Source organism: Oncorhynchus mykiss, chromosome 6 (genome assembly GCF_057628025.1).
Source record: "Oncorhynchus mykiss isolate SJ-2025 chromosome 6, ASM5762802v1, whole genome shotgun sequence".
NCBI lineage: Eukaryota > Metazoa > Chordata > Actinopteri > Salmoniformes > Salmonidae > Oncorhynchus > Oncorhynchus mykiss.
The window spans coordinates 71,868,306-71,976,587 of NC_143027.1; the positions used below are offsets into that span (position 1 = coordinate 71,868,306).

Consider the following 108,282-nt stretch of genomic DNA (forward strand, 5'->3'; position numbering starts at 1 on the left):
AAATACAGTTTTATATCTTTATGTTTGAAGCCTGAAATGTGGCAAAAGGTCGCAAAGTTCAAGGGGGCCGAATACTTTCGCAAGGCACTGTATATCTTGATCACATAAGTATTCAACCCCCTGAGTCAATACAGTATAGAATCAGAGTAAATATATTTTTTCCTCGCCCATCTACACAGTACCCCATAATTACAAAGTGAAAATATGTTTTTAGACATGTTTGCAAATGTATTGAAAATTAAATACAGAAATATCTCATTGAAATAATTATTCACACTCCTGAGTCAATACTTTGTAGAAGCAGCTTTGACAGCCATGAGTCTCTCTGGGTAAGTCTCGAAGAGCTTTGCATACCTTGTGACAATAATGCTTGTACGAACTCGGAGCCAGGCACAGAGAAACACAGCAGGCAGAGGTAAGGGTAAATCCAGAACATTTACTAAGGTCCTCACAGAGAAAACAAAGCAATAGCACACGAGCACACTAATCAAAACATGAGACCTAAGCGAAGATCGATGCCCATAGAGGAACCTAAATAGCTAGGCAACAGGTGAACCGAGAGGGCAATCAACCACCAGTAAAACCAATAATAACAATCAGGGTAAACTGGACACTAGAAACAATGTAAGGGTGCCCTCCAGCAGTAACCTAAGGGAGCACACTCAAAAATGAAACAGACACTGTGACAGGAACCCCCCCCCCCCCCCCCCCTTAAGGAACAGCTCCTAACGTTCCACCAGGGGTGGCTGAATGTCGACGGAAGTCCCGAATGAGTCCGGGGGTCCAGAATGTCCTGAGCCGGAACCCAGGATCGTTCCTCAGGACCGTAACCCTCCCTGTCCACAAGATGCTGAGTCCTATGCCGTAACTGATGACTGGAGAGGATGCATCACACTGTGTAGGCTGGCTGTTGTGCTATCATGCGAGGCAGAGGTGGAGGCAGAGTGGCCGGAACCAGAGGACTGAATACCACAGGCTTGAGTCTGGAGATGTGGAAGGTGTAATGAACCCTCATGGACTGGGGAAGACGAAGACGATAGGCCACTGGATTGATGCGCCGTAGAACCTTGAATGGCCCAACGTACCAGGGAGACAACTTCCTAAGATTCCATGTGTAGAGGCAGATCCATAGTAGATGAGGCGTTGAGCGGAAGGGACCGCCACTTCAATCTCCTGATCAGGAAATGGGTGGGGGGGGGGGGGGGGGGCTGGTAACCGTACAACACCTGGCATGGTGACAGGCCGGTGGAGGAACACTGGAGAGTTTTGTGTGGGTATCCAGGGAAGGTGCTGACTCCAAGTGTCGGGGTTGGTGGACACACAGCACCGTAAGGCGGTCTCCAGATCCTGGTTCACCCGCTCCGTTTGACCATTGGACTGAGGGTGATATCCCATGGGGAGACTGGCTGATGACCCCAAAAGAGTAGAGAATTCCCTCCAGAATTCCCTCCAGAATCTGGAGGCAAACTGGGGGCCCCGGTCGGAGACGATGTCCAGAGGAAGTCCGTGAAGGCGGAAAAGATGCTGAATGACTAACTGAGCAGTCTCAGTTGCTGACGAGGAATCTTGTTCCGGGAGCAGGTCGGACAAGCTGCCACAAAGGTCCGAGTGTCAGCCTCCGCCGAGGGTCACCAAAACCTCATCTTCAAAAATTCTAGCATTCGCTGCCCTCCCGGTTGAGAGGGAAGACGCGACAAGTGAGCCCACTTAAGTTCCTTGAACCGTGCCCCAATAGGGACAAAAAGTCTGTTAGGTGGACAGCCATCTGGAACTGTCTCCCTACCATGCACCTCCCTCACTACAGTCTCTATACCCCAGGACACCTGCGTGAGGATGAGCGACCTGGGGATGATGGATCCTACGCTGCCGATCCTCACTGGATCTGGGAAACTGGCGAGAAAGGGCGTCCTGCTTCACGTTCTTAGACCCGGGACGATAAGATAACGTGAATCTGAACCGAGTGAGGAAGAGAGCCCAACGAGCCTGCTGGGGACTGAGGCGTTTGGTTTTTAGTTGAGCGCTGAGACAGAACCGCACCCACGCCAACGTCAGAGGCGTCCACCTCTACCACAAAGGGAAGAGAAGGTCCTGGAACAGCATACATGCCCAGCCGAGAACTTGGTGAGCGCTGTCAATGGCGCAGCCACAGAACTAAAGTATCTCACAAATCTCCCTTAGAAATGAGCAAAACCCCCCAAAACACTGGACTTGCTTGACAGTGCTTTGCCGTGACCAGTTAACCATCGCTTCTACCTTTTGGGAGTCCATCCTTACACTGCCTTGAGACACAATGTACCCCAGGAAGGATATCTGGATAAGGGCTGATTTCAAGGTTTTACTGCTAACCTACAAAGCATTACATGGGATTGCTCCTACCTATCTCTCTGATTTGGTCCTGCCGTACATACCTACACGTACGCTATGGTCACAAGACGCAGGCCTCCTAATTGTCCCTAGAATTTCTAAGCAAACAGCTGGAGGCAGGGCTTTCTCCTATAGAGCTCCATTTATATGGAGCGGTCTGCCTACGCATGTCAGAGACGCAAACTCGGTCTCAACCTTTAAGTCTTTACTGAAGACTCATCTCTTCAGTGGGTCATATGATTGAGTGTAGTCTGGCCCAGGAGTGGGAAGGTGAACGAAAAGGCTCTGGAGCAACGAACCGCCCTTGCTGTCTCTGCCTGGCCGGTTCCCCTCTTTCCACTGGGATTCTCTGCCTCTAACCCTATTACAGGTGCTGACTCACTGGTTTACTGGGGCTCTCTCATACCGTCCCTGGGAGGGGTACGTCACCTGAGTGGGTTGAGTCACTGATGTGATCGTCTTGTCTGGGTCCCCCCCCCCCCCTGGGTTGTGCCGTGGCGGAAATCTTTGTGGGCTATACTCAGCCTTGTCTCAGGATGGTAAGTTGGTGGTTGAAGATATCCCTCTAGTGGTGTGGGGGCTGTGCTTTGGCAAAGTGGGTGGGGTTATATCCTTCCTGTTTGGCCCTGTCCGGGGGTGTCCTCGGATGGGGCCACAGTGTCTCCTGACCCCTCCTGTCTCAGCCTCCAGTATTTATGCTGCAGTAGTTTGTGTCGGGGGGCTAGGGTCAGTTTGTTATATCTGGAGTACTTCTCCTGTCCTATTCGGTGTCCTGTGTGAATTTAAGTGTGCTCTCTCTAATTCTCTCTTTCTCTCTTTCTTTCTCTCTCTCGGAGGACCTGAGCCCTAGGACCATGCCTCAGGACTACCTGACATGATGACTCCTTGCTGTCCCCAGTCCACCTGACCGTGCTGCTGCTCCAGTTTCAACTGTTCTGCCTTATTATTATTGGACCATGCTGGTCATTTATGAACATTTGAACATCTTGGCCATGTTTTGTTATAATCTCCACCCGGCACAGCCAGAAGAGGACGGGCCACCCCATATAGCCTGGTTCCTCTCTAGGTTTCTTCCTAGGTTTTGGCCTTTCTAGGGAGTTTTTCCTAGCCACCGTGCTTCTACACCTGCATTGCTTGCTGTTTGGGGTTTTAGGCTGGGTTTCTGTACAGCACTTTGAGATATCAGCTGATGTACGAAGGGCTATATAAATAAATTTGATTTGATTTGATTTGATATCTGAGGTACGTGAAACTTTTCGGCTTTCACGAACAAGTGATGAGAGAGGAGTCTTTGAAGGATATTGCGAACATATTGGATGTGTTCAACCATGGACCTGGAGAAGATGAGGATGTCATCCAGGTACACAAACATGAACTGGTGAAGGAAGTTACGCAGCACATCATTAACTAGGGCATGGAAAACGGTGGGAGCATTAGTAAGTCCAAACGGCATGACCTGGTACTCATAATGTCCATTAGGGGTGTTGAACGCTGTCTTCCACTCGTCTCCCTGTCTGATGCGCACCAGATTGTATGCGTTCCCTAAATCCAATTTTGAGAAAACTGTAGCTCCCTGTAGTCTCTCAAAAGTTGACGACTAAAGAGGAAGAGGTTAACAGTTCTTGATGGTAATGTTATTTAAACCCCGGTAATCGATACAAGGATGTAGTCCCCCATCCTTCAAAATTATGTTAATACACTAATATTGCACACAGAGTGAGACCATGGAACTTATTTTGTGACTTGTTAAGCACTTTTTTACTACTGAACTTATTTAGGCCTGCCATAACAAAAGGGTTGAATAGTTATTGACTCAAGGCATTTCAGCATTTCATTTTGTATTAATTTGTAAAAATGTCTAAAAACATAATTCCAATTGTACATTATGGAGTATTGTGTGTAGGCCAGTGAAACAAAATATAAATGTAAAACATTTGTCACACAACAAAATGTGGAAAAAGTCAAGGTGTGTGAATACTTTCTGAAAGCACAGTAGACATTAGTCAACAGCCTGGATGTCATGTATACTCCCTCTCCGGCGCTTGAGGTTGCCAGTCTGCTTATTATTACTCACACCTGTCACCATTGTTACGCGCACCAGTGTCTCATCAGACTCACCTGGACTCCATCACCTTCCTGAATACCTTCCCTATAACTGTCACTCCCATTGGTTCTTTCCCTAGGTGTTATAGACTGTTTGTTTCTCATGTCTGTACGGTACTCGTGTTTCTTGTATTGTTCCATGTTCATTTATTCACTCCCTGTACTTGCTTCCCAACTCCTAGTGTACACATTATAGAATAAGCCTCACCAAAGGGAAGCAACAGCGATTTTTTTATTTCTTTTTTACTGGTGACGTCGGGTCCAAGGGCCTCTGCCATAGCTGTCTCGTCAGGCTTCCTGATGTCGGCGTCCTGATGTCTCAGCTGGCTTGACAGGATCTCAATTCTTAGTTTTCCCGTCAAGCGTCTGTGGCCGACGCTACCGAGGATGCCTCAGCTAGCTCGTCAGGCTCTCATGCCTCAGCCGGGTCGTCAGGCTCCCATGCCTCAGCCGGGTCGTCAGGCTCCCATGCCTCAGCCGGTTCATCAGGCTCCTATGCCTCAGCTGGCATCGACAGGTTCCGCGCCTCAGCAGAAGCGATCGGCCCGCTTTTGGTCCCCAGGACCGTCCCTCTGGTCGGCGTCCTGCGGCTAGAGTCGCGTGTCAGGGTATTCCCACTCCGGTGCACGAGGTCGCCAGTCTATTATTACGCACACCTGTCACCATCGTTAAGCGCAACAGCGCCTCATCAGACTCACCTGGACTCCATCACCTTCCTGATTACCTTCTTTATAACTGTCATTCCCTTTGGTTCTTTCCCTAGGCGTTATTGACTGTTTGTGTTTCATGTCTGTACGCTACTCGTGTTTCTTGTATTGTTCCATCTTCATTTATTTATTAAATATTCACTCCCTGTACTTGCTTCCTGACTCCTAGCGTACATGTTACACTGGGTCACACTTTTTTGGGGATAGTTTGGATTTTCTATCTGGAGATGCTCTACAGATGGTCATACTATCAACAATGATCTATTGATAAGCAACTGCTTGCTAATGTTACGGTCAGGGTTTAGTATAAGGGTAAGAGTTAAGGTTAGGGTTAGTAGTTAGTTAGTTGAAAATGTTACTGATAGTCTGTAGATGCATCTACAGATGGACTATCCAAATAAAGTGTTACCACAGCCTGTAATGAGTAGCCATGGATTCTGAACTCTCAAAGTGATGTCACTGTTTCAGAGTAAGGAAAGGCACATCTGATGACCTCACTAATACTTGTTTTTGTTCTCACTCAAAACTAAGCAATAAGGGACTGAAATCAGTTTTGCTTGTGTCCTAATGAAACACAGTGGAAACAAAGGATTGGACTTTTTCAAACCAACGCTTTGAATGTATTCATTCATAGAAAAATGCAAACAGCAATATAAATGTATCTTGTCCAATGGACTTTTCAATCACAAGAATGATATTCAATAATTTCTTTCATTTCAGTTAATTTCAGTTCAATTTCAGGCCAATGGTGAGTTTAAAGGTAGGGTGTGTTAGTCTGAACTAGCTTGTAGGCCTATATCTGGAGACATCCGGAAGGGAAAACATGAGCTGCTTTTCTGGTTGAATCCCCCCCTCCAAACAGATAAAGTTATTCTCAAGATCTCAGTGTGTGTACCTGCAACCACCCACCCAACCTGAGTCAGCAAGCTGCCAATGATCATGACAGGTCTTGACAGGTTCGGTTGTCCAACGGGAATCATTGACAGCAATCTGTTCCCGAGAAAGACTTCATGACACACATTGCCACCCATAGATACACATGATGAATTATGAGATCTCTACGGTGCCACCTTCCTGCATCACCTTGACAGGCCTTGGCATGGTCCCTACACTACATTCCTGCTACCCAGATAAAGCACTAAATAAACTTCACTTAGTGCTAAACACGACTGCTAGAATCTTGACTAGAACCAAAATATGTGATCATATTACTCCAGTTCTAGCCTCTCTACACTGGCGTCCTGTTAAGGCAAGGCCTGAATTTCAAGGTGTCACTGCTAACCTACAAAGCATTACTTGGGCTTGCTCCTACCTATCTTTCGGATTTGGTCCTGCCGTACATACCTACACGTACGCTACGGTCACAAGACACAGGCCTCCTTACTGTTCCTAGAATTTCTAAGGAAACAGCTGGAGGCAGGGCTTTCTCCAACAGGGCTCCATTTTTTATGGAATGGTCTGCCTATCCAAGTGAGAGATGCAGACTCGGTCTCGACCTTTAAGTCTTTATTGAAGACTCATCTCTTCAGTAGGTCCTCTGATTGAGTGTAGTCTGGCCCAGGAGTGTGAAGGTGAACGGAAAGGCACTGGAGCAACGAACCGCCCTTATTGTCTCTGCCTGGTCGGTTGCCCTCTCTCCACTGGGATTCTCTGCCTCTAACCCTATTACTGATGCTCTTCCATGCCGTTCCTAGGAGGGGTGCATCACTTGAGTGGGTTGAGTCACTGACGTGATCTTCCTGTCCGGGTTGGCGCCCCCCATTGGGTTTGTGGCGTGGCGGAGATCTCCGTGGGCTATACTCTGCCTTGTCTCAGGATGGTAAATTGCACCAGACGTGCTACCTGTCTCCAGACCTGCTGTACAACTCTCTAGAGACAGCATGAGTGGTAGAGATACTCTGAATGATTTGCTATGAAAAGCCAACTGACATTTACTGACATTTACTCCTGAGGTGCTGACCTGTTCCACTCTCTACAACCACTGTTATTATTATTTGACCCTGTTGGTTTGAACATCTTGGCTATGTTCTGTTATAATCTCCACCCGGCACAGCCAGAAGAGGACTGGCCACCCCTCATAGCCTGGTTCCTCTAGGTTTCTTCCTAGGTTCTGGCCTTTCTAGGGAGTTTTTCCTAGCCACCGTGCTTCTACACCTGCATTGCTTGCTGTTTGGGGTTTTAGGCTGGGTTTCTGTACAGCACTTTGAGATATCAGCTGATGTAAGAAGGGCTTTATAAATACATTTGATTGATTGATTGACTACATAATCAATGACAGCAGCATGTTCATGAGAGAAAGTTAATGACATACAGTGTTGACTAAGGTCAACACTTTTAACCCTCTGGTCCAACCCAACCACACATTCATACAAAATCTTCACCAAACAGAACCAGTACACTGACATGAAACCCATTGATATCACTATAACAATTTTGGGCCCTGACAGTTTGTGATTCATTTAGACACATTTGGTTAAAATATGTTCTCACATCTTCACTTCTAACCTAGCCTCTCCTCTTTGACTCATCTTTCTCTCTGTCTTCATCCCTATCCCATACTCCCATCTTCATCTAAATCGGGCCAGGATGTGGAGTATAAGGGAAGGGTTAAATCAGGGGTGAGCCCTCAGAGCTCAGCACTCCTTAGTCTAAAACCACCACCTCCCTAAAAGAGAACAGACGGACTAGAGCTAACTGTAGGTAGAAGGAATACGGAAAGAAGACAGAAAATATTTAAAACACTCTGGCAAAGGCTCCTTAAACCTATTATGATGGTGAGTCCCTTAATCTGACTATGTTGGGGTCTTTGGATTATCTGATGGGATAATGATACATGTAAACCTTGTGAGTGTTTTATTGTACCTACATTAGGTACCTAAAACTGGGCATGGGTCAAAGATGGTAAGGTATGCAATGTTGGTTCAGAAGGAGATGACATGGTCTCAAATGATGTCCTGTCGTTTCATAGCTAATTAATAGGCTAATTATTAACTTCAATTCAATTCACATCAATTCAGTAGTGAGGGAAAAACAAGAACAGAATATTGTGGGCATATACCGGTCATTAAAAATAATCATGCCAGTAGACCGCTGATAGCCTACAAATTTGAGGTGGGTTTTTTGAAGTGTTTTATGCTTTGGCCACAACTACGAGTATATATGAGGATAGAATAAGTCAACAACATATGAGTTAACAGAATGTGAACTTTTACCATTTCGATTTTCACTGGAACAGTTCCTTTAATTTATATCCAGAAATGTATGTTACAACTAAAGATTCCAGCTTTAATTGAAACATTCTCCTAGTGTATTATGCTGCAGCTGCTGCAGTAGGCTGTGTGTTGCCAATGTGAGACTGCGTGACATCAAATAACTCCTCCTAGCGTTTGGCTGGAGGAGGCAAGCATAAATTCAGAAAGAAGTGTAGCAGGGTGGTCTGCGTGCCTTTGGGAATTATTGAGTGCATGAGTCTGCCACTTTATACATAGGAGCTGGGCGTCATTTACACATAATAACGAACTAGGGACTCTATTTGAAGGTCCTCTGTCAATTTGAAATGATTGTTTCAATTTGTGGTTATCGCAATGAGTGCGACCGTTGCTTCAGAGAGCTGCTTTCTGTCTGCCCTACAGCCCAACACCGCGGTCACCACTTATGCAGTCCCGTCCGATGTGCAGTTGGGACCGAGGGGTTCCATAATGGACGAGGTGGAAAGGGCTAAGAGGGTTCAACAACAAGTCAATTTGCGCCTCGCCGAAAAGAAGTATTCTACCCTCACACGGCTGAACTGCTCGAACTGCATTTCCCCAGGTGGGCAACTTATTTTACGTTTTAGCCTGTGTCCCATTTTAGAAATGTGAGGCATTTGTTTTCCCAATTTAAAAGCACACATGAATTACCAGCTGTGTGTAGACCAGACCAAATACTCATTAAAAAAAGTTTTGGAATTCTTTAAGGGTTTATAGTGTGGTGTGAGTAGTCATATTAAGGTATAGCGGTTTCCCGTAAGACCACCTCCAACTAGGCTATATTACTCTCTCCTACATGCCATGAAAATGCAGGCCTGCAGGTATTTCATAACATGCAGGGGCAAGGTAACACATCTGAGTGATCTGACCAATGGTCCTCACATCTGCAGTCATGGTGTCAACAGATGCTATGGCAAACCAGTAAAACATTCAATCTGTCTTGCCAGATGCCAAACAGTAATTCTGCATATAAAAAGTTACTTATACACAGATGCTTTTACACAGAAGATGTGATATTCTGAAAAAGCATAACATTTTTATTTATTTAACCTATATTTAACAAGGTAGGCAAGTTGAGAACAAGTTCTCATTTACAATTGCGGCCTGGCCAAGATAAAGCAAAGCAGTTCGACACATACAAAAACACAGAGTTACACATGGAGTAAAACAAACATAGTCAATAATACAGTAGAAAAATAAGTCTATATACAATGTGAGCAAATTAGGTGAGATAAGGGAGATAAAGGTAAAAAAGGCCATGGTATCAAAGTAAATACAATATAGCAAGTAAAAAATAAATGTAAAAAATAAACACTGGAATGCTACATTTGCAGTGGAAGAATGTGCAAAGTAGAGATAGAAATAATAGGGGTGCAAAGGAGCTAAATAAATACAGTAGGGGGAGAGGTAGTTCTTTGGGCTAAATTATAGATGGGCTATGTACAGGTGCAGTAATCTGTGAGCTGCTCTGACAGCTGGTGCTTAAAGCTAGTGAGGGGGATGTGTTTCCAGTTTCAGAGATTTTTGCAGTTCGTTCCAGTTATTGGCAGCAGAGAACTGGAAGGAGAGGCGGCCAAAGTAAGAATTGGTTTTGGGGGTGATCAGAGAGATATACCTATTGGAGCGCGTGCTACAGGTGGGTGCTGCTATGGTGACCAGCGAGGTGAGATAAGGGGGGACTTTACCTAGCAGGGTCTTGTAAGATGACCTGGAGCCAGTGGGTTTGGCGACGAGTATTAAGCGAGGGCCAGCCAACGAGAGCGTACAGGTCGCAGTGGTGGGTAGTATATGGGGCTTTGGTGACAAAACGTATGGCACTGTGATAGACTGCATCCAATTTATTGAGTAGGGAATTGGAGGCTGTTTTGTAAATGACGTCGCCGGAGTCGAGGATCGGTAGGATGGTCAGTTTTACAAGGGTATGTTTGGCAGCATGAGTGAATCAAATCAAATCAAATGTATTTATATAGCCCTTCGTACATCAGCTGATATCTCAAAGTGCTGTACAGAAACCCAGCCTAAAACCCCAAACAGCAAGCAATGCAGGTGTAGAAGCACGGTGGCTAGGAAAAACTCCCTAGAAAGGCCAAAACCTAGGAAGAAACCTAGAGAGGAACCAGGCTATGTGGGGTGGCCAGTCCTCTTCTGGCTGTGCCGGGTGGAGATTATAACAGAACATGGCCAAGATGTTCAAATGTTCATAAATGACCAGCATGGTCGAATAATAATACGGCAGAACAGTTGAAACTGGCGCAGCAGCACGGTCAGGTGGACTGAGGACAGCAAGGAGTCATCATGTCAGGTAGTCCTGGGGCATGGTCCTAGGGCTCAGGTCAGTTGAAACTGGAGCAGCAGCACGGCCAGGTGGACTGGGGACAGCAAGGAGTCATCATGTCAGGTAGTCCTGGGGCATGGTCCTAGGGCTCAGGTCCTCCAAGAGAGAGAGAAAGAAAGAGAGGAGAGAATTAGAGAACGCACACTTAGATTCACACAGGACACCGAATAGGACAGGAGAAGTACTCCAGATATAACAAACTGACCCTAGCCCCCCCGACACATAAACTACTGCAGCATAAATACTGGAGGCTGAGACAGGAGGAAGGAGGCTTTTTTTGCGAAATAGGAAGCCAATTCTAGATTTAACTTTGGATTGGAGATGTTTGATGTGAGTCTGGAAGGAGAGTTTACAGTTTAACCAGACACCTAGGTATTTGTAGTTGTCCACGTATTCTAAGTCAGAGCCGTCCAGAGTAGTGATATTGGGCAGGTGCAGGCAGCGATCGGTTGAAGAGCATGCATTTAGTTTGACTTGTATTTAAGAACAATTGGAGGCCACGGAAGGAGAGTTGTATGGCATTGAAGCTCGTCTGGAGGGTTGTTAACACAGAGTCCAAAGAAGGGCCAGAAGTATACAGAATGGTGTCATCTGCGTAGAGGTGGATCAGAGACTCACCAGCAGCAAGAGCGACATCATTGATGTATACAAAGAAGAGAGTCAGTCCAAGAATTGAACCCTGTGGTACCCCCATAGAAACTGCCAGAGGCCCGGACAACAGGCCCTCCGATTTGACACACTGAACTCTATCAGAGAAATAGTTGGTGAACCAGGCGAGGCAATCATTTGAGAAACCAAGGCTATCGAGTCTGCCGATGAGGATGTGGTGATTGTCAGAGTCGAAAGCCTTGGCCAGGTCAATGAATACGGCTGCACAGTACTGTTTCTTATCGATGGCGGTTAAGATATCGTTTAGGACCTTGAGCATGGCTGAGGTGCACCCATGACCAGCTCGGAAACCAGATTGCATAGCGGAGAAGGTATGGTGGGATTCGAAATGGTCGGTAATCTGTTTGTTGACTTGGCTTTCGAAGACCTTAGAAAGGCAGGGTAGGATAGATATAAGTCTGTAGCAGTTTGGGTCAAGAGTGTCCCCCCCTTTGAAGAGGGGGATGACCACAGCTGCTTTCCAATCTTTGGGAATCTCAGACGACACGAAAGAGAGGTTGAACAGGCTAGTAATAAGGGTTGCAACAAATTCGGCAGATCATTTTAGAAAAAAAGGGTCCAGATTGTCTAGCCCGGCTGATTTGTAGGGGTCAAGAGTTTGCAGCTCTTTCAGAACATCAGCTGACTGGATTTGGGAGAAGGAGAAATGGGGAAGACTTGGGCGAGATGCTGTGGGGGGTGCAGTGCTGTTGACCGGGGTAGGGGTAGCCAGGTGGAAAGCATGGCCAGCCGTAGAAAAATTCTTATTGAAATTCTCAATTATAGTGGATTTATTGGTAGTGATAGTGTTTCCTATCCTCAGTGCAGTGGGCAGCTGGGAGGAGGTGTTCTTATTCTCCATGGACTTTACAGTGTCCCAGATCTTTTGAGTTTGTGTTGCAGGAAGCAAATTTCTGCTTGAAAAAGCTAGCCTTGGCTTTTCTAACTGCCTGTGTGTATTGGTTTCTAGCTTCCCTGAAAAGTTGCATATCACAGGGGCTGTTCGATGCTAATGCAGAACGCCATAGGATGTTTTTGTGTTGGTTAAGGGCAGTCAGGTCTGGAGAGAACCAGGGGCTATATCTGTTCCTGGTTCAAAATTTCTTGAAAGGGGCATGCTTATTTAAGATGGTGAGGAAGGCATTTAAAAAAAATAACCAGGCATCCTCTACTGACGGGATGAGGTCAATGTCCTTCCAGGATACCCGGCCAGGTCGATAAGAAAGGCCTGCTCGCTGAAGTGTTTCAGGGAGCGTTTGACAGTGATGAGTGGAGGTTGTTTGACCGCTGACCCATTACGGATGCAGGCAATGAGGCAGTGATTGCTGAGATCTTGGTTGAAAACAGCAGAGGTGTACTTAGAGGGCAAGTTGGTTAGGATGATATCTATGAGGGCGCCCGTGTTTACGGCTTTGGGGTGGTATCTGGCAGGTTCATTGATCATTTATGTGAGATTGAGGGCATCAAGCTTAGATTGTAGGTTGGCTGGAGTGTTAAGTATGTTCCAGTTTAGGTCCTAGCAGCTCGAGCTCTGAAGATAGATGGGGGGCAATCAGTTCACATATGGTGTCCAGAGCACAGCTGGGGGCAGAGAGTGGTCTATAGCAGGTGGCAACAGTGAGAGACTTGTTTTTAGAGAGGTGGATTTTTAAAAGTAGAAGTTCAAATTGTTTGGGTACAGACCTGGATAGTAGGACAGAACTCTGTAGGACAGAACTCTGCAGGCTATCTCTGCAGTAGATTGCAACACCGCCCCCTTTGGCTGTTCTATCTTGTCTGAAAATATTGTAGTTCGGAATGGAGATTTCAGAATTTTTGGTGGTCTTCCTAAGCCAGGATTCAGACACGGCTAGAACATCCGGGTTTGCAGAGTGTGCTAAAGCATTGAATAAAACATTTAGTCACAGCCAGGAAATATCACTGCATGTGGCAATGAACCATATTATGTGAGTGACACATTCCTTTTCATGGGTTTGTCATTCACATCTTACAAGGCTATGGCACCCGAGGCTTTAGATTTTAGCAGAAGTTTGATGCCTATACAGTATGAACAAGTAACAGTCACATGGCTCATAAGTGACAGAGGATCAACTCAGCGAATTATTGAAGAAAAGGGTAGTATTTAGTCTCTGAGCTTTTAATCCTTGTGCTGACTGATTTAACACTTTTAAAGATTATTTCATGCCCAATACTAATAGAAGGAATATTTAGCTGGATTCCTCAAAATGGTTACACAGTTGGAGAATGTTTATTTTTTTAACACTAGAATGATATCCTCAGGTAGCTAGTTTAGTGGGCAATGTTTTGAGCATGTCAATTTCGGATAGTTGACACTTTATGACATTATTTTTTTTACAGGATTAGGGAGGGAAATGATGCACAATACAGTATAATATGATAAAGTATAATGGTAGTTTTGAACTGCTAGTCATGGTGGATATTGATAACATAATGCTCTGATTAAAAAAAGTGGGACCCTCCGATGGTTGGACACGAATGTTCCATACATTCAGCTCTTCAGAATGGGTTATCAGTAGCACCAAGCTGCTCAGCTCATGTTCTATTTTGGACAGGGTTGAGTGGGTTGGGTTGGATATTGTGGTCAGATCTCAAAAAGAACTACGTGAAACCAACACATAAATCAGTCAGCTGCCTGTGTTTTGCAATGAGAAGGCAAACAACTTGGGTTGGGAAAACTATACTGTTAATTATAGTGCTGTTATAAACAAATTAAGAAAGTTTTTTTGATTGAAAACATACAGTGATAGTAGGCCTATTCCACTCAGCAGTGAAGTACATTCCCAACAATTGATCATATTCGTGTGTGTGAGTATGTGTGTGTGTATGTGTGTGTAAGTAAAACTCATAATGGAGGGGATATTGGGAATATAATGCATAGTTTATTTGACAAAAGCTTATGTTATGGCAACTCCTATTCAAACTCAACAGGGGGCTATAGATAATACTGTAGATAGATAATACAGTCTCAAATGACTTACAACATCATATTATCACACTGTTGCCATGGTTATACAGTCAAAACATACAGTGCTTGTATACACAGTAAGAAAATGAGATTTTTATGTCCTGTTATGCACTCTCTCTCACAAAACAAAGAGTCTCCCAAAGGTATACTACCCTGCTTGCTTAGTCCAACATTATCTTGTTTCTTCCCTCAATGTTTCTATATCTCAGTACAGTGCAGCTCCAGTTTTAGGCTAATCCCCTTTAAAACATTAGGTATTGTGCAATATCTCCCTGGGTGTGTGTTTACATTTCTACATGTTTGCTGCTTGTCTTGGTGTACAGATGAGGCTGATATTGTTGTTGTTTTTCATGCACAAACATAGTAACCATGAGTCCAAATAGCAAAGAAAGTGGCAAGAAGCTAATCAGTCATCATTGGTCACTCTTTGTGGTAACAAGAACAAGACTTGTTATAACTTCATTAATATGTAATTAGACTAATTACAAAGTTGTAATCTCAGGAGAATGTTGTGGTTGCATTCTCTGTCTAAGACAAACTATTTCTCTATCCACATGTAGACCATGGTGGCACAATGAGATTTAACACGTACAATCCCGGATTCAGCTCTAAGTCAATGGTGTATAACACAGGGAGCAGGACCATGAAGGTGAGTACGGTAGGACTTATACTCATATTTTCTAATGTTCAGTTGTGTTTATTTTTGCCTTCATGATAAACCCTATTCCAACAGCCCCAAAGTCCTACTTTTCTAGCTGATTGCCATGCCACCTTTGTCCCTTATCTAAACCAGGAGAGATGTGTTAAAAAAAGAAACTCCACAGTCCTACCACAGTGACACACTTCACAGCTGCACCCTCACAGCACATACATGCAGTATTTCACAGGATCCTACCATATCTATGTTTAGATGAGACACAGGAACAAAAATCTCTGGACAGGATTCTACTGCCCAAAGAGTCTAAAAATATCTTACCCATTACCTAATTTTTAAACTAGACAGTTTGGCCAATGTTTGCTTTTTGGGGATTTTTATAGTGTAGATAGTTAAGTGTAACAGTGTTCTCTCTGTATGTCCTCTAGATGCCCCCGGTATCCCAGCAGTACTTGGGAGGTGGGTACTCGTCTTGCTCAGCGGTGGAGTTAGGACCTAGATATAGAATCAGCCAGCCTCCAGTCAACATTGGCTACCTCCACCATGACGACATCCAGCTGGGTGGCTACCAGACCAGCCGGACGAGGACCGCCAGGTCCAGATCAGTTTGTCAGGTGTCTGGCGGGGGCAGTGGCAGTGGCAGTGTGTGCGGAGGCTGGGGTCAGTACCAGAACTCCCTGCACAGTTTAGACATGCCCACCGCGGTCAACTATCTCTTCATGTCCGACACAGCCATGCAGGTGCTGGGAGCAGCCTACATCCAGCACCAATGTTACCATAGCAGTGATGCCAAGAACCAGGTAACAGGTCCTTCTCAATAATAATAGCCATTTACAGTAACATACTTCATTGCCCAAAATTGAATTTACAGCCCTACTGTTTAAACTAAACTGAGATCTCCATGATCTTATCAAAAATCCATTGTAATATATAATTGATTGTCTTGTTATGGCTTAGTAAGTCAGCCTGATAGTCATATAGACTGGCCCACCCTGTCTACAGGTGCGTCTGCTGAAGGGTGTCCCAGCCCTGGTGCAGCTCTTCAGCAGTGACAGCCAGGAGGTCCAGTGCTATGCTACAGGCGCTACACGCAACCTCATCTATGAGAACATGGACAACAAGGCGGCCCTCATTGAGGCCGAGGGAATAACCAAGCTCATCAGTGTCCTAAACGAACCAGATGAGGAGCTTCACAAGAACATCACTGGTAAGATCATCTATATACTTTAACAATCAGCTTGGATCTCAAACTAAGTTACAATTTTAAAGTTCAAGGAAATACTGTGTCAGTATGAGAGCAAGAAAAGCAAAACATTCAAAGTGACATGTCCCCAATCAGAGATTCAAATAAACACTTTATTTCAATTAGAGTCCAGCATAAAGTTAATAAAGTTTAAATCCCAAATATAATATATTTTTAGTAGTGATGGACACCGATATGGAAAATCTATATCAATATCATTTGCTTTTTTCTAACCAATATCAATATCCTATCAGTTTTATGAAAAACATTGCTGCTGTGTGAATGTTTTATTTTCTGTTTACTTCTACAGCTTTGAGAAGTCCAGACAAATAACATTTTGGGGGAAAAAAGCCAACCTGGCTTCTTCATTTATTGAATCAGATGGCTCATTGATCACAAAGCCCACTGATATTGCAAACTACTTTAATGACTTTTTCATTGGCAAGATAAGCAAACTTAGGGATGACATGCCAGCAACAAACGCTGACTCTACATATCCAAGTATATCGGACCAAATTATGAAAGACAGGAATTGTACTTTTGAATTCCGTAAAGTCAGTGTGGAAGAGGTGAAAGAATTATTGTTGTCTATCAACAATGACAAGCCACCGGGGTCTGACAATCTAGATGGAAAATTACTGAGGATAATAGCAGACAATATTGCCACTCTTATTTGCCACATCTTCAATTTAAGCCTACTAGAGAGCATGTGCCCTCAGGCCTGGAGGGAAGCTAAAGTCATTCCGCTACCCAAGAATAGTAAAGCCCCCTTTAAGGCTCAAATAGCCGACCAGCCTGTTACCAACCCTTAGTAAACTTCTACATTTTTTGACCAGATACAATGCAATTTCACAGTAAATAAATTGACTACAGAATTTCAGCATGCTTATAGGGAAGGACACTCAACAAGCATAGCACTTACACAAATGAAGTGTTCTTTAATGGATGCCACTCAAATATAATCCAGTTAGAATCAGGAATTCCCCAAGGTAGCTGTTTAGGCCCCTTGCTTTTTTCAATTTTTAATAACGACATGCCACTGACTTTGAGTAAAGCCAGAGTGTCTATGTATGCGGATGACTCAACTTTATACACGTTAGCTACGACAGCAACTGAAATGACTGCAACACTCAACAAAGAGCTGCAGTTAGTTTCAGAGAGGGTGGCAAGGAATAAGTTAGCCCTAAATATTTCTAAAACTTAAAGCATTGTATTTGGAACAAAACACTCACTAAACCCTAAACCTCAACTAAATCTTGTGGAAATTGAGCACGTTGAGATGACTAAAACTGCTTGGAGTAACAACACTATTTTAACAAGGCATGTCCTACTGGCCCTAGTTTTGTCGCACCTTGACTACTGTTCAGTCGTATGGTCAGGTGCCACAAAAAAGGACTTAGGAAAATTGCAATTGGCTCAGAAAAGGGCAGCACGGCTGGACCTTGGATGTACACAGAGAGCTAATATTAATAATATACATGTCAATTTCTCCTGGCTGAAAGTGGAGGAGAGATTGACTTCTTCACTACTTTTATTTATGAGAGGTATTGACAAGTTGAATGACCCGAGCTGTCTGTCTAAACTACTGGCACACAGCTCGGACACCCATGCATACCCCACAAGACATGCCACAGGAGGTCTCTTCACAGTCTCCAAGTCCAGAACAGACTATGGGAAGCACATGGAGCCATGACTACATGGAACTCTATTCCACATCAAATACCTGACGCAAGCAGTAAAATTAGATTTAAAAATCTGATTAAAAAAACACCTTATGGAACAGCGGGGACCGTGAAGCAACACAAATATTGGCGCGCACACACGGCACGCGCGCGCACACACACGATACATACACATGGATTTAGTACTGTAGATATGTGGTGGAGTAGGGGCCTGAGGACACACAGTGTGTTGTGAAATCTGTGAATGTATTGTAATGTTTTTAAAATGGTATAAACTGCCTTAATTTTGCTCGACATCAGGAAGAGTAGCTGCTGCTTTGGCAGCAATAAATACAAATACGAACTGCTTGCTGTGTGAATATTCTACGGGTTTAACCTACCCAACCACTTTGGATACAATGAAAAGCCAGTTGATGCCCCATCAGCAGGAAGTTAAGTTGAGAGAGTCTTGTGCTTGCAGAAATAGTAATGTATGTTTGTTTTTGGCTGCCCAGGGAACAGACTACTCTCAGGAATGGTGCTTGTTTAATAAAGTTAGATCAAGGCTGAATCAATTTCTGCAACATCACATAATTATAGTATTCTACATAACTGAATATAATAGCATAGTCTAACGTTACTGTAAAAAAATAAATAAAAAAAAAATAAAAAAACATTCATATGAGATTTTAGGATGATTGTGCAAATGGTTGCATTTTTCTCTCATGTGGCTATAAGGGCACAAGACGAGACCAGATGCAGACACAGGAGGCAGATGGTTAGAGTCCAAGATGTTTATTAACAATCCAAAAGGGGTAGCCAAGGTCAGGCAGGTGGGAATGGAGTCCAAAAAAAAACAGGCAAAGGCAGGAAACATAGGGATAAATACACCAGGGAAAATAAGCGACACCTGGAGGGGGTAGAGACAATCACAAGGACAGGTGAAACAGATCAGGGCGTGACAGTGACCAAAACTCAGCAATGTGCACCACTAGGCAAAATATGTGCTTTGATGATAACTAAACACAGGTAAGCTACAGTTTGTTAACACCATCTGCTAAAGTTTTTGCTAACTGTATATAATTGAAACCAACAGTGTAGATTACTTCACTGTTTAAAGAAGATATATATGCATATCCCCATGAATTGGATTGAGATCAAATCAGACGCTGCATGGCATTTCACATGTAAACTTCACCTGTAAAATAATCATAATTCAAGACTGACAGTGAGAAATGTGAAGGGAGGGTGACCACAAAAACTGGTGAGTAAAGTAGAGGTAAAGAAACACACAAGCAGAACGTGATTGGGATCTTCCGCTCTGGCAAAAAGGGAAAAACACCAAAAGAAAGATGCCTCATCTACATGAACATGCCTTAGGCATGCTGCAAGGAGGCATGAGGACTGCAGATGTGTCCAGGGCAATAAATTGCAATGTCCGTACTGTGAGATGCCTAAGACAGTGCTACAGGGAGTCAGGACGGACAGCTGATCGTCCTCACAGTGGCAGACCACATGTACCGATCCTGTGCAGGTGTTGTTACATCTGAACATCACACCTGCGGGACAGGTACAGGATGGCAACAATTGCCCGAGTTACACCAGGAACGCACAATCCCCCCATCAGTGCTCAGACTGTCCACAATAGGCTGAGAGAGGCTGGACTGAGGGCTTGTAGGGCAGGTCCTCACCAGACATCACCAGCAGACACCACCAGACATCACCAGTCCATCATGGTCTGGGGCGGTGTGTCACAGCATCATCGGACTGAGCTTGTTGTAATTGCAGGCAATCTCAACGCTGTGCGTTACAGGGAAGACATCCTCCTCCCTCATGTGGTACCCTTCCTGCAGGCTCATCCTGACATGACCCTTCAGCATGACAATGCCCCCAGCATACTTCTCATTCTGTGCATGATTTCCTGCAAGACCGGAATGTCAGTGCTCTGCCATGGCCAGCGAAGAGCCCGGATCTCAATCCCATTGAGCACGTCTGGGACCTGTTGGATCGGAGGGTGAGGGCTAGGGCCATTCCCCCCAGAAATGTCCGGGAACTTGCAGGTACCTTGGTGGAAGAGTGGGGTAACATCTGAAAGCAAGAACTTGCAAATCTGGTGCAGTCCATGAGGAGGAGATGCACTGCAGTACTTAATGCAGCTGGCGACTGCACCAGATACTGACTGTTACTGTTACTTTTGATTTTGTCCCCCTTTTGTTCAAGGACACATTATTACATTTTTGTTAGTCACGTCTGTGGAACTTGTTCAGTTTATGTCTCAGTTGTTGAATCTTGTTATGTTGATACAAATATGTACACATGTTAAGTTTGCTGAAAATAAAAGCAGTTGACAGTGAGAGGACGTTTCTTTTTTTTGCTGAGTTTAGAAATAATATTTCCCATTACAGATCCGTAGAAGGTCCAAAAGGCTTCTAACAGCTTCTGCCCCCAAGCCATTAGACTCCTGAACAGCTAATCAAATGGCTACCCAGACTATTAGCATTGTCCCCCCCCCTCATTTTTACGCTGATGCTTTCTCTTTATTTTCCATGCATAGTCACTTTACCTCTACCTACATGTACATATTACCTCAATTACCTCGACTAACCGCTGCCCCCGCAGATTGACTCTGGACCGATACCCCCTGTATATTGCCTTGCTACTGTTACTTTTTTGTTGCTCCTTAATTATTTGTTATTTTCTCAATTTGTCTTATTTTTTTATTTAAATTATTAATTTTTTATTTCAAGTTTATTTTAGTAAATACTGTCCTAACACTTTTTATTTTCTTAAAACTGCATTGTTGGTTAAGAGCTTCTAAGTAAGCATTTCACTGTTGTATTTGGCGCATGTGACAAAATAACAATACATTTGATATTAATACATCAGATATTATTTATTGGCCACATAGAAAATAGGCTCCCAAGGGTTTACTTTGGCATCATATGACATGAATCCCACTGTGTTAATAGTGATTATTTAGACCTATTGAAGTTAAATCATTTGGATGTCAGGTAATCAGCACACACTCTATCCTGGTCATAGAGGCCGTTTTAGTGTATGCGACGGAGTAGTTCAATAGACCCTCTCTCTCCTCTGTCCTGCAGGTATTCTGTGGAACATGTCCTCTAAGGAGAGTCTGAAGGAGAAGTTGGCCAGAGAGACATTGAGTGAGCTCACAGAGAGAGTGCTGGTGCCCCTGTGCAGTGGTGGAGATTCAGAGCTGATCCGTCAGAGTCCATCTGAGGCAGACATCTTCTACAACACCACAGGCTGCCTGAGGTAGCTATACATATCTGCCTACATGTTGTATACATACACACTGTACACGGACTGATACATGTACTGTATACAACTTCTCTTTACTCTCTTCCTCTGTTCAGGAACCTGAGCACAGTGAATGAGAGGACGAGGCAGCAGATGAGAGACATGCGAGGGCTGGTGGACTCGCTGGTGGCCTACATCCAGAACTCCCTTCAGGATGAGAAATCAGAGGACAAAGTACACCTCAACTGTTCTACCTATGTCACATTATTGTGTGTTTGTTTCACAACTTGATTATTTTTCTGGGCATGTTCTTTCAGGTCCAACCCTTTTCAATGATTTAATATCTCATTTGATTTGATCTTAAATACGATAGGCTTCAGCAACTCATTGGTTCAGCTGGGGTAGAGTGAGAGCCAATCAAAGTATCTGTACAGTTCATCATTAGTGGTACTGTTTGTATTATCTACCAGACAGCCAGACTGGTCATGCTGTGGCCTATCTGCTATGCCTTATGTAACGCAGGCTGCTCTGAGAGACACAATGGCCACCAGTGTTTCTATCTCACCCTCTCGCTCTCTTTCTCTCGCTCCCTCCTTCTCTCCCCCCCCGCCATCTTTGTATGTGCCTGCAGGGTGTAGAGAATGCAGTGTGTGTCCTGAGTAACCTGTCTTATCAGCTGTACAGTGAGATCCCTCCCTCAACCCTACTGCGACTGGAGGGGCCTACGTGGGCCAGAGCCACTACTGGGACTGAGTCCATTGGCTGTTTCACCCCACAGAGCAAGAAGGCAAAAGAGGTAGGTGTCATTTACACAAGGCAAACCCAAAGGAAATATCAAGTTACGGCTAAACATCAAGACACTGAAACATGTACAGTATGTCGTCATGCAATCCTGATGGATATGGAACCATGATATGTTTTTTCTGTAATTAATCTCTCCCCCTGATCTCTATAGCGACGGAACCAGGAACTGTCCACCTCAGAGGTGGCTAAGCAGCCGAAGGGGGCGGAGTGGCTGTGGCACCCCCAGGTGGTGGGGCTGTATAACCGCGTGCTTCAGCACTATGAGACCAACACGGCAACACGAGAGGCTGCAGCAGGGGCCCTGCAGAACATCACAGCCGGAGAGACCAGGGTAAGTCCCACCCCTCCTCTCCCCCACTGGCTCATCTAGCCATCACTTTCACCATGACAGGCTACTTATGCTTCATTCTGATTTACAGTTCAACTGAAAATGTACTCAACGCTAGTGTTGAATTCCCCTTCCTCCTTGTGTATTAGTGGGCGTCAGTGCTGAGTTGGGTGGCTTTAGAGCAGGAGCGGATGCTGCCTGTGGTGCTGGACATCCTGCAGACACAAAGCGACCAGGAGATGTGTTCCCTCACTGGCCTCCTGAGGAACCTGTCCCGGCACAGCAGAAACAAGAACGACATGTGTGAGACACAACCCCCAGTACCCCACATTGTTCATTTCTACCTCTGTCTCTCCTGCCCACAACCTTGTATCCATCCATTCCATTCATATTAATCACAGTAATTCCCCTTATAAGGAGACTTTAAAGAATGGCTACATCTCACCCTTCTGACCTCCAGCTACGAAGGTAGTGAACGTTCTGGTGACCAAGCTCCCCAGTGATGGCCACCAGAAGGAACCCTCAGGTGAAGTGGTGGTCAACATATGTGGGATCCTCAACAACCTGGTTGCAGGCAGCTCACTAGCAGCGAGAGACATCACCTTCTTTGATGGACTCCCCAAACTTGTTGCAATCAAGTCTTCCCACAATAGCAGGTTAGTGAATCTTGTCTCTCAGTGTTCTTGGTTTTTGTTATTCATTGTGTCTGCTTTTTATTTCCAATTTCCTGTCTGGCTCCTGTTGTTTGACTATGTTTTTCTCCTACTATAGCTCAGGGAAGCTGAAGGCTGCCAAGGCTGCTTCCACAGTACTCTTCAACATGTTCCAGTACAGCAAGCTGCATAAAGATTATAAACAGGTGAGGCTAACACCATTTAACATAGACATTGTGCTAGATGGGATTGGAGAGCAGGAACGGGGGGGGGGGTTGTTTGGCCTCTTCCATTGTGCATGGCCCTCTGGTTCTTTATTTTCTTTATGGCCTCTAATGGTTAGTCTAACTTTTTGTTAGACTTTTTTTTTTCTCCCCTCCCCTGGATCCACTGATATCCCCCATAGTTCTTTGGCACATATTTTCACTAAAGCTGTTAATTATTACATTTTAATGGAAGTTAATTTTTCTTGTGGCCCTTAGGAATCCTCATTCTGTGCAGGTACTACAGTTATCAGTTCAAGTTTATACAATCTAGTTATCTGTTATCAGTTATATATTTAGACTAACTTTTATATCATGGTTTTCTTTGCTTGAGTTGTTTTGGGGTTTATTGAACAGGACCAGTAAAACACCTTGGCTTGGTGGTTGGCAGCTGGACAGTCCTCTCATTTGTGCTATAGTGCTACTTGAGTTTGTAGTGCAGTGTCTAATCCCTTGTTTCCTTGGATGGTCAGTTAAATGGTATGTTTGGAATCTGGCAGTGGAATGCTGGGAGCAGCCATTGATTGTCTCTTGCAAGATAATGGCTGTCTGATATTTTGCACAGAGAAAAAAACAATCTTCAGTTGACACTTGTAAACACTGTTTGGGATGATACCAGAATCGTGAAAAATTGTCATAGACTGTTCTCTCTACCTCATGGCAAGTGGTACAAGAGCGTCTGGGACCAAAAGGCTCCTGAACATCTTCTACCCCCAAACCATAAGATTGCTGAACAGTTAATATACTGGCTACCTGGATTATTTACATTGACATCTTTTATTTATTTATTCACTTTTACCCCTACCTACATCAGTGGAAGCTGCTGAGGGGAGGATGGTTGAAATGGATCCAATGGAATGGTATCAACCATATGGATACCAGGTTTGATGTGTTTGCCACCATTCCATTGACTCCATTCCAGCCATTATTAATAGCAGTCCTCCCCTCAGCAGCCTCCACTGGCCTTTTCGTACTTTTTAACTCTGCATTGTTGGGGAAGGGCTCGTAAGTAAGCATTTCACTGTAAAGTCTACACCTTTTGTATTCGGCGCATGGGACAAGTACAATTGGATTAGATTTATGTGATCGTGGCAAGGAAACAAGTGGATTTAACTTCTTTAGCCCTAATGTTGGAAACAAACATCAATATGTTGTCATCCAGTCACATGTATTGGTTTTCCCAGCTATAGCACACACTATTTCACATACAGCAGGTTCTTAAAGGAGCAAAGTGTTTGATCTGCTTCGTGTTTTCATTTTTGCCATGGAACAAAAGTATTGTGATACTGGTATCGTCCTGGGCCTACTATTTACCCTTTCTAAAAACAGACTGCTCTATCTAAGTGGCCTTCTCCCTTGTGTTCTCCCTTGTGTTTTACAGAAAGGGTTCACGAAGTGTGACTTCACCGACACGGCCATTTAGAACAGACGGCTTGGCCCGTTGACTGGATTCATATTCTGGACCTGCTGGTAGAGCCAGCAGGAGGACCCCCACAATGAACCTGACACATCTGGTCTCAAATGGATGCGTTGATGGAACCTGAATAATTCTGAGGAATGTATTTACTGAATGTATTTACTGAATGTATTTACTGAATGTATTTACTGAATGTATTTACTGAATGTATTTAAGGACGGAGGAGAAGCAGCTTTTCTTTACTCAATATATTTTTTAAATTATCACATTTTATTGGTCTTTCAAAATGGACTGCTTTACCAGCTTAATATTTGTATTGTCATGAGAGTGTGTTGGATGACTGAGGAATCTTCACTTCAGGACGGTGTGTGTGCGTGGTTCATGCCTGTGTGCATGCATATGTGTGAATGTTTGCTTAGTGGACTCATCCCGTAAAAGGCATTGGATGCCTCTTTTCATCTCTGGTACCATATGGGCTCAACCTGCCATTCCTGCAAACATACAGTGAATACAACCCTCTAGATGTTATTAGTTCTACAGTACATGGATGCTTCACTGAAAGACAAGATACAGGATGGGTGCCCTCCAACCTCCCATGGTCATGGTGAAACAATGTTTTCCGGTTCCATCCAAGGAGCCTCTTCTGTGTTTATTTTCACCCCAAATAACTAACAATAAACAGCATCTGACATGACCAGACAGTTGTTCCCAGTGTATCCTTTTAGAATGAAAATAAAATTATCATTATCTTATCTTCTTTCACAGATCTGTGCTACATTGTTTCATGATGGTTACTAATCGTAAATGCTCACTGCCTCTTAAATTCCCTCACTCTTGTAATTTATGAGTAAGAAACAATGTGTAATAATGACGCCTAAATAAAGTGCTGAATATGGAAACAGACTTTACAGTACTACCCAGTATGACCTCTGACACATTGATGTATGTCTGAGTGAAGCATAGAAGAGTTGGAGGTGTCTGATACAGGGAGTTAACCCAACTCTGAGACCACTGCACACACAGGTCATTACTTCTCTGCATTATTCATCTACGTTGGCTAGCTCACACTGTGTTATGTTACAGTATGTGAGGTGATTTGCTTCTCATAAGTAATAGTTTAATTGAATTGATTTGGCATGATACATGATTGCATTGAAAAGATACAATCAAACTCAAGGGAACTTCTGTTTTCTTTTTTACTGGTTTTACTAAGTTGAATTATATGCACATAGTATGGAGTTTCCTCTGAAGCGTTTGTACTGCCTTCTCTTGTGGGAGGAATTGTTCTCATTGGCGGCAGGCCAAACAGGGCGTGTTTAAGTTTACAGATACTGTTCCTCAGTCTGGCAGCACACTATGAGGTATGAACTGTGGTGAGAGGGTAAGGTTCTACAGGAAGTCATGGGAAATGGTGGTGGAGTAAAAGGACCAGATGAAGAGCACAGACACAGGCTAACAACCCTCTTTATAAAGGGAGTGGAGAAAGCCTTGGAATGCAGACAGTAGGATCTGGCTTGGTTTTATCTCCTCTGAGATCAACAGAGTCAGGTTAGAGAACTTCCGTGAAAAACAAAAGTTAAGAATGGAGAAAGGAAGATCGATGAACTGTTCTACCATGACTTAGTCTGATTTGTCCACACAAACATGTTTTTAAAGTAAGAACAAAAGTCTATTTTATATGCTCAGTGTGACCTTAGTATTTCTGAAACCTCACTGAATGCAGATATGAAGTGAACCCACTAAGAGGATTTATGTTATTGGAACACTGAGAATATTTTTTGGTTTAACTCTAATAGGAACTCTCAATGAAATGACAGGCCAGGGGACATGGATAGAATAGTTATCGCTACAGTAAGATGACATGTAGTTAGGAACTGCTTTTAGCAGACCATGTAGATGAGCCCTTTCATTTCCCTTCACTTTGCCAAATCTATTTTCACAAGGTAGGTTAGGTAGTTTAGTGCTGTATATAACTTTGGGCTGTAGAAGAGAAGACCACTCTGCCCTCTTGTGGTATACATACACTATGTTCATAGAGGGTTGTTTCATAGAAACCTTCTATTGGACCACTTTCTCTATAACTATCTTTTCTGTTTTATTTACCTGACCTAATGTGAAAATTGTTTTTTGGGTGTTGATCAGGCTCAACTTGTTAGGGAATTACACAGGGTGTGGTCCACCAAATGGTAGTTAATTGTGTCTACTTAGCTTACCCCCAACAAATCCTCAAGTACACATTCAGCTGAGGATTTAATCTTTGTCCTGTCAGTCCATCAAAAGTGAGAAGCAAATGAACAAAATTATAGTGCACTTTCACTCAGGTGACAGAGACTGATGAGCAAAACCCTGTCACATACTGTATGTACAATATACAGTAAAAAAAAATGTACACCATTCCAACAACAATACAATATCAATTTTTGGCTCAAATCATTTCTGAATTATACTTTACAAAAACTCGTGCTCATACAGAACATAAAGCAAAGCTATGTTTGAATTTAAATTTCAAATAAAGAAATAATGCAGTGGATTAAAAGGAAAGTCATGCATAATTATATAACAAAGAAATGACATTATTCCCACTTTGTGATTCTATATGTTGAGAGCACATAGGTTACTAAAAGCATGTAAACATCAGTACAGTATTTGCAAAACAGGATGTCACACCCTTACCCAAAATAAAACTACCGCAGTTCTTTGTAAAACGTGATTGGCCAGAGTACGGTATTCAATACATTTCAACTCAGGTTTTCCATTTGTATGTCATGTACAGTTTGTGAAACAAAATTAACCCCAACTCTGTTACTGTATAGGCATCCCTGCTAGGTTAACCTAATGGAGCAGGCATAAAATAAATCTACACACTGAAGAAGGTTGAAAAGTTTGTATGCTATCCCTGCAGTGAAAATACTTTTTTATTTTAATTTTAATTAAGTAATCTTTATGCAACATTTTTGTGTACGGACCCATCACACCTTTTAATTTATCTGATTTCACACCAACCAAACTTCTAGAAGACTGCGATGGTCCCCTTTTGATTAGAAAAAATAAATGCCTGAAACTAGATCCCCTACATACTGGTCTTGACGAGAAGAAAAAAAAACGTTATCTTCTGCACTGTTCAACCAATCCGGTAAATGTGGAGGAGGAGTTAAGATGGTGTGTCGCCTTGTTAACGTCTAAAAGCGGAAGTCGCGTCACAGGCTCTCTTTCCATATCCCCTGAAAACCGGAACATCTGGTTGTTGGGGACTCGGCTGAGGCTACTGCTGGGTCATCAGTCATTCAAGAAAATACAATGTTATATGGACCTCTTCTTATGAACCCCAGTTGTGGTTTGGCGTCTGGTATCTGAGGTTAGTCTGTCAGTATATTGGTTCATTTATATTGGGGTACCCTTGCTTATATGTGAAATAGAGTTTGGAGCAGTCTAATCCTCGTAGAAACTTGTCACCCCGATCGGCTATTAAGATACGTTTGCATGCGCCACGGGTAGCCATTAATCACACCGGTATAAACAGTGTTGACCATGTGGGGGGAAACTCAGAGGTGTTGGGAGAGGAGGCTGTCCTACCTCTCATAACCAGGCGCTAGCTATGCTGTAAGATGCTGATCTCAGGACAGTGCAGAGAGCATAATTTTTAATGTGTCTTTTTTCAAATCTTCAAAGTCATGTGTCATGCTGGTCATGTCTCAGGATGTCCCTCCATTGCAGTCATCACACATCTGTGGACTGGCTGTACTTCATATCCCTGTCAACACAGACAACATTCCTTTTCATCAGATCATGGAAATCACTATGGGGATAATACGTTCCATGCAGATGAAGTACGGCAACACCAAAGGTAACACTTTATAATACATGTTCATACAAGGGATATTGTGGTAGTCTATAACCATATGTTTTAACTCACTGCAGTTCCTCTTTGAGTCTACTGAGTTTGTCCTTCAGTCTGTCGTTCTTCACCAGCATGGGGGAGTCCGGCACAAACCAGGCAGCAATGAATTTAAAGATGACCACTACATGCTACAGATAGAGGTGAAAGGCAGACAGGCTTGTTCAATCATATCCATGATATTTGGCATTGCTCAATGGCCATTTGGAGTTGCAAGGATAAGGTTTTGACAAAACCCTAAACTCACCTTCTTAGCTTGGCCTTTAACAAGTGATTTTATTGTTTTAGACATCCTTTGTGTTTGCTTTAACATCTTTAGTTTTATTGTAAAGTGTCACAATTTTAAATGCCCTTTAAATAACGCCTGATTTGATCATGGGTGCAGAGCTTAATTAAAATCAATATGGAATTCAGTGATTCCTGATGTGCCAAAACTATACTGAAAATAATCTAAGTAGTTTGACGCAAATACACATATTCATGGATGCAAAGAAAGACATACCTCAAATAGGATGACGAAGGCAAAGCGTACAGCCATGATGAGCCAGAACTGGGAGGTGAGGCTGTAGTCAACATCATTTCTGTAGTCTTTATAGCTGGGAAAACACACCAGTTTCACCATCAACAATCTCTCTCAACAATTACTGGTATCACTGGATTGGGTTTCTTTCTGTTTGTGACTGCATAGACTCTCGCTACATGTATGCATGCCTGAGGAGAATTGGTTGCTTTGGTTTCTGATTATTCAAACACTCAGTTAATATAAACAGTGAAATTAAGAGATGGGCAGTAAGGTTGAGACAGACTTTGGTAAATAGTAGCTTCTGTAGTGACCTAGTTGTGCCTTACAGATGCCCACCTGCATTGTGTAACATTGAAGCCGCTCTCTGTGATCAGTTGACTGGGGAAAAAATCATTCCGCACGCTCAGGTCTGTTATATGAGCAGTGGATAGAGTGTCGTTGATATAGCCCTTCATACAGCTATAAGGGGGGGAAAAAGGGATTATGGTCATATAAAAACAAACCTGCAGTACCCTTCTCCAACTCATGAGGTTTTATGCAGCTAACCGTTAAGAGAACCCCCAAAATAATGCCCAGCACAAAACATACATTTAAAAGCATACAACTTAGTTTGCTTATACAAAATCATAATTCCATATCCAATTGTTTGGGAATTTGGAAACAGTCACATGGTAACATGGCGAGTCAGTATTATTACAACTTTAGGATGTCCTTGACATCTGCCACCAGTGTTTACCCACAGTGCTTTGTTTCATATGCAAATATACCCATTTGTCCACAGCATGGCAGCATGGTTACTTACACCAATAAAGACTAAACTAGGGAACTGTTGAACTCTGCCTTACAAAGCCTTTGGAACAGTTTCAATAAAGAATGTATTATTTAATTTATCTCCCCAATTTTCGTGATATCCAAACTGGTAGTTACAGTCTTGTTCCATCCCTGCAACTCCCGTATGAACTCGGGAGAGGCGAAGGTCAGGAGCCATGCATCCTCTGAAACACGACCCTGCCAAGCCGTTCTGCTTCTTGACACACTGCTGGCATAACCCGGAAGCCAGCCGCACAAATGTGTCAGAGGAAACACTGTACAACTGGCAACCGTGTCATCGTCCACGCCACAGAAGTTGCTAGAGCGCGATGGGACAAGGACATCCTGGCCGGCCAAACCCTTCCGTAACCCGGACGACGCTGATCCAATTGTGCACCGAATCATGGGTCTCCCGGTCGTGGCTGGCTGCAACACAGCCCGGGATCGAACCAGGGTCTGTAGTGGCCCCGCAATCACTGCAATGCAGTGCCTTAGACCGCTGCGCCACTCGGGAGGCTCGAATGTAGTCTATCAGATGACATCATCTACATTATTACTATGGCATTCATTGCTTTAAGAGTCCAGACAATGCTCTGTGAAAGGTCTACACTACTGTAGGTGCAACCCATGCACCAGTCACTGCACAAGGTGCTACAGTAGAACTTACTGTACATCAGCTTCTCCGTTGGCACAGGGTCCGTAGTGGTAGCGATAGACCAGCCGAGGGATGAAGTCTGAGGACACCCCAATGACTAGCCCATTGGCAATGACAGCCAGAACACCAATAGCTTCCAGAACTTTGGTCCATATACCTGAGGAATCATATTAAGGGATGAGCATACAAGCCCCAACAAAAACATGGTAAGGAGTTTACCAGAGACGCACAAGCTTTTACATATACTGTTTTAACTCACCAATGTCATTGGTTTTCTTGGGGACTAATCTGCGTTCCAAGCTGACCATCTTGATGGCATCCAGACGGATCTCAAAGATATTGTTGATGAGGGCCAGTAGAGGGGCCAGAGGGAAGGCCGCCACAAAGATGGTGGTGAAACTGAACTGAACAACTGCATGAGGAGAAGAGTGTAATAACACAACAGAGATTTAACATTCAAGACGGGATTGGGAAGTCAATAAAAACAACTGGGCAGAATCATTGAACATAAAAGAGACCATGAATCACAGTGTAAGAGAGAGATAGACAATCATTTTGGTGAAATAAATAAAAACGTTGGACTTGGAGAGACAATGAGACATCCATGGAAGGTAGCGACGTACCCATTTCCAGAAACTCATTGAAGAGACTGAAAGAGTTGACATCATTCAGATCGTAGTTGCGGAGCCAATCACGCAGCTTGCAGATATCACATGGGTCATGGCCCATCTTCTCCTCTTCACGACATGCATTTTTGTAGCAGTGGCCACACTTCCTCTCCAGCCTCTTAGTTGTAGTCCGTCTGAAGTAACTCTTGAACCAGCTGCACAACAACATAGAACAACCTAAAGTGAGAAAGTATGATGCTCCACTTTGGATGTCTAATTCGGTTAGTTAGAAATGTATTCAATTCATTAACTACAATTCATTTTTACATGGGGTTTTATCATCTGACTGACAGTCAAATGTTTATTTGCATTACCAAAAGCTTATTCAACACATCAAAGGGCTTATTCAACCTATTCATTTCCTCAGAATGTATCTATGTTAAGCAGTTAGATAACCATAGCTATATACTGTACTTACGGCACAGTAAACTCAAAGATGTTATTCAGTGTCTGTTTGAGCAACATGATGACGGCCATTTGAATGAAGAGGTCAGTGAGGCAGCCACTGGGATGACACTAGCAAGGACAGGAAAAGGCAGATATGGTAACAGTCTGGTAACAGTCTAAAGACAATCCAAACCGTTCAACCATGTCATAATCCCATGTTAAGTAATACTTTTTTTAAAATAGTGATGAGCTACCCACCTCCTCCAATCTCCATTTACCAGAAATACGAACATAGCTGCCTGGGCGACCATTTATCCTATGTACAAGAACAGTGTGTTTAGATTCATTAAATGTAAACATTTCAAATACTTACACCTTTATGGTTCAGGATTCAAACATTTCAAGGATCACAGATACAGAAAGCACCTTCTCCATACAGCTTAGCTGCCCATGACAGCTGACACAGAGCAGTACCTTACCAACAGTTTTTCCCTTGGTTTTAACTGGGCAAGTCAGTTAAGAACAAATTATTATTTACAATGACGGCCTACCCCGGGTAAAACCCTAGCCCCGGACGATGCTGGCCGCCGCCCTATGGGACCCCCAATCATGGCCAGTTGTGATACAGCCTGGAATCGAACCAGGTTCTGTAGTGGCGCCTCCAGCACTGAGATGCAGTGCCTTAGACCGCTGCACCACTCGGGAGCCCCATGTACTGTCAGCCAGATCAAATATTAACACGACACACACACGTTGCACTCAGTACCTGCCCAGAAAAAATGCCACATATATGAGTGAGGAGAAGAGGGTGAAGAACTGGAAGGTAAACATCTTAACAGTGAAGCTCCTCTCAGTGGCCGCAAATGACTGTGTCTTCTCTGCAGGCAAGAGCAGAAATGTTAACTTAATTCATTGACTCACTTAGGTAAGTACAATTCCATCTGATGGAATTACAGAGATGAACATTTTAATTTACAATCAAACATGTACATGTTCAATGCAAACATATGTGCCTCTTCAGACTCACCTATCTCACACAGCTTGAAGGCCACCGCCTTGTTGACCTTTCCGGGTAAGAGTGGAGAGGAGTTAGTGATTGTGCAGGTCTGCATGACTTAGAGGGGTTACTGGTTAAACTTACTCTGGTCATAACTTGCATGGTGAAGTAGTGTAGTACAGCACCCAACATTACTGCTACAGTGTTGGCATGGTCCCTTACAAACTCCCATGTTCCCTCTGACAGCTGCACGGCAGCAACCACACGGAACACCACCAGAGCCTGGGTTAGCCCGATGATCAGAACCAACTGGTAAAAGAACACACACACACAGTGAGAGGATAACATTGACTGAACCGGAGCTAAACACTGGTATAGCCCAGGATGAAAACTGCTACGTCTGTGATGCAATATGGCACTGAGTGACTGACTGGGACTGACCATGAGAGTGACCAGCACCAGAACTAGAGTGCTGCGCAGATAAGAATGGCGAAACTCTTTGGGATGGCAGTTTGGATCATTCACTACTCCCAGGATGAGCTCCTCCTGCAGGCCAAATGGAACAATATTCAGGATTATACCACAGCATGAGTCTGAGGTCATATCAATCACACAATGGGTCCCTACCATAAGATGACAGGAATCAACAGGACATTATTTTTGTTTTTTGAAAGAGTATATGATTGGGTAATATCAATGAGTAACAGACAACCTAAACCATGCTAAAAACATCCTATAGTATACAGTAAATCCAGACATATAATGGTTACTTAGGCCTAATTGAAACCATACCTCTTCCTCACACCAGTCAAAGACTTTCCATTTGGACACAAACGTTGCTTTGTGTCTCTTCCACAGCTCCAGAAAAATGGTAGCTGGAAAAATAAAAAGGGCAAGTCAAGACAGTCAAGATTTATCTGAATTAAAAATGTATTGGATGGAAAGAATCAGTTTTACCCTGTGTGAGAGACTTACCCCAGACTGCCATGAACATAGCAAAGGCCACCGTCCCCTCATTGTCAAACAGATGACTCACCTGCACACAAGACACATTTTGAACATACAAACTTTATTAACTATTTTTTTAAATAGTAACATTTGCAATGCAGTATGGTAGAATGACATGAGTTACCTTGGCATAGGTACAGGTGTCACGCAGCTGCCATACTTGACACCACTTGTCACACCTCGGGCACATTACGGTGTCAGACTCACAGACCTCCTTTCTGTAATATGAAGACACACAATGCACCTTCAGAAACACATGAGAGTTTTAAAGAGGAGCAACTCCATGTAACCCATTTTTTCTTCCTACTAACATGTCAGCACCAATCAGCTTAATAAAAGAGTTTTTCTCAGTGGGTCTGTCAACTCACATGAGGGGGCTGGTGTTGAAGAAAGCCAGTGCATACAGGAACACAATCACACCCAGAATGGCTGCAGGGACCAGCAGGATGGTGTACCAGCCCAACCACAGGTAATACAGAGCCACCTTCTCTCCAAAGTAACTCCTGACAGACATAGATACATTTCAGTTTGCATGTTCAAATTCAAACCAGGAAAAGGACATTCCTAATCAGTTAACACCCCTTACTAGGTTTCCGGGGGGATTAAAATAATATTTAATTAACACGTAGTTTAGTTTCTCAGTTTAGTTTAGTGTCATCTTCAGAATTTCCCTTTCACACCACTGAGGTAAATGACATTTTGTTTTACTATTTGCATGCTATATATTTAAGCAATAAGGCACGAGGGAGTGTGGTATATGGCCAATATACAGTGCCTTGCGAAAGTATTCGGCCCCCTTGAACTTTGCGACCTTTTGCCACATTTCAGGCTTCAAACATAAAGATATAAAACTGTATTTTTTTGTGAAGAATCAACAACAAGTGGGACACAATCATGAAGTGGAACGACATTTATTGGATATTTCAAACTTTTTTAACAAATCAAAAACTGAAAAATTGGGCGTGCAAAATTATTCAGCCCCTTTACTTTCAGTGCAGCAAACTCTCTCCAGAAGTTCAGTGAGGATCTCTGAATGATCCAATGTTGACCTAAATGACTAATGATGATAAATACAATCCACCTGTGTGTAATCAAGTCTCCGTATAAATGCACCTGCACTGTGATAGTCTCAGAGGTCCGTTAAAAGCGCAGAGAGCATCATGAAGAACAAGGAACACACCAGGCAGGTCCGAGATACTGCTGTGAAGAAGTTTAAAGCCGGATTTGGATACAAAAAGATTTCCTGGCCGATTTCCTGGCCGTCCCTCTAAACTTTCAGCTCATACAAGGAGAAGACTGATCAGAGATGCAGCCAAGAGGCCCATGATCACTCTGGATGAACTGCAGAGATCTACAGCTGAGGTGGGAGACTCTGTCCATAGGACAACAATCAGTCGTATATTGCACAAATCTGGCCTTTATGGAAGAGTGGCAAGAAGAAAGCCATTTCTTAAAGATATCCATAAAAAGTGTAGTTTAAAGTTTGCCACAAGCCACCTGGGAGACACACCAAACATGTGGAAGAAGGTTCTCTGGTCAGATGAAACCAAAATTGAACTTTTTGGCAACAATGCAAAACGTTATTTTTGGAGTAAAAGCAACACAGCTGAACACACCATCCCCACTGTCAAACATGGTGGTGGCAGCATCATGGTTTGGGCCTGCTTTTCTTCAGCAGGGACAGGGAAGATGGTTAAAATTGATGGGAAGATGGATGGAGCCAAATACAGGACCATTCTGGAAGAAAACCTGATGGAGTCTGCAAAAGACCTGAGACTGGGACGGAGATTTGTCTTCCAACAAGACAATGATCCAAAACATAAAGCAAAATCTACAATGGAATGGTTCAAAAATAAACATATCCAGGTGTTAGAATGGCCAAGTCAAAGTCCAGACCTGAATCCAATCGAGAATCTGTGGAAAGAACTGAAAACTGCTGTTCACAAATGCTCTCCATCCAACCTCACTGAGCTCGAGCTGTTTTGCAAGGAGGAATGGGAAAAAATGTCAGTCTCTCGATGTGCAAAACTGATAGAGACATACCCCAAGCGACTTACAGCTGTAATCGCAGCAAAAGGTGGCGCTACAAAGTATTAATTTAAGGGGGCTGAATAATTTTGCACGCCCAATTTTTCAGTTTTTGATTTGTTAAAAAAGTTTGAAATATCCAATAAATGTCGTTCCACTTCACGATTGTGTCCCACTTGTTGTTGATTCTTCACAAAAAAATACAGTTTTATATCTTTATGTTTGAAGCCTGAAATGTGGCAAAAGGTCGCCAAGTTCAAGGGGGGCGAATACTTTCGCAAGGCACTGTACCACAGCTAAGGGCTGTTCTTAGTTGGTTCAAACTAAGCTTGATGATGAGTTGGTTATTTGAATCAGCTGTGTGGTGCTAGGGGAAAAACCAAAACATGCACCCAGGGACGGCCCCAGGACCGAGTTTGGGAAATCCTGCTTTAGGTAAGCACATCACATTTAGCTGCATTGGCAAACCCAAAGTTCTGTGTGGATATAACCACTAGCTGACATACTTCCTGGAAACAGAGTTAATTACTTTGAAAGTGAGAGAGAGAGACCATTTCTTATTTGGGCAAAAGTCTGTTCTCCACCCTCTCTCCCCAGTCCTCCTACCTCATTGACCCTGAAACCGATAAATGGTCAAGGAGAGTGACAATGTTTTGTAGGAAACGAAAGATGGTCCTCCCTTCCTCGATAGCCTCCTTTTGGCATGGAAGCAGAAGTGAATCCTACATGATTCCTTCGCGGAGGAGTTTTACTCTTCCACACCCACTTTGAAATCAGCTATTGTTTTCTTGAAGGAGAAAAGCATGCAAACATTTAAAAACAATATTCTATTGATCATTTTATCTACAACATGTCTTGCAAAACTAGCTAGCTACATTTGTTTTTAATCACTGTATACTTGGGGATTCCACCCTGCAAACGTCATTTACGTCCATGTGCCATTGCACATGGAGTCTTATTCCATACAAGCACAATTTTGTTCAAGTTCCCCCTTCTCAACGCCTCTCCTTGATTACCTATGACCTTTTTCAAAAGGAGGCCAGAGAGGACGGAGGTGAGAGGATGCAGGAGTTGAGCAAATCCAATTGAGGAAAGGCCACTGTGAAACCAAAAGACACAGAAACACAGCAGGATATATAGAAGGTCTTACCTGACATCATCGACAGGCTGGGTCATACAGAGAGCAGACCATCGTGCCCACTTTTGTTTCAACACCTTTTGCTTGTTCCTCTATAAAAACAGAAAGCGGCTCATACTGTAGATGTATTTCACATCAATGAATTTCATATGGGCTACTTACTTACCTACTTACTTACAAGGCATAAACAGCTACAATGCCCCTCAAGATTGAACAAGTAATCAGGTATACTAATCAGGTATACAGGTATATTAATTATTATTAAGGAGAAGTTTTTTTTAACCTCATGCAGGCAGAACGTGGCCTCAAAGACACCCTTCTTCTGGAGCTCTTCGAGGTTCTCTGTTGTGTTGAAATGAAAAAGAGGGTTACGAGTGACGAACAATTGAAGTCCGGGACAAATATGTTGCTAAAGAGATCAATGGAGGGAGCACTTCACATACCTCCTGTGTTGATATGGGTGTGGTGTAGGATGTAATGCACTACTCTGATCCTGAAAAAAAAACCAAGAAAAAGGTAAGAGAACATGTTGGAAGTTAATGTGTTTTGCGTATGGAATGGCAAGAGAGAGAGTTCAATGCATCTCACCTGGTTGAGTGAGGGATGATGACACATTTCCGGTCGCCGCTCCAGTTGCAAGCATCAGACACCTTTAGTAGGTACCTGTACTTGTCAAAGATCTCCTTTGGGGCCCGGACACCATAAAACACCTTGTCATCATGAACGATTTTCTGACACAAAAACAGGCAAAGTACAAGATGAGCATTGAACCAGGTGAAATTGGATCATTTTGGGAGGATTGGCCATACAGTATAACTTCCACACATTCTCTACAGTTGTACACATCCCAATAAAAGGAACCTTGCCTCAACAACGCTCCATATAGAATGTAAACATGATTCAATGAAGTAACAAACTCACTGTCACTTTCATGTTTTTCTTCCTCAGGTGGTCAATAAAAGCCACCTGCTTCAGAAACTTTGGGTGATCTTGGTCCTCAACTTTGTCAGCAACTAGAACATAATCATATGTTCTCTGCTGGTGCTGTGGGAAACATACACAAGCTTTTCTGTATTCTAGGGACTGTGTCATACAAACAGGTTGAATAATTATCACCTGTATGACTATGTATGTCTCTAAGTTATGAATGTGGTGAAATTAATAGATGGTGTGTGTTGTCGCTTACCAGAGTTGGGAGTAATGCCTCCATGGTATTGTCAAAGCCATCCGTGTTTCTCTCCTGCAGCTCATTACCATCCTAAAACACAGGGTAACAAAGAGGAACAATGTGACATCTCTCTTGTGATACAAAGGCTGGCCCATCTCCCCACCTCACTGCAGTGGTCTGCCAGGCATGTGCCAGTCAGCATGGACCACAAGGAACCTCTCAGCTAACATAATGGTCAATGATGTGCCTTCATTCACTACATCCAAATTGTCATTGTGGCTTCACTATCCTGTGTCGAAAAAAGGGACACTAGGCAAATTCCTTTTTACAGTTGGTCCATGAGATGTCAATAACACACATCTCTAAGCAGAGGGGTAAAACAAATAAAGGCAACTGGGCCATCCCTCTTGCCATCTCTGTTGTTATGCAGGTTTCTCTCTAAAGCCTGTCAGTCTTTCACTTTCATTCTTCCAGACTCCCACAGGATTTTCCAGATTACAGGCCCCAACACGCCCCACACTGATTAGCTGGGAGGGCTTGTAGCTTTTGCTGTACAAAAGATGGGATTATTTAAACCTCAGAATATAACATTTATATTTTGTTCAAAGGCCACACTGAGTTCTATGCTCTGCTATGTCTCGAGAGACATGATCCAATCTTGACTGATCATATTTTGGAGGTGTGCCACTATTACCCTCTTTAGTGCAGTTGAATAAACTTTAATGAAATAACCTGTTTCACCAGGAGCACAGCCAAGAAGACCAGGCAAACGTTGAAAGGAGGCTGGCTCTGATGTAGGGTATTGTGTAGTGGATATGGCATGGGTTGCCAGAGGAGAGGTGTCATACATCAGGCCTCAGCATCACATAAATCATAGACACTCTTCAGAGAAACATGGTCCAGGGTAAAAAGCTGAGACCTGACAATTTCTCAAAGATCTACATGCTTTAGATGAGGACCATGGTGGGAGACTGTTCAGCCAACTTTGAGTGAAGTTATGCTTGAAACCCAAAGGCCAGATTAGTGACCTTTAAATCAGTGAAATATTTTAAGTTGGTCTCGGATTTTTGTTAATTTATTTTAGCTAATGCAATGAATCCAGCCTATACAGTGCCTTCGGAAAGTATTCAGACCACTTGACCTTTTCCATATTTTGTTGCGTTACAGCCTTATTCTAAAAGGGATTAAATAAAAACAATTCCTTAGCAAATCGACACACAATACCCACACATAATGACAAAGCAAAACAGTTTAGAATTTTTTTGCTGATTTATTAAAAATGAAGACAGAAATACTTTATTTACATAAGTATTCAGACAATTTGCTATTAGACTCAAAATTGAGCTCAGGTACATCCTGTTTCCATTGATAATCCACCTCAATTGATTGGGCATGATTTGGAAAGGTACACACTTGTCTATAAGGTCCACAGTTGACAGTGCATGTCAGAGCAAAAACCAAGCCATGGGGTCGAAGGAATTGTCCGTAGAGCTCAGAGACAGGATTGTGTCGAGGCAGAGATATGGGGAAGCGTACCAAAACAATTCTGCATCATTGAATGTTCCCAAGCACACAGTGGCCTCCATCATTCTTAAATGCAAGAAGTTTGGAACCACCAAAACTCGGGGGGAGAAGAGCCTTGGTCAGGGAGGTGACTAAGAACCCGATGGTCACACTGACAGAGCTTTAGAGTTCATCTGTGGAGATGGGAGAACCTTCCAGAAGGACAACCATCTGGCCTTTATTGTAGAGTGTCCAGACGGAAACCACTCCTCAGTAACAGGCACTACAGCCCGCTTGGGAGTTTGCCAAAAGGCACCTAAAGGCTCTCACACCATGAGAAAACAGATTCTCTGGTCTCATTGGCCTGAATGCCAAGCGTCACGTCTGGAGGAAATCTGGCACCATCTCTACGGTGAAGCATGGTGGTGGCAGCATCATGCTGTGGGGATGTTTTTCAGCGGCAGGGACTGGTAGACTAGTCAGGATTGAGGCAAAGATGAACGAAGCAAAGTACTGTGAGATCCTTGATGAAAACTGTCTCCAGAGTGCTCAGGACCTCAGACTGGGGCGAAGGTTCACCTTCCAACATGACAACACAGGAGTGGTTTGGGAAAAGTTTCTATGTCCTTGAGTGGCCCTGCCAGAGCCCGGACTTGAACCCGATCTAACATCTCTGGACAGACCTGAAAATAGCTGTGCAGCAACGCACCCCATCCAACCTGTAGGAGCTTGAGAGGATCTACAGAGAAGAATGGGAGAAACTACCCAAATACAGGTGTGCCAAGCTTGTAGCGTCATACCCAAAAGACTTGATGCTGTAACATAATGTGTAAAAAGGTCAAGGGGTCTGAATACTTTGACGGCACTGCACATGGTCATACTACGAGGCAGAAAAGTTACAGGAAACCTCAGCTACAATGAGCCACAGTCAATGTGTTCGCAGTCCAAATAAAACACCTGTAAAATGAGGGTGTATGTGACATTTGACCCACATCTAGTCCATAGATAAGGCACTGTATACCACTTTTGTTACAGTAACATAACACAACTCAGCATACTCACAAACTTCTGCACAGGCTATAGCAAGATGGCAATAGATTTTAACCTGCTATGAGGTCACCTCTAAAAAGCAGTTTCATTGCCATAATCCATGAGTGAGTATAACATTTTTAAAAATACATTATTCAGTCCAACTGATTTTATAATCATTCAAAATACTGTACATGAAAACATGTTTCCTAAGTGGTTTGCAGGTGAGTTGTTAATAAATAATTTTCCTCACCTGCTCTGGATTCTTGAAGTACATGTTGCAATACGCTCGTAATCCAAATTGAGCGAAAATGGATCACCATTCACATATTCTGTCGTTGGAGCGCCGTTTCCTTCATTACTCACGAAACGTTTACCCTTACTTCAGACATGGAGCTCTAATTATACTAAAAGTACAATATTAAAAACTTCTGTACTGAGCTAAAGATAAGTTGACTTCACTTCCGCGTTTCTGAGTCAATTGCTTTCAGGTAGGTAGCGTCACTGCTTCTCAAAAGGTGAGGCGCTGATTTTGAGCGCTTCTCTTGGAATAGCAATGCGGCCATCTGGTCATAGTAGGACAGTCGCAGTCGTTTAAAAGGTTTACAGTTAGTGACCAAAACGGAGTCTCTTGGTATCTCTCTACCTTTGAAAGTGCATGCAAATGATTGTGCTTTGCTTATCTGTGAAACCAACGAATGCATTTAATTATTTGACGTTGATATGAATGTAGCTATGTATATTAACTCATAAACACATTCTTCAAATAGTGTAATATAATGATAACACGTCGGATAACTTGTAGATTAATCACAAATTAAACACTATTGGCTTCACATCAACCATGGAAAATACGGGAACAAATATTCATAAGTGACAAAAACGATTTAGTTGTGGGAAGACTTTACTGCGCCAATAATCAATAATAGTTATAGCAATAGGAAAAATAATGCCACTTACAAGGGTCTACTACAAATACAATTGTTTACATTACACTTCCACCAGTATACTTGACAGCTAAATTCAATGTTCTTTGGACTTCAAAACAGCCATATACATTAGCATTACTGACAAGTGCTTTTCATGTCTGAAGTTAATATTCAAAATACACATTTTACATTGATTCTGATAAAGTCAAGAGGCCGAAACCATTCCCTTGATTCAGAAAAAAACTCCACTGGTTGAGGTTCTACAGGGAAGCACTAAAATACTGTCCATATTTAGGGTCCTCCATTATTTCCAGAGGACTTCAATTGATTGATGCATGTGTACTCTCAGTCCTCCTCTTTCTCTGACACCTTGCGGAAGTTCTTCCTTTTGATGTTCCTACTAATGACAAAGCCAATAGGCGGCTGATCCTTCCTATCAATCAGCACGCCCTCTGCATCCCCCACCGGTGTCCACTTCCTCTTCCGCTCACTCTCCTTTGGGCGTTGGGGGGCGATTGCTTGGCCTATACCCTCCTCTTCTTCATCATCTAAGTGACAGAGACCCATCCCTGCCTTAGTTCGATCAGGCTTGTTAACTTCTGCAGATTCATCTTTCTGTGGCCGGCTAGGTCTGGAAAACACAATCTTATGCTCTGAGCTACTACTCTGGCCTTGGTTGAAAGTAGGTGTAAAAGGCTCTTCAGGATCATCTTCCATCGTGTTCTCCTTCTCCTTCTGCTGCAGGCTTTGTATGTACTGCTGAGCCACCATGCTATTCTTGCTGTCACTGGTCTCTGGCACATCCTCCAGGTCGTAGCGCGTCCAGCGCTCAGGATTCACCAGGTAATCTGGCACTCCTCTCTTCTGAGGAGGCTTGCTGACCAATTCCCCCACCTTCTCCCCATACTTCTTTCCACTCGGCAGCAGTGGGGGTGGAGGGGGACGTGCAAAGACCCCATCAATGACATTGTCCTGGCCCAGATGGGACGAGGACAGCTTAGCGGCACTCTCCAGGCAATCAAAGATGCTTCGGCTGCGGTTGGAGAAGCTTGAGCTGCCACCTGTCAGACTGAATGCGGGTTTCTTGGGACCGGGACCAGGGCAAGAGTTCTGGTGCTCTTCATCATCAGATGAGGACAAGTCTTCCACCTCTGGGTCTATGGACTCATTACGCTCTTCAGGGTCGGAGTCACTCAGAGAGAGGTTATCTGTCAGCTTGATTGCGTCACTGTTGGACAGCTTGTTACGTCCACCGTCTCCGTGGTCCTCTTGCTCACACATTGCTCTCAAGGGCCTGGGTCTGATGCCACAGGAAAAAAACAACTTTCAAACAGTCAAGGGGTCAAGAGCCTGGAAGAGTATGAGAGGGTTGTTCTGAGTGGTAATTGAAACATATAATATGTATGGTAATATAGCATGCATTATAATATTTTCACTTTGTCAAGAAATGACTGACCTTAGCCTGGTAGAGCTGCAACACCGCCACTTTCTGTATCCGTGAGGTTCAAGGGTGGCGGCAGTCCTTCCACCCTTAACAGACACACAGAAAGATATACATTAAAAACAGCCATACGGATCTAGTCATTTAAAGCTTAGGCCTATACTGTAAATAATAAGTACATTGCCAGGTAAAAACAATGAAACTATCATTTCAGCGCAATTGCACAACATCAACACAAGATGTCAAGTGTGACATCAGGTGTGGTGAGTCAACTGCAGATGAGTAGGCCTATAAGTCCTCTGCAGCGTCGTGTGAACATTAAGTACTGTAAGTGGGTGCATCTGTACCGAGGGCTTTCAAATCATTTAATGTTTGACATCCTACGTAATGTTACCGTTTGTGTTAGTGTGAGGACGTATCTTACTGGAGTTGCAGACTCACAGGTTGCGGGAGCTGGTTGGGATGCTGCTCAGCTCAGATAAGACAACAAATGTGTGGGGATTGATGACAGCTCCAACTTTTGCCATGGTGTGACCAATACCAGACAAAAATGGTGTAGCGACAAGCTGTAAAAAAATATAAAAAAATACACGCAGATCAGTCTGTTACCCACTCACTGCATATATGTAAATTGTGATTACATTGCATACATACAACCAGACTCATATACTTAGATGGATCTGCATACAACACAGTAGCTCTGGTCCATCACGCAACAACAATGCCTTGCGTTGCCTTGCATACCACCCATAGAGATATTGTAGTTAGAGGACACAACATTGTATCTGTCCCATTATGATGTCTGCTAGAGCATGGGCAAAGCAACTGAAGCCATCTCAATTTTGAAGTAGTCAATTTTCTCCTTCTACTTCTTCTATGGCATTTGTAAACAAACTGAAAGGGTGCATACTGCCACCTGAAGTGTTGTTTGAACAGGTATAAAGCTAAGATTGGCGATTTACTACCACCTGCAGTTATGGGATGTTTGCTCATGAGTATAATTAATTGTCTGCTCCCTTCATCAACCTGGATGGAATTATGTGATCCTTCCTTAACCTATAGGATGTCCCACCTTGTTGACTGACTAATTAAGCATGTTTAAAGTTCTCAATGGCTCTGCCCATCCTAAAACGGGCCTGATTCCTACATCTAGCTCAATGATACTGCCAGAGAAGCTCTGGTCCACGCTTGTGCAAGCAGCTAGTAGTGTAGATCTCACGCATACGCGCGGATCAGGATCTTTTGACGATAATGAAAGTACTCCTAAACGTCTTTTGGGAAAAAGTACACCCTGTACATACAGAGAAAAGTAATCCTGCAAACTACAAATATGTTTACTTTGATGAGTTACGATGAAAGGATATGGAAAACGACAAAGCAGGGGCATCTCGTCGTTGTGCGATGGACAAGAGCTAACACAGCGACTACGCCCCCTAACATTAGTAGCTAGTTCGTGCGTATCTCAGGTCTCCTAGCTAGCTTTTGTTTGTAATGGTATTTGACGGGAAGACAGCATAACAACATGGAGGGTTGAGTAATTCACCACGAAGTAAACCAATTATGGAAATCGACATTGGATATCTATTAGCTAACGTCAACTAGTAGCCTCATTGGCTAGCTAACTTTAGCTGTAGCTGACTTTGAATAAAGGGAGGGTGGAACATACCACAACCACACACAATCATTCTATATCTTACAATACTTCATCGATACGTTGGAATGTGTTCAGTAAACTACCTAGCTACTACATCAAGCAGTCAAAGCTGATTTGTGTTGCTAGCTAGCTGCAGCTCCCGCTTTACCTTCTTCACGCTGGCGCTGCAACTTCGGTTTGTATGCTGCAATGTATGCTGGGTAGGGTAGTTTCCCCCCGCTCCTGCCTTTAGTGGGCAAATAACCCAATCGTCATACCATACCGCCACCTACAGTAGTCTAATGGATTGTAAATGTAATGCCAGTGTAGGCCTACATCATAATTTCTAAACATACATCTTATTCGCTGAGATTTAACGGTGGTTGGCATCCAATTTCTGTTGCATTACCGCCACCAAGACTGGGGTATAAATTCGCACTGAACTAAAGGCTAGAGCTGCCGCTTTAAAGGAGCGGGACTATAACCCAAAATCCCGATATGCCCTCCGAAGAACAATCAAACAGGCAAAGCGTCATACAGGACTAAGATTGAATCGTACAACATCGACTCTGGCGCTCATCAGATGTGGCATGGCTTGCAAACCATTACAGACAACAAAGGGAAGCACAGCCGAGAACTGCCCAGTGACAAGAGTCTACCAGAGGAGCTAAAGTACTTATATGTTCGCTTTGAGGCAAATAACACTGAAACATGCATGAGAGCACCAGCTGTTCCGGAAGACTGTGTTATCACGATCTCCGCAGCCGATGTGAGTAAGACCTTTAAACAGGTCAACATTCACAAGCCCGCAGGGCCAGACAGATTAACAGGACGTGTACTGTGAGCATGCGCTGACCAACTGGCAAGTGTCTTCACTGACATTTTCAACCTCTCCCTGTCCGAGTCTGTAATACCAACATGTTTTAAGCAGACCACCACACTAAGGTTTCCTGCCTAAAAGGAACACCTATGTTAAAATGCTATTCATTGACTACAGCTCAGCGTTCAACACCATACTGCCCTCAAAGCTCATCAATAAGCTAAGGACCCTTGGACTTAACACCTCCCTCTGCAACTGGATCCTGGACTTCCTGATGGGCCGCCCCCAGGTGATAAGGGTAGGTAACAATACATCCGCCACGCTGATCCTCAACACAGGGGCCCCTCAGGGGTGCATGCTCAGTCCCCTCCTGTACTACCTGTTCACTCATGACTGCACGGCCAGGCACAACTCCAACACCATCATTAAGTTTGCCGATGACACAACTGTGGTAGGCCTGATCACTGACAACGACAAGACAGCCTATAGGGAGGAGGTCAGAGACCTGGCCATGTGGTACCAGGACAACAACCTCTCCCTCAACGTGATCAAGACAAAGGAGATGATTGTGGACTACAGGAAAAAGAGGACAGAGCATGCCCCCATTCTCGTCGACAGGGCTGTAGTGGAGTAGGTTGTGAGCTTCAATTTCCTTGGTGTCCAAATCACCAACAAACTAACATAGTCCAAGCACACCAAGACAGTCGTGAAGAGGGCACGACAAACCAAGGAGACTGAAAAGATTTGTCATTGGTCCTCAGATCCTCAAAAGGTTCTACAGCTGCACCATTTAGAACTTCCTGACTGGTTGCATCACTGCCTGGTATGGAAACTGCTCGGCCTCCGACCGCAAGGCACTACAGAGAATAGTGCGTACGGCCCAGTACATCACTGGGGCCAAGCTTCCTGCCATCCAGGACCTCTATACCAGGCAATGTCAGAGGAAGACCCTAAAAATTGTCAAAGACTCCAGCCACCCTAGTCATAGACTGTTTTCTCTGCTACCGCACGGCAAGCAGTAGAGCGCCAAGTCTAGATCCAAGAGGATCTAAACAGCTTCTACCCCCAAGCCATAAGACTCCTGAACGTCTAATCAAATGGCGACCCAGACTATTTACATTGTTGTTATCATCTATGCGTAGTCACTTTAATAACTCTACCTAGTATATGTACATATTACCTTAACTAACCGGTGCCCCTGCACATTGACTCTGTACCGGTACCCCCCTGTATATAGTCTCACTATTGTTATTTTACTGCTGCTCTTTACTTACTTGTTACTTTTATTTCTTATTCTTATTCATATTTTTTTTAAACTGCATTGTTGGTTAGGGGCTCGTAAGTAAGCATTTCACTATAAGGCTGTTGTATTCGGCGCATGTGACTAATACAATTTGACTTGATTTGAAATCATTATACATTATACTGATCCACAAAATGGAAAAAATGGGGAAAGTAAAAACATTTAAATGACCCTGCCATCTAACCCTACACTCATTAAGACTATCGTTATGAACGCTAAACCAACCTTTCTGAAGCATACATCACTCATTGACCTATCCCTCTGTGCTGTCACAGATCTACTAGGCCTACTCACAGGGATTCTCTCAGGATCCCTCACTGCCTCAGCATAAGACACCTTCTGTACGACTTACTCTGACTCTGGCCAACTCAACCTGCCACTCTTGCACCCACTCTTTCGATCCCTAGCAAACATGGGCACCCCACAGTTGACACACATAACCTTTTCCACCGAAACCTCCAGTGTTTCCCCCAATCGTTTTTTTTTCTCTACAAAAAAAAACTAGAAAGTAGGTTACATTTTAAGAACCATCACCCATCTTCAATTAGTACTGTACTCTGTCAGAGAGAACATATTTTGAATAAATTTGAAATATATGATATATCATTTAGGCCTAATTCTAAGAGAAAGTAAATATATTTATATGTATATATATATATATATATATATATATGTATGTATATGCATGCAGTTTGCTTGGTGGACTGTGTTTCTTCACATAGCACAAATTGAAATAATTTAGTAGGATAGTCAGTTAGGCTCATATGATTAGGCTGTACAAAATATTTATTAATTTGGTGAGAATTGAAGGGTTTTCAAAACCGTACAAAATTACCAAACATCCAGTTTGAGGCCATTCACATGGTAAAATGCATGATGCACTAATTCCCAAGAACAATGATTTGCCGCCAGAATGTGCGTGGTTTTGCCACTCCCCTTTAATATGTATCGTGGATAGAGAAGCAGTATGAGTGCAATCATAATATGATAGGATATGTCAAGACAATGTTGGGCTATTCTTTCAGCCAATGAATGCCAGAATCGTTGATTTTTGGTGTGAAACCCAAGCCTCAAACTAAAATACAGTGGGTCGAGGATCGAGTCGTGGGGTGGCATCCTCTCTCTCCGTCCTCACTTTCCAGAAAAAGCAACTCCTTTCTCATAGTCGGTGGAGATGAGAAGAATAACGGGAAAGGCAAGGGATGACATTTTGATCGAAATGAAGAGCGCAATGGACTCCCAGATTGGAGGTAAAAAGCACATTCAGAGATTAGCCTACTTTGGTAATATACACGGTAAATGTAGACTATACCATCATCTTTGTTTTCATTGGCTATTAAGAAGTTTACTATAGCGCTTTCAGAAAATGCTCAAGGAAACACATCCAACCAAAGGCTACTTCGATCAGTTTTGTGACTAGAAATTCCACTGTCTATCATTTGGGTTCGGAATAATGTTTGGCTAATGGCTATTACTTCTGTCTGTGCCATATGTCACTGTACGTTAGTGGGCTACCTGGATGAGGCACATACAATGTTTTGCCTAAAGAGTCGCAAATGTTATGGAATGTACATGTTATTTATAACAGATTATGTTTCGGAAACAGTTTCATGTGTTTCACAGTTGTACAACTAAATGGTAAAGGTTTGAAAAATAGTTCTGAAATAACTGAAAATACATGCAATGACGTCATTCACATGCTGACAGGTCTACTGGGAGAGAGAAGGACAAACTTGAAGTTTGAGAAACTAACAAATTAAAGTAACTGTCCAATGTTTCCAGATGTATATGAAATAGGACCAATAATTAATTACAATATGAGTGAAGTCGTTCTCATTCCAAAAAATTGCAATTAAGTATGTTGTGTTTTCTGCGTTGGAATGGTGTGGGCATATATGGGCCCAAAAAAATATTTAGCTAGTAGACTGCTGATTGGCCATCTAGAGGATAACATCATCCTCTATAAGGAAATCGCAATACATTTTTTTGAAGTTTGAAGCGGGTTTTTAAAGTTTTTTTTCTCTCCAATTTATGCTTTGGCCGCATGAGTCAGCAACATTACTTGGGTATGAGTTATCAGAATATTAACTTTTGAAAGAGATTTTTACTGGACAGGTACTTAAAGCTCATTCCAGAAGTCTGTAAAATGGCATGTATTTGGCAATTTCTTTGTTGATTTGCACATCAGCATTCAAAGTGATTAGTATTGAGTCCAAATAAGTTAAATATTATTCATAATGATGTAATTATAATAATTTCCAAGCAGGTTTGTGATAAAATAATTATTGCAGATTGATGTCTTCTTCAATGCAAGGTTGATCTGTTGTGCTAATGTATAGGCCTAGTAAAGCTGATGCAAGCGGCACTCTGCTTATCTATATCCCTCTATTGAGAACTTATTAGTCACTCCACACTGCACAAGGAATGTCGCTTGAAACTGGCCATTGTTGTGGCCATGCCCGCCCTTTTAAACACCATTAACTGCCCCATAACTTCAGTATTGCTCTCAGTATTGCTCAGTACGTCTCCCCTTAATGTGCTCCTGTGTGAATAAGCTGTGTCCTATGTTCATGTTTTCCATGAAATTTCATGGCGAAAAGGAAACAAGTTATAGGTAGACATCTGCAATGATGTGCTAAGACAGACATGTCCACTCCATCGCATGTGGTTGTCCTTAACTGTCTAATCATGGATTTGTAAAATCCAACACAAATTGGATTGCTAATTGTTTTCAGTTATTTCCTAGTTTCAGGATGTGTCAAAGGGCTTCAGTAGGCCTCTAATCCATATCTATAACCTTTGCTTTGTGTGGTGCCACACTGTCCCAAGGTAATACTCCCATAATTACATGCTGGAGAACAGATAGTTGTTAACATTGAGTGCATGAACTCTTAAACACAATTATCTGCTGATAGTCTCTCTACCTTGAGTGCCAATTTAGACAGGGAATAGACCATGATGCTATGGACTGACTGAGCAGTCACTCACTGAAGAGATCTGTAGGGAGGAGTTGGACTGTAACACTACTACTGTTTTTCCAATTGTGCTTAGTGACAAATAGGCCGTAAAGGCCAGAATATATGCAGAATATATTACTAGATCACATTTGTTAAAACAAAAATGTCACAATTTGTGAGAATGTGGCAGTGTGCCTATACAGAGTTGCCCACAGAGACGACTGTGTCTCCAAATACAGCCATCCACTGCATAATGTGTTAAGCTGTCATGGTAGCAAGGGTCCCTCTATGAAATGTTGCTGGTTGAGAGGTAGCTCAGAAAATGTAGAGCTGCTGTGGGTAATAAACAGATTTGAACAATTACAAATGTTCCTTTTGTTAAAAATACTTTGTAGGCTGCGATGTATTATGTATGGCTTCACAGAAAATAGTACTTGACCATTCATAATGTCGACAGTAAAATGGTTTCAATAATGCCGCAGTAATTATGGTTTTGAGATATTGTTACATCCGCCTCTCTGCTGGGTAATGAAGTGAGTTGGTGCAAGTTCACTGATGGATGGAAACAGTCCGGCTTCCCTCCAACCTGTCTCACACTGTTTACTCCCAGCATCTCACCCCTATAGGGCTGCAGGTCGCCTAGTGGTTAAGAGCGTTGGGCCAGTAATTGAAAGGTTGCTGGTTTGAATCCTCGAGTTGATTAGGTGAAAAATCTGTTGACTCTGCTGTCCATTTGACTTATTTTGGTATATCAGAAACAGGTTCCACTATCTCTGAACAATAGGTATTTCTGTTCTCAATGTGTAGTGAGTTGAATGAGCAGGTTAATTTAAGGACAATCTGTCACTTGCCCTTTTGTGTTAAGGCTCCTTGTTGGTAAATATCCATAGTATGGCTGACTACCCACACTGGGTCTAGATGGTGTGGACTTCTGTGTTGATAGACTGCCCTTTCACACCAACGGCTTTGTGTTGGCTGTTATCAGGGAAAACCTTCCTGCACAATAACAATAACAAAGATCTATTTATATGTGCGTCTGTGTTGTGGATCACCATGCTGACAGTTTTATATAGGGACTGAACGTGAATAGACTTCAGGTTCATCTGCATCTATATAATACAGTTCTATTGCAGAATAATAATTTTCATAGTTATATTACCCACATGCTCACACTGGCTGCCTTGTTATGGCTCTCATGGCTCTAAATCAGTTACATATCCCAAATAGTTTTTTTGAAAGGTTCCGATAAGGCACTGTAGTATTATCAAATATTAGTAAACAACATCTCTCACTGTCGCAGTAAAACCTCTATTAATTTCATAGCGTGTTTCCAATTCTGCATGCCTAATTGGTCTTGATCAGGGGCAGTCAGGCACAAACTAGGCCAGGCCTAAATAATAATCTTTACATTACAGCACTCACCCTTAATCATTGATGATCTAATAAGAAACGTATTAGACAGTTGTGTACCGCTTCCATTTTAAGGTGTTTTATATCTGGCTACGGAGGGCAAGCCAGTGAATTCATCTTGGCTCACAGACGAGGGGGAGCCCCAGTGTTGCCATGGAAACTGGCTGAGTAATTATATTTTCTCTTTGATAGCGGAGCTAGACAGACTGTGAGCAGTATCTGAATATCTGAATATATGCGAGAGTGTTAACTAACTTCTCATATAAATACTTCTCTGATAAAAACATTACACGCCTGGACTTTTCTCCTTTCACCTCCAATTGGTTATTATCCCTTCTTTGGTCTTCCACAATTACATTTCAGTGGCCATGAGCAGATTAATATATACATCTTGAGTAACATTGGTCGATGCACTTGATCACAGTGGGCTTTGTGATTGTGTTGCTTTGTGGGTTTAGGAAGCTCTGTGCCAAAGCATTCCATGTTCTATCTGTGGGTTAACCTGGGCATCACATCTGAACAGGCAACAAGCTACGAAGAACAAAGAACAAAAGTTTGTTTTCATGTACTCTGCCATATCCTCAGTGGCGATTATGCAGTACGCAACAAGGCCAAAGGGTGCAGATGAGAAAAATTAGGGGAATAATTCTGATGGACAAGATCTGTAATATTCTAACATTTCTACTTTTCCTCCTTATGCAAGAATGCCTCATTCAAACAGTATAGTATTAGAAGAATTACATTTCATGTCTGTTTTAGAGAAGATAAAGTATGAATTCTGCTATCTGCTCTGCCCACGATCCCTCGCTGGGAGGGGCACCGGGATATTGCTCCACTCTACTGATCTAACTTTCAGGGTTTTGTCAAGGCAAAGTTCCCTTCTGGGTCTAGGCCAGTTGTATCCTGGAGATAAGAAGGGAGATTTTGTTTGTTCCATGTGCAGAAAGTCATCAACAGACGATGTGAGAATGGGGATTCAAAACAGCTTTCCAACTGGACAAAAACTGGTTGACTCATTGTTTCCACGTCATTTCAACAAAAAAATGTAATGTGATGACGTTGAATCAACGTGGAGAACTGATTGGATTGGAAAAAAGTCATCAACAAAAGGGAATTTAATCTTTTTTTCACAGAATTTACAACCTAATTACAATTGCATGGTGTTTTGTTGATTTCACGTTTGAATTCACGTTAGTTGACAACTCAACCAAATGTAAATCAAAACTAGAATGGCTTCCCCCTAAACATAGACCCTATGCTGCTTCATTTAAAACATGCTAAATAAAATGTATTTAAAAATCCTCAAGTTAGCATTTGGTTACTTCAGCTAGGTAAACAAAAGCAAAACATGGATTGGTCTTTCTTCCTACAGGGTAAGGAAACCAATGTAATTTCAGTGAGGTATCCTGTGTGTTGTCTTTCCCCTGAGAAAATGAACTTGGGGATGATGTCAGTAGTTAGGCTATTGGAGCCATGAGTCATGTATGTTTGAGTCAGTCAAAAGAAGCCAGTCTGATATGTCATGGTGCTATTTTTAGCTGGAGCTACAAGGATGATAAGAGTTTAGACATAATAGGTCACATCAGGCCATGGTAGCAACATAGTGACATTGTTGTGGTTCATTGTGTCTCCTACACGAACATCTTTCAACAATAGGATGTATGTTGCACAAGCCTCACATGCTGGCCTTCTAGATGATCCATCTTCTGTATGTAGGGCCGTAAGACATATGGCCGGTTATCTTACCATGTTGGTCATGAGTGAATGAGAATGTGGTGAGTGTGTGGCCTACAGTGTTTCCCTGATAAACTAATCAGCTCTAGTTATGTGGGGGATGAATGGCACATAATGGGCCAATCATTTCCATTTAGTACTTATTGACCTACAGTATATACAGACATATTGTAATGCTTTAACTTTTAGTCTAGATATCCATCTAATTAAATAGGGTACTGCGTCACTGTGCAGCATCACAATGCCTATTATAAACTGTCTTTTTATCTATTATGAATTGTATTTCTATCTATTATAAACTGTGAGAATCCCTGGCCTAACATGACATGAGATTGACGCACTTTTGTAGTTCATCAGAGAACAATTTCACCTGTGATATGATGATGATGCTCAGAGCCCTGGGTCTGGACACCACCCTCTGCAACTGGATCCTGGACTTCCTGATGGGCAGACCACAGGCTGTGGGGATAGGCAACAACACCTCGTCCTCACTTACTCTTAACACGGGGCCCCCCAGGGGTGTCCTCAGCCCTCTGCTGTACTCCCTGTTCATCAACGGCTGTGTGGCTAAGCACGACACCAACTCCAACATCAAGTTTGCTGACGACACCACGGTCGTAGGCCTGATAACCAACAGCGATGAGTCAGCCTATAGGGACGAGGTAAGTGAACTGGCATTGTGGTGCAAGGACAGCAACCTCTCCGTCAACATCAGCAAAACAAAGGAGTTGATTCTTGACTTCAGGAAGGGAGGGAACATTCCCCGATCCACATCAACGGGACTGCAGTAGAGAGTCACTAGTTTTATGTCCCTCAGCATCCACATCATAGAGGACTTGACATGGACCAACAACACCACCACTCTTGTCAAGAGGGCGCAACAGTGTCTCTACTTCCTAAGGCAGCTGAAGAAATTTGACATGCCATCCCGGGTCCTCTCCAAATATTACAGCTGCACCATCGAGAGTGTCCTGACCGGTTGCATTACGGCCTGGTACAGTCGGGAATTTCTCCGTCCAGACCGCAAGTCCCTTCAGAGGGAGGTGAAGACAGCCCAGCACATCACTGGAACTGTGCTGTCACCCTTCCAGGACATCTACTCAAAACGGTGCCTGAGGAAGGCCTGCAGCATCATCAAGGACCACACACACCCCAGCCATCAGCTCTTCACTTCATTACCATTGGGAAGACAGAATTGGAGCATGAGGTATGATACCTACAGTCTGAGACAGTTTCTATCTAAAAGCCATCAGACTTCTGAACACTTAAACTGGACTGACCACCTGCACTGACTCTCCTCTCCTCATCTTAGCACACATGCACTCACTCACTCACACACACACACACACACACTCACACACACATAAAAATGCATGCTACACACACATCACAACTGCTGTTGATAAATTGTGCCTTCTTGTATTATACTTATGCTAAACATTTTATTCTACTTAGCCATTTACTTTATGTTCATATTTTTACATTTCCTTATTGTTGTTGCATTGTCGAGAAGGAACCTGTAAACATTTTGTTGGACATGGTATGCCATGTGTATCCTGTACAAACGACTAATAAAACTTGAAACATGAATAACAGTGGTAGCCCAGTAGCTGAAACAGAAGAGGAGAAGGTTCATTAGAGGAAAGTAGCCTAAAGCTCAGGCCTCGTATTACCATTTAAATCACTAACCAAATTGGCTTGGTCTGATGAAATACATCATTTACCAGGCTGTCTAAAGGTTTATCTGGCTGAAACAATAAACAATCAGGAAGGCACTGTGACTGTCACTGGAAAGTAGACAGGTGCTGCCGGTGGGAGCAGGTGACGCAGGTGCTGTTAGGTCCTCACCAGCATCAAGGTGACAGCTTCTTTATGCCACAAATGAACATTGAATAATGTATTCCTGTCCTCACACTGCCACTTACTGTGATTGAGCCAAACAGAGAATATATCAAACATATTTAACACATGGTCTTTTTGTTTGAGGCTAGTGTGTCTGTGTCTGGTGGGTGCTACTCTAGATATTCTAATTCAGAATTTGTGTATCTATGATATCATGAAAGCATCTATCAATGTCCAGCAGCACTTTGTTAAGCAGACTAACCCCTTTGTCCCGTGTCTCTCCTCTGAAGAAGATGGCCCTGCTGTGCTGACAGCATTCAGGATGAAACTATTAACAGGTACTGGCAGACGAAAGGCTTAATGTGACACCTGTCTGTCCATCCATCGTTTCATCCTCTCCTAACCTCACCTCATAGTCAGTGGCTGTGTCTGTATGTACTGCTGTCGGTTACTCTGAGGCTTGTGCTGTTTGCTCGCTGCTCAGCCTCCCTTCATGCCAGCAGCTGCAGAGCCAGGCTCCTCATAGCCCAAACCCAGCCCTATACTACTCTGCATCCTCTGGTCCTCTGTGAGTGAGTGCCAAGGCCTTGGGTTTACCAGTGGATCACTCCATTTTATTTAGTACAGGAAGCAAGGAAATGACCTTTCAAATCCAACATGCTAAATTTTATTGAATTTACCTGTACCATATTTGACATTTTGGGATAATTTTATCTGTGCATCTCTCTGTGGGTTATTTGATATATCCGAAAGGGAAACATGAGCAGAAATCTGCTAGAGCTCTCCCTTTATAAAGATCTAAGGCCAAGGCTTAAGGCCAACACTCCTAGCAGATGCTGAAAGAACACCTGCACTGAGTGCATACATCTTTATGCATTTATCCAGCACCTAAGAAATAATATGAACTGGGTGGTTTAAGCCTTGAAGGATGATTGGCTGAAAGCCGTGGTATATCAGACTGTATATGACCTCTCGGGGGGGGGGTTGTTGTATATGGCCAATATACCACAGCTAGGGGCTGTATCAAGGCACTCTGCGTTGCTTCATGCATAAGAACAGCCCACACCCCCTCGGACCTTATTTCTTAAATGGATGTGCAAGACAATGTGAGGTATTAATCACTCCAGACTACCCACTGAAGGTACTTGTAGGTCAGCTACAGTAGGATGAGAGGTTCTCTAGGACTTCGATGGGGTTATCAATGTCAGTTTAATTTAGCGTGTGCTGGAGACTACAGACTTGTTTACAGTAAGTTGGTGTTCTGCAGACAGTGGGTGTTATTTTGATGTACATCTTCACTAGTGGATCTCCTACTATCTGAATGTGGGTCTAGTTCCAGGAGGTGGTACACTACGTGACCAAAAGTATGTGGACACTTGCTCATCAAACATCTCACTCCAAAATCATGGGCATTAATATGGAGTCGGTCCCCACCTTTGGTGCTATAACAGCCTCCACTCTTCTGGGATGGCTTTCCATTAGATGTTGGATCATTGCTGGGGGGACTTTCTTCCATTCAGCCACAAGAGGATTATTGAGGTCGGGGCTGATGTTGGGCGATTAGGTCTGGCTCGCAATCGGCTTTCCAATGCATCCCAAAGGTTTTCGATGGGGTTGAGGTCAGAGCTCTGTGCAGGCCAGAGAAGTTCTTCCACACCGATCTCGACAAACCATTTCTGTATGGACCTCGCTTTGTGCACGGGGGCATTGTCATGCTGAAACAGGCAAGGGCCTTCCTCAAATGGCTGCCACAAAGTTGGAAGCACAGAATCGTCTAGCATGTCATTGTATGCTGTAGAGTTAAGATGTCCCTTCACTGGAACTAAGGGGCCTATCCTGAACCATGAAAAACAGCCCCAAACCATTATTCCTCCTCCACCAAACTTTACAGTTGGCACTATGCATTGAGGCAGGTAGCGTTCTCCTAGCATCCGCAAAAACAAGATTTGTCCGTCGGACTGCCAGATGGTGAAGCATGATTCATCCCTCCAGAGAACGTGTTTCCACTGCTCCAGAGTCCAATGGTGGCAAGCTTTACATCACTCCAGCCAACGCTTGGCATTGCGCATGGTGGTCTTAGACTTGTGTGCAGCTGCTCGGACATGGAAACCCATTTTATGAAGCTCCCGACAAACAGTTCTTGTGCTGACATTGCTTCCAGAGGCAGTTTGGAACTCGGTAGTGAGTGTTGCCACCGAGGACAGACCATTTTTACGTGCTTCAGCACTCAACGGTCCCGTTCTATGAGCTTGTGTGGCCTACCACTTCGCGGCTGAGCCGTTGTTGCTCCTAGAAGTTTTCACTTCACAGCACTTACAGTTGACCGGGGGAGCTCTAGCAGAGCAGAAATTTTAAAAGGTGGCCTCCTATGACAGTGCCACTGAAAGTCACTGAGCTCTTCAGTAAGGCTATTCTACTGCCAATGTTTGTCTATGGAGATTGTATGGCTGTGTGCTCGATTTTATACACTTATACAACGGGTGTGGCTGAAATAGCCAAATCCACTAATTTGAAGGGGTGTCCACATACTTTTAAATATATGGGATATATACAAACAATAGTGTATTTATGTGTTCAACCATACTGTATTTGAGGATATGTGTCTCCCATTGTATTCCTTTTTGAAAACATTGAAAAATGTGTGTTGCTTGGGTGCTGAGGTGTATGTGAACGTATGTATACTATGCGTATACTATACTGTGTGTTTCTGCATGTGTGTGGATGTGCTGCTATCTGTAAATGTCTAATAAAAGTGGCCTTGTCCCTGGTTGGTAACACACTCCCTCTCTCTCTCTGTGTTTGCTCAGCTCTGGACTGATAATAACTGTTAGCAGTACAATCATCACAGCTTGGCACACCCCTCTGCTAGTTTGTCCTTCATAAGGGTTAGGGATGCTTGTGCTCAGACTCATCTGGCTGGCTGGCAGTCTCAACATCATTCCTACCTCATGAGTTGTCTCTTTAATTTACCTCTCAGCTGTACAGAGCGGCTCCCTTGAGCCTCTCATTGGCTTGCAAGGCACTCAGTCAAACCTCTGGTTCTTTAAAAATATCCTACTCATCCAATGAAAGAAAGGCTCAGGGCAGAAGAAATCCTTCCTGTGGTAAGCTAGATTGTGTTACGTCTGAGTGAACTACAGGGCCTCTGACTGGGCTGCTGCCCCCTCCCCCATCCCTCCGTGTACGTAGAGGCCTAACCTCCCCACAGGAAGTGCTTGTTTCCCAGCATTCAGAAATAACCAGGCGGCAGGCAGCGCTGCAACATGAGCACATTCCCTCCTAGCGGTTTCTGCCAGGCTGGGGGAGTGCTCTGCTCTGCTCTGCTGCTGGAATGCTGTGTGTCTCTTGTCTGTGTGTCTCCAGATGGAAAGTGTGCTTTTGTGAAAGTTGGTCTTTTATAGGCACATGTGTTTAGTTCTTTCCCCTGGTTTTATGTCTGAGAGCTCTTGGGAGAGTGAGTGTCTTCATGTCTATTTCACCATGCTGTTGCCCTGAGGGCAGTCCATGTCAACACAGTGGTGTGTTGGGGTGTTCTGACATCTGACCACAACACAGTTCCACTGACAGACTAATGCTGTTTTCTTCACATCAGCAATCCCTGCTCTCAATATAGAACTATTGCGCAATAGGAGGGAGACCGACTCGATCATCTGCAAAATCATTGGCAAATCTGTAGAAAAGGAATGTTGGTGGAAACAGAGGGATGGGTCATGTAGTGTATCTGATGACATTACACAGTCATTTTAGTTAAATAACATAGCTTTATTTTTCTAGGATTCATTTAGCCAATTGACTGTATGTAGTGAAGGTATCATACATGACCACAGGGAACAAGTTTGACATTTCCATATCAAGTGTATGTTGTATCTCATATGACCTATTAGGCTAGTTCGTGTGATGAGGCTGGAATAATTACGTAAAATATTATAGACAAATAACCCATTGCTTTCTCTCAAGTAAATGTGTGGTCACACATTTCTGCACACATATCACTATGTCATTTGTACATTGTAAACAGTTTTCTGTTAAAGGGGCAATCCTTAGACCTCAGTGCAACATACATTTTTTTATTTACATTTGTTTGAGTTGTCAACTAACGTGAATTCACCATGACATTGGATTGAGGTTATAAGTTGGGTGAAATAGAGATGAAATTCCCTGATGTTGATGACTTTTTACAAATCCAACCAGTTTTCCACGATGATTCATTTGATATTTTTATTGAAATTATGTGGAAACAACATTGATTCAACCAGTTTTTCCCCAGTGGGATAGATGCAAGGACTGACCTTCCAAGATACTCAAATTATAGTTTTAAACATGTTTTGAGGCTATACTGTGTTTGTTTACATTTACAATATTTACCAACATTTGATTAAAACTAGTTTATATTTTGTGTTCTGACGGGGTGTGACAGTTAAACTAAGCTCATGAGGCATGTATAAGTTATATTATTCAAGAATCAATGGACTCATATGCAGTATATCATTGTACTATATATCCTAAGTCCAAAAATGTATGGAGCAACTGCAGATTGCCCTTTATGGGAACTAATCTCTGCTCGTGTTTCTTTTCTCTACACAGAGGAATGTAATGGCCACAGTCTTAATAACTTTGTAGAGGACGGAGGTACACAGCTACCTGGACACACAGAGGTGAGTCCCATGACCCCATGTGGACCTGCCTGGACACTCTCCTTTCCCTCTACGTTAACATATCCCTGCCCTAGATGACTTCCCAAGCTCTCTGTGCTGTAATGCAGCAGTGTTCTGACATGCAACGGGCAAATGAATTGAACGCTGCAACAAACAAAAAACACATCAAATGATTTACATGATAAAGGTTAACAAAATGTTGAAGGATTAGTAGATACATTTCTTTGCACTTATGTGCGTATTTGGCTGTAAGAAATGTATGATTATGTGTTTTGTTTTTAGTCTTCCTCCACATGCTTGATTGATCCTCATCCGTGATCAATATTCTTGATCAATAGTGAGTGTGTATTGAAAGTAGGTTGTTTTGCATGCCTTTGTGTACCTTGCCTAAGTTGGAAACAACTGACCTCTTTCTACTACAGTTCTCATTGTTCAGTCGCAAGACCTCAGTGTCTCTCAGAGAGCTCCTCTCTTTATCTGTGCCAGGTTTGGGGCTTGAATCAAGAAGTGGCTGTATACTGGTCTGGGATGATCTGAGAATATCAAGACTAGGTTTAACGTTATTATAAAAACCAAAAAGTTAATTTCAGGCACTAGTGCAGTATGTACCACTTTGCTTGCCATAGTTGAGGGCTACGTTTAGCATAATGATAGGCATGCCTTCACTGGAACATGTCCAGGATCCACTGCCTCCTAACTCCTATTCAAGTAACATAAGACAAACCACACAAAAGAAAGTCCACACTCATTACAACATAAATGTGTTTATTTCATTTTGGCCGTGTCCTAAACGATATACTAAACTACGACCATGTACTTATAATATGCTTTTAACATGCATCGTCACATTCAGTAAACAGATGTTCTCTGTTCATAGGAGGAGGAGAGCAATAGTTTGTGTGGGTTAGTGTTCTGACACTCTTCTCTGTCTGCCCTCCAGACTGACAGACTACAGCAGAACAAAGACACTGTGTTTTTCAGGGACGGGGTTCGCAGGATTGACTTCATACTGTCGTACCTAGATGACAAGGATGGAGAGAAGAAGCAGGTGGGCAGCATAACGCACCATCATCAACACCGTGACAGAGAGCATTGTGTGGTTACAGAGAGACACATGGCAGTTTATCAACACGGACATGACAGCACAGAGCATTAACCTTGGAGTGGTCAGGCTTGCTTTGAGTCTGAACGACTTCAATAAGAACACAGCTATTTCAGTTTTCCGTTGCAATACCTTTTTTCACAGTAAAGACGGTGTCTGGGGTCAACTGACCACGTGACCATGACTCATAATCAGCCTGAATCAGGGCGGTAAAGAGGAGAAGGTGGCTAAAAGGAAGTGGCTGACAAGTTCCCAGTGGTTGAAACTTTGTTGTTGGGGTAATTGCATCACCTCTTTCTTGACCGAGAAGCAAAGATTTCATGCCACAGACAGACCATAGACAGACCAAATGTCATTATTACAAGGCCCTCTAGCTTCTGATTTTTGGACTTTGAGAATGCTGTGACTGGTGCCAGGCAGTCTTTCAACAGAGCTTCTACAAGAACAAAATGGATCCTCCCAAGGAAAGATTATGAGAATGAATGGGGAAGTTAGAATACGAGGAAGGATAAAGTGATAGCAGAGATGATAGAGGGGGAGATACAAGGATAAATGCTTTTCTGCCCTGATCCTTGCTATTGCGTAAAGTGCATGTGTGTCTGTCTCTGTATTTGTACAGGAGAGGAGGAGGGAGTTTGAGGCCAACCTTAAGAAGGCTGGACTGGAGCTTGAGACTGAGTACAAATCGGTGAGTTACCCATCCGTGGCACGCTGTCGTCCTCTAGTGGTCATCATGCAGCAGCACATCACATTACTGCAAAGTGGGGAATATCTCAGCAGAGCATTCTTAAAGGGGAATTTCACTCCACAGTCTTCTTTCCTCAGTGGTAGAAAGGTTTTTAACATATACTGAGTGTACAAAACTTTGGGAACACCTGCTCTTTCCACAACATAGACTGACCAGGTGAATCGAGGTGAAAGCTTACCTAATATGATTCCTTCAACCAGTGTAGATGGAGGCGACAGGTTAAAGAAGGATATTTAAGCCTTGAGACAATTGGGACATGGATTGTGTATATGTGCCATTCAGAGGGTGAACAGGCAAGATAAAAGATTTAAGTGCCTTTGAACAGGGTATGGTAGTACATGCCAGGCGCACAGGTTGGTGTGTGTCAAGAACTGCAACGCATCTGGGTTTTTCACGCTCAACAGTTTCAAATCACATTTTATTTGTCACATACACATGGTTAGCAGATGTTAATGCGAGTGTAGAGAAATGCTTGTGCTTCTAGCTCCGACAATGCAGTAATAACCAACGAGTAATCTACCTAACAATTCCAAAACTACTACCTTATACACACAAGTGTAAAGGGATAAAGAATATGTACATAAAGATATATGAATGAGTGATGGTACAGAGCGGCATAGGCAAGATGCAGTAGATGGTATCAAGTACAGTATATACATATGAGATGAGTAATGTAGGGTATGTAAACAAAGTGGCATAGTTTAAAGTGGCTAGTGATACATGTATTACATAAAGATGCAGTAGATGATATAGAGTACAGTATATACATATACATATGAGATGAGTAATGTAGGGTATGTAAACATTATATTAAGTAGCATTGTTTAAAGTGGCTAGTGATATATTTTTACACCAATGTCCATTATTAAAGTGGCTGGAGTTGAGTCGCAGCCACTCAATGTTAGTGGTGGCTGTTTAACAGTCTGATGTTTAACAGTCTGATGGTTTCCTGTGTGTATCAAGAATGTTCCACCACCCGAAGGACATCCAGCCAACTTGACACAACTGTGGGAAGCATTTGGGTCACCTTGTTGTTCATGCCCCGATGAATTGAGGCTGTTCTGAAATTAACTCAATATTAGGAAGCTGTTCCTAATATTTTGTACAGAGTGTTTGTTTCTATGTTTTCTTTACAAACTTTTAGGTGAAAATATAACAAATGTATCATAAATGTACTCAATATTTTATATGATTACTCTGTTTTGTGCTTAAATTGTATGGTCAGTCAAATTGCCTCGCTCTGTCCTCTCTCAACTCCTTCCTCTTAGGACTCGGATGATCTGAAAACATACTTCCTGAAGATCCACGCCCCGTGGGAGGTGTTGGCCACCTACGCTGACGTGCTGAAGATCAAGGTTCCCTTTAAGGAAAGCGACATCCCCCACGGACAGGACGTTCCACTGGAGTGGCTCTCCCGACCGTTCCGCCTGCCAGGGAAGGTGATGCGCCCACAGCCTGACTACTTTACCTCTCCATTTGATAAGGACAAGATAGACTTCTTCCTCATCAAAAACCGAGACACCTTCTTCCCCCCCTCCACACGCAACAGAATAGTGAGTACAGAATCTTAACACAGAATCCAGAGAGACACGCGTGCACACACACACACACACACACACACAGAGATCTGATGTCCCTTCCTGTCAGGTGTACTACATCCTGTCTCGCTGTCCGTACCATAAAGAGGACCGCAAGGAGACAGACAAGAAAGGTATCAAGCGGTTGCTGAACAACGGGACCTACACCTCAGCCTTTCCACTTCATGATGTAAGAATCATGTGACGCCCCACCTATATCACATCAACATACTCACAGTAGATTTCATGTGAAGATGTCAGATTTATTTCTAAACTAGAGCTGATTATTTTCCTGTCCTCTATGCTGTCAGTGTCGATACTGGGAGAGGAACACAAATAAGCAGTGTGAGAGCGAACGCTACCACCTCTATAAGAATTGGGCTAGGTTCCTCTGTTTCTACAAGGAGCAGCCCCTCAACCTCATCAGGTAAGATAAAATCGGCTGGACATCGGTTACATTTCCCCCATGCATGGACACAAATCTATAGCGCTGATCTATAACACCATGCAAATACTAAGTGTCCCTACTCCCTAATGCCAAATAAGTTGAATTATGTCTGTGTTGTTAACAGGAAGTATTATGGGGAGAAGATTGGGATCTACTTTGCCTGGCTGGGCTTCTACACAGAGATGTTGTTCTTTGCTGCGGTCATGGGTGTCATATGTTTTACCTATGGTGTGCTAAGCTACGATGATAATTTAACAAGGTTAGTACCACCAGGGGGCAGAAAGGTGCCTTATTTGAAAAATAGGAAAACAGTTAATTGTCTGCATTTAAACAGGCTGCCCAATTCTAATATTTCACCCAATTATTGGCAGATGATCAATCAATCAAATGTATTTATAAAGCCCTTTTTATATCAGCCGATGTCACAAAGTGATGTACAGAAACCCAGCCTAAAACCCCAAACAGAAAGCAATGCAAATGTAGAAGCACGGTGGCTAGGAAAAACTCCCTAGAAACCTAGGAAGAACCTAGGAAGAAACCTAGAGAGGAACAAGGCTCTGAGTGGTGGCCAGTCCTCTTCTGGCTGTGCCGGGTGGAGATTATAACAGAACATGGCCAAGATGTTCAAAAGTTCATAGATGACCAGCAGGGTCAAATAATAATAATCACAGTGGTTGTAGAAGTTGCAACAGGTCAGCACCTCAGGAGTAAATGTCAGTTGGCTTTTCATAGCCGATCATTCAGAGTTAGAGACAGCAGGTGCGGAAGAGTGAGAGTCCAAAACAGCAGGTCCGGGACAAGGTAGCACATCCAGTGAACAGGTCAGGGTTCCATAGCCGCAGGCAGAACAGTTGAAACTGGAGCAGCAGCAGCGTGACCAGGTGGACTGGGGACAGCAAGCAGTCATCAGGCCAGGTAGTTCTGAGGCCTGGTCCTAGGGCTGAGGTCCTCAGAGAGAAGAGAGAGAGAGAATCAGAGGGAGCATACTTAAATTCACACAGGACACCGGATAAGACAGAAGAAATACTCCAGATATAACAGACTGACCCTAGCCCCCGGACACAAACCTTCGCAGCATAAATACTGGAGGCTAAGACAGGAGGGGTCGGGAGACACTGTGGCCCTCTCCGACGATACCCCCGTACAGGGCCAACAGGTAGGATATAACCCCACCCACTTTGCCAAAGCACAGCCCCCACACCACTAGAGGGATATCTTCAACCACCAACCTATTACCCTGAGACAAGGCCGAGTATAGCCCACAAAGATCTCCACCACGGCACGAACCCGAGGGGGGCGTCAACCCGGACAGGAAGATCACGTCAGGGACTCAACCCACTCGACGCACCCCTCCTAGGGACAGCATGGAAGAGCACCAGTAAGCCAGTGACTCAGCCCCAGTAATAGGGTTAGAGGCAGAGAATCCCAGTGGAGAGAGGGGAACCGGCCAGGCAGAGACAACAAGGGCGGTTCGTCGCTCCAGTGCCTTTCCATTCACCTTCACACTCCTGGGCCAGACTACACTCAGTCATAGGACCTACTGAAGAGATGAGTCTTCAATAAAGACTTAAAGGTCGAGACCGAGTCTGCGTCTCTCACATGGATAGGCAGACCATTCCATAAAAATTTAGCTCTATAGGAGAAAGCCCTGTCTCCAGCTGTTTGCTTAGAAATTCTAGGGACAGTAAGGAGGCCTGCATCTTGTGACAATAGCGTATGTTCGGCAGGACCAAATCGGAAAGATAGGTAGGAGCAAGCCCATGTAATGCTTTGTAGGTTGGCAGTAAAACCTTGAAACCAGCCCTTGCCTTAACAGGAAGCCAGTGTAGAGAGGCTAGCACTGGAGTAATATGATCAAATCTTTTGATTCTAGTCAAGATTCTCGCAGCCGTGTTTAGCACTAAGTGAAGTTTATTTAGTGCTTTATCCGGGTAGCCGGAAAGTAGAGCATTGCAGTAGTCTAATCTAGAAGTGACAAAAGCATGGATACATTTTTCTGCATCATTTTAGGATAGAAAGTTTCTGATTTTTGCAATGTTATGAAGATGAAAAAGCTGTCCTCAAAATATTCTTGATATGTTCGTCAAAAGAGAGATCAGGGTCCAGAGAAACGCCGAGGTCCTTCACAGTTTTGTTTGAGACGACTGTACAACCACCAATATTAATTGTCAGATTCAACAGAAGATCTCTTTGTTTCTTGGGACCTAGAACAAGCCTCTCTGTTTTGTCCGAGTTTAAAAAGTACAACAGTTTTTAAAAAGTAACAACAAATAAGATCTGATCTCAATGTTCAAAATACAAATTATTGGGCTGCCTGTTTAAACACAGCCTTTGAATAATGCCCAAGTGGGCTCTCATACACACACACACCTAATGGTGTGTATTCAGTATATTAATAATAATTGTGTAAAAAAAAAACATCTTTGTTGTTGCACACCCAACAGTACACTAAATCACGCACATCTGTCAGTCTATACAGGACATGTGAAGTCACGTCATATCAAATGTATTAATGTTCTTTCCCACTTTCTATTCCTCCTATTTATCTCTCCCACAGTAAGGAGATCTGTGACCCCAGCATTGGAGGGAGTATTGTGATGTGTCCGCTGTGTGATAAGAAGTGTAGTTACTGGAAGCTCAACTCCACGTGCCTCTCATCCTGGGTAAGGGAACATACACATTTTATTCTGTCATTCACAATGTAATCTTTCCTCAAATGGTTAATCATAATCTCTTGATGATTGGCCATTACATCTAATTATTGATGGCTCTTCACACTTAAAAAAAATATTGTCTGTGTAAATATTCTGCATGCTTAGCTTATTGTTTAAACCAGCCTGTCAATCAAAGCCAGTGAAATCTTCCATGCTGAGTGTGCAGTATGTCATCTTGCTGTGGCCAAAGCACAGCATGTCATTTCCTCTGGGTGGTTAGGAGCTCATCCTGTCCCATGTTCCCTCTTCCAGCAATCCCATCTGTTTGATAACGAGGGGACCGTGTTCTTTGCCATGTTTATGGGGATCTGGGGTAAGTGTCTGTCCACTCTGTTGTTACTGTATTAACCTGTTGGAGAATTACAGTACATCCCCTGTGAGGGAGACAGACTGTTACTGTTAGAGTGTAATGACCCTGTCGGTTCTGCAGTGACTCTGTTCCTGGAGTTCTGGAAGCGGCGCCAGGCCCAGTTGGAGTATGAGTGGGACCTGGTGGATTTCGAGGAGGAGCAGCAGCAGCTCCAGATCCGCCCGGAGTTTGAGACCAAGTGCACTGACCAGAGACTCAACCGGATCACCCAGGTACGGGCTGCCAACTGGTTATTACACACTACTTGTAATACTGTGCAAATTCTAAAGTATTCAATGAAAAACTACTGACTGGGCTTTCCGTTATTTGTTATTGTGCAGGAAATGGAGCCATACCTACCCCTCCCCAAAAAGTGTGGTCGCTTTTGCCTCTCCGGGGTTACTGTTCTGTTCTGGGTAAGCCAACATACTACACCAACTCTGTGTGTCTGCAAGCATTTGTTCGCCAGTGTGCAGTATACTGTATGTGGGCTGTATGTGTGCACTGTAGCATGTGGATTTTGTATTCTCCACAGATGCTTCTGATTGTGGCCTGTATCACTGGGGTGATAGTCTACAGGCTGGCTGTGTATGCAGCCTTTGCCAGCATCATGAAGGACAGCCCCACTAAGAAGATCCATCTGGTGGGCTCTCTCATCACCCCGCAGCTCGCTACCTCTGTCACCGCCTCCTTTATCAACTTTGTCATCATTATGATCCTTAACTTCTTCTATGAGCGAGTGGCCATCTGGATCACAGATATGGGTGAGGAGGAGTAGCTCCCTATCATGACGATTTTCTCAGGAGTAGCAGGAAATGGAACACTGATGGCATATCAAGTGATGTTTACCCCAGGTCACATTAACTATACATTTCCTACTCATTTATTTTTTTACATTTTTTCTCCTATAAAGATTCACTCATACCTCAGCAGTACTTTACACCCATTAGTTTAGGTAGCTGGTGTGCCTTGAATGACTTTGACCTCCAACTACTTGCTCCAACAGAAATTCCCAAGACACATCTGGAGTATGAAAACAAGTTGACAATGAAGATGTTCCTCTTCCAGTTTGTCAACTACTATTCTTCATGTTTCTACGTGGCCTTCTTCAAGGGCAAGTTTGTGGGTTACCCAGGCAACTACACGTACATGTTTGGCAAATACAGCAGGCTGAGGAACGAGGAGGTGAGCTTTGTCACACACCATCTACAGTATATATAATATTCTATTATATGAAACTCACACCTTTTGAAGAATAAACTACAGTATTTATGTTTAGATCTCAAACCTAACTGTTAAACACCCACTGCAACTTGTCCCAGTGTGACCCAGGAGGCTGTCTGATTGAGCTGACCACCCAGCTGGTGATTGTCATGACAGGGAAGCAGGTGTGTGGGAACATCCAGGAGGCCCTACTGCCGTGAGTTTCACTGACCTCTGACCTACTTCTGATAGACTGCGAAATGTACCTCGATGACCTTTCAGTTGCATATTTACTCCACCATGGGGTGTGAACCAGCTTGAACTTGTTAAAGATGTCCGACATTCAGCATGTAATTTGTACACGTGCCCTCCTCAGAGTTCAGTATTCTCTTGATCTATATTATATCCTGTCAGGCTGCTGAGGAACTGGTGGTGCAGCAGGAAGGCCCGGAAAGACCAGTACAGCCGCTGGGAGCAGGACCACGACCTGCAGAACTTCAGCCAGCTGGGCCTATTCTATGAGTACCTGGAGATGGGTAAGGAGGCCCTTAACCCACTTCACTCTCTTCCCACATAGACAGGAGACGGTGTAGGGCTGTTCATCAACATTCTCTCTCTCTCTCTCTGCAGTAATCCAGTTTGGCTTCATCACTCTGTTTGTGGCCTCTTTCCCCCTGGCCCCCCTGCTGGCCCTCTGTAACAACATCCTGGAGGTCAGAGTGGACTCCTGGAAGTTCACCACCCAGTTCCGCCGGCCTGTGGCGGCCAAGGCCCACAACATCGGAGCATGGCAGGAGATCCTCAATGTGGTGGCCATCTTGTCGGTTGTCACCAATGTGAGTAGGATTAAATGTTATTAAGCTGTAGCCACGTTGTTGTTATCAAGTGTTCAAATCTATGTCTTTATTGTTGAACAGCCCCATTTTACAATTCATATATAATTCATACAATTCATATATATGTATAATCAAAATACAGTAATTCAATAGTTCAATGTGTCTTGGATCCCCTCTCATGCTCTCTCATCTCCCAGGCATTCATCATGGCCTTTACTTCAGACATGATCCCCCGCCTGGTCTACCTGTATGCCTACCACCCTGGCTCTGAAGCCACCATGAGTGGCTACATCAACAACAGCCTGTCAGTGTATGACATCTCCCAGATCCCTCTCCTCAGTACGCCCGAGGAGGGGGCGATTCCTGCCTGGTTCAACAGCTCCTTCATCACCACCTGCAGGTGGGAAGCGACTGCAATGCCAGGCCACTCACTTGCACATTTAAATACCCTTTGTCTTGACTTCACTTGACGTCTTGACTATGGAGATGTGATTGTATTAATCCAGATGTTTACAGAGGACAGGTCAATGCTTGGGGTTTAGCACGATTGTATGTAGTTGTTGTGTCTTGACATTGGCCCTATATATTGTCTCAGGTACCGTGACTACCGCTACCCTCCAGGCCACCAGAGGCAGTACTCCCACACTATGCAATTCTGGCACATCCTGGCAGCCAAACTGGCCTTCATCATTATCATGGAGGTAAGCCATCCAAAATATGTCTATGGAACACAGCACATCTCTCCACTCTAAACCAGCAGGTGCTCTCTCCATTATATACAGTATGCAGCAGAGCCCAATCTTTGCTATCACTGTCTTTCAACATGTTATCATCTGTACTTAATAAGGTGAGTGTGTGATAATGGTATGCTCTGTAAAGAAATGTATTCCTTTCCCATCAGCACGTGGTGTTTGTGGTGAAGTTTTTTGTGGCCTGGCTGATACCGGATGTGCCATCCGAGGTGAAGGCTCGGATCAAACGGGAACGTTACCTCATCCAGGAATACCTGCACAACTACGAGGTTGAGAAGCTCAAGATCCAGCTGAGTCAGAGTTTTATCATTGAACCCAAACCTGAGGTCTGCACTGCCACCGACAAGCATGACGTGTTATCGGAGTGCCTGTAGGCCACCAATCAATGAACTGACACCCACCAGGGTGTTGCTGTGAAGTCTCCTCCACTGAAGGCAAACAGAAGTACAGTAAAGGGCTTCTGGCAATGGGGCAATCCTATCTACTGTTTCTCTTTGTTTTGTTGTTTGTTCATTTTCTAATGAGCAGCTAGCAGATTTCAACCTTTTCACCTATATTAGGACTTTCATTGGAGGCAGGGATGGAATAATTTGATCGATGGCCACATCTTGTCACCTTTTCTCAACGTCCAATGCTGTTGCAATGCAAGCTCCTATTGTTCTGCTTGCTTCATATCTTCTGTGCAATGATGTTTCTTGCAACTGATTCAGTCTTTCAGTGTTGATTGTGATAGGATATTATGGAATCCTACAAAAGTATGTGCCAACTTGTTAAGTGTTCAGTTAAATGCTATTGGGATTCATGATATTGTGCCAGACAATATACAGCTTCTTGAAAAAAATGTAATCTAATGCTCAACTTATCTACAATGTCATAATATGTTACTAACAAATGTCCAGCAAAAACTGCCAAAGATATCCCATGGCTTTTATCAGCAGCTATCTAATAAATGACCTTTAAAGAAATATGCATGTTTGATAGAATGTAACATATAAAAATCTAATTTATTTGCCTTCAAATGTTGGCATGTTATCTGCTTCAATTTTGTTGTAGCTGGGCTACATTGAATGTGATGTGTTTTCCTTGCGTTACTGTCATGTATTTGAGATATTTTCATGGGAGTCAATGCAGAAACTGTAAATTAAAGGCCCAATGCAGCCGTTTGTATATCAATATCAAATTATTTCTGGGTAACAATTAAGTACCTTACCGTAAAAATTGGCTAAAATTGCTTTTTAGCTAAACTGTTTTTTCAAGCAAGAATTTTGCTAGGACTGTCTGGGAGTAGTCTGAGTGGGGAGGGGAAAACTCAAAACTAGCTGTTATTGGCAGAGATGTTTGGAACTTTCTTTGCATCTGGTCTATCAACCAATTTACTACATGGTGATGTCACCATGGAAAGCTGAAACTCCCATCCATGCAAACCTGATGATTAGGAGGTACTGTGTATATTGTATGTTCAACCAGCAAATAACTGATCACATTTTTTTTCATCAGCTGTTGTACAATTTCGATATAAAACACAGGAAAAACAGCATTTTGACTGCAGTGGCCCTTTTAAAAACTGCTTCTCTCAGCTGGGTAATGCTAGATTGATGGTCCAAGAGGGTAATACACCCATACGTCTACTGTACATACACTACCGTTCAAAAGTTTGGGGTCACTTAGAAATGTCCTTGTTTTTTTTTTTGTTTTTTTTGTTGTTTTTTTTTGTCTATTAATATAACATCAAATTGATTAGAAATACAGTGTAAACATTGTTAATGTTGTAAAAGACTACTGTAGCTGGAAACTGCAGTTTTTTTTATGGAATATCTACATAGGTGTACAGAGGCCCATTCTCGGCAACCATCACGCCTGTGTTCCAATGACACGTTGTGTTAGCTAATCCAAGTTTATCATTTTAAAAGGCTAATTGATCATTAGAAAACCTTTTTGCAATTATATTAACACAGCTGAAAAATGTTGTCCTGATTAAAGAAGCAATAAAACTGGCCTTCTTTAGACTAGTTGAGTATCTGGAGCATCAGCACTTGTGGGTTCGATTACAAGCTCAAAATGGCCAGAAACAAAGCACTTTCTTCTGAAACTTGTCAGTCTATTCTTGTTCTGAGAGATGAAGGCTATTCCATGTGAGAAATTGCCAAGAAACTGAAGATCTCATACATCGCTGTGTACTACTCTCTTCACAAAACAGCACAAACTAGCCCTAACCAGAAAATAAAGAGGAGTGGGAGGCCCCGGTGCACAACTGAGCAAGAAGACAAGTACTTTAGAGTGTCTAGTTTGAGAAACAGATGCCTCACAAGTCCTCAACGGGCAGCTTCATTAAATAGTACCCGCAAAACATCAGCCATTGGAACACAGGAGTGATGGTTGCTGATAATGGGCCTCTGTATGCCTATGTAGAAATTCCATTAAAAATCAGCTGTTTCCAGCTACAATAGTCATTTGCAACATTAACAATGTCTACACTGTATTTCTGATCAATTTGATGTTATTTTAATGGACAAAAAAAATGTTTTTTCTTTCAAAAACAAGGACATTTCTAAGTGACCCCACACTTTTGAACTGTAGTGTATGTTTGGTCTGATAGAGCCCTTTCCAGTGGATACAATCTACACTCCATTTGAAATGTTTTGAGTGGCATATTAAGTCATACCAGACAAAATATTAGCCCTGTTTTTGGGGTTGCATTCCTCTTTCTTGTTTAGATTTATGGTGAGATATGCAGCTGTATATATGATTTCTTCTGGTGTGGGAGGCAAATGTGATTTTGCCTGTGTTACTCACACATGTATCTATCTGCTCTTTATTTTGACACTTTTCAAACTCATTGCAAGCAGGAAAATCACCTTTCTCAGCCCTGTTAGTCATTACTTACTGAAGTTAAATGGATCATTCCTGCTTTTTCTGTCATAATCTGTGTCTGTACTCCGTAGCACATTCTCTTTTTAATTTTGTTTTAGCACAGAGCACTTATATGGGACTGATTTGATTTAGCCAATGAGTCTTTCAGACGGAAAACTCCACTACATTATTAAATGTTTAATGTCAATCATTCCAACATGTCTGGATGGTCTCATATTAAAAGGAAAGTTGACTTTAGATTACATGTTTCAAAGCAATTTTTATGAAATTCAACTTCTGTAGCTTATTGAATCGATTTCAAGTTACTGTAATGTGATTTGTGCAAACAGAGGTGTTAGCTATAGAGTATATAGACTCAGAGTATGCATCACAATCTCTTGTGTCCCATAGACATTCAATGTAAGGAAACATGCATATTTTAACAACATGAGTGAACTGTCCCCCTTACAGCAATAAATTCACACTATTTTATCACAGCCAGTATACACATGAAGAATGTTGGGATATGTACAGTAGTTGCAACATTCATTTCAGTAAACAACCCAATTATTATTTAGATTGTTGTACAGATTACATTTGTAAAGTATAGTTTACTCAATGTAAGATTAGGTATTTCTGTCGTTTATTGACCAGATTTGATTCTGTAGGCTTTTTCTAGGTTCATCTGTTTTGAACTAATCTGTTTTGTAAATCTTAATAGCCTTTCATGGTGATGGTGGAAACTATGCCATTGGATGATTTTACTTGGTATAACTTCAACTTCAAAGTCACGTGCTACATCACTATCTCAGGCTTGTCAATATTCCAGTGCTTGACTAACACCACTCTCAGCCACACAGACAAAATCCCTTGGGAGACTCTTGACTCCTCATGTCCTTCTTGCATGCAGGGTGGAAGCCACAGTACATGACCAGTAGATCAAAGCCTTAAATGTCTATGTTTACTTTTTGGGTTGTTCTTCAAAAACAATAACTTTCTATTGTTCTATTCCTATGATGTTTCACAACTCATATGTTTTAAAATCAGTCTGTGTTGTGTAAATATGTTATCTTGCTTGTTTTGCATGAAAGGCTATTGACCTTATTAACAACATTTTGATAATGTAATTCCTTTAAATAAAATATTTCAGGATTTTAAATGTGTGCACTCTACAATTTACTGTTTAACTAAGAAATCTCAAATTCACATTTATTTCTATGACAATAGTAGCCTATTCATATGAGAAATAATTCAAATATTTGACAAATAACAGTCAATATCATGTTTTTTTTAAATAAAGTTGATCGTCACGATTTCACACCCAGCCAGTACTGCATGTAAAACGTAGTGTACTTCAAGGATGTCTCATTGTCCTAATGCAAACCTGATAGGAATTATACCAAGTGCCCGCCAGATGGCGTCAGTGCCTCAATCCATTTATATTGTATTAGCATTATGTAGGTGCCAGTTTATTTCAGAATACCCATGTGTCTCTCAAAGGTGTCTGGCTCTCACATTTTAATATTTCACAATGACCCAACTTCAGAATGAATTGTGGTGGAACCGCAAGTCCCTCGAAATAGTCAAAAACGTGAATTAATGATTTATTATTTGCAACATTGTTTCAATGAATATGCATGGAGTAGCCTCCATATTATACCATTCTACCCTTTGATGTTATAGTTACAGTGGGGATGTGTGTGTGTGTGTGTGTGTGTGTGTGTGTGTGTGTGTGTGTGTGTGTGTGTGTGTGTGTGTGTGTGTGTTAGAGAGAGAGAGCAAGCAAGAGAGAGGTGGGTGAAAGTGTATGTGTGGGGGATGCCTAAATTATTGATGGATTCCTGTTTTCACGAGAGCTCATACGAAGGGAATCCAGCCCTCATCTGGTTTCCATAGCACCGCCCTCGGGAGGCTAAGACAGTATTGTATGTAGGCTACATGTAGACTTCATGCCTGATATAAAAACAAACATTGGGAAAGGTTGTAAAACTGGAAATGACTTGCGTTTGTATGTCATAGCCCTCGCACTTTGTAAGGTTATGATTTCCAAATGCAATCAAACCATCCTTTCTTATTCCAGCCTGAACCACTCCCTAAATCAGTCGATTACAGTATAACAACAATAGCTTTCAGGACAGTAGGCTATATTGAATTTCGCTCTGGTGATCAGTTATGGGGACGCGGCGTGCACCACGCGCAGATAGTGTGCACGAGGCTGTCGCTGACCTTGGTGCTGAACAGCCAGAGGTTCTCGCGACGTCAGAAAAGCTGGCTGTCTCCACATGAGACGCGCAAGCCCAGCTCTGTGGTTTATAGAAGCAACTCCACACACCGCCAGTTCCCGCTTTTGCTGATTGTTTTTTTGTTTAAAATTATATGGTTATCACCGTAGACGCTTCTAACGTTTTTCTCTTTCGTTCGCTTTAGGAATTATCTGTAGATTTTCATCACGATGGCATTGCATGCACTTGTACGTGAGGCGAACGATGAGTATGTAATGGTGAATGGGGAATCAGGGCTCATCTGATTTCTCTCATATGTAGGCGTTTTACAGCGATCGACGCGTGATAGGCTACAGATCTTGTCTGCTTTTCTTATCAAATAATCATATACATCGCTTGCTTCACGGGTTTGTTCGGTCACATTGTACCGTAACATGAAGCTTAAACAATAGACATTTTTGAGAAAAACATTACATTTGGATATGGAGTCCGTCAAGATGAGAGCCAAAGAGGGGATAAAGGAATTTGGGGCGAAGACCCTGGGGCAGATGTACAAGTAGGTGTTGAAATTCTGTTTTATATACAGGCTAGCCCATGTTTAAACATAGGGCTGGTTATGATTTCTGTATTTTCAAGTGATAGGCCTACAATATGGTGGTGTCATATGGTGGTGTAATGGTAGTAGACTACTGTACGTTCCTAGCCTATGCCGAGAAGTGTGTTACTTTTATCTCAAACAGCTTGCAGTCATGGTCACGCCTCTAATAGACGTAGTGGGAAAATTATGCAATTCTGTTTAACCTCGTGAAAGCACAGGAAGGACCTTGATGTATGTGGAAAAAGTCACTAATACATTCACGCCTAGTATGTATGCGATTAGATCATTTAAAAAGTCCACTGAGTGTTATCTTCGTTTGCAACTGCGTCCCTGTTATATTTTAAATATTTTACTAAAAACCTCATGTAGTTGTGGGAGGGTATCTATTTCATTATTTACGGGATTGGTATCGATGTATTACTAGTCTAAACGTCTAACTGATTTGTCTTGCTAAGTGACAAGGGCTTCATTCAGACATATATTCTGATGCTTGTAGTTGCAGCATACTGTCAATAAATGTATTGTTGAAGCTCTAAATGAATATATTTCGTTTTGGTTAGAATATTTTTTCGATTCATTGGTGCTTCCTTCGATAGGCCTATTTTGATTCCAAATCCCACTTTAAACTTAGGCTGTATGAAATAACAGTTACATGTTATTGCGTAAAAAATATGTATTTTTCGTTGGGCATAACGAAATTATCACCTTACTGTAGTTCATGTAAATTACACATTATGTGCAGTAGTTTTGATATTCCAAATGTATATTCTAAACAGGAGTGCTTAATTAGATAGCTTCATTGTTACAGTGCCGTTGTGAATAAGAAAGAGTTCTTGTAATTTTTCCTTATGTCGATTTCACATGTTTTTTTTTAGGTATAGGCCTAATACTGTAACTGTAGGCTAAGCTTTATTTGGGTTCATTTTGGGCAAACAAATTAATTGTGCATATGGTCATAAATGCATTTGAAACCGCAGCGTGAATGTTTTCCTGGAGAGATGAGCAACTGCCCAATCCGTGAATGCAAATGAGGGTGAAGGTGAGCGGTTGCTGCAATGCGGTGGACTCATCTTCATTCGCTTCTTGCTCCAATGTACGATGCTTTTTTGGCCTTCGATTAAATTGAACCTGGTGCCGCTAACATACAGCGCTATTTTATATTAATAGTTTCTAAATTACCTTGCAAAAGTAGACTTTTCGTTTAGTGAAAAAAACAAAAACATTTTCTGGATCATGTTAGTTATCATGTTCTGAATCATGTTGGTTATCATTCATCAAATAGCGCCCCCAGTCGTTGGGGCGAATACACTATCCTCATAAAACAACGGATATGTAATGTAGACCTAGATAACCTAATAAAATTATGTTTCAGTACGCTACCCAAAGACGATGGTTTTCAAATATAAATCAGTCGTCTTCCTTATTTTCAAAAACTTCTACATTTTAAAGACTATTTTTGGACATGCAGGCTATAAAATATAGGCATGTAGGTCTATTATTTAACTTAATTGTAGGCCTGAATTGTTGCTACACTAAAATGCCTTTATTTTTCATAACATTCAAATATCAAACGTAGGCTGATCTATTAATTTGATGCTGATTAACCGAGGAAATTGGATGACTTTTTATCTGGCTGTTTGAAGGGTGATGGAGAAGCGACAGGGAACTGGTGAAGTTATCGAACTAACAGAGGACGGCAGGCCCTCTGAGGCCCAGGAGAAGAAAGCACCTCTGTGCGACTGCACGTGTTTTGGGCTGCCCCGCCGATATATCATCGCCATCATGAGCGGTCTAGGCTTCTGTATATCCTTCGGCATCCGATGCAATCTGGGCGTGGCCATCGTGGGAATGGTCAACAACAGCACTATTCACAAAGATGGGAAGATCATCATCACAGAGGTGTGTATGGTGCACACTTTACTGACGTCAACATCGTGTCACCGCCCTCCTGCTCCATAATTTGTCGTCCCTAAAAATAGTCCAGATGTTGGAGGTCTCCTAATCTTCTCACACTTGACCTGACCTTATATTGAAAATAAAAAATAGGCAAAGGCAGATACAGGACATTTCCCTTATTGTATTGGTTTTATAGCGAGATTATCTCATTATTTTTCAGTGCAGCCATAATAGGTATGCCACAACCATAAACTATGGTATCCCATAATAACACAGCATTTAGCCTGTGTATCCTACACATCGGAATTGTGTACCGTATATGACAGTAGTGATTATTGCTCACATTTCTGCTACTCACTATATCCTTATTTACTGTTATGATATGAGAGCCTTATGATTTGGTTATTACGGTTATTATACGGTATTATACGTTTTGTGAATTATTGTATTGAATTATAATGAAATTATACATGTGAAGAGGATTTATTATGATGTTTCATCGATTTTTTATGGTTTGTTTTATTGTCTTTTTTTATTTCACTGGAAAGAAAGCGAAGTTCAACTGGGACCCAGAGACAGTCGGTATGATCCATGGTTCGTTTTTCTGGGGCTATATAGTGACGCAGATCCCGGGAGGGTACATATGCTCGAGACTGGCAGCTAACAGGTAGGCAGGCCTACATTTTTTTTTTTTTAATTTTTTTTTTTTTACAAAAGTTCTCATTCCTCTCACAGTCTCAAATGTGATTTATTCGTTATTATTCAATTGGTTACTAAATCCATCACTATGAAATGAACGACCCTCAAGAAAAAAATGAAAATAGGTCTGATTTCTTTTAGTCATGAAGAGATGTACCCGAGCAACTGTGATGATGACGTGGATGTTGGCTACTGAAGCCTGGATATACTATCGGTTTTCAACGTATTATTATCACACCTTTTACCGTCAGAATACATTTTGTAATAAGCAATTTTTTTAACGGAATCAACATTTTAATGGTCTGAAAATGTTGCAGACACAATGGCATACAAGGGTTTGCTTGGACGTTTCAAATCTTTACGACAATTCGGCCTTTATTGTAAATGAGAGGGAGGATTTGTAGGCCTGTATTGTGACCCAAGGTTTAACAGACAGTAGGCATAGTAACCAGTTTGACACTGTGACTGCAATGGAGAAGGCCATTAATGGGGAATTAATTTGTGAGGGAGCGACTCAGCCGCTGACGCTGGCAGTACTATTGAGATTTGACGGTGTCGCTCCGGTCCACAGGGCTTTCTGCCACCTGTTAATGAGGTCCCCGGGGGGAGCCGTGTCTAATTTGTTGCATTCTGGGGGCATGGCGACCAGCCCGGTCCTCGTCGCCGAAGGCTTACTCACGCTCATATGCACTGTGCACACTAAACATGGCTTATAAATAAGGTTAAGGCCTAGCTTACATGAGGCATGAGCAGCATTTAAATATAGGAGATGACAATAGGAAATCTAGGTTTAATTACTTTATATTTAGTGGGTCTTTGGACCTTAGTTCATCATAGTAGTGCCCATAATAATTTGGTGATGGCAAGTTATACCCTGAATATACATGAAGAAAAACTATCAATTTGGTTGAGTATATACAATATTACTATTTGTTGAGCGGGCTATTTAAATATATACGATGTGTTACATGTGTATAATCTAGTTTAATGTATAACATGTTTATTGTCTATATGCTTTCTTGATTGACATTGAGATGTAATCGAATCAACCTGTCTCGTGCCAGAGAGTCACCTCAATCGGATTAGAGTTGCCCCCCGCGTGCGGGTGGGAGGAGCGGGGTCTCCGGGTGTGTACAAGACGTGACAAAATTTTTAAAAATACCATGTTTCGTGTTATTCATTTGCGATTGCCTCCACTGGCTCAGCTGCGCTGAAACCAATGTCGTCTGCTGTCCGCACTCCCTGTCATCACGCTTTCATTTCTTTCTCCAATTGAATTATTGCAATCAAACGTAAATTGAAAAGTTAAAGGTGCACTAGCCAATGCTTGACATGAAAAAATCCAAGTCTTAAATATTTTAATTATGCAAGAAAATTATATATATATATATATATATATATATATATATATATATATATATATATATATATATATATATATATATATATATAATTGAACGTAAGATTGGCCATTTGATTAGAATAAGAACAGCAGGCCGAGTTATTTAACCATTGGAAAATGGGATAAAGAAATTACATTAAATAGCCTATTTGAAAAGCACTAACTCCATTTCGATAGTAAACCAGTAAATGAGTGTGGAATGTGATATGTTCGATGGGTCCCTGATGAATTTAGCCCGGATGGCCATAAAAAAAATCTGAGATTAATAAATTAAACATCAAGTCAATGAGAGGCCTAGGCCTTTGAAGAATAAATTGGCCAATACATAAATGCAGGTTAAATAAATCACTAGGCCTACTGGATACATTGTTTATCAAAAGGATAAACGACATACGATATGTGCAAATGTATATATTTCTGTTTCATTTAGGGTTTTCGGTCTAGCCATTTTTCTTACCTCGACGCTCAATATGTTAATCCCCTCCGCGGCACGGACGCATTATGGACTGGTCATCTTTGTGAGGATATTGCAAGGGCTGGTGGAGGTAAGGAGTTATTTAATTCAAAAGTCACATTTCTGGAGAGCTATTTATTTCTATGCACATTTTAATTGAGATTGCATTGGCCTATCCTGTCAATACCACATCTTTTGAAAATGGCCAATTTTCCTTTGTGGCATTTCAATTCTGATTAGGCTACAGTATAGCAGAGGCAATGGAATAGAGGCAGTACAACAGCCAGAATTCACCCTGGAGAAATGTGAGACTGTTGTATTGATCTGCAGCTGGGTATTTGTATTTGTTCTAAAAATATGTTCAGCGTTTTTTACACAAAAATTAACTGTAGTTGTTCTGGTTTTGTCCCATCTTGATTACTGTCCGGTAATATGGTTACGTGCAGCAAAGAAAGACATAGAAAAGCTGCAATTGGCTCAAAACAGAGCAGCACGCCTTGCCCTTAACGACACATCAGTCTTTCCTGGTTGATGGTTGATGAGAGATTAACTGCTTGTTTTCTAGTTTTTATGAAAAATATTACTGTGATGAAAATTCCAGATTGTCTGCATAATCAAATAACATACAGCTCAGACACCCATACATACCCCACAAGACATGCCACCAGGGGTCTCTTCACAGTCCCCAAGTCCAAACGAAATGACGGCAAAGCACAGTATTTTACAGAGCCATGATCGCTTCCATCTCCAATTACTCAAGCAAACAGCAAAATTACACACACACACGCACGCACGCACACACACACACACACACGCACACACGCACACACAAACTATCACACTATCACACTCTAACACACACACTCTAACACACACAATCTACACACACATTATTCTTTAGTTGTATTGTTTGTATATCTTTATACAGTTATTTTACATTTGTGTAACTGTTCTTGTCTATCAGTGTATCAGTGTTTTCCCACTGGGCACAGACGGCAAATTAACATTGATTCCATGTTGGTTCAGTGTAATTTCATTGAAATAATGATGTGGAAACAACGTTGATTCAACCAGTGTGTGCCCAGTGGGTTGTTACTTGACATGTTTTATGTTTTTGTGTGGGCCTGCTGCTTCGGCAAAAGCTAATAGGGAGCCAAATAAACCAATAAACCCGCTGAAACATATCTGCTCTGCTCTCTGGTAGCAACACCACAGTTAGAAAAATGCTGGTCTAGCCAGAATCATATTCCCAAAGACAATGTGCTGAAACATCAGCAGCTCATGAATCCACTGTCCAGTAGGCAAATTGAAACATGAGATGTTGGCAGCGGCTGCCTTGTACAGTAAAACATGATGCCATGTTGATACTGAAGGGCAGGCTACATTCACAGTGTCATAATAAAACACATCCAGCTAAACGAATCAGATGTGGAAAAAGTACTCAAATGTCATACTTGAGTAAAAGTGAAGATACCTTAATATAAAACGACTCAAGTAAAACTGAAAGTGGATAAGTAAAAGTAAAAGTAAAAGTTGTCAAAAATATAAATAGTAAAGTACAGATACCCCAAAACAATGACTTAAGTAGTACTTTAAAGTATGTTTACTTATTTACTTTACACCACTGAAACAGATACACAATCCTGGCAGCAGAGACAACAATAGAGAATCATTTTGAACACCATTGATGGAATTTTAGAATAATACTTTATTGTCCATTATCTTGCAGAGATTGGAAATGTATATTTATTCTCACAGGCCTGACTAACTACTTTCTGTGCAATAATTCTATTAAAATAATTGTCTATAGGCTGTGTTGGCTGTGAGTGATAGACATAGGGTTCAAATTAATGTCTTGTGATAATGAATGGTGTAATTTAATAACAACAGCACATCTACGTGTTTGGCATTGATGGCTGAGGTGAGACTGGGCCAGTAGCTCCCATCTGGGCACACACTGGTTGAATCAACGTTGTTTCCACGTCATTTCAATGAAATGACGTTGAACCAACGTAGAATAGACATTGAATTGACGTCTGTGCCCAATGGGTCCTTGATTTGAATGAGCCATCATGTGACAAAGGCTAATCTGGTTATGTCTTGTTTTTGTCTCTGTAAGGAAAGGTGTTTTGAGTAAATTCAGTAAATAGCGCAACATGAATTAAGTTGGGCGTGGCATACGAGCTTACAGGAGGACCTAAAAGTGATTTATATATAGTGATCTCAGATCAGTCCAGTGGATAGCTAGGATACATCTCCTCCTAGCATGTCCATGCAGATTGCATTTTCAAATAGCACACTCTGTTCCAATTAGCAGCTAATGAACATTTAATGGCAGCAGCATTGTCAGTGAAATGAGAGGCTCATCAGTTAGCTCAGAGCACTGCGTCTCTTATTAATGTTAATCAAAAAGGCAATGAATAGAGAGGTATGTTGGTTTTGGTTTGTGATCATATTTGATTTACAACCATGGCAGCTCATATCTAGTAGTATCATCTCTTGTGATTGTCAGCTCAGTGCAGGCAAATCTATTATTAATATGTCTTCTGTTTACAATTTCTCCCATTATTCTGTGAAACCATCTATTTGAATTGCACAGTTTTCTACATTTAGTCTTTAAGATGGTTGTGTGCAATCTCATGTTTTTAATTTTATTTTTTTATATATATTAATCAGTTGGGCCAAAATGGGTCAACTATTTGAAGGACATGTGAAGAATGATTAGAAGACAAGGTTAAGATGACAAATGAATGTTGCATTTTACCAAATTAATCCAATCGCAGGTGGTACTGTAACACGTTACACTATATCTTAGCTAACACATTAAGGGCGATAGACTGTAACAAGGCTCAAGATTCAAGGCCTGCCCACTGGGCACACACTGGTTGAAACAACGTTGAATTGGTGGTTATTTCATGTTCATAAAGGTTTAATTTTACCCAATGAAACCCACAGGGGTGGTAATTGTAACAAAATGCCTACAAGTTTAAGAGATGACATGTTACCCCAGGAAAGGTAGCCTATCGGTTAGAGCTTTGGGCCAGTAACTGATTGGTCGTTGGTTCAAATACCCGAGCCGACAAGGTGTCAATGTGCCCTTGAGTCAGGCACTTAACCCTAAATTGCTCCAGGGACGTCATATTACTGGATGACCCTGTAAAACTGCACCTATCAGGTATATGTGACAAATAAAACATACAGTACCAGTCAAAAGTTTGGACACACCTACTCATTCATGGCTTTTTCTTTATTTGTACTATTTTCTACATTGCAGAATAATAGTGAAGACATCAAAATGATGAAATAACACATATGGAATAATGTAGTAACAAAAAAAGTGTTCAACAAATCAAAATATATTTTAGATTCTTCAAAGTCGCCACCCTTTGCCTTGATGTTGACACTCGGATATAAATGATGACGGGCGGTAACTATAGAAACAAGACAGCTTTATTCACGTCAGGGGAATTTAGTAAAAAGTGTCAGCCTATTTGCAACACACCTCCTTGTTATTGTATTTCCATTGTTGTGTGTTTCACCTGCATTCAGTAGTCTATGAATTGCATGATTATGAAGGCATACATGTATGATAGCATGTAGACTTATTTACAGTGTATGTAGTTCTGTCTTGTGATGTACATGTATTATGTCATGTTTGATGTTTTGTGTGGACTCCAGGAAGAGTAGCTGCTGCTTTAGCAGTAGCTAATGGGGATCCTAATAAAATGCTAAATACTAAATGTTAAGCAGTATTGCTAGAATCCATTGCTATTGCCATAAGGAGCAGGATGATCAGAATTTTCTGGCCATCTTATTCATTATAATTTAATGATAATAGCAGCAGTATGATTTACTTTAAACCAGTTACCTACTCTTAGTTGCTCATGGTTCTGTGGTTTGTGTGACCTACCCAGGGAGTGACCTACCCAGCCTGCCATGGGATCTGGAGTAAGTGGGCTCCTCCTCTGGAGAGGAGTCGCCTGGCAACCACCTCATTCTGTGGTAAATACTCTTTTCAAAGTATCTTATCTGTCACACTATGGTAGTGAAGCAAGAGGTACAGTAGTTGTACTTCCTTTGTCTATTTAGATTTCCTTTTTCTTCTCTTCCCCCTCTCTACCATTTCCTCTTACAGGTTCCTATGCTGGTGCTGTCATTGCCATGCCTCTAGCAGGGATCCTGGTGCAGTACTCGGGCTGGTCCTCTGTGTTCTATCTCTATGGTAAGATAGTGTTCCATGGTGATGTTATAGCTTCCAAATTTAAAAGCATGAGCTGATGCACACCCATCCCGAAGAAGGCACTGTGTGACAAAACGTTGGTTAAGTTTACCCACTCAATTGTTGGGAGCATATATAGAGTTTTCAACTGTTATTCTTTTTATATCGCTATCAAATTTGTTTTTTGTAATTTTTTCACATTCTAACCAACAACCTATTTGAAAATATGTTGCGTATAGTACATCATCTTCAGGACATTTTAAAGCTGGTTGCTGATGCTTTCAGACCTCCAGACCATTGATTTCTTCCCATTGTTTTTGTGGGACTGTTCTCCAATAATTTTCCATCTCACCCTGGACTAAATGAATTTGACCTTTCTGTCTGGGGTTTAGTCTATGGGGGATTTCTGAAAGATCCGATTGCCTTTTATGAATTTGATGTTATCGTATAGGCCAATCTAAGCTTTTCACATGTTCACATACAACAATGACACAATTAAAACACATTTACAATAGGGTTTCTGTAGCTTTGCTGCATGGTTCCATAATGACTAGAAGATATACATAATCCACCACCCATATTTTATTTATCCTGTGTAATAATCCCAATATCATTGTGCAGGGTGCTTTGGGATCTTCTGGTATATGTTCTGGATCCTTGTGTCGTATGAAAGTCCTGCTGTGCACCCTACCATCACCCAGGAGGAACGAGTCTACATAGAGGAGAGCATCGGGGAGAGTGCCAAGCTCATGGGCCCTGCTGAGGTGAGGGACAGGGCTTGAGGTTGGTTGAATAAAAGTTGTTTGAAGGGTTTCAAACAACTTTCACTCAACTAACCTCATGCCCTGCTTCTCTGTTTCAGTGAAATAATCCAAATCTGTGTGAAAGTTTGACAAAAGTTTTTTAGTAGGCCATTATGTTTTCTGAGTGATATTAGGCCAGAGTTCTCAAAGTCTTCAAAGTCCACTTCTCCTCATATCGATTCCGATGATATTAAATTGGGAGATGATACTATGCCCCACTTTCTATTCAGGCTTGTTTTGATCTCTGCTCCCCTGAGGCCTCATGCATAAACTGCGAGTACGTCCAAAATATAGCAGCACGTTCTATAATATATAGTCGAATTTAACAGGTAAACATTTGATCTTTTACATTGAAGTAGGCCTATGTTGGCTACTGTAAGTACACAACGTAGTCTCGGGGCAATCTCTGACACTCTGACACTCTATTTAGTATGGTATGTTACGTTAAGTTAGCCTCCTGTGACGCGGAAAAAAATGTTTGTGGTCAGAAAATATGGTTATTTATATTTCATTGTATGTGCAGAATTGTCCTCTGTATCTGTCATTAGGATGTAAATATTACAAAATTGACATTACAATCAATGGGTACAGTAGATGAAAAACATAGATGTGGCATGTCCACTACAGAGCACATTTTTTAGAAACTATTATTTAGCTCTTATTTAATGTGAAAAAAATATTACAAGTCCTGACAACTCACTTAACTATTCCTGTGAAATCCACATACTAGAAACAATTTGAATATCAAACTCACAAAAATTATCTTTAATAATTACACACACTTCTTTTCAAATTACCATAAAATGTGCACATGTTGGACGGCAGCTATTTTTTTTAAGAACCAGGAAGATAAAGTTGTCAAAGTCACACCCCCACATGTGATATCACTGAAAAGCCCATCATGTCCTCTCAAAGGGACAAACAGGACTTAATACAGTGGCTTGTATGGCCTTAGAGATACGGACCAAGAACTGATGTCCACTAAAAAGGACAAAAATGAATTGCTGGGTCTCAGGAGTTTAGGTTACATTATGAAAGAATAGCGGTCGTGCAATATTCTATGAATTACAGGATGTATAATATCATACATTTTACCTAGTCGTACAATATCATACGAATTGGATGACGTAACTTATTATATATCTTGGATGACGCATAGTATTGCACGTCTTGATCTGAGACAAGGTTGCTTGTTGCACCATAACAACAAAGGAGAATTATAGAGAGAATTTCTGTTGGCGGTTAGGGGAACTAACGTCAAAAAGTTAGAAGAACTAAAATGACAAAGTTTACGTGAATTTATGTAGCAGGTTAGGTGGATTGGGTTAAGTTTAGAATAAGGGTTAGGAGAAGGGTTAGCTAAAATACAAGTGACTCAAATGACTCAAATGATGTCAAATAGCCTATCAAAAGCTTCCAAAGCCATGACATCATTTTCTGGATTTTTCCAAGCAGTTTAAAGGCACAGTCAACTTTTTAATCGTATTTAATCTTCTGATCCACTGTAATTGTGATACAGTGTATTATAAGTGAAATAATCTGTCTGTAAACAATTGTTGTGAAAATTACTTGTGTCATTCACAAAGTAGATGTCCTAACCGACTTGCCAAAACTATAGTTTGTTAACAAGACATTTGTGGAGTGGTTGAAAAACAAGTTTTAATGACTCCAACCTCAGTGTACGTAAACATCTGACTTCAACTGTATACACAAACTGTTCCAAACTGTTTTGGCCCATCATTCCTCCCCGACCAACCTCCCTACTTTCGCTTATGTCCGAAGTAACTAGAACATTAGTAGGTATGATACAGTACTTCTTGGAGGTGCTCAGAAATATGTGCAGTATATTCCGTATGACTCTGAGGCCAGGCTGATGTACTGTAATAGATGTTTTATTTATTTAGAGTAGACAATGTTTCAGAATTCGCGGGTAGACCATCGTAAACAGGATTGTGGAAAAGTCGATGCAAAACATTGTTGAATTCAAACGTTCTGCTGACAGGTCAACAGCAATTTCCATTGTTTTCTCTTTCAGAAACGGACAGTTCTTTTGCCAGCTACAGCATAAATTACTGCAAAAGATTAAAAGATTCTGCCAACACAGTAAATAGACCAGTAGCTTATGTAAAATATTTGACAGTATGGGTAGCTACAGTATTGCTGTGTGATAGGAGCATAACATCATAGCCTATTTCATCTCAGAGCCTATAGGAAGGCAAGACATAGAAGCCCAATACTCTAATGATAAACTACATACAGTGCCTTGCGAAAGTATTCGGCCCCCTTGAACTTTGCGACCTTTTGCCACATTTCAGGCTTCAAACATAAAAATATAAAACTGTATTTTTTTGTGAAGAATCAACAACAAGTGGGACACAATCATGAAGTGGAACGACATTTATTGGATATTTCAAACTTTTTTAACAAATCAAAAACTGAAAAATTGGGCGTGCAAAATTATTCAGCCCCCTTAAGTTAATACTTTGTAGCGCCACCTTTTGCTGCGATTACAGCTGTAAGTTGCTTGGGGTATGTCTCTATCAGTTTTGCACATCGAGAGACTGACATTTTTTCCCATTCCTCCTTACAAAACAGCTCGAGCTCAGTGAGGTTGGATGGAGAGCACTTGTGAACAGCAGTTTTCAGTTCTTTCCACAGATTCTCGATTGGATTCAGGTCTGGACTTGGACTTGGCCATTCTAACACCTGGATATGTTTATTTTTGAACCATTCCATTGTAGATTTTGCTTTATGTTTTGGATCATTGTCTTGTTGGAAGACAAATCTCCGTCCCAGTCTCAGGTCTTTTGCAGACTCCATCAGGTTTTCTTCCAGAATGGTCCTGTATTTGGCTCCATCCATCTTCCCATCAATTTTAACCATCTTCCCTGTCCCTGCTGAAGAAAAGCAGGCCCAAACCATGATGCTGCCACCACCATGTTTGACAGTGGGGATGGTGTGTTCAGGGTGTTGCTTTTACGCCAAACATAACGTTTTGCATTGTTGCCAAAAAGTTCAATTTTGGTTTCATCTGACCAGAGCACCTTCTTCCACATGTTTGGTGTGTCTCCCAGGTGGCTTGTGGAAAACTTTAAACGACACTTTGTATGGATATCTTTAAGAAATGGCTTTCTTCTTGCCACTCTTCCATAAAGGCCAGATTTGTGCAATATACGACTGATTGTTGTCCTATGGACAGAGTCTCCCACCTCAGCTGTAGATCTCTACAGTTCATGCAGAGTGATCATGGACCTCTTGGCTGCATCTCTGATCAGTCTTCTCCTTGTATGAGCTGAAAGTTTAGAGGGACGGCCAGGTCTTGGTAGATTTGCAGTGGTCTGATACTCCTTCCATTTCAATATTATCACTTGCACAGTGCTCCTTGGGATGTTTAAAGCTTGGGAAATCTTTTTGTATCCAAATCCGGCTTTAAACTTCTTCACAACAGTATCTCGGATCTGCCTGGTGTGTTCCTTGTTCTTCATGATGCTCTCTGCGCTTTTAACGGACCTCTGAGACTATCACAGTGCAGGTGCATTTATACGGAGACTTGATTACACACAGGTGGATTGTATTTATCATCATTAGTCATTTAGGTCAACATTGGATCATTCAGAGATCCTCACTGAACTTCTGGAGAGAGTTTGCTGCACTGAAAGTAAAGGGGCTGAATAATTTTGCACGCCCAATTTTTCAGTTTTTGATTTGTTAAAAAGGTTTGAAATATCAAATAAATGTCGTTCCACTTCATGATTGTGTCCCACTTGTTGTTGATTCTTCACAAAAAAATACAGTTTTATATCTTTATGTTTGAAGCCTGAAATGTGGCAAAAGGTCGCAAAGTTCAAGGGGGCCGCAAGGCACTGTATTGAACAATAATTAATCTTTTGCATAGAAGTGTGATGGCTGTAGCATTTAGCCTACTTTTAAATGGTTTCAAATATACAATAAATCTATCAGAATGTGCGGACAGGCACTCTCTATAGTCTGCATGTATGTGTTTCTCTCTTTCGCACCGCTGCTGGCCTTTTACTGGTAACTCATGTATTTTCCTCCCTTTTGCTCCATTGTAGAAATTTAAGACCCCCTGGAAAAAGTTCTTCACCTCCATGCCTGTCTATGCAATCATCGTGGCCAACTTCTGCAGAAGCTGGACCTTCTACCTACTGCTTATTAGTCAGCCGGCCTACTTTGAGGAGGTGTTTGGGTTTGAGATAAGCAAGGTGAGACCAGTGGAGCGTTCCCAGGATAGGGCACCAGCCTAGCCAAACAGTGTTTCTGGGGTATGGTACTCGGGGCCTAGGTGAGGGAGGAATGTGTGAAAATGTTGTGCTTGGCTCTAACGGACTTTAATACCTTTTAATACCTCTATGTTGATGTTGATTTCAACTGTTCCTGTCCTCAGGTTGGCATGGTGTCTGCCCTGCCCCACTTGGTGATGACAATCATTGTGCCCATTGGAGGGCAGTTGGCTGACTACCTACGCAGCAGGAACATCCTGTCTACCACTACAGTTAGGAAGATCATGAACTGTGGAGGTGAGAGAACCCCTTCGGCACACTATGCACAATTATATAAAATGTGTTTAATAGAATAGTACTGCTTTTACACTATCTGTATGATGGTGATACAATGACTGTAGCAAAGCAATTCTGTTTTGGACTGTAATTAAATTGCAACTGTGATGGTCCATAGCCCCTGGGTTACTGTAGCATGTGTGTGACTGTCTGTCTCTGCAGGGTTTGGCATGGAGGCTACGCTGCTGCTGGTAGTGGGATTTTCCCACACAAAAGGGGTGGCTATTTCCTTCCTGGTCCTTGCTGTGGGCTTCAGTGGATTTGCCATATCAGGTCAGTGTCTGTTAAACATGTGGTATCAGAGAGTCTGCCAGTATAGATCACAGCTGCCTGTAGGATACTCCTCCTTTACTATTTGTAGACAGAGAACAAATCTACCAACTACACCGTAGATTCTGTCTAGAATGGCCACTATTTATTGCCGGTTGATGTTTATTGTCATGAATCTTGCCATGGAAGCAGCACTGAGTGATTTCCTCTAGATGGGCCGGCTGAAAAATCTAAGTAGGCTATATCGTCAAAATTCAAGAAAACAAAACGTGACCTTTTGGTCTTAATTTAAGGTTAGGCATCAGGGTTAGCAGTGTGGCTAGGGTTAGGTTTAAAATCAGATTTTATGACTTTGTGGCCTTGCCAGCTAGTGACCACTCTGCAGAGCTGCCTCCAGAACAAGATTCATGATGAAAAACTAACTTGCCTACTTATTGTTCCACAGCCACCGATGTGGTCTAAAAAGGACTTGCAATCAGCAATATCCAGCTACAAAGGGAACAGGGTCGATTTCCCCCATTTCTCAAACATCTATTCCAGCTGAAGCTTGTGGCCGCAAGGCAGACCTTGGTTTTACTACTACTCATTTTTCTTGGGCTTTCTCCTGGAGTATTTAATAATTCAGCACAAGTCCCAGAGGAGCTGCCATACAGGCTGGCTGTGTGCAGCTACAGAGGACACTCAGTGTGGGGGAGGAGATTCACTGGCTAGCTACTCCCTTTGCAACAAGATGGCTGCATGGTGCTTTGTTTTCATCGCAATTTAATTTCCATTACATTTATATTATGTTTGGGATATTTCAGTAGTTTTGATACATCCACATACTAGTACTCCATTAAGGGGGATGTGGTCTTAATTAAAGAAAAAAAGGTAATTACTAATGGTGGTTTTTATTACCTACCTAGAATGAGCTCTAGAGACCATAAGGGCTAGAGCCTATCAGATCTGCGCTAGCCGACATCCACATATCGGTTGTTTTGTCGGTGTCTGAGGTGCAGCCGCGTTACAAGTTCAAACACTCGAATGCGTGATGTTTTATTGCCTGATAGGCTATGATTCCCCCCATCCAAATTAACATTAAATAATGAATTAGCATATAACTTCTATTGGCGTTTTGAACTTCTAACGCAGTGGGGATACTAAGGAAGGGAGTGATTTGTGACACAACAGCAGCCACTCACTTATTTGTCAGTTCATAACGCAGTTACACCTCCAACAACAGTTGTCATGCAGATGTCAGCCATCGCGGGTTTACACTAGATTTGATTGAAACGAGGTCTAAGTTATAGTGAAATCAGTTAAACCACAAGAACTATAACCACTGGATTTTATTTAATCAAATGCTAATCAATTGTTGTCTTAGAGATTTGTCACGTAGAGAGTAACTTCACACTGAAAACCTTGTATTTCATTCTGAACGTTCTTTCCATCAGGATTCAACGTCAATCACTTAGACATTGCTCCACGCTATGCCAGTATCCTTATGGGCATATCCAACGGTGTGGGCACCCTGTCTGGCATGGTATGCCCATTGATCGTAGGTGCCATGACAAAAAACAAGGTAAGACATCCTGTTACCCTTGGAAAGTCCATAAAACATCATGGTTAAACGTAGATTCATTATCAGATAGAACTACAATTCTCTGTGACTTTGTATAAAACACTTTATATTCCATCTGTCCACATGAAGACTCGAGAAGAGTGGCAGTGGGTGTTCCTCATCGCTGCTCTGGTTCACTACGGGGGAGTCATCTTCTATGGCATCTTTGCCTCTGGAGAGAAGCAGCCGTGGGCCGACCCAGAGCTGACCAGCGATGAGAAGTGTGGCTTCATCGATGAGGATGAGCTGGCAGAGGAGACGGGCGACATCACCCAGAGTTACAGTGCCCTGGGCGGCGGTCCGACCAAAACGTATGGTGCCACTACGCAGAACGGGGGCTGGGCTGACAGCTGGGATAAGAAGGAGGAGTTTGTCCAGGAAGAGGCAGAGGGAGGGCCGTATGGCTACAGGCAGGACCAGGACTACTCCTAGAGACAGCAGACACAATGACCATCAAACGGTAGACTTATTTTGTAGTGTTTACCAGTTTAGACGAAACAAGTCAAAAACCAAACAAAAAAGATAACAACCCATTGTTGTATGTTTGCACAAATTCAAATCATTATTTCAAAATATAAAATTAGTTCAAAACAGGATTTTATTGTGCAAATAAAAATATTACTATAGAGATGTAACACATATCAAATTGGCAGATCTATTTGTAAACGTAATATGCATATAAATTATAGATATATTTATTTGGAGTGCAATTGTGTGTAAGTGTGAACCATTTCCACCTCATCAATCTGTGCTTCTTCATTCTGGAGATGCCTGTTATGTACGATCAGACAAGATTTAACTGGCTTCCTGGATCATCATGCCTAACTGGTTCTTATTACAACTCCTCATGAGCCAGCCATTGCAGTGTAAAAGAAACATGTCACTGGTAAAAGGGGACTTAACCAGGAATGAGACTGTATGTCTTAGGTTGTACAGTATCTCTTCTGAATGCACTGAAAGTAGTGTGTCCTTTTAATGCACAATATCATTTTCTTTTCTTATTATTATTGGTTTGTTAAACTGTGTCTTTAACACAAAAAGGCATAAAAATACAATAATGTTTTGAAGAACGACATAACACTTTCGCCAGCTGATGTAAAAGTCTTAAGATGCATGAAAGAAGAATAATGACGAAGCGTTGCTCACGTGTTTACTGTGCCATTTTGAGCGCTTGGGACTATACGGTTCTATCTGCATTTTCAGAGCTTGGGACTATACGGTTCTATCTGCATTTTCAGAGCTTGGGACTATACGGTTCTATCTGCATTTCTTTCAAAATGAAGTTAGTGACATAGCCTTGTTCTGTTCAATGTTCTCTTCCTATGTACCCCAATTCAAGTTGTTAAGTTCAAAAGAATACAAGATATAAAATAGCTGACACCATTCAAACCAATGAGGGTTTGGAACTTTGAAGCCAATTATCTCAGAATCATCTTCTTACAGATTGAACCTTGTAGTCCCAAGCTCTCTATTTCATGCCTATAACAATGTTACATCTGTTGTTAAAAGTGTACGTTTGGAGGTTACAAACATTCATAACTCAGTTATGTAATTATTATGATCATTATGTCAGTTAAATTGTGTGGTCAATTCAAGTCATTTCAAGGCATTTCAATGAGCTTTGTTGTTGTTTAAAGGTAAATGTTTGTCTGAGGTGACTAAAGAAAAATAACTATGATGTATAAGAGCACATGGACAATATAACCAAATGCTGGCCGGCACTATCAAGGGCCTGTGCAATGCAGCGAAAGACCAGCCAGCCGATCCAGAAGTAGCCAATCAGTATATCTACTGTACAGACAGTCCGTCAGCAGGAGATATGTTTTGCTAATGAAAAGGAAACATTTTTAGACTGGGATAGTGACCCAGATAGACAATGTTGTTAAAGAAAACTATACCTTACCAGTCCAGGAGGAAAATTAGCCAAGTTGGGGATTGAGATTCATATTACATATACTTGTAAAAACATTAGAGCATTACTGAATAAAAAAACATGACAGTATAGCTGTTACTGCCTATGTAATGTATGTCACATTGAACGTTTACCATTCCTTAAAGAGTAGGTAGACAATCAAAAGAGCAGCAAGACATGATTTAGCCAGTGTGTATAGAGTGGGAATGACCAGTGTAGAGATACTGGGTTCCAGTCAATGATTTATATATACACTAGATGACTGACAAGGGCCTTGTTTAGAAGCCGCCGCGCCTCCATCTTGGCACTCCCCAACAATGTAAATAAATATTTTGGAAGCTATAAAAATGCATTTATTAATGCCTACATTTGTTTTTGCCATGTTTATTCTATTACAGAAACTTTAATGCATACTGTTAAATGATATTATGTGAGCTAAACATTCCAAAAAATACATGTAAAATGTTTTCCTTAAAAGTATAAGTTACTGTCCCCAGTACAAAAAAACTACTTAAATACATGTAATTTTGGCCTATAAAACATTTAATTGTAATACTATAGAATTCCATTAATTCCAATGGAGGACTGCTCCTACTGGGAAGTGCCAATATGGCTGACCGGTGGCTTCAAAGCCTCTCATTGACCAGTAGATAACATCAGCAATCCAGGGTTTATATACATCATTGGTTTCAGTAGCGTGTCAGGGACCTAAACCTGCTTTTCACTGTCTGTCTGTGGAGACCAAAAGTCAGCACTTCACAATGTATTTATGGAAATGTATTTATGCATGGAACAAAGCCGTAGTCTGAATGTTCTTACTTTTTATTTCTTTCACAAAATGTATTTTGTCTCTCAAACTGTTACTAATGTGTCAATTTCTTTGCACAATTTACCAAAGGTAACGTGTCAAGCTGGGTTTGAACAGGAGGGCTATATACTAAAGGAATTGCTGGACATTGCAGTGAAGGCCTCTGTAGGCCTCTCCAGGTGGCGCTAACCATACTCAGTGTACAAAGCAATAAATCCATGGTAACAGTTGTTGTCAACCATTGAAAAATGTAAAACACTAGCATATGTAACTAGAGCGTTACTTTTACGTTTCAAGCTGTGTTTTTTGTGATATCAAATATAGAAAAGAACAAACACAAGTACTTGTAAAAATATAAAACCTATGTAGTTAGAGTCCTCCACACAGCTCTTTGACATGCTGATAATGCAGGGAGTTTGTGAGGGGACTGCTCACCAGAAGAGAATGATACCCTGGGCCATTCCTGTGACATGGATGATGTCTATCTCCATATCTCTATGGTTCCACTCCTGTTGGTGTCTGCGCATCCGTTGTTGTTCTGTACAGTTTTCAGTGGTCGTTTTGGAGGGTGTGCTATTGTTCAGTTTTTTCTCTCTCTCTAAACCCTGTTGGTTTGATTGATGTGTGTTCTGTCAGTGGCTGGACCCCTATTGCCCCCTTAACCATCTGTCTCTAACTACCTAAACCCCTTTCATTGTTGCAATATTCAATGATGTGAAGGTTGTCTGTAAAGGTGATCTAACATTTACAGAAATGGTAGATGTATAACATGAAGTAACGGTACCTTCTTCCTGTTTTGTGCCTCTGAGTGAAGTTACAGTGTGATTCTATGGCTTATTTTGCTGTGTCAATGGAGAAATTTGTTGATGTCAAAATGAAATGCTCTATATATCCATTTTATAAAAAAACAAATGAACAAAACATAACTTGTGTCTGTATTTGTGTGAACACATCCACAATCGTACAGCTCAATCAGTGAAGTCTGTATAGGCAGATGAAGAAGCCTGGCTTTAAGTCCAATTGCTGTATTTATGATTCCAAGGGGAAAAGTGCCTAATGTGTCTGACTACTAACATTGGTATAATGGTCCTTCAGAGTTACAAGCTTGGACAAGAGCACACTCTCTCCCAGAAAATGTGCTTTGTGGTATACCTTGCATGATGTCTGCACACGACCTGAGTCCGTCTTGCACTAAGCTTACAGGACATGGTGACCCCTCTCTACCAAAGGACCCTTCCTCCCTCTCTATTCTCCTTCTTTGACTTGTAGTGAAATCAATGGACCAGTCCCTCGTGCTCAGCCGAACCTATTGACTGTTCTAACCTCTTAATGGAGATGGGAGGGAGGAGCAGCACTTATAGGGCTATTTGGAAGAACTGCTCGATTCAGAGAGACCCTTGGGACTGAAGCCCCCCTCATGGTGGGAGACCCACAACACTCTTTTTGAAACAGGCCCAGGAAATATTTCCTCATGTTCGCAACATTCAGCACTAAACTGGTACACCGAGTTTATATATATATTTTTTACAGATGGTTAAATCGATAGATTGAGTGATTGTTAAAAGGTTGCTGTGAAGACCAGCATGATTGCTAAGAATGGTTGCTTAGAAGGCACAGATGAATTGTTGAGGGCTTCTCCTCTTGCATTCACTGCTAATTGATACCAACAGTCAGTAAAAAGATGACCTTCAATTCAAATAAGTATTGGCAGAAACTGAAAGGTTACAGTCTCTGTTAGACTTCCCCGTGTCTCAGCATGTGTCTGTGCATTAACAGAGAATCCTGTCACCCTGTCATGCCAATTGAATTAGCTACCTTCCATTCGACAACTAATTTCCAACTGAAGAAATGGCTAACTCCCAATTCAACTTTATTAACTGTGATTAATTCATTACATGTCCCTTCCCTTAAACACTACAAAGGTAAAACTATGTGTTAGCATTCTGCTATTGTCCTGGCTTTGTTTACATTTAGTAGATAAACTAATTCCAAATAGAATAGGCCTGGGCCTCCCGAATGGAGCAGCGGTCTAAGGCCCTGCACTACAGACCCAGGTTCAATCCCGGGCTTGATCACAATCAGCTGTGATAGGGAGTCCCATAGGATGGCGCTCAATTGGCCCAGCATTGTCCAGGTTAGGGGAGGGTTTGGCCAGGGTTCTTTACTTGGCTCATCACGCTCTTGTGACTCCTTGTGGCAGGCCAGATGCCCGCAGCCTGACCTCGGTCGTCAGTTGAACAGTGTTTCCTCTGACTGACACATTGGTGTAGCTGGCTTCCGGGTTAAACAGGCAGGTGTTAAGAAGCACGGCGTGGCGGGTCATGTTTCGGAAGACGCATGACTCAACTTTCACCTCCCGAGCCCATTGGGGAGTTACAGTGATGAGACAAGCTCAGAATTGTTGAGAAAAAGGGGGTCATTTTTATATTTTTATAATAAACAAAAGAAATTGCCCTATAGTTTGGTAGCTGTCAATACGTAGTTCTGTCACATTTTCAAGCTGCCACCAAACTGCCACCTTTAAATCAAATATATCTTCAGCTGCTACTCAATAGCATTTAACACCCGATGAAAGGTACCAGTACACAGGGACAGGACTAGAGAGCCCTGGAAAAAACCAAACTGCCACCTTTAAATCAAATATATCTTCAGCTGCTACTCAACAACATTTAACACCCGATGAAAGGTACCAGTACACAGGGACAGGACTAGAGAGTTTTTTCTACACTAGTGACGTCGTATTTCCTTGTTTCTCTGCTAAACAGCAGGATGTTTGCAGAAGTCATGGGGGCGGAGCTCCTTTGCTGATTGATGGCACCTGGATCAGCAGAGGATAAACAATCAAGGGGGAGGGAGCGTGTAGACACAGACACCCTGCAATTACACCATGAGCCATGTCCTGGCTCAGCCCATTGCTTTCATTAATTTGACAGGCTCGATAAATGTGTCACCAGCCCCTTAAATTATATTTTCTCCCAGCCAACCAGCCAGAACGGTCACGGTTCTCATCTCATAGCAAACAGGGGAACTGACCCATAACCCCCTGTGTGACCATCAACCCATCTATTATAACTAAACTGTCTATCCCTATTCTGTCCTATATGATTATTAAGGCAAGAGAGCAAAATGGAAGTGTCTATGTAAGTGTGCGTGTGTGTGTGCATTTACATGTATGCATTATGCAAGTGTGTGTGTGGTGTTAGTGAATATCAGAGGGTGTAGCTACATAACAGAGTGTATGTCCATATGCTCAGTGGTTTAAAGATGACTGCTCATCTGTGGGTGGGGGGCAGGTGATATAGTGACCCCGGGGGACCATGAGGGGAGGCTATGTGATGCCAAAATCACTCTTTGATGACTGGGGCAGCACTGGGGCCCATAAGACCCTCTGGGCTCCCTGTTCACCCTGAACACCCTGTTCTCCACATACAGCCTCCATGATACACGGAGGAGCTACTGAAATCATTGTCCGAGGACACAACACCCCCAGAGACGATAATGTGAAGCACACCTATCGTGCATTTCAGCATCTCTGTGCATAAAACACTGAACGAATGAATGAATTGTCGGTTGTAAAGCGCAATGAAGAGTACAACCCACATAGCCCAACCCCCTCTCCAATAGACCACTGCTACAGATTTCATCTATAATTTGGAGGTTTCATTACATTGGTGCAATAACACACGAAGCTAGCGACTGATTTTTTATTGAATGAACTTTGTCGTATGGATTACAGACTGGAACAATAGAATGTAGAATCTTATTAGTGTAATGTCCCGGTTACCTCTAGCATCCCTGGACGAGAAATATGATTCCACTCTCATATCGCATGTCCTCTCCCCAGCCATCTTCAGTCATGAAAAGCCACGGGACTTTTTCACAGTGTTACATGAATGATTGTAGTAAGACAGGATGCGTATTTGGCAGGGGAGAGGCATGGATTGGCTGGGTGAGAACCCGCCTCTGGCTCTGGCAACGTGATAGAGAGTGGAGGGGATTGGCACGTGTTGCTGAATTGCATCACCCCAGCTGGTAGGTGTTGGCCCCCCCTCGTCTGTGTGAGATATGAGATGTGCGTCACAGGTATGAAACCGAGGGAAAGTCTCTGGGGCGTGGCACGATAATGGTTAGAGGGCTGAAGACACACGCACTCCACTTCACCTGGCTTCCTCTCAGATCAAACTGTACAAGACCTGCCCACACAAGCACAAACACAAGCATACAAACAAACACATGCACACACACACACACACACAGGCAAATGGACAGGTGCTCTCCTCTCTCTGCTCAAAGAACTGACCTCTGTACTTAGTTTTCCATTAGTAATATTGTTGCACACAATACTGTCTCTCGTACTGTTTTCAGAATGTCAGTGAATGCAGTCTTCAAAGGATATGCCAGTGTTTGTAGTGCAGCCCTGCATCTAGAGTAGCATCAAAGGAGATGTTTACAGGATAGAAGAGAACATAGAAGGGAAATGTTTATCAAGAGGAAAGGTAAAAGTGAGAATGAATATGAATATTTCGCACTATATTCTCATAAGAGGGTTCAAGGACATCGGTTCGGCGTTAGAAGCATTCAGACACAGCGGGTTTGGGAATATGGATTTTGGGATGTTTTTCAGTGTGAGAGATGATCCTGACTTATAAATGAAATCACATAAAAATGCACCACAAAATAAAAAGGAGAGGATGCAACAGACGATTAGAAAATGAAAAGGGTTTTCTACGATAACATCTGAAAAGCATTCAAAATCTATAAAAGGCAAATGCTTCCTACATCATGGCATTATTCATGCCAAGGAAATGACCATGTGGTAGCATGTTACAGAAGACGGGATGGAAGACAAAAACCTGCATGTACAACCAATGCATGTCAGAAAAGCACCAAAGTCTCTGTGTGATGGAGATAGCATAATGATCTGTTTCAGCACTGGACAGCTCCACTGCCACCAACCTGACAAAAAATGCCAACTGAGGAATGGAAGGGAAAAAACAGATGTGTGCAGGGGATAGAGAATGGCAAGGAAAGTAGACGGAGTAGAAAGTGTGAGACACGGGAAGGGGGGTTTCAATTGATGGAACTTAGGCACGTGTGTGTATGGGGGGGGGGGGGGGGGGTCTACTGCCAAGAGTTTCTCATTCAGCCCTGCATGCCTCTCAGCCTCTCAGTAGCTCTTCACCAGATGGGAGGTAGGGAGGGGTGGAGGGTCGTGAGGGTAGGGGGGCTCTCCTGAACCCCAAGCATTAGGCCTCCCTTTGTCCTCTTGGCTGTCACCGATGGCAGCACAGTGGGGTAACACAGGCAGGCACATTGCAAATCTCATTAAAAAGTGAGAGGAGTGGCTGGAGGAGGCTTTAGGAGGCTTTCTAATAACAATACATGGGGAAAGCTTGCATATTGGATTCAATCACAAACATCTGCCCCCACCGTAACTCACTCTATCCACAAAAGGTCTTCAATAACCTCAGATACTTTAAGGATATTTGTTATGAAATGAAGAAAGCATCACAATGTTACAGACATTTTACAAACTGCCGTATTTTACCATGACAAACACAAAACAAGACTGTCTGTGACTTGTGTTACACATCACCAGCATTGTAAGTCAACCAGTTGTACAGGGCCGCATAGAATGATCTTCTCTTCCTTTCAAACAAATGTTTTTACTTCTCAACCAACCAACACAACCACCCACACTCACAAACACTGCCCTCCTCCCTGTCCCTGGTCCCCTCCGCCTACCCTAGTCCCTTCCTCCACTTTCTCCCTCTATGCTTTATTGATTTCATGTTGTCACCACACCTCTCTATCTGATTTCATTAGTCACAGTGAGGTGACACATCAGATGGAGGGATCTCAGAGAAGGAAGAGGACAACACAGGAGTGACAGTATCACAGTCTCACATCTTGTTCAGTGTTAAGATGGAGCACAATGTCGTACTTAGGAACTGAATGGTTATATTATATTGTATGATATTGTATCCACAAACTTGACTGTGTGATGATTTCCAATGTTGTGTGTATGTCTATGTAAGTGCAGTTGGTCCTCTTTTGAACACTGCTCATTCGTCACGTCACTGACCCTGTAATTGACCGTTTAACACAGTGAATGGGGGATTCAACAACCCTGTCATTTCACTCATTGTAAGATTACACACATACCAATTGGCCTATCATCCAAACCCTATCAATGTTACAGCCACTCGGATAACCAGATGGATGGCTAGCTCTTTCCTCCTGGCAGATACACTATGTGCTGCCAAAGGATTTGAATTGTCTTCTGTCTTTTCAGCTTCATGTTTCTATCTTTCTTGCATTTCTAATGTGAGCGTTTCGGTGCTTTTCTAATGTGAGCGTTTCGGTGATTCAGTGAGTTTTCTGATCTATGTTCATTCATTTCTTCTGGATTTATATCCGATTTTGTTTGTCTCTCTTCCTCTGTCCTCGGTTTTCAACTCTCTTTCATCTCTCGCTCACTTTCCTTTTTCTGTCCTGCTTTAATGAGCATGGTGTTCACTGCTGGGGCGTACTGTCCCTTTAAGAGCGGGAGGTGTGAGCGCAGACACCTTGTGATGAGTGAGAGGGAACAAACCATAGAAAATGAACGCATACAAGGGGAGGCACACGAGAGACAGTGCCTTGACATTTACGGAAGAAAGAAATAAGTGCAGTCTGATTCTCTCATAGACAAAGACAGAAAACCCCACAATATAGCATCTTGACACCAAGGCAGAACTATAGAAATCAGCACAGAGTTTGCTAGATAAAGAAGGTGCCAGAGCATAATTTATTAAGTAGGGGGACAGAATCAGAAAAGGGTCAAGATGAATGTCAAAAAGAGTCAGATTGATATAATATGATAACGTATGACCACTGTCACTGTATTTCTCTGATTATGTCCATTCCCTGTTCATCTGGCCCCCCCCCCCTCTCTGTTTGTCACTGCATGGTGACTCAGACACTGCAGAACTGCTAGGTCTTACATGATATGAAATTAGTCACACTGCAACCGGACATTATCTAGCTCTCTTTCTCTCTCTCTCTCTCTCACACACACACACACACACACACACACACACACACACACACACACACACACACACACACACACACACACACACACACACACACACACACACACACACACACACACACACACACACACACACTACACACACACACACACACACACACACACCAAGCATTTAGCCTCAGTACTCACTACCAACCTTCCCCTGCAGCTGGCCCGCAAACAGCCTGGCACGGACAGTGAGCTGGTGTACTTATCATAGAAACTCCATTACCAGACTGTGCTCCTCCAATGTACCTAGACACCTGAATAAATACATAAACTGATTTTAATGATGCTCTCTTCACACTGCCTTGACCACACATCACACAGGATGAATGCCCAGACTGGCTGAGGCTGTCAATCCACACGCCTCCCCTCAGAGACATCCTGCTCTCTCTCTGTCTCTTTCTCCATTTCTCTCTCTCAAATTGAAAGTCAGCACTGCATGGTTGGTATGTCAGCTGTGAAAAACCGCACAGTCTTTTAAAAGTATTTTCTTTAGTTTAGAATGGCTTCAGCAAGTCAGTCAAGCACAGGCCTTCTATTGAAAATAAAGTGCCCACTGCCCATAGATAGAATGTGACCATGAAAGGAAAACTGTTCTACAGAGATAGATAGATTCTACTGAGAAGAATGCTTGACACTCATTGTCATTTAGCTTTCAGTGACATTATGAGCACTCTGGGGCGGTTGATGTTGCTTTAACAGCTTGGAGCACAAGCTCTTCAAAGTGCCCTCGCAAATTGATTACTTAATGCCACTCCCCTCCTTCAAATAAACATGCACGCTGTTCTCACAGACCTAATGCTTAAGTGTCTTGTTACTGTTGCAGATAAAATCATGTCCCCTGAACGGGTATTGGCAGACATGTCTGTGCTGTTTAGAGAGAAAATTATGGTGGGAGGGGAGATCTAGGGAGGAGAGACAGGAAGGAGGCAGGAGTGGGGAGCAAGGAGGGGGAAGAAGGAGAGATGGGAGAGGGAGAAAGTGCAGGAAGTAAGGAGGAGGGAGGAGGGAGGAGGTGTGGTTAGGAAAAGCCTGTTTAGTCCATCTGACTGCTCCCTGAGTAGCGATGCAGCGCCCACATGAAAGTGGGTTGTGTCATATGTGGCTGGCTGTGGCACGACGCCACGTCACACGACTCCTGAAATCTAGCCAACGAGTAGGCCGTCTGGGAGCCAGGAACACAGGGGACCACAGACAACAGACGGAGAGATGGCAGGAGGAGAGGGAAAGAAAGAGGAAGAGAGTGAGAGAGTGACCGAGTGACCGAGTGAGTGAGTGAGAGAGAGAGACAGAGACAGAGAAACATAGTAAATGGTATGAATAATTTAAATTAGGAGTGAGAAATGTATTGGAACAGAAGGCTGTGGCACAGCATACATGCAGTATATGTGTTCCCCTCCCCATTGACTAAGGACAGAAAACAAAGCACATAATAAGGGCGGACAAAAGGGGACTGGGAAGATGCAGAGCAGTCAGTGCTAGTTTGATGTAAAACCAAGTGAATATGTGCCGGTGTCTGTAACGGACCACAACAATACAGGTCTTTCTCTACCTTGTGAGGGAGTCTAGTTTTAAACTCAAAACCTGGCTCTGTGAGACTCAGTGAGGGTCTGTGTACCTGTGTGTTGGGATGCTCATCACAAACCCTGACTTTGTGAGACTCAGTGAGGGTCTGTGTCCCTGTGTGTTGGGATGCTCATCACAAACCCTGACTCTGTGAGACTCAGTGAGGGTCTGTGTCCCTGTGTGTTGGGATGCTCATCAGAACTCCTGACTCAGAGAAGGTCTGTGTCCCTATGTGTTGGGATGCTCCTCAGAACTCCTGACTCAGAGAGGGTCTGTGTCCCTGTGTGTTGGGATGCTCATCACAAACCCTGACTCAGTGAGGGTCTGTGTCCCTGTGTGTTGGGATGCTCATCACAAACCCTGAATCAGTGAGGGTCTGTGTCCCTGTGTTTTGGGATGCTCATCACAAACCCTGACTCAGTGAGGGTCTGTGTCCCTGTGTGTTGGGATGCTCATCACAAACCCTGAATCAGTGAGGGTCTGTGTCCCTGTGTTTTGGGATGCTCATCACAAACCCTGACGCAGTGAGGGTCTGTGTCCCTGTGTGTTGGGATGCTCATCAGAACTCCTGACTCAGAGAAGGTCTGTGTCCCTATGTGTTGGGATGCTCCTCAGAACTCCTGACTCAGAGAGGGTCTGTGTCCCTGTGTGTTGGGATGCTCATCACAAACCATGACTCAGTGAGGGTCTGTATCCCTGTGTGTTGGGATGCTCATCACAAACCTTGACTCAGTGAGGGTCTGTGTCCCTGTGTGTTGGGATGCTCATCACAAACCCTGACTTTGTGAGACTCAGTGAGGGTCTGTGTCCCTGTGTGTTGGGATGCTCATCACAAACCCTGACTCTGTGAGACTCAGTGAGGGTCTGTGTCCCTGTGTGTTGGGATGCTCATCAGAACTCCTGACTCAGAAAAGGTCTGTGTCCCTGTGTGTTGGGATGCTCATCAGAACTCCTGACTCAGAGAGGGTCTGTGTCCCTGTGTGTTGGGATGCTCATCAGAACTCTTGACTCAGTGTACCTGTGTGTTTGGGATGCTCATCAGAACTCCTGACTCAGTGTATCTGTGTGTTGGGATGCTCATCACAAACCATGACTCAGTGAGGGTCTGTATCCCTGTGTGTTGGGATGCTCATCACAAACCTTGACTCAGTGAGGGTCTGTGTCCCTGTGTGTTGGGATGCTCATCACAAACCCTGACTTTGTGAGACTCAGTGAGGGTCTGTGTCCCTGTGTGTTGGGATGCTCATCACAAACCCTGACTCTGTGAGACTCAGTGAGGGTCTGTGTCCCTATGTGTTGTGATGCTCATCAGAACTCCTGACTCAGAGAGGGTCTGTGTCCCTGTGTGTTGGGATGCTCATCAGAACTCTTGACTCAGTGTACCTGTGTGTTTGGGATGCTCATCAGAACTCCTGACTCAGTGTATCTGTGTGTTGGGATGCTCATCAGAACTCCTGACTCAGTGTACCTGTGTGTGTCTGTATTAGCTATGGAAGTGCACATCCAGCACATGACTAGGTGTGTATGTGTGCATGTAGAATATTTGTGTGTCCTTGTCTAGTTCTCTTTTTCTATACACCTTTTGTCCATCTTTTCAAAGCTGAGATAGGTTGTCATGGAGACCGGGGCACTTGTGGAAAAGGAAACAGGCAGAAGGGAGAAATCTAGTTGTCATCAGATACTCTGAGATTGTGTGGTCGAGGAGAGAGAGAAAATGAGAGTGAGAGTGAGAGCGAGAGAGTGAGAGCAGGAAGACTGCAACAGCGACAGAGAGTGGTGAAACCACAGGCACAGCTGAAATCCTGCTATCCTTTCTCTGCTCAGGCCAAGTGGCGTAAATGTAGATAAGAGGACAAGTTGAAACAATATGCACATGCACACAAACACCAGTCCCGAGGAGGCTTGGCTGGGACCTTCCCCTGGAGCCTGTGGTTGTGTCTGCTCGTCATGACCAGGTAGCCTCCAACATGTTTAAACAGGCTTCCATCATCGGTCATAACTCAGGGACCAGGTGTCTAATCCTTCACCTGACGACAGGGGTTAAGAGACTGAGTAGTGATAATACAGCCATCACAAGCACTCCATCACATGATAATTACATTTCAGTGGCACTCCATTGCTTCCACGCTCTAAGGATAATCTTGTTAAAACCGAGTGGTTGGCATCCCAGTGACAGAGAGAACAGGCAGCCTCTCTCATACAAAGGCTCATAGAGCAGCCAATGTCTGTCTGTCTGTCTGAATGAATGAATGCACAGTGTGGAGGAGTAAAGCTTTTGTTGAGTAACCTTGGTGCTGGTGAGCAACAGTCATGCAGCGGTTGGTCCACTCATCTTTTTATCCTTGCATATTTGTGCTGAAAGTCTGGTTAATTTCTGATTAAGAATATACTGAAAAAGGAAAAGCTGAAATGTAACTTGAATTAGATGTGTTGGTTGTATTATAATGTAATCACATCTAATATTCCATTATGAAGTCATTGATATGGCATGCGGGGTGAGGCTGGAACTTGAACGCCACAATGGATAAATGTATTGGAAAGAAATTGCTTAAAATGATTCACCAATATACTTCAATACATCCCCTTTTGGCAGGAAAGGATAATCCAAGCAGAACTGTTTGTATCCTACACAGCATATCATGATGCTGTCCCTCTAGACATTTCTCCTCCCTTTTTCTTGGCTAGTATGCTGAGCTGTCTACTAAGTAAGTAACTATATCTCCCCCTGGCGGCTGGTTTAAACACTGCAGGATCATGAACATACTATTTACTGTATTTAAAATATCTTACAGATGCTATCGAGAAGAACATATTCTTATATTTCTGCAGAGCTTAATGACTCAATCACCAAAATAATGCCACTGGATAGTTTAGTTTGTCAAATTCCGATCCCTATTGAAATATTTCTCATTTCCAGTCCAAGGCTACCCCCGTCTCATTTTCCATGTAAGATCAGCATTATACTGTGACAAAGCAGACAGCCAGTGTAATTACTTTACAACTGTACCCTGCAGCTACTGACCTGCCGCCCTGGAAGCCCAGGCTCCAGTAATATCAGGTTCATTTGTCTGGCAGGACTGACACATTATCCATTAGACATTTTTATGAACGTCTCACACCCATTCCTTTGCTGTCTTCGAGTTTGATTGAATTTTCCAGCTCTGGTTAATTAAGAAGAGGACAGCAAGCTGATTAAAAATGAATAAGTTCCTTTGAGAGTCAGAGTGAAAAATAACAAAGTACTTCTTCATTTTTTCTACAACGGCAGACAGAAAATACTTTCTGACTGGCATTTAACATGGCAATGCTTTTCCACTGATTGTGTTCAGTATTTAGTGTGTGAAACACTACTAACAAGTTCAAGGGTCCAGTCATCATACACAGGGTGATCTGGAACTACATGCTCAAACAAAAATGTATGATTATTAAAACATATTAAAACATTGCACATTTAACTTCTATGATAAAAATGTTATTACTTGAGCGCAGAATATACCCCTGAAAAGGAGATCTGTCCATTCTAATTTGACAGAGTGATGCAACGTTGGTCTATACTTAATACGTGTGAACCCATCTGATGGTGCATGGGTTCTCTTGACCCTGGGGACCAATTTGAGTGGTGCACAGCATAAGGGTTTACTGGATTTCCATCCCCCCCCCTACACCATATTTGGGGAGACACTAATGGTTCTGGTTGTCTTGGCAACATGTGATGCCATCTGTCAGGGTCCTGCTCACTGATCCATGCAGTGTATCTGAAACATTGTTTTTTAGACCGTCTCTGTTCGCCCTCAGCCATTGTAAAAACAGAGAACCATGAGCTTATGTTTTGAACAGGGTAGTTTCACTTCCAATAAATTATCCTATAACAACACATCTGAAGCACAAATACTGTAGTAAACATATTACAGAAGAAAATGGATTTTACTTTGAAGGATTTCACATCGGACATTTGGTCAAAACACATTTTGGAATCCACAATGAACACATGCTGTTTAAAAAAAGTGTATTATAGTACATATTTTCTACTGTATAATACAGTAGCAGTACAATGAAAGGACAACAGCGGCCTTCCTGTTCAAGTCTAGTTCCAGACGTTCTACTGTTAATGAACTCTGTTGGTGCTTCTGAGTCATTGTTAAATGGGTTTAACATGCCTTTAACACACTGGCAGCACGGCCAACACACACACACACACACACACAGATTGATTCCTCAGTTCACATGAGACGAGTCCCAACTTCAATCTGTCCATCATGAGGTCAGCTTCTTCAAATCTCCCTCAAAGCAATCATTCAGACAAACATTTGTTTATGTAAATATGTTTGCTCTCTCTCTCTCTCTCTCTCTCTCTCTCTCTCTCTCTCTCTCTCTCTCTCTCTCTCTCTCTCTCTCATTAACAAGCACACACATACAGGAGTCTGATGGGCTGAATGTTAAGCAGTGCAAATTAGGGAATGGGCTTGTGGCAACTGGGAAGGACTGTGTCTGAGGGGGTTCATCTGTCCCCTGGGAAGGAGTGGTGGATCAACCACACCTGTGACCCTATCCACCTCCTCACAGGGGTTGGCATGTCAGAGCCTCAGCCACACTAGATGGATAGCTGCCCTTAAGCTGCATCCCCCCACCCCTCCCTCTCTTTGACGAAATGTGCAATTACCAATTACTTCTGCCCCCCCCCCCCCCCCCCCCCCTCTGCTTCAGCACCAATAAACAAGATATTAATGAGCCTGTAACAGGGCCGGGAGAGAGGATGTGATATAGTTGGTTTACCAGCTGATGTCGTCAGGAAACAGGGAGGTGGGAATAGTGGGAGAAAGGTTTGTACTGGGCTAGCATACAGTTGGTACACTCCATAATTGTCATTGGCTACAGACAGTCCTGCAATATAAATCAAGAACTAAACTGTCAAGACTGTTTGCTTTATTTTGATGTGTAAACTGAGTTGAGAATTATGGATACACACAATATACACAATATATACAAAAGTATGTGGACACCACTTCAAATTAGTGGATTCGGCTATTTCAGCCACTCCTGTTGCTGACAGGTGTATAAAATTGAGCACATAGCCATGCAATCTCCATAGACAATCATTAACAGTAGAATGGCCATACTGAAGAGCTCAATGACTTTCAAGGTGGCACCATCATAGGATGCCAACTTTCCAACAAGTCAGTTTGTCAAATTTCTGCCCTGCTAGAGCTGCCCCGGTCAACTGTAAATGGAAATGTCTAAGAGCAACAACGGCTCAGCCGAGAAGTGGTAGGCCACACAAGCTCACAGAACGGGACTGCCGAGTGTTGAAGTGCGTAGCGTTGTCCTCGGTTGCCACACTCACTACCGAGTTCCAAACTGCCTCTGGAAGCAACGTCAGTACAAGAACTGTTCGTCGGGAGCTTCATGAAATGGTTTTCCATGGCCGAGCAGCTGTATATAAGCCTAAGATCACCATGCACACTGCTTGCCATCATTGGATCCTGGAGCAGTGGAAACCTGCTCTCTGGAGAGATGAATCACGCTTCACCATCTGGCAATCTGATGGACGAATCTGGGTTTGGCGGATGCCAGGAGAATGCTACTTGCCCAAATGCATAGTGCCAACTATGAAGTTTGGTGGAGGAGGAATAATGGTCTGGGGCTGTTTTTTATGCTTTGGGCTAGGCCTCTTAGTTCCAGTGAAGGGAAATCTTAACTCTACAGCATACAATGACATTCTAGACGATTCTGTGCTTCCAACTTTGTGGTAACAGTTTGGGGAAGGCCCTTTCCTGTTTCACCATGACAATGTCACCGTGCACAAAGGGAGGTCCATACAGAAATGGTTTGTCAGAAATTGCAGTCGGTGTGAAAGAACTTGACTGGACTGCACAGAGCCCTGACCTCAGCCCCATTGAACACCTTTGGGATGAATTGGAACTCCGACAGCGAGCCAGGCCTAATCGCCCAACATCAGTGCCGACCTCAAGAATGCTCTTGTGGATGAATGAAAGCAAGTCACCGCAGCAATGTTCCAACATCTAGTGGAAAGTCTTCCCAGAAGAGAAGAGGCTGTTATAGCAGGCTGTTATAGCAGCAGAACGGGGAGCAACTCCATATTAATGCCCATGACTTTGGCATGAGATGTTCGACAAGCAGACGTCCACATACTTTTGGTCATGTAGTGTATGATCTCATCCCATTTGATGGTTAACAATGATGAACAGGGCCCTCTACCGATGCCACCTGAGTGCATTTCTCCCTGCTCTGATGAAGAGTTGTTGGCTCCTCTCATACAGGAGTAATATATTTTGTTTAATTATTTGTAAATATTTGTTAATATTAATTATTGTATTTATTTATCAGGGGTGCTGCAGCACCCTCAGCACTCTTACTACCCGCTGC

General features: G+C 42.6%; 5 protein-coding genes across 9 annotated transcripts; 3 read left to right on the forward strand and 2 right to left on the reverse strand.

Annotated features, from left to right (window-relative positions):
• The first annotated feature begins 7,802 nt into the window (after nucleotides 1–7,802).
• On the forward strand, nucleotides 7,803–25,376 carry LOC110526510 (plakophilin-3). 4 transcript variants are annotated; one of them, XM_021607537.3, is made up of 13 exons: nucleotides 7,803–7,948; nucleotides 8,807–8,984; nucleotides 14,952–15,040; nucleotides 15,475–15,846; nucleotides 16,049–16,253; nucleotides 21,055–21,229; nucleotides 21,331–21,448; nucleotides 21,846–22,010; nucleotides 22,170–22,349; nucleotides 22,496–22,649; nucleotides 22,807–23,002; nucleotides 23,118–23,205; nucleotides 24,644–25,376. In XM_021607537.3, the coding sequence occupies exons 1-13, from the start codon at nucleotides 7,943–7,945 to the stop codon at nucleotides 24,683–24,685; spliced, it is 1,968 nt and encodes a 655-aa protein (XP_021463212.3). In that variant the 5' UTR covers nucleotides 7,803–7,942; the 3' UTR covers nucleotides 24,686–25,376. The 4 variants fall into 4 exon arrangements, with proteins under 4 accessions (XP_021463212.3, XP_021463211.3, XP_021463213.3 ...); XM_021607538.3 differs by lacking the exon at nucleotides 7,803–7,948 and adding an exon at nucleotides 8,582–8,712; XM_021607536.3 differs by lacking the exon at nucleotides 7,803–7,948 and having other exon boundaries at nucleotides 8,573–8,984.
• A 1,536-nt stretch (nucleotides 25,377–26,912) lies between these two features.
• Nucleotides 26,913–41,010, reverse strand: LOC110526512 (anoctamin-9). Its single transcript, XM_021607539.3, has 24 exons — nucleotides 40,742–41,010; nucleotides 37,975–38,046; nucleotides 37,710–37,832; nucleotides 37,377–37,519; nucleotides 37,232–37,281; nucleotides 37,072–37,130; nucleotides 36,801–36,880; nucleotides 33,991–34,125; nucleotides 33,747–33,840; nucleotides 33,590–33,650; nucleotides 33,407–33,489; nucleotides 33,056–33,160; nucleotides 32,759–32,923; nucleotides 32,645–32,681; nucleotides 32,384–32,495; nucleotides 31,876–31,933; nucleotides 31,649–31,746; nucleotides 31,186–31,385; nucleotides 30,822–30,974; nucleotides 30,575–30,719; nucleotides 29,434–29,556; nucleotides 29,077–29,170; nucleotides 28,593–28,705; nucleotides 26,913–28,430 (listed from the first exon to the last, which is right to left on the reverse strand). The coding sequence occupies exons 1-24, from the start codon at nucleotides 40,763–40,765 to the stop codon at nucleotides 28,397–28,399; spliced, it is 2,361 nt and encodes a 786-aa protein (XP_021463214.3). The 5' UTR covers nucleotides 40,766–41,010; the 3' UTR covers nucleotides 26,913–28,396.
• A 364-nt stretch (nucleotides 41,011–41,374) lies between these two features.
• Nucleotides 41,375–42,698, reverse strand: LOC110526513 (U5 small nuclear ribonucleoprotein TSSC4). Its single transcript, XM_021607545.3, has one exon. It carries the CDS (start codon nucleotides 42,696–42,698, stop codon nucleotides 41,763–41,765), a length of 936 nt encoding a protein of 311 aa, XP_021463220.1. The 3' UTR covers nucleotides 41,375–41,762.
• A 4,787-nt stretch (nucleotides 42,699–47,485) lies between these two features.
• On the forward strand, nucleotides 47,486–72,950 carry LOC110526514 (anoctamin-5). 2 transcript variants are annotated; one of them, XM_021607549.3, is made up of 21 exons: nucleotides 47,542–47,864; nucleotides 54,848–54,895; nucleotides 59,142–59,212; nucleotides 60,153–60,260; nucleotides 60,934–61,002; nucleotides 62,331–62,615; nucleotides 62,710–62,829; nucleotides 62,951–63,066; nucleotides 63,212–63,346; nucleotides 65,645–65,750; nucleotides 66,054–66,114; nucleotides 66,232–66,383; nucleotides 66,492–66,566; nucleotides 66,686–66,914; nucleotides 67,157–67,335; nucleotides 67,473–67,570; nucleotides 67,768–67,889; nucleotides 67,984–68,189; nucleotides 68,387–68,589; nucleotides 68,785–68,890; nucleotides 69,091–72,950. In XM_021607549.3, exons 1-21 carry the CDS (start codon nucleotides 47,789–47,791, stop codon nucleotides 69,313–69,315), a joined length of 2,790 nt encoding a protein of 929 aa, XP_021463224.1. In that variant the 5' UTR covers nucleotides 47,542–47,788; the 3' UTR covers nucleotides 69,316–72,950. The 2 variants fall into 2 exon arrangements, with proteins under 2 accessions (XP_021463226.1, XP_021463224.1); XM_021607551.3 differs by lacking the exon at nucleotides 54,848–54,895 and having other exon boundaries at nucleotides 47,486–47,864.
• A 914-nt stretch (nucleotides 72,951–73,864) lies between these two features.
• LOC110526515 (vesicular glutamate transporter 2.1) lies at nucleotides 73,865–94,172 on the forward strand. Its single transcript, XM_021607552.3, has 12 exons — nucleotides 73,865–74,569; nucleotides 76,255–76,510; nucleotides 77,056–77,174; nucleotides 79,039–79,153; nucleotides 82,977–83,064; nucleotides 83,198–83,284; nucleotides 83,903–84,045; nucleotides 88,158–88,307; nucleotides 88,490–88,622; nucleotides 88,824–88,934; nucleotides 90,365–90,492; nucleotides 90,622–94,172. Exons 1-12 carry the CDS (start codon nucleotides 74,496–74,498, stop codon nucleotides 90,961–90,963), a joined length of 1,746 nt encoding a protein of 581 aa, XP_021463227.1. The 5' UTR covers nucleotides 73,865–74,495; the 3' UTR covers nucleotides 90,964–94,172.
• Nucleotides 94,173–108,282: the final 14,110 nt, after the last annotated feature.

Excerpts from the sequence above, each read along its gene's own strand:
- LOC110526510 (XM_021607536.3), top strand. The coding sequence starts at position 8,759 with ATGAGTGCGACCGTTGCTTCAGAGAGCTGCTTTCTGTCTGCCCTACAG. Across the intron at positions 16,254-21,054 it reads GCTTCACAAGAACATCACTG|GTATTCTGTGGAACATGTCC; the intron begins GTAAGATCATCT and ends TCTGTCCTGCAG. Across the intron at positions 22,011-22,169 it reads AGAGCAAGAAGGCAAAAGAG|CGACGGAACCAGGAACTGTC; the intron begins GTAGGTGTCATT and ends TGATCTCTATAG.
- LOC110526512 (XM_021607539.3), bottom strand. The coding sequence starts at position 40,765 with ATGTACTTCAAGAATCCAGAGCAG. Across the intron at positions 37,282-37,376 it reads ATCATCCCTCACTCAACCAG|GATCAGAGTAGTGCATTACA; the intron begins GTGAGATGCATT and ends TTTTTTTTTCAG. Across the intron at positions 29,171-29,433 it reads TTCAATGTTACACAATGCAG|CTATAAAGACTACAGAAATG; the intron begins GTGGGCATCTGT and ends GTGTTTTCCCAG.
- LOC110526513 (XM_021607545.3), bottom strand. The coding sequence starts at position 42,698 with ATGTGTGAGCAAGAGGACCACGGAGACGGTGGACGTAACAAGCTGTCC.
- LOC110526514 (XM_021607549.3), top strand. The coding sequence starts at position 47,789 with ATGAGAAGAATAACGGGAAAGGCAAGGGATGACATTTTGATCGAAATG. Across the intron at positions 61,003-62,330 it reads TTGAGACTGAGTACAAATCG|GACTCGGATGATCTGAAAAC; the intron begins GTGAGTTACCCA and ends CCTTCCTCTTAG. Across the intron at positions 67,336-67,472 it reads GCAGGCTGAGGAACGAGGAG|TGTGACCCAGGAGGCTGTCT; the intron begins GTGAGCTTTGTC and ends AACTTGTCCCAG.
- LOC110526515 (XM_021607552.3), top strand. The coding sequence starts at position 74,496 with ATGGAGTCCGTCAAGATGAGAGCCAAAGAGGGGATAAAGGAATTTGGG. Across the intron at positions 76,511-77,055 it reads GGAAGATCATCATCACAGAG|AAAGCGAAGTTCAACTGGGA; the intron begins GTGTGTATGGTG and ends TTCACTGGAAAG. Across the intron at positions 90,493-90,621 it reads GTGCCATGACAAAAAACAAG|ACTCGAGAAGAGTGGCAGTG; the intron begins GTAAGACATCCT and ends GTCCACATGAAG.